General features: G+C 36.8%; 1 protein-coding gene across 4 annotated transcripts; it reads right to left on the bottom strand.

The window, feature by feature from the left end:
- Positions 1 to 25,696: 25,696 nt before the first annotated feature.
- Positions 25,697 to 124,672, bottom strand: LOC131067541 (alpha-ketoglutarate-dependent dioxygenase alkB). Of its 4 annotated transcripts, XM_058002597.2 has the most exons (7): positions 124,281 to 124,672; positions 123,904 to 124,205; positions 114,891 to 115,026; positions 114,626 to 114,692; positions 114,379 to 114,500; positions 109,354 to 109,449; positions 26,038 to 26,190 (listed from the first exon to the last, which is right to left on the bottom strand). In XM_058002597.2, exons 1-6 carry the CDS (start codon positions 124,534 to 124,536, stop codon positions 109,400 to 109,402), a joined length of 933 nt encoding a protein of 310 aa, XP_057858580.1. In that variant the 5' UTR covers positions 124,537 to 124,672; the 3' UTR covers positions 26,038 to 26,190; positions 109,354 to 109,399. The 4 variants fall into 4 exon arrangements, with proteins under 4 accessions (XP_057858578.2, XP_057858580.1, XP_057858579.1 ...); XM_058002595.2 differs by lacking the exon at positions 109,354 to 109,449 and having other exon boundaries at positions 25,697 to 26,190; XM_058002596.2 differs by lacking the exons at positions 26,038 to 26,190; positions 109,354 to 109,449 and adding an exon at positions 26,278 to 26,424.
- Between the last annotated feature and the right edge of the window lie 19,507 nt (positions 124,673 to 144,179).

Raw genomic sequence — 144,179 nt, 5'->3', positions numbered from 1 at the left:
GAATCTGATAAAGGAGAAACATAGTGGAGTATTAGTCGGATACTTTGGTGTTGATAAAACAGTAGCATTGGTGAGTGACCATTACTTTTGGCCCTAGATTCATAAGGATGTTAGGAAATTTGTGCAAAGTTGTAGAGTTTGTCAAGTTGCAAAAGGTAGTAGTCAGAATGTGGGATTGTATAAACCTTTGACAATACCAGAGAGACCTTGGGAAGATATCAGCATGGATTTCATAATAAGATTTCATAATAGGATGGTTTGAAGATGGACCCTGAGAAAGTAAAAGCAAATGTTGAATGGCCTACACCGGAAAACATTAGGAGGTAAGATCATTTCATGGATTGGCTAGTTTCTACCGGAAGTTTATCAGAAATTTCAGTTTTGTTTGTAGTCCTATGACTGAGACAATGAGGGGAGATAGGAAGGAGATCAAGTGGACCACTGGAGCAAACAAAAGTTTTGAACTGTTGAAGCAGAAAGTGACTGAGCAGCCTGTGTTAGCTTTACCAGATTTCAACAAAGTGTTTCAAGTAGATTGTGATGCAAGTGGAACAGCAATAGCAGTAGTAGCTTATTTCAGTGAGAAATTGAATGATGCTTGGAGAAGATATTCAGTGTATGATCAGGAATTTTATGCCATAGTTCAAGCCTTGAAGAAGTGGACACATTACTTGTTGCCTAAGGAGTTTGTGTTGTATACGGATCATCAAGCTTTGCAATTTTTGAACAACCAGAGTAAGTTGAATCAGAGACATATGATATGGGTAGAATTTTTTCAAAGTTGCACCTTTGTGTTGAAACATAGGAGTGGGAAGTCAAACAAAGTTGATGATGCATTGAGTAGAAGGAGGAATTTGCTAACTGAGATGAGACTGACAATATTAGGATTTGAGGAGTTGAAGACCTTATATGATGATGACCCGGATTTCGCAGAACCTTGGAGAGCATGTAAACAACCGGTTATGGTAGATAGAAGCAAGTGGTTGGATTACTTCATTTCAGGATGGGATGTTATTTAGAGGAGTTCAGTTGTGTATACCTAAGAGTTCTATGAGGGATAATCTAATAAAGGAGAAACATAGTGGAGTATTAGTCAGATACTTTGGTGTTGATAAAACAGTAGCATTGGTGAGTGACCATTACTTTTGGCCCTAGATTCATAAGGATGTTAGGAAATTTGTGCAAAGTTGTAGAGTTTGTCAAGTTGCAAAAGGTAGTAGTCAGAATGTGGGATTGTATAAACCTTTGACAATACCAGAGAGACCTTCGGAAGATATCAGCATGGATTTCATAATAGGATTGCCTAAGACATAGAGAGAAAATGATTCTATATTTGTGGTGGTGGATAGATTATCGAAGATGGCTCATTTCATACCTCGTAAGAAAACATCAGATGCAGTGCATATAGCTGACCTATTTTTCAAGGAAGTGGTAAGATTGCATGGATTACCTCAGAGCATAGTTTTAGACAGGTATACTAAGTTTGTTGGTTATTTTTGGAGAACACTTTTGAAGAAGATGAAGAAAGATTTGGAATTTAGTTCTACTTTTCACCCACAAACTAATGGACAAACAGAGGTAGTAAAACAGAGCTTGGGAAATTTGTTGAGATGCTTGGTTGGAGACAAAACCGGAAGTTGGGATTTGATTCTTTCACAAGCAGAGTTTTCCTACAATAATTCAGTAAATATGAGTATCAGAAGGACACCTTTTGAGATTGTTACCAGAGCACACCCTAGAGGTATATCAGAATTGAGAGATATCAGCAGTGAAGACCAGAGAAGTTCAGAAGCAGAAGAATTTGCAGATCACATAAAGGACTTACATATTCAGGTTAAGGAGCATTTGGAGGATATGAACAGCAAGTATAACGAGAAAGAAAATGAGAAGAGGAAACATAAAGAATTTGAAGTTGGAGAAGAAGTGATGGTGTATCTGAGAAAAGAAATATTTCTAGTTGGGACCTATAACAAGTTTCAGATGAGGAAGTTTGGACCTTGCAAGATTTTGAGAAAGTTCAGCTCTAGAAATGCATATGAAGTGGAGTTACTGGATAGTCTGATTATTTCACCTATATTCAAAATTGCAGATCTACATTAGTATCATGAACTAGAATTTAGTGAGGACGGTATTGGAGACTTGGAGAAATAGTTGCCCCGGAAGGAACTAGATCAAATTGAAGACATTTTGGACAGTAGGATTGGGTGTAGTACCCGGAGCAATCATGATAAGGAGTATCTAGTGAAATGGAAGGGCAAACCATTTGAAGACTCATCTTGGATTTCTCAGGTAGAGGTAGATCGCCTTGGTTTTCCTTTGACTCCAGCAAAGTGAGAGACTCACTTTTTCAACAACCTCGGATGTCTGATGCAGGAGCATCCCCAGTTCTTGGCAATCTTGCATCAACCAAAAATATTTCCTTTCTATTTTGCTTTCTGTTTTGCATTTTCAGCATTTCATTCTGCATTTTCCGGCATTGGCTCACCGGATCTTGAGGAGTTGTATTTTTCTTGAGGACTTGATCATCTACCTTATTCCCAAACCGTGGAGCATTTAGATCATTTTTTGGCAAGTTATCGCTACCAGTTTTCAAGACAGTTTTCTGGTACCAATTGTCTGGACCTATTTTCAATAGTGATCTTAAGGATCCCTTTCATAGCTTGCAGAGCCCTAAGCATTGATTTCTATGTTCCTTGGCATGTGGCCGACCTTTACTTTTATCTACACTTCATCCTTTGGATTTTCTGGAGGAATTTCTTTGGCGGAGGCCGACCTAGTTGTTTTTACACGTTAGGTCTTGTTCTTCAGCATTTGATCCTTTTGGGCCGACCGGGTCCTTTGGATCGTATAAATCATTGTAATTCAACATTATAATGCATATCGAAGGTGGTAGACAGAACATAGAAGATAGATCTTAAGATTTGAGGTCCTGATTGTGACCTGTTTTGTAATTGAGCATGTGTGTAGCAGGCCAGTGAGCCAGTTTCTATAACTCAGATGTTACCAGTTGATTGTAATCATTTTTTATGATATGATTCATTCTATTTTGCATTACATCCATCACATCCTTGTGTTTCTATTGTGTTTACTCTTGTTGAGCGGTCTGGATTGATCTCTTTAAGGTTCCTCCTAACCGGAGACTACACCAATGTTTTTTGTTGGTTGCTCTTGTGCGTGGATGTGGGTTCCTTTCGCTTCATGATGCAAGAGCATCCCCAGTTCTTGGCAATCTTGCATCAACCAAAAATATTTATTTTCTATTTTTCTTTCTATTTTGCAGTTTCATCATTTCATTCTGCATTTTCTAGCATTGGCTCGTCAGATCTTGAGGAGTTGGATTTTGCTTGAGGACTTGATCATCCTCCTTGTTCCTAAACTGTAGAGCATTTTGATCATTTTCCGGCAAGTTATTGATTCCGGTTTTTGAGGCAGTTCTCTGGCACTGGCACCAGTTGGACCTATTTGCATTGGTGATCTACTGGATCCCTTCCGTAGCTTGTGGAGCCCTAAGCATTGATTTCGATGTTCCTTGGTGTGTGGCTGACCTTCCCTTTGATCTACACTTCATCCTTTGGATTTTCCAGAGGAATTTCTTTGGAAGAGGTCGACCTTGTTGTTTTTACACATTAGGTCTTGTTCTTGGGCATTTGATCCCTTTTTGGACTGACTGGATCCCTTGGATCGTATAAATCATTGTAATTAAGCATTAGAATGTAGATTCCAAGGTATTAGACAGAACATAGAAAATAGATCTTTAGTTTTGAGGTCTCGATTATGACCTGTTCTGTAATTGAGCATATTTTAGCATTACCGGTTGATTGTAATCAATTTTTATGATATAATTCATTTTGTTTTGCATTTCCTTCATCATGTCCTTGTGTTTCCGTTGTGTTTACTCTTGTTGACCGGTCCAGACTAATCTCTTTGAGGTCCCTCCTAACTGGTGACTACACCAAGTGGTATTAGAGCGGATTCCGTTTTGGAGATTGCATTGTCCTGAGAATTTTGTTGTGGGGTGGCGGATTATGGATCTGACCTACAGCTGCAGAGGACTGGCATGAAGATGGTGCGAAGAGGAAATAGGAATGGTGGAGCATGTGGGAATGCAGACCCAATAGTGATGGAAATGTTGAGAGGAATTGCAGCCCGGTTGGAATTCGTTGAGACAGCCTAGAGAAGAGGCTGACATATTGAGGATGTAAGTGAAGATGAAGCAGAAGAAGCCCTGACAAAACAAGTAAACCAACTGGTGATTGATCTGGATGAAGAGAGGTTTTGGAGGGTTTTGAGGAGGGCAAATACTAAACTACATTTTACCCCACCGGAATATGATGGAAAGTTGGATTCAGATGAATTGATGGATTGGATCTCGGAGATGGAGAAATATTTTGAATTTTGAGAACACCGCAGAGGAAAGGAAGCTGAAATATGCCTACACTCGGTTGAAAGGACATGCATCTCTTTGGTGGGAGCATTTGCAGGTTGATAGACAGAGAAGAGGTAAAGAGAAGATCAAAATATGGGATCGGATGGTTGCTAAGTTAAAATAAAAATTTATGCCAGCTGATTATCAAGTGAATCTGTTTCGGAAGTTGCATAATTTGAAGCAAAAGGAATCTAGTGTAAAGGAGTATACCAAAGCATTCTACAAATTGAATATTAGATCCGGACATGTTAATGATGAGGCTTAACAAGTTGCAATGTATTTGAATAGATTACGGATGTCTATACAAGATTAACTCAATTTGATCAAATTGTAGAGTGTTGAAGAAGCTTACCAATATTCCCTAAAAGAAGAAGAGAAGCTAAATAAAAGATATAAGAAGAGACAGAGAGGTAAGGGTGGAAGGTTTTCCAAAGGAAGATTTCAAGGAGGAAGAGGATATATCGGAGGTAGAGGAACCTGTACAGATCATAACAAGGACAAAGAAGTAAGCAAAGATGGTGGTTCATAATGGAAGGATGAAATAAATTCCTATCGGAGAAGAGAACTTGATGGTTACCAAAATAAGAATTTTGGAAAAGATGACGGAAGACAAGACAAGAGAGTGTTTAGAGGAACTTGCTTTAAGTGTGGAGGAGAAGGACATCATGCTTTCGAGTGTAAGAAGGCGAAGAATACACGGAGAACAGCAGTGGTGGAAGAAAGCCCCATTGGATCAGCTAATAATGTTGGCCATTTGGAGGAATTGATTATGCGTTGCATTGATGTTTTGTCATTGATGTCAACATTATCTGTTTGGATGCTTTACCGACACCCTTATGGTCCCGGTAGGATGAGTGGTTTTTTGGTTGGTTTGGATCCAGCATGCTCTGGTAGGCTCTGTTATAGTTTGATTATGGAATTGGCTTATTCATGATACTCATGTTCATATTCAGTAAGTTGGTTTTGGTTTGGTGATCCGATGCTAGCTTGTTTTCTTAGAAGCTTGGCTTCTGGTTCCGGTGAGGGTTTCACCAATAGAGCTTTTGATGAGGATATTTGATGAAATGCATAAGTGGTGTTGGTGCAGCTTCTGGTGGAGTTTCAAGATGCTGATAGTGATCGTGTTCGAGACTTGGCGGATGGAGATAATTGATGTAACGTGTGGACCTATATTGGGTCCCAATTGATCTAGGTTATGGACCGGCTTTAATGTAATGTGTGGATTAGACCTCTCGATGTGTTTCTGGGATGTCTTATGTGTTGGATATTATTTGTTGGTCTAAGGCCGACATGGTTTGTAATTATGTAATTAGTTTATTATCTCATGGCCGACCTGATTGTTTATGGTCCAGGGTTTGTATATATAGATGTAAGATCTCATTGTAGATTATATAGGAATGGGAAATGGATATGTAATGTACGAATAATGTAATATCATTCAGGCAGAGGATTTGGTCGATCATTGGAGATCGAATTGGGTTTATGTAAGAGGATTTAGTCCTCCGATATTGAGCTTAACAAGAACTGTACTCAGGCATAGGAGATGTTATTTTTTGCAGTTCAACACTTCTCCGGATTGTAGTCTGGATTTCTATGTAATCAGTGAGGCTCCTTTTGTGATGAGCATTACGCTCTAGGCTATTGGCCTTCCTGCAAGTGCAGGCCCCTCAATTGTAATTAACATACTTACTACAAAAGTATTATCTGACTATGGGTATGCTTTCCACCATGGTTTTTCCCTTTACCAGGTTTTTCACGTATAAATCTTGGTGTCAGGTGAATGGTATTTATTTTGTGATTATTGTTTATGCTTAATTGGTTTAACTGCTATTCTGGTATTAATGTTTTCGGTTCCAGTATTAAAGTTTTAATTGCTAATAGTTCTGGTAATATGTGACAACTAATTCACCCCCCCTCTCAGTTGTCTTCCGATTATTTGAATTGTCTAACAATTGGTATCAGAGCTTTGGTCCTCTCTACAGAAAGCTTAACCGCTTGAGGAAGATCTTATGGTGACTAACATTTCAAATTCATCCAGTTCATCTGGAGCTATCTTTCGGAGATATATTCCTAGGCTTGATGGAACAAATTATGTAGTACCCTTCCTCGTGTGAACTTATTAGACTCATATTTTATTATTGTTTGTTTTCAGTGGATACATTGCCATGATGTGTTATTCAGACTTATATGACATTATTTCATGTTTTATCTGGATATGAGATGCATAATTTGTTTGCAGTAATTCAGTACTTGTGATTTATGACATTTTATGGATTATTGCTATGTACTGACACTTTACTTTATATATGCAATGTGAAATTATATGTTGTGTGTCTGCGAGTGTATTGGATGCAAGGGGACGATTTTCCTTCACTCATTTCAGTGAGACAGGGAACGTCGCAATTCTCCTTCATCGGTGTGTATGTTGTGTTTTCTATATTGTATATATATGCATGTTTGGTTCGATGATGCATTTCAGTGAGACAGGGAACGTCGCAATTCTCCTTCATCGGTGTGTATGTTGTGTTTTCTATATTGTATATATATGCATGTTTGGTTCGATGATGCAGGATATTGCAGGTACAAGTACCGGGTAGGTACGGGGTATCGTCTCCACTTGGCTTCACATGTTTGAGTGTGTCTTATATTTTCTAATGGAAGTGGAGGAGATAATAGTTGACCCTATTTTACTCATTTACACTCGTGTGAGTGTCGTCAGTTGGTCGTCCAGTCAGTTAGTTCAGCCTTCGTATTTTGTCGTTTGATCTTTTTATGAGTATTTGCTTGAGATTTGTTTAGTTTGTGTGTTTTAGTGGTTTTAATTAATTAATTAAATTTATGGATTTATCTCATAGTTGGTATTCTTGGGAATTATTTATTTTATGCATTGAGATTATAAATTTAGTTAATAAAAAAGAAGTTATTAAATTAAGTTGCAAGCTGCATGATATTAAAAATATATTTTATTTAAATTTTAGTGAAAAATAAATTAGATTAATTTCATTTATTGTTCCTAGAATTTTAAATAAATAAAATAATAAATAATGAAATGAATAAAAGAATTAATTAGAATTAAAGTATTGCTTTAATTTCTTTATTTAAAAAATTAATTAATTGCATGAGAAAAGAAAAGAAAGAAAAATGATTTTTAATTATTGCATGTTAACTTATCCTTTGTTAGGAAATTAGAAAAGAAAATAAAATTGCTTTTATTCTAAATTTGGGTTTTTGGGAAAAAAGATATTCAACCTAGAATTTTAGTTTAAAAAGGGGAATAGGTCTTTATTTTAGGGACACACAGGAAACTGGTCAGGGATTTAGGTGAAGAAATTTATTTGGAAGCTTGTTGAAAGGATTAGGACTCTTCTACATATTTCTTCCAGGAAAGTTATACCAGGTTGGGAGGCTTCTTTTGATTGTTGTTTTAAGAAAATATTGTATTTCTTTCTTCCTTCTGAATGATGTGTGTTAAGATGTTTGTCAAATCTAAAATCTTGTCTGATTATTTCTTGTTCTTGGCTAAAGTCCATTCCTAAAGTTAATTTTTGGTTTATGGAAAGAAGTTATTTTCTGAGTATTTTTAGATTTAAAATTTTGAGAAGATTGGGAAAAGTTATTATGGCAAATTTTGCCAAGATTTTTATTATGCATGAAAATTGCAAGATTTGGGAGGAATGGGATTACCAGAGAAAATATTCCCTCTTGTTTGATTTTTGTTTCGATACTTGGTTATGGCAGTCCTTTTTAATAATTGTGTATCTTTGTGGAATTATTTAGTTATTTTAGAAATAAATTTAATCATTAATTAAATTTATTGTGTTATTAAAAGTTAAGGGAAATTGTTTTATTATATTATTTTGGAGAAATTATATATTAATTAATTTCCCTTTTTATAAATTTGATTGGAAATAAATTTTGGTTGAAAATAGAGTTTACTGGTTTTTAGGTTATTGTATGTTAAAAAAAAAAATTAAAAATAAATTAATTAAATTAAAAAAACAAAAATTATTAAATTAAAAAATAAATAAAAATAATAATAATAATATTATATATATATATAGTATTTTCTGTGGTTTTAATTATGTTATTTTGGAAATGAAAGATATTTCAAAATTAAATCTTCTTTTTATTATATATTTTAATGTGATATAATTATATAATATTATATTCGTAGAATATATATATTTATGTAATTATATTATATTATTATATATAATTTTTAATTTGGAATTTAATTTAGATTATTGATATAATCTAATCGGTTTTATTTGTAAATTAATCATGAACATATAATTAGGGGGTTAATTTTTATGTGATTTTATTTAACTTTATTGGACAAATGACAAAATTGATTTCTTTGTATTAATATAGTTGTATTTTCTTATTTTCTGGAAAATCTTTAATTGCAAAGTATTTATGCTTTTGGTTGTTTAAAGAAAAGATTGTCTGTGTTAGGATCTTGTGTAAATGGTGTTTGCAGTCAAGCTTAATTTCGTTGCTATTCTGGTTGAGTTGTCATTATGTCATATGTTGATATATCTCCTTGGTCAGGTGTTGTATAACCCCGTTGATGTGAGTCATTGTGTGTTTTGTCCAAATGGTCAATCTTGGGTTAGTGATTGTGTATCCTTCGCCTGTGGTTTGTCAAGATTAGTTATGGTTGTTTGTTTTGCCATAGAGTTCTCGTAGAGAGACCTTTCATGTTAGTGTCCTATAAGAGAGAGTGGCTTTCGAGCGGGCGTCGTGCCCAAAGTGGATGACAAGATAACCCATCGAAAGTCAATTAAAAAGTGATAACCTAATAATATATTGGGGGAAGTGAGATAAATATTAATTAAGATAATGTACCTCGTGCATAGGTGTAGTGCTAGTACATGGCTCATAATGCTACAAGAAGGCCTCGAATGGCAAACTTACCACCTTGTCTTCACGAAAGGATTGGTAGGGTCCGCATGAGACTTAGTTGGAGCCGGAAGCCGGGAGAGGTTACCAGGACAAAGAGTCGGGACCTAGGAGGCCTACCATGGTAACCATCAAGCTATGCGATGACACTCTCTCTTTAAAGTCACTAGTGTTTTGTGGGTCGAGTCACATGGATGTTTGCAGAGTCTTGTAGTTCTTTCATACTTGTCTTACTTTGCTTGCTTGAGGGTTTTCTACTATCTCCTAGCACGATGGGGTGGTTCCATTTCGGGATCACATGGTCGGGTGGTAGTGCCACTTCCCATCGGATGTTCTAGATTGTATCTTCAGGCGAGGAAAGGCTTCGCTGGTTTTTTTTGGTTCGTGGTTCATGTTCGTGATCATTGCTCAGTTGAGACCTTGTGGTCATTGTATGAAACTTTTATGTAACCTTGTTATTGTAACTTTCTAATTCATGGTATTATTGGAAGCCATGTAATTATGGATATTGTAATATTATGTCAGTGGAATGTATGTTAATTCAGTTGCTTTGATCTTATGTATAAATGATTTATGGAAAATTGAATGCATTGGTATACTTGAATCTTTCATTGTGGAATTTAGATGTATGTGTAGTTTTGAACTTAAGCATTTACCTTATCTAATTAAATGGACAATTGGATTAACCATGGTGTTAATATAATCTACAATTAATCTTCGTTGGTAACCCTTAGGAAACCATGTGTTAGTCTTCCGCTGTGTTATTAGACATGCAATGGCTATAATTAATGCACTTAATCTTTAAAAAAAAATATTTCACCCTTTAGTTGCCTAGTTGTGTTGTTTTCCTTTAGGGTTCCTAGCGGGGCATTACAAATTACATAGTATGGAAGATTCAGATGGAGACTCATCTAAGATGTCTTGGCAAGGAAATTTGGGAGATCACACAGAATGGTGTCACACCTTATAATCCGACATTTGGCAATCCTCCTTCGGAAAACCTAGACAAGGAGCTTGAGATTGATTGTAGAGAAAGAGAATCCCACATGTATGCACTTTCTGATCAGCAAATAATGGGATTAACCGACAAATCATCTGGAAAGGCTATATGAGATAAGTTGGAGACTCTAAATGAAGGTAACCCTACAGTGAAGATTGTTAAACTTGATGGTTATCAGGTGAGATATGAAAACCTGAAGATGGAAGAAGATGAAAGGATTACTGCATTCATGGAAAGGGTAAATGAGATTGTTATGGGAATTCAATGTTGTGGTGGAACTCTGAGTGAAGATGAAATTGTTTCTAAACTTCTCAGAGCCCTACCACCGGCTTACAAAATGAAGGCTACTACTATTAATGAGTTGAGAACAATGGCTAATACATCTGTCAACAGAGATACCTTGGTTGGGAAACTATCTGCTTTTGAGCTTGAAGAATTTAGACCTTCTGGAGCTATGAAAACTAGACCTGCTTTTCATGCATCTACATTTGCAACCAGTAAGAAAGATTTGAAAGTAAAATATGCAAAGGAATTGGAAGATATGAAGAGAGAAGATGATGAGTTTGAGCAACTTGAAGCACTATTTTCTAGAAGAGTACCTAAAGGACCGATAGGAAGTAAGTATGAAGGAAAAGCACCTTTTAAATGTTTTGCATGTAATAAGATTGGTCATTTTGCATCTAGATGTCTTGAAAGGAATTCAAGATTTGAAGAAAGAGTTAGAAGATCATTTAAGCCTAACCATGGATATCAGAACAAGTATAAGTACAGGAAAAACAGAGACAAATCATGCTACATAGCGGATGAGGAAGGCATTACTGATTCTGATGATGAACCGGCAGAAGACTCTGCTAGTAGTTTCGGAAATGGGAAGGAATGGGTGTTATTGGCTATCAAGGAAGATGTTTCGGCACTAGAAGAAAATGTACCTAAAGAGAAGACACTTGCTGCTAAAATTGAAGACAAGGATGAACGGGTAATTGACAATGGTTGTTCACATCATATGACTGGAGATAAAGGGAAGTTTCTATCTTTGCAAGAATTTGATGGCGGTCTAGTTAGATTTGGAGATGACAAAGCGTGTATGATCAAAGGAAAATGAACTATATCATTGGATGGTAAGAACAATACTGACAATGTTTATTACGTTGAAGGTTTAAGGCATAATCTTTTGAGTGTAGGACAATTGCTGGATAAGGGATTTCAATTATAGTTCAAAGATGGCAAATGCAAAATCATTACCAGATATGGTTTGGAGATTGCAACCGGTACACAGACAAAAGGTAATATATTTCATTTGAACTCTGGTGAGAAGACATATTTGATTACATAGATTGATGAGAGTTGGCTATGGCATAAAAGTTTGTGTCATGTGAATTTTGATTGCATTGTAAAGATCAGTTCAACTAAGGCAGTTAGAGATATACCTAAGATTATGAAGCCCTATAATCTGGTATGTAAAGAATGTCAAATGGGTAAACAGGTCAGAACCTCTTTTAGGAGTATACAAGATAAATCAAATGATGTTCTTGATCTTATTCATATTGATTTGTGTCGCCCTGCTAGAGTTAAAAGTTTTCAAGGTGATAGATATTTCATGCTAATCATTGATGATTATTCTAGAATGATGTGGGTTACTTTTCTAAAGCAAAAATCTAAAGCATTTGAAAAGTTTAAAATCTTTAAGGCTAAAGTGGAAACTGAGACAGGATTGAAGATTAAATTTTTGAGGTCAGATCATGATGGAGAATTCACATCCGATGAGTTTAATAATTTTTGTGAGAAGCGTGGTATAAAAAGACAATTTTCTGCTCCCTGGACACCTTAGCAGAATGGAGTTGTGGAAAGGAAAAACAGAACTATCTTGGATGTTGCTAGAACAATGATGATGGAAGCTAGTCTAACTCATATCTACTGGAGAGAAGCAGTGAGCACAACAGTTTATACATCCAACAAAGTACATATCAAAGGAGAAACCGGTAAGACACCTTATGAATTATGATTTGGCAATACACCTATAGTTAAGTATTTCAGAATCTTTGGTAGTAAATGTTATATCAGGAGAGATGATATCATTGGCAAATTTGATCCTAGATGTGATGAAGGCATATTTCTTGGTTATTCTAATGAAAGAAAGGCATATAGATGTTATAACAAGAGATTGCAAAGAATTGTGGAGAGTGCTAATGTCAAAGTAGATGAGCTGAACAGAAGTCAAATCAGAGTTTATGAAAAGGAACTGGTGGTGGAAATGATTATATCTGAACCGGTAGCACCTTTACCGGAACAGCGTGTTGAACCAGTTACTCTAGCAGTATCAAAGAATTCTACAGTAACTGAAGATCAAGCAAGAGGAACAGAGAGTCAGAGGACTCCTAGGTATGTGAGATTGAATCATTCAGAAGATCAGGTCATTGGAGATAAGAACAATGGAGTAATAACAAGAAGAAGACTGGCAACTAATGAGGTATGTTTAATTTCACAAGTTGAACCGGTATCAGTAATTGAGGCATATAAAGATGAATATTGGTTGAAAGCTATGGAAGAAGAATTAGATCAGATTGAGAAAAATAACACATGGACTTTGGTTCCCCGGCCTAAAAATAAGAATGTTATTGGAATTAAATGGGTTTTCAAGAATAAATTGAATGAGGATGTTCAAGTTATAAGGAATAAGGCTATATTGGTTTGTAAAGGATGCTCTCATAAGGAAGGAATTGATTATGGAGAGACTTTTGCACCTGTAGCTAGGATTGAAGTTGTAAGATTATTTCTTGCCTATGTTGCTTATAAAAATTATAAGGTTTATCAGATGAATTTTAAATGTGCATTTTTGAATGGGGATCTTGATGAGGAAGTTTATATTGAGCAACTTGATGGTTTTTCACTATCAGATGATACAAACATGGTTTGCAGGTTAAGGAAAGCTTTATATGGATTGAAACAAGCACCTAGACCTTGGTATACAAGGTTGGATAAATATAGTTTGAATCTTGGTTATACTAAGGGTAACGCTGACAGTAATTCATATTATAAAATCATTGATCATGTTATATTGATTATTGAAGTATTTGTTGATGACATTATTTTTGGAGGTGAAGATAAGTTATGCATAGAATTTTCTAAAAATATGGAGAAAGATTTTGAGATGTCTATGATTGGAGAGATGAAATTTTTCTTAGGTTTACAGATTACTCAGACTGACAAAGTTATTTTCATTTGTCAAACTAAGTATGCTAAAGAATTGTTGAAGAAATTTGGTTTGGGAGACTCTAAACCAGCATGTACTCCTATGGTTACAAGTGAGAAATTAATAAGAAAAGATGTTTCTGGGCCGGTAAATCCTACAAGATACAAATCTATGATTGGAGGTCTGTTTTATTTGACTCGGACTAGGCCTGACATAATGAATGTTGTTTGTATTGTTTCAAGATTTCAGAGTGATCCTAGAGAAAATCATGAGTGTGGTGAAAAGGATTTTTAGATACTTGCAAGGTACATCAGAATATGGTTTGTGGTACCCTAAGAAAGATGACTTTACTTTATGTGCATATACAAATGTTGATTGGGCTCGAGATGTTGATGACCGGAAAAGTACTTCTGGTGGAGCTTTCTTTCTTGGAAAGAAGTTGGTTTCATGGATCAGCAAGAAACAGTCATGTACTTCTTTATCTACTGATGAAGCTGAGTATGTTGTTGCTGCTACTAATTGTACACAAGCTCTATGGATGAAGCAAATGTTGAAGGATATAAAGGTGGATTGTGATGCACTAGTAGTTATTCACTGTGATAACTCTGTTGCTATTGATATATCAAAGAATCCGGTATTTCATTCTAAGACAAAGCACATATCTATTAAGTACAACTTTTTGAAGGAAAAAGTGGAAGCAAATGAAGTTAGACTGGTTTATGTGAACACTAAAGAACAGATTGCAGATATCTTCACTAAACATTTACTTAAGGAATCGTTTGAGTACCTGAGAGACAGATTGGGAGTTTTTGCCCCTCAGATAGATTCTTGATTGATGTGGTTTGGCATCAGTATGGTATGCATTATCAGAGATATTATTCATTCCCGCACTAAAGTGGGGATGTTGCTACTCAGGGGGAGTAGTTAGCTTTTAGTTTTAGTGGTTTGTGTTTTTGCTTTGATATTTATGTCAGATTTCTGGCATTGATGTCAAAGGGGGAGAGATATTGATGTGAAAAAAGAAATAGTAAAGGGGATTGATGTGAAAAAGAAAAAGTAAAAGGGAGAGATATTGATAGGGGGAGAGATTTAGAGCTTTATAGAGATATCATTCACAGGGGGAGTTTGGTCTTTGTTTCAGAACTTCATTGCTACATTTGTATGTGGGAGATTGTTGGCTATCTTCCATTGGGGAAGACATTTCTTGGTACTAAGATGTTTTTCACATCTAATGTTGCCATCAATGCCAAAGGGGGAGATTGTTGGCCATTTGGAGGAATTGATTATGCGTTGCATTGATGTTTTGTCATTGATGTCAACACTAGTTGTTTGGATGCTTTACCGGCACCCTTCTGGTCCCAGTACGATGAGTGGTTTTCTGGTTGGTTTGGATCTGGCATGATCTAGTAGGCTGGAGTATAGTTTGGTTATGGAATTGTCTTATTCATGATACTCATGTTCATATTCAGTAAGTTGGTTTTGGTCTGGTGATCGGATGCTATCTTGTTTGCTTAGAAGCTTGGCTTTTGGTTCCGATGAGGGTTTCACTGGCAGAGCTTTTGATGAAGATCTTTGATCAAATGCATAAGTGGTGCTGGTGCAGCTTCTGGTGGAGTTTCAGGATGCTGATGGTGATCATGTTCGAGACTTGGCGGATGGAGATCATTGATGTAACATGTGGACCTATACTGGGTCTCGATTGATCTAGGTTATGGACCGGCTTTAATGTAACGTGTGGATTGGACCTCTCGATGTGTTTCTGGGATGTCTTATATGTTGGATATTATTTGTTGGTCTAAGGCCGACATGGTTTGTAATTATGTAATTGTTTTATTATCTGGTGGTCGACCTGATTGTTTATGGTCAAGGGTTTGTATATATAGATGTAAGATCTCATTGTAGATTATATAGGAATGGGAAATGGATATGTAATGTGCGAATAATGTAATATCATTTGGGCAGAGGATTTGGTCGATCATTGGAGATTGAATTGGGTTTATGTAAGAGGATTTTGTCCTCTGGTATTGAGCTTAACTGGAATTGTACTCAGGCATAGGAGATGCTATCTTTTGCAGTTCAACACTTCTCTGAATTGTAGTCAACAGTTCAACACTTCAACACTACTTTTGTTGTAAAGTTGTTATTAATAGTGGTAGTTCAGATAACCTTGTTTCAGAAGAGATGGTGACTAAGTTGAATTTGAAAAGATTGAAACACCCTAAGCCTTATCAAATAGCATGGATTCAGGATGAACATAAGTTGTTGGTAAGTGAACAATGTTTGGTAAAATTGAAAATTGGGAATTATCATGATGAAGTCTTGTGTGATATTATGCCTATGGATATTTGTCACCTTTTGTTGGGTAGACCTTGGCAGTTTGATAGACAGGCAATACATGATGGGAGAAAGAATATATACACTATTGTGGCCAGTAGGATGAAGCAAACCTTGTTGCCCTTGGAGGAGCCCTTGAAAATTGAAGTCTGTACGAATGCTAGAATCTGTTTGGCGGATGGAAGGAAATTCTTGGATGGGATGAGACATGAGAATGTGTATTTTGCCTTACTTCCTAAGAAGACTGATAATCTGGAGCATGAAGAAGAAGAACTGGAAAAGAGGGCCTTTACTCTCCACGAATCAATGGTACACCCATTAGAATAGTAGGGGCAATCGCCTTTGCTCAATTATAGAGAAACTAAATAGATAGGCAATACTACCGGGGCCCTTGCCCCCTTTCCGCCTGAATTTTTGGTAGGAATTTCTTCCATGTGGCGATGAAGTGTTGCTTCCCCATCTCCTCCAATTTCAGCAGCTTAACGGCTGCTTGGAATTTTCAATCGGCAAAATCCTGAGACTCTCGCTACCCATTCGATGAAGGTCGTGGCGAGATAGCAAGATCCAATAGTCGAGAAACCCTACTATCCAATAGCCAGCTATAGTAGCAGGCCCCCTACTATTATAGCCAGATCTGACTCTTCCCATCATTTCCAGATGGATCTTTTTATTCTTCAGCGACTGTTTCAACCATCCCAATTCGTCATTCATTCCCAGCACGTCATTGCTCATGCCAGCTCTTACCATCAATGTCATTTTGACATGTCTTCTTGTTCCTTCCAGCTAAGCCATAGTAAGCCCTTAATCCAGACCAAACACATATCATTGAACTGCCTATCGTAGGGGGGTCGCTAACGTGACTGTAGCACACCTTCCACCCCATTAACACCAATATGCCCACGCATCACGGATTTGCCTTTCTGTCTCCTAAGCGACCAAAGGAGACCACGTCGAATAGTCGATTCAGTCGTGTCACACCCTTACTTGTGCCAATCTTTCCAACACTGGCCAATGACCCATGTTGAATGAATCTTTCTATTTTTTCTATTCATGGCTTGAAGCAACAGTCTCCAGTAAGACCAACGGAGCCACCCATGCAAACCTGCTACATTCCTTGTTGTGTCATCAGCCCACCTCATTTAACTTCAATGTTGTCTTTTCGCAATTTGAAGAAGGAAGGCCAGGGCCTATCCTCCCACCTCACTTTACTTGTCGGTTTAACGGTTTTGCATATGTCTGGATGCTTTCCTCGATCATTCCTGTTAATCTGAGGGTGTTTTTCCGAACCCGACATAGATGGCCATCGATCAGTAATCATGACCGCAGCGGTTACAAGTTGTTAGTTCAAAAGGTTCAAGAACAAGGAAAATAGCCATGTGCTAAGGTTCACAGCAGTGCTATGCCTAATCAAATAGATAGGAAGTTTTGCAGGAATGCAGGACTAGTAGGAAGGCCATATAAATTTATTCCCCTACCGCCAGGGAGAAGCAGCGCCTACAGCAAGCAGAATAAGGTAGATACATCCCTATGAACGACCGCTAGCGTTAGTCCCCTGCCCTCTCTGAATAACTCTACGAGTCACCCACTCACTCTTGTTGTTTGTCAACACTCTCCCGTTCCCTAGAGTTTCGTAGGACAGCACAGCTGGAACAACTATGGAAAGGGGGGCCGATAAAATTCCAATTCGCTAAACTAAAGTAGGGAGGGAAGGGACTGATCTTGAGTTGAAAATGAAGGAAGGGCAGCGCTAGCCATTAGTCATTACTTGCTTTTGTGCCCCCTTTTAGACATAATATGGGTCACACCAACCCCATTAGAATAGTAGGGGCCAGCAATATTTCGTTAGATCATAAATTGTGGCCCTTCGCTACCCCTACAGAAATTCCTTTTCTTAGTGTGGGTATGCCACTAATTGGTCAAATGTCTATTATTGCATCAATCAGGCACCTCGTTTAGTAGCTATGGAGAGGAAGAAGAAAGATAGGAATAAAGGGGAGTACGAACATTCAAAATATTGGTTTCTAACATTTCTTTCAGCTTCATCGGCACGGTTAACCAGACAGAATCTTTAGATCAAAGATCGTTGGGTTGCTTTCATAGCCCTATGATCTAAACTATATAATTGGCTTGGAACCTCTACCCCGATTCTATAGGTAGCATGCCAACTATCATCCACCCATCTGCCCCTACTATTCAGCTGGGGATAGTCGGGGGTGGGTTCAATTGAAATGCGTGGGGGCGGGTTGACATCCATGGGTAGAGGTAGATTAGTGTCATTGGCATGTTACGTATATAATCGAGCCCTATTAATCTATTATTCTTAAAAGGACTTGCCAACAGAGTATGAGGACATCATATTAGATAATGTGCCTGATGGATTACCATCTGTGAGAAGTATCAATCATTGCATGGACCTAATTCCGGGAGCTAGTTTGCCTAACAAAGATACACACCGAATGACACCGGGAGAGAATGAAGAGCTGAATAGACAAGTGCAAGAATTGTTGAAGAAAGGTTTGATCAGAGAAAGTTTGAGTCCTTGTGCAGTACCAGCGGTATTAACACCTAAGAAGAAAGGAGAATGGAGGATGTGTACCGATTCCAGAGCAATAAACAAGATCACATTGAAATATCGATTTCCCTTGCCTAGGATGGATGACACAATGGACTGTTTGAGTGGAGCGAAATACATCACAAATATAGACTTGAACAGTGGATATCATCATATCATGATTAGAGAAGGAGATGAGTGGAAGATAGCATTCAAGACAAATGAAGGACTGCATGAATGGTTGGTGATGCCTTTTGGGTTAAGTAATGCACCAAGTACTTTCATGAGGTTGACGAATGAGGTATTGAAGAAATTCTTGGGCAAGTTTTTTATTGTATATTTGGATGACATTCTGATTTTTAGTAAGACAAAAGAGGAGCATTTGTTGCATTTGAGACAAGTTTTGCAGAGGTTGAGAGAAGAAAAGTTGTTGATAAACCTTAAGAAGTGTACTTTCATGAAGGAAGAGTTAGTCTATTTGGGATTTGTGATATTTGAGGATGGTTTGAAAATGGACCCTGAGAAAATAAAAGCAATTGTTGAATGGCCTACACCGGAAAGCATTGCAAAGGTAAGATCATTTCATGGATTGGTTAGTTTCTACCGGAAGTTTATCAGAAACTTCAGTTCTGTTTGTAGTCCTATAACTGAGACAATGAGGGGAGATAGGAAGGAGATCAAGTGGACCACGAGAGCAAACAAAAGTTTTGAACTATTGAAGCAGAATGTGACTGAGTGACCTGTGTTAACTTTACCGGATTTCAACAAAGTATTTCAAGTAGATTGTGATGCAAGTGGAACAGCAATTGGAGCAGTCTTGAGTCAGGAAGGGAGAGCAGTAGCTTATTTCAGTGAGAAATTGAATGATGCCCAGAGAAGATATTCAATGTATGATCAGGAATTTTATGCCATAGTTCAAGCCTTGAAGAAGTGGAGACATTACCTATTGCCTAAGGAGTTTGTGTTGTATACTGATCATCCAGCCTTGTAGTATTTGAATAGTCAAAGTAAGTTGAATCAAAGACATATGAGATGGGTAGAATTTTTGCAGAGTTACACCTTTATGTTGAAGCATAGAAGTGGGAAATCTAACAAAGTTGTTGATGCATTGAGTAGAAGAAGGAATTTGCTGACAGAGATGAGAGTGACAGTATTAGGATTTGAAGAGTTGAAGACCTTGTATGATGATGACCCGGATTTTGCAAAACCTTGGAGAGCATGTAGAGAACTGGTTATGGTAAATAGAAGCAAGTGGTTGGATTACTTCATTCAGGATGAGATGTTGTTCAGAGGAGTTCAATTGTGCATACCCAAGAGTTCTATGAGGGAGAATCTGTTAAAGGAGAAACATAGTGGAGAATCAGCCGAACACTTTAGTGTTGATAAAACAGTGGCATTGGTGAGTGAGAATTTACTTTTGGCCCCAGATTCATAAGGATGTTAGGAAATTGGTGCAGAGTTATAGAGTTTGTCAAGTTGGAAAAGGTAGTAGTCAGAATGTAGGATTGTATAAGCCTTTGACAGGACCGGATCAAAGACCTTGGGATGATATCAGCATTGATTTCATACTAGGACTGCCTAACACATAGAGAGGAAATGATTCTATATTTGTGGTGTTGGATAGATTCTCGAAGATGGCTCATTTCATACCTTGTAAGAAAACATCAGATGCAGTGCATATAGCTGACCTATTTTTCAAGGAAGTGGTGAGATTGCATGGATTACCTAAGAGCATAGTTTCAGACAGAGATACTAAGTTTGTTGGTTATTTTTTTAGAACATTTTGGAAGAAGATGAAGGCAGACTTGGAATTCAATTCTGCTTTTCACCCACAGACTGATGGACAGACAGAGGTAGTAAACCGAAGCTTGGTAAATCTGTTGAGATGCCTGGTTGGAGACAAAACCGGAAGTTGGGATTTGATTCTTGCACAAGCAGAGTTTGCCTACAATAATTCAATAAATAGGAGTATCGGAAGGACACCTTTTGAGATTGTTATCGGAGCACACCCTAGAGGTATATCCGAATTGAGAGATATCAGTAGTGAAGACCGAAGAAGTTCAGAAGCAAAAGAATTTGCAGATCACATAAAGGACTTACATATTCAAGTTAAGCAGCATTTGGAGGACATGAAAAGCGAGTATAAGGAGAAAGCATATGAGAAGAGAAGACATAAGGAATTGAAGTTGACGATGAAGTGATGGTGTATCTGAGAAAATAAATACGCCCAGTTGGAACATACAACAAGTTGCAGATGAGGAAGTTTGGACCCTGTAAGATTTTGAGGAAGTTCAGTTCCGGAAATGCATATGAAGTGGAGTTGTCGGATAGTTTGAGTGTTTCACCTATATTAAACATTGCAGATCTGCATTAGTATCATGAACCAGAATTCAATGAGGACAGTATTGTAGACTTGGAGAAACAGTTGCCCCGGAAGGAACCGGATCAGATTGAAGACATTTTGGACAGTAGGATTGGGCGTAGTACCCAGAGCAGTCAGTATAAGGAGTATCTAGTGAAGTGGAAGGGCAGACCAGTTGAAGACTCATCTTGGATTTCTTAGGCAGAGGTAGACTGCCTTGGTTTTCCTCTGACCCCAGCAAAGTGACAGACTCGCGTTTCAACAACCTCGGATGTCTGATGCAGGAGCATCCCCGGTTCTTGGCAATCTTGCATCAACCAATAATATTTCTTTTCTGTTTTGCTTTTTGTTTTGCAGTTTCAGCATTTCATTCTACATTTTTTTGGCATTGTCTCACCAGATCTTGAGGAGTTGGATTTTGCTTGAGGAATTGATCGTCCTCCTTGTTCCTAAACTGTGAAGCATTTGGATCATTTTCTGGCAAGTTATCAATTCCGATTTCCGAGGCAGTTCTCGGGCACCGGCACCGGTTGGACCTATTTGCATTGGTGATTTACCGAATCCCGTTTGTAGCTTGCGGATCCCTGAGCATGGATTCCAATGTTTCTTGGCGTGTGGTCGACCTTCCCTTTGATCTAGACTTCATCTTTGGATTTTTCAGAGGAATTTCTTTGGCGGAGGTCGACTTTGTTGTTTTTACATGTTAGGTCTTGTTCTTCGGCATTTGATCCCTTTTTGGGCCAACCGGATCCCTTGGATTGTATAAATCATTGTAATCAAGCATTAGAATGCAGATCCCAAGGTATTAGACAGAACATAGAAGATAGTTCTTTAGTTTTGAGGTCCCAGTTGTGACCTGTTCTGTAATTGAGAATATTTTAGTAGGCCTATGAGCCGGTTTCTGTAACCCGGATGTTATCGGTTGATTGTAATCAGTTTTCATGATATAATTCATTATGTTTTGCATTGCCTCCATCATGTCCTTGTGTTTTCATTGTGTTTAGTCTTGCTGACAAATCCAGACTGATCTCTTTGAGGTCCCTCCTAACCAGTGACTGCACCACTTTAGCTTATGGATTGATTCTTGTAGCAAATTGATGTAATATGATTCATTTGGCATTTGTAATAGTAGGACTTAGAGATGGTTGCATTTGTAGAAGAGAAACCATGTATCTTGATATAGTGAGATCTTGTATTCATATGTAATGAAAGGATGTAATAAGTTGTACCATTGTTGTACTTCTTTATGTATCTTGGATATTGGTCATTTATGGAAATAAGATAATGGAAATCATGGTTATACAAGTGCTAATGGATAGCTTTAAATAGGAATTCAGTGTATGTTCTAGTAGGAAGAGATGTTCCTTATTGCATAGTATAGATGTTTTAGAGAAAAAAACATACGACGTTTGACATCAAAATGGTTCGAAAGGTCTCAATTTTATTGTACAAAGTAATTTATGGCAAATATTTTTACAAAGAATTTTTAAAAAATAAATATTACAATAAAGCGTTGAGAATATTAGTAGCATACAACAATACTCTTGTTAATATCCTTAAGGTTGCACTAGGATCGGAATTCATAAAATATTTGAGTTTAGATTCAAAAGAAACTATTAAGATACTACAAGATATTATTGACAGAATGTTGAAAACAGTTCAATTTGTACTATTTGAAATACGTCAAAAAATAAAGAAATGGTCATGTACTTATTTCTATTAAGAAATGGAGTAGGGATGTGATAGATGTAAGTAGGAATAGAATTAATGATGTTATGATAAAATTGAGATTAAGTAAATGGGATTAGGAACATTTGGATTGGTGCTCTTAAAATGAATCTAAGGGGGATTAATGGCATTTGAACTATGTTAGATTGTGTTCATGGTGATTGGATAATGGTAGGATATATTCTTGATGGTTTAAATAAATGAATAATCTTTGTGTTATAGAAATGGAAGGTAGTGAGATATGACTAAATGCATTTGTGGTATAGTGGTGACTGTGATGTTATATTGAGTAATGGCGTTGAGGTACCCTAGGGAAAGATTAATTGTAGAGTTGTATTTAATTCTGCTTGCATATAGTGCTTTGGGATTATGCTCGTGATGAATATATGTATAACATGTTACTGGATGTTAAATGCATATGAGTAGTTAATTATTATGTTGTTTTAAGATGATGTTAAAAAAATTATCTCTATTTGCATGTTTAGATGATTAATTTCACTGAGGTATTTTGGCGGGCATTACAGAGGATGTCACCACTCAAAAGGAGGGAATCAATAAAGAAGCTTGCAATATTGTTAAGGATAAGCTGAGCCAGACTACTGCAAGTATAGTAGTTACTAAATCTGTGAAAAATAAGTCGAGTGAGGTTTCTAAAGTTAAAGGGGAGTCAGTGCCTATAAACAAAAATGAGTCTGCGGGTTGTGTTCTGTTGTGGGTGGTAGTCATGTTGATTCACTTTGTGGGAGGGAGGTAACGTGGTTTCAACATGCGAATCTATCAAGGTGTTCCAAGGTGTTATGGAAAAGAAGGATGGGCAGATAAAGGTGCAGGGGAAGAGAAACAAGAGAGCAATGAAGGTGGATTCACTCATTCAAGAAATTCACTCCCTAAACTCAAGTGGAGTTAATTGATGTCTTGATGTTTTGACCTATTGATGGGTCTATGTTCTCTGATACTTAGTTTGGGGAGGTGGCTCCTTAGTTGTAGCCCCATTTGGTTCGGGCCAGGTTTAAATCCCGACCTATTCTAAACAATGTAACTTTTATCAATTAAGAAAAAAAAAAGATCTCATTTTTTATTTATAAGGCAAATACTTGCACAAAGTTAAGTCTATATTCATAGTGATTGATTTAGATAAAAAGTAGTTAATAGGTAAGTTAGAGCTATCAGATTTCCACAATCCATATTAATATTCAGTAATTGCTTCTGGATTCAATTGTGTAAGCCATTTTTTTATCGTCGACGTTTCGAATCACACTTTGTGATTCATCATCAAGATGACCAGGAATAAAAAATTGGCTTACACAATAGAATCCAGAAGCAATTACTGAATAATAAGTAAGTTGTAATTTATTCCTAACTAGCATATTTGTCTTTAATATATCTATGTATAGAAATGTTGAAATATATCCTTCTCAAGCACCTATTTTTTCAAGATTTCTTATATAAAAGTAAGAGAAAACTATTGAAAGGAATACATAAATTTATCTAAGATTAGCATGTCACATTTATGTTTTACATTATTTACAACACATCCTTTGGCTCCATATGAAACATTTTTGACCCGACACTATGAACTGGTGATGTCACAAACGAGGGGCATCATCCTCATATAACAATGCTAAGGCTCAAACCCACAAGCATGTTGGATCAACGAAGGCATAAGCTTGCAATCACAATGCCCTGACGAGGGTTTGAACCTTGGTGGTTGCAACAACACCACCACCACTTAGCCAACACATTATGGAAAGAACCCATAATTTATTATACTTTTATTAATGAACTACATTTTAATTTATTTCATAATTTCAACATTCATATAGCTGCACTTTAAAAATAAATTTAAAATTATAAAATAACTCTTAATTATATAAAAATAAAATAGTTTTTAAGTAAATTATTTTTAAAAATACATATTGATTAAAATGCCTATTTTGTTTTTATTCAAAAAATATTTTTTAAATTTGAAAATTGTTGTATTTATTGAAAAGGTATTTTATTTATTTACTTAAAAGTTATTTTATTGTTTTATTTTTTAATATATTAATATATTTTTTGTTTAACATGTTCATCCCACTACATTTCAGTTTTTCACATTAATACGAGAGGCCCTTAAAATAGTAGGGGGGATTGGACATAGGTTTCTATGCTAGCAACGAAGACTGACGAATGACTTTGGGAGAAGATAGTTGGGATGAATAATTTCTAGAGCACCCTAGTCAAGATAGTGAAAATACTTTCTTAAAAGTTGTGTTTGACCTGCCCCCACCCGAATTGGACAACGGCTAGCGAGTGCCCCTACTATTTGAAGGGCCCACACTACACTTGGATCATAGTGAAGCCAGCCCCACTCAACCCCAAGCGCATCATAATTGAAGAAGAGAAGGAATTGCTCTTGATATAAGAAATAAGAGAGATGTTCACAATAGTTCGCAATAATACAATATATTGTTGAGATTAATAAAAAACCATATATTGCTATTATTTATCTTGCAATGTTTATATGGTTAAGAACCTTAACATCTATATAATAGTTTCACTTCCAAACTCGTGTACACTTGCTTTAGATAGTGGTTTAAGTTCAATTATATATCATTTGTGTCTATGTTTGTTTGTTTGTTTTTTAAGATACACAAATTTGATAAAAGCAAAAATTATTTAATATGTTTTTTAATACATATCCCTCAATTTTTACTAATTTATTAAATCTTTATTAGTTGTGTTAAATAAATATTCAAGTTAAGGGTTGGCGATGTTTTATAATATGTTTTTTTCCTTTCACTCAATTCAAAATGATTAATACATTTGCAGTTTAAAATAGACAAATGTTCAAATGACATATATTTAAGAATAAAATAGTAGTTAAATAAATAAAATATATATAAAAAGAATTAGATCGACTTTAGAATTTAGTAGAAACAAACACAAAAGTTTTTTCAAATTAGACTTGTTTATGCCTATTTTTTTATTACGTAAACAATTATTGCATTTTAAATGATGTCATCATCTTTGTGAAGACAAATAGTCTGTAATCTATGATTGCACTTGAAAAATGGACGATGCTTTCATTGCCAAGGAAACACCCAAATCATTACCCACTCGTAAATCTAATAGACTGTCCTCTTCAATTTTTTTACTTATCTCGAACCAAGAATAGAGTTTTATGACAGAACTAAAAAAAGAAAGGGCTGTACAAGTTCAAATGCAAAACCCTAATTTGTCTTTTATCTAATAATTTCTCAACAAAACAAGTACAAGTTTTCCTTTTGTCAATAACGTTCCGTGTCAAAATAGTTGACTTATTGAACATCACTAGATTGAGAATGAAAAAAGGAGAGAAACTTCGTCTATGAAAACAACGATATATCTAATGAATATGTTAATGGGAGCATACCAATATAAAATATGATTTGTATGCGCACCACCACCTCTGTCTAAGATATTCCAACCAAGTACTAAAATATAAGAAATGCAAAGATTTATACTCAAATGATGAAAGAATGGTATATAAATTCAACCATATGCCGATGAGAACAGCTACAAATTATCAAAATGACACTTTAATATACTTGTCGAATGTTTATGTTTATCCTTGAATCCTTAATATAATCCACAAAGGGGGCATCAGAGGAATCTGAAAATTTTGATTGAAAAAACGGTACTTCAGAGTTCTCACCTGTAAAAATACGTGGTATGCCTGAAAAATTTACAATACAAGAAAAGAATTTGGTAAAAATACAGTTTCAATAATTCTACAGAGCAAATGTTATAAAAAGTGCCGTATAGATTATTAAATATTAAATTTAGGTTTATATTTGATTTATATGTCAACAAATGAAAGCACTAGCAGTAGAGGACATTTTCTTTCCTATCCATACTCCAAAGAATTGCTTATATTCTAGGCCCTTCCACATTGAGCTTATATGTGTGGCTGTGCACATGCAAATTTCAAAAGTATTATTGCTTAAGTGGCACATTTGTATGCCTTAATGTAAATTCAATACATGTAGCAGAACTCAATGGAAAAATTAAGGCACAGGGAGCAAATTCATTGTAAATGAGAGACAAGAATATGATCTCAGGCTTAAAACATGAAATACTTTTATCACAAGGCCCCTTTATATGTTAAAGACGTCTTTAAAAAACATATTACAACTCCTAATTGATGCAATATTTTGTTGACCTCGACATCTTTTGCACTGTAGTGTAGAATTAAAATATTGCAAAACTGAAAACACAACGCACAAATGATCAAGAGATCAAAAATCTAGCTCATTCAAAAATTCTAAACAAGATCAAATGAAAAATATTGGACTCTATAAGGTTCAAGGAGCCAAACTCCATAATTTTAAAGATCATAATCTCGGATGGCAGAAAAGTTTATTCAATTATATGACATTTTCTTCCAGGGTGCATTGAATGGGGCAGACGTACTTGCCTAATGTTAACTATAGATGAACAATCCTCAACAGTTTGACAATAGATGGATAAACACCTTTTTTGCCAAAACAGATAACAGAAAGAAAAAAGAAAAATCCTGTAACTTATTATTTTCTTCAAAAATAGCAATTGTAAATCAGACAATGGACTGTAGTTTAGACTCTTCATTCCTGAATTTAGACTCCTGCTTTTCTGCACTTTGATCAATTGATAAAAATTCTGTAAATGAACGTCTCATAACACTTGAAGTTCTCTTCTTACTAGTACCACTTTGGACTTCGATAATAAACCATAAAAAGCTATTGGCGATACAAATACACGACCAGACACTGTTTTGCCTCAGCAGGAAACGTTGATGATTGAAAAAAGGAAGATCTTGAAGTTTAATAATTAACAGAGCATAATTCTAAGGTGCCTCTAGTGCCAATGATGACTAGAATAATTCTAAAGATCGTTATCAAACATCAAATTATACAAAATGTTTATTATTTTACATTCAAATCTATTATTTTATATTCAAATCCAAAATTGTAACCTGTAGAAGCATGAATGAAGGTGATGATATAACAAATCATCTCTCATGTCCCTCTTCCTTGAGGCTGACATCAGCCCAACAAATTTTTTTTTTGAACACAATTTTAATGTTTATATACTTATTATAATAAAAAAATAAAATAATCAATCACTAATATGAATTATAAATATTTAATTAAAATTTTAAATTTCAAATTTCAATAAATTGGTGCCAGCCTTTGGGCCCTTGCGCCTTATGTTAAAATAGGTATATTAGTTGTTGCTGGTTGGGCATGGTATCTGGAGAAATTGATATGATTTTGGGAGCAATTTCCTGAAGTTCTGCTTGCCTAGACACAAACCCTAGCAGTCATCTAAGGTTTGGATGAAATCCCTGACCTTGTCCTATCAATTTTCCTTTCAATTACATTTTCAGATCTAATATTTCTGTTGTAACCTAGCACGAGGTTGATTTTCAGGTCTGCCACAATTCTTTGGAGGCTGAAGGAAATCCTCACAGTGCCTTAGGCCACTCAATCGGCCATTCTGGAAGCCAGTTACCTCTTGCAACAATCAAGGACATCAATATTTCAAGTCTGGGCTATTAGTATTCACTGAAAAGAGAACAAATAGCAGCATTTTCCAGTCAAGTGACTCGATCGCCACTAGTGAAGACCTAACAAAGATCAAGGGACAAGACTGGTGCAAGTGGATCACAAAGCTAATAATTTTCTGCCATGCTAACAGAGACCAAGAAACAGATTACTGCATACCCAGATCTGCAGTTGAGTTGTGTAACTGGAGGAACTTCAGTAGCAGATCAGCAGCAATCTTTGTAAATCAGAGTTAGATAGAATCTTAGGAGCAACCACCACAAGATTGCCCTATTCTTACCCTAGCAACCAGGTAGCAAAGCCAATCAGGGTCTTTAACTAAGTTATTCTACCCAGAATAAGGCACAACAACTGTCATAGGGAAGGTTATTTCACAGCTAGGTTGAATTTCAAGATTGTATTTCACCTCGTAATTGATTTTGTAATAAATCAAACTGAATTTGATTGAAACATATGTATTTTTATTTTGGAGAAGATTGCATAGTTATATAAACCCTTGACTGATTAGCTGTGTTAAAACAAAATCAGAGTTTGCTGATTGATTTGAATCCATTTAAGGTAGAAATCAGGATTTTGTTTAGGGTTCAACTTCTTACAGTGGTATCAAAGCCACCTTTTTCTGCCAATCTGTGGAGTTGTGTGTGATGCAAATTCATGCAAAAAAGTAATCAGGAATCGAGTACCAGCAAAGGAAAAGAGAAAGAAAGGAGCCATGGGTGATAAAAATGAGGAAATCAACATTTAGGAGGTCATTAGAAATGAAACAAAGAGTTGGCCAAGAAATTTCCGTCCACCATGAGAAAATCTGGCAGAGATTTTGAAGACTTTGAGAGGAATGAATCAACAATTGAGTGCTGGAAGGTGTAATCCAATGGTATTGAAGGGAATCACTATGCTAATAATAGAGTTTCAATCAAGCCACCAACCAAGACATTCAAAGCCATTTTTTTACAAAGAGGAGAAGAGGACCCATTTGAAGAAAGGCAGCAAGTGTCACCAAGTCTTGAGGAAGAGATGGCAAGGTATCATGCTGAGTACAATGCTCTAAACCCAACCACTGTAATATCCCCTTTTCAGCTCTAGTTTGTTTTGGGGACTGTTGGTCAATCCGGAGACCCCTTGGTCAGTTAGACGCAGAATCAGAGTTTCCTATTTTCTAGGAGGATGCTTTGGCAGTTTTGGTGGCTTGCATGTTGGAGTTTTACAGTTTTGATTATGGATTCCTTCTGGGTTTTCAGAAAGCTTCGCAATGATTGTAATGCGTAACAATCAATGGAGTTTGGTAAACTTACTATTTTTAGTAGGTGGGGGCGAGGACAACTCATTTTTCTGGGTTTTTATGGGTTTTTAAAGAGCTTCGTGATGGTGTGACATGCAAATGAATCTGAATACTTTTCCGGACTTACTATTTTTAGTAAGTTGCGACGGCTGCTCAGAATGTGGTTAAAATACATTTGGACACACTATTTTTAGCAGTATGCTATCTTTAGTAAGTACTATTTTTAGCAATGCCATTTTTAGCAAGGTTTCAGTAGGTCTGTTCAGATGGCTATTTCTAGCAGGTTAGTTTGAGCAGTTGGTCTTCCAGCATTTTTGGAGCTATTTTTGGCAAATCTAAGCTTATGATTGGCGAATTCATGGTTGAGGAAAAATATTTAATAAGTGAATTATTAATAAGGCAAGATGGACACCTTAGGAAGAAATAGTTAATTTTATGAAATAATTCAATTATTTACTTTGGACGCCATAATGCACTTTATTGATATTTTTTATAAAGTATCATTTTCAAGACATAAGGTGGGCGTCCATTTTGGAAATATTTCATTTAAAGATTATAACCTTTAAAGTGTCCAAGCAATAGTTGATTTTGGCGTCCCTTTTGGAGGAATATATGATTTAAAATAAAGGCAAATATTATATTGCTTTGGGCATCCAAGATCGCATTTGACTTTATTTCATTTCATGTCAATTTGGAGGGAATTGAATTTGAATTTGGAGCTTCAAAGGTTATAAATAAGAGTGTTGGGCTCTTGTTTTTGGTATCCATGAATACTGCAATGAAGTGCTGCCGAAATTATTTCAGACTTTGCTTCGAGGAATGCATACCTCCTAGCATCCTTCAGTTTCGCACTTGAAAGATAGCCCCTAGCTAAATATTGTGACTATTTCTCACTCAGAGGAGCAAATTGAGCTTAATGAAGATGAAGTTATTTGATGCTTTCTGATTTTGGAGTGTTGTTTTCGGATTCTGGAGTTTGTTGTGTGTATGGTACTGAAAGTGAAATTCATTCATAAGTCTCTGAGAGTTCAGTCGCTGTTTTTGGGTATTCTTCCTATGTTTTCCTCTTGGTTAGGCGATTCCTTTTGCTAGGTTTCGTGGTTTTTGGTGTTGATTTGGATTTTTAAATAAGAATCACCCTCCTTACCTAGTCATACCATGTGAATGCCTTGGGAAGCGTGCATTGATGTGTTGATTAGATTTGTAGCTGGTGGTTGGTCTTGGCTTGGACGCCACCTCTCTAGGGATCATTCACATTTGATTTCAAGTTGTTTGGAGTTGTATGGGAAAAGTTATGAGCATTTAGGTGATTTCTCTTCTTGCTGGTCTGTTATTTCAGTTCGTTGTTCTTCATATCAGACCTGAGTTATTTACCTATTTGGATACTTTTCATATGTTGGATAGCTCATATTTGTTAGAAGATTAATTCATAACATTTTGGTGTGTTTGGATATCAATTTCCTATTGTAATCTACAAGCTCATGCTCTCATTATAACGCTGAAATCGGTAGTACTGATCAGCCTTCATTTTATTGCATTTTACATTTTGTGTTCCCACTGAAGAAGTGGAAGAGGCTGACTTAGCCACCTATCTATTACTCTCAGTTGGTTTCATAGTCATCTTGTTGAATAAGTGGTTGAGTGATTTTATTTTTGGTAATGCAATAATTGTCCTCCCACTAAATAAGTGGTTGAGTGATCTTATTTTCAGTATTGTAATAATTGTCCTCCCGCCAAATAAGTGGTTGAGTGATATTATTTTCAGTATTGTAATAGCTGTCCTCCCACTGGAAAGTGGTAGAGTGATTTTACATTGAGTTGTTCTTGCCCGCTGAGTAAGTGGAAGGGGTTGGCTTGCCGCCCAACATTGTACTTCAGTTTGCCTTTGGAGCTAATGATCCCCTATTCACCGTATGCTCTCACCTTCCCATATTGGGCTCTTGGTGAACAGAAAGTGGAAGGGTTACCTTTCAGCAACATTGTATTTCACTTTCCTAACCTTAACGGGTGCTTTGATGTGTTAAAAAATCAAAAAAAAAGTAAGGGGGTCATTTCAACCACCCACTATGGCATGTCATTCATTAAGTATTTTGGTATGAAAACAAGGATTGAGTGTTAAAGGGGAAGAAGATATCAAGATCAGCCACAGAAAGATATACAGCAAGAAAGATATACAGCAATGGTTGGGAAAGATTACTACACCCACCTATGATGGATACAATGGACTTACAACTAGAGCTTGCTTGCAAAAATTGGATACCTATTTCTCCTTGAACCCTGTGTATGAGGAGGAAGCAATCAAGTTTGCAACCCTTCACCTAGACGGTGTGGCTCATATGTGGTGGTACCATGGCATGGTGACCAAAGGACACAACTCAATTACTCTAAAGGAGTTCAGTTAATGATTGGTGTAGATGTTTGACAGAAAGGATCTAGAGATTCAATTGAGCATTATGTGGCAGAGTTTCAGATGCTACCAACACTGGTTCCAAAAGTGACAAAGAAGACTCATAGTGCTTTCTGTAGATGGTCTAACAGAACCACTTTAGGGTTTGGTAAACGCATTTGAACCAATTTCTTTGCAAGAGGCCATCAAGAGAGCTTTAAATTTGGAGGATTTGGTGACTAAGCAGAAATTCTTCTCCAAGAATACACCACCAATTCGAAATGTGAAGCCTCCTAATAAAAGTTTACTTCAACCTAAGGCACTACCTTCAAAACCAAACAAGGTTGAGGAAACCAAGAATGAACTCTAAAGGAAAAAACTATGCTCACTTGCAGCACTTTCAAGAGCATGTAGGTATCACCCTCTTTTGAGTTAGAGGAGTCTTACAAGGATGTAGGGTGATTGTTTTGACTAACAGTGGGGCCACCCAAAACTTCATTGATGGGGAATTGATGGCTAAGATGGGTTTGAGGACAAAGGATTTTGTGGGATATTAAAGTTACAATGGTGGTTGGGTTTACTATTCCATGCAATCATAGGATTCAATAGCTTGAATTTACCCTAGGAGGGCATAAGATGCAAGATGACTTCTATGTGATTGACATTCATGAGACAAATTTGGTTTTAGGAGTGCAATAGTTGCATTCATGTGAAGAATACTCACAAAATTATTAGACTTTGGAGTTGAAATTCAAATCCAATGGAAAGGAGGTAATTCTTTATGGCCCAACCAAGGGGTCCCGTGATTGTTTCAACTTAGAGAATGGAGAGGGATTTTTGTAGAGACCAAGTAGCTTGGATAGTAGAGTGTTTGATAACAGATACTAGTCCATCCAAGTATGGGATGCCTTATCATGTTGGCACCTAGTCCCACTAGATAAACAAAGAAAAAGGTGTTTGTCGAAATTCCTCTTACCACCAAATAGGGGCTTTTAGCATGTGATTGAGCTAGCGGAAGGAGCGAAACAAGTGATCACTACACCTTATTGTCTACCTAGGAGGTACAAGGAGAATATTGAGAGATCAATAAAGATGCTATTGGACATGAGACATATACAACCTAGCTCTAGCCCATTTGTTTCTCCCATGGTGTTGGTTAGGAAAAAGAAGGTGCCATGAGAATGTGCAGATTATAGAGCCCTCAGCAAGAAGACAATAAAGAATCTCTACCCCATACCTCGGATCAATGAGTTGATAGATGAGCTTTATGGTGCAGTGTACTTCTCCAAGATTGATTTTCGATCGGAGCTGAGGATGTGCACAAAATAGCTTTCAAGTGTTATTATCAGCATTATGAGTTCTTGGTCATGGCATTCGGGTTGACTAATGCATCTGTCATATTTCAGGCATGCCTGAATTAGATATTTATTTTACAATTGAGAAAATTTATGACAATTTTCTTTGATCACATCTTGATCTACAGTAAAACATGGAAGGATCCATCATGTCAATCCCACATCTCCTAGTTGAGTCTCTAAGTTGTTGGTTCTAGTATGGGAATGGGTATTGGTACAGGATACAGGTGCATCAATAGAGTAATTTTTTACCTTGGGTATGGTATGTATTATATATACACACATTTGATAGTATGATATTGCATCATTGATCAATACCAAATGCCAAAATGGTAGTGATAAAGATAAATGTTAAATGCCTATTGATAGTTCAGAATTTCAATATTACGTTGTATGCCATTATATATATATATATATATATATAGGGTCACAATTCAAATGAAAATCATTACAATTACAAAATCGAAATATGATAAAAAATAATTATTGTCTTCAATCTTTATCAATCTTTTAAAGGATCTAGATCAAGGTCATCATTTGGTTCAAGTTCAACATCATTTGAACCATAAGTAAATGCATTGCCACACCCACTAGGCGCATCATGAATAAGTGTCTCGTCATCATCATCTATAGTGACTCTAGCAAGCTCTTCAATATATTGCATCCAAGTTGGTTCACTTAGAGGCTATGTCCCAATGCTTTGTTAACCCTTCCTTGTAGTGTTCTTTCTTATGTGATAGCAAACGTAAATTGGAATGGACATAAACCAAATCTTTTGCTTTTTTTGTAGCCAACTAGTTAGGTTTCACTGAGTGGATAAAGGAGTATGTACTCCAATTCCCTTGTGAAATTGAGAGAAAACCAACACAACTTAAAAATAAAAAAATAAAAATACTAACGTCTACAATACAAATGTTAAAAAAAATAAAAAATACTTGTAATAGAATCTTGATTGCGAGAGCCTAGATGAACAAATAATCTTTCCCATGGAGATACCATCATGTACAAGCATATGCAGTGTATTGGTCTTGAAGAGCACAAATACTATGATCTCGTCCTTAGATGAACAAGCTAAACTCTTTCCTAACATTTTCCACCACTTGTGGATCTAAGAAGAGTCTTTTGAATGCCCACTTGTACCCCTTACCAACTTCACTATCTCTATATGGTGGATTTATTATCCCTATCAAAGTAAGTATCTATCAGCTATAGTATTTGGGAGATAATGCATATGCAAGGAGTTGCAATGGTGTGTTCATCTTGTTCTAACAATGATGAATGATTTTTTCCACACTTTGGAAAAATGTTTCTTCAATGCCATTCTTTTTTTGTGCTATTATGACCTTTATTTTTCTCTCATTATGTCGTCATAAATTTCCCCCAAACATGGCCAAACAATATCAACAAATCTGATCATAGTATAATGTCCCCTACTAGGGTTTGGTCTATTTTAACCATAATTAATCATTTCAAATTACTTATGGCTTAAACTAACTTGATTAAGTGTCAAGACTACCTTAGCATGAATCAAATCTGTAATGTTCTATCCTTCTATACTCTATCAGGTACTTACTATCTTATCATAATAAATAATTAATCTTGCTCAGATCCATTTACAAAGCCTTAGCGTATTTATTAATTACTAATTATATGAATTATTACTAATTTCTAAAAATATTATTATTATATTAATATTTATTATTATCCATATCTATATTTACAATCCTTATTTTATCCCATACTCTGATTTGAGTATATATATATATATATATAGTGTAATATTACCAATTGTTTATGTATCAGCTAAATCCTTTTATATAATTTACTAATATTAATTATGTATCAGCTAAATCCTTTTATATAATTTACTAATATTATTACAACTTAAAACAATCCTAGTTAGTAATTTGTTTACTGGCTGGTAATGGCAGACAGATCTGACGCATGTCAGATCTGGTCTGCCACTGTCATGTTATTGGGTATCCTTATATTGCACTCTATGTTAATATTTCTATTAATATTAAATTCTGCATAGAAACATTATCAAACTTCATATATATAACACATACATTCCCATGTATACCATCACGGTCAAGGATGCTACCACTTGAAACTTAATAGTTCTAATATGATCGATGGCTCTCCCATTATATATATATATATATATATTCCTCTTTTCAATCTGCTCTTGATTCACAATCTGTTTTTCCATCTCCCTCCCTTCTATATGATCTTCCTCTCAGTGTTCTCCTTTAATACTTTATTGAACGGTATCCTTCTTCAGTCACACCCTTCCATGTAAATCTCTTCTATTCATTAAGCATCCTTATTTCTTAATCAGGCAGCTTCTTAAAACCAAGTGTAGTTTATAAACTAAGAACACTTATTTATTACTTCTTAGTTATGAAGCGCATTTCCAAATAATATACGAATGGTGTCTCTTTACGTTTAAGAATTTATATGAAGTCTTAACTAATAATTCTACTACATTTGTTATTTCATCCTTAGTCGATATTCCTTGATGGATATCTATTTAGTTCTACTCGATTAGTCTTATAGATAAAGTCACTAATCTTTATCATTAATCGATGATGACTTATTGATCGTTCTATTCCTTTCCCAATGATGTGATGACTGGATTATAGACGTTTCAATAACTTGGATATGTACCATCATTTTCGATAAACATGCTCCATTCCCTTTAACGGATTTGGGGAGATTGATCTTAAGCACCTCCCTTAACATGTATGATATTTTGGCTTCTTTACGAAGTATTAATAATTTATACCCTTTGTGATTATGGTGTTTATTTGTATTTGACAACTTCTTTAGACTTGGTCAATTTGTTCTTCTCAGTATTATCGTAATATATTGTATTGTTCCCTTACGATGTTACATATTTCACCATAATGAATGCGCTCAACAATTATATTGGTCAGTTATCATCCCTAATTTTCACAATTATATATTTATTATTTTAAATATATGAATTGTATTTACAATTAAGAATACTTAAATTATGTTTATAATATAATATTAATTCTTCTTCTTTTTTATTTGAATATTTAAAAAATATTATTATTAGTAAAAATATCAATTAAATAATAATATCTAATAAATAAATAAATTTCAAATAATCATTATATTAGTTAATAATAATAATTGCTTCATTTAGTATATATATAACGATCAAGGGAGGGACATGACAGTCCACGATTCCCGAAATTGCTTGTCCACAAGCAATTGATAATTTTTTTCACACTGTGTCATCTCCCCATTAAACACAAGATATACATGTGTATATAGACATGAAGCATACATGAAGTATATAGATATTAAGTTAATGAGACATGAAGCTTGAATACATTTAGTACATGAAGCATGAGGCATTGAGAGTACATAGAACATAGATGGCATGAAGTAATACACACAAAGTCATTTAAACACATGCAAGGCTTGAAGAATGAATGGAAGTCTTGAAGCATAGACAAAAGTAATGCCTGTAGTCATATTCACAAATACATGTAAGATATGAGGCGTACACATCACATGGAGGTGAAAGATGAAACACACATAGAGTAGGCGCTCTATGTATAAACCCAATACATCAATTATAGACATGAACACTTAAGAAATGAGTCATACATACGAATATATAAAGTGTAAATCCAAGGCATATAAGGCAAGAAGGATCCACATGTGACATTAAGAGGCAAATATGTAAAGCATGAATGTAGCTCGTAAAGCACAAATTTACTTAAGGCATGAAGCATACAAAGCATGAAGAAAATATGTGAATCTTCCACAAGAATGTACTTAAGGCATGAGTCATTCATAAGGCATGTAGACATATAAAGGAATGAAGTACACATGTCACGGGTAAAGCAACATGACAGGGACACAAGCACGAAGCAATACTCTTAGATACATATCAAACATATGGTGCAAAAAACGCAAAGTATGAAGTAGCACACATATAAAACATGAAGTAGTATAGAAAAGGCATAGATGTAAGGCATGGAGCATTCACGTAAGAACAAAGTAATATGCAAATACCTTGAGACGTGAAGTATGTATATAAAACATGTAAGGCTTGAAGCGATACAGATACACATAAGGTACAAAATATGTATAAGAAGCCACTCATGGAGTGAACACGCTAAAGACACATCAGTCAAGGCACACATAAAGACACAAGGCATACATGTTGAAAGCATATCGGACATGAAGCGAACACATGAATATATGTAATATATAAGAAAAGAGTACTTGAAGCATACATGCTGAAAACATGACAACATTGAGCATTCTCATAAACATCCATATAGAACACCCATAATGAAATGTTAAAATATTATCAAACATGGTGAATAGTTGTTAATCTTGTTGTATTGCATGAGTCTCCTCTTCCTCATTCTCCTCTATCTTACAAGATGGTAGATTTATTGTGCCAAGGGCGCATGACACAGTCTACATACGGCTCCCACAAGGTTTTCTACCCATCTGGGACATTATCGTCATGTGACCGGTTTACTCTGCCTCTCCCCTCCACACACTCCCTATCTCTGTAAGTATTAGAGAAAGAAGAAGAATTGAATCCCTACCATCAATGGAATAAGTATAGAAAACACATACTTATCTGCAAATATACAAGAAACATATATCTAAGAGAAACATACACTTAAAGCAATAAGTACACACATAAAACATAAAGTATCACATAGGGCATAGAGAATACACATGAATATATTCACGGCAAGTGGCATTCACATGAAAACACATGAAGTATACATTATACATGTACGACACATAGATATGAGCAAGACATTAGGCATATACATTGCAAGGCATGAAATGGTCTGAGTCATACACATGAAAATACTCACGTTATAATCATACATATGAATACACATAAGGTATGAGACACTCATATGAATATACATAAAGCACATAGGACATGAAGAATACATACAAATATATGAGCATTCATTCAAGGCATACAAATATTTTTAAAGCATATGAAACAAGCGCTCATTGGATAGTTGCAAGTCATGAATCATGGATGCACGTAAGGCACGAAGTACATGTGTCAAGCATAAGGCAATGAATACCTCAAGCACGTAAAGCATGAAACGGTACACTCTATTACACCATGCAGACATTAAACATACATGAGAAATGACCTCATGGAGTAAACAAGTGTGAGGCAAACACAAGTACACATATGAAGGGTATACTTGGAGTAAGCATGTAGTCTAAAGCACATTGGATTGATCCACATTTACCAATCAATTCATATCTTTGGAACTATTCTAGATCAACCAAAGTAGAACCACAATGATTTACTTCCCATAGATGCATGAGATTCCTCTTCCCTATTCCGCTAAACTTTACAAGATGGAGGATTTATTGTGCGAAGGGTGCATGACACAGTCTACATGCGGCTCCCTCAAGGTTTGCTACCCTTCTTGGGACGTTTTCGCTATGTGACCGATTTACTCTGCCTTTCCCCCACACACTCCCTATCTTTGCAAGTATTAGGGAAAGGCGAAGAATCCCATCACTACAATATTATTTGAATTACATTGTCAATTATTTACTTAGGGAAAGAAACTTTCAAATGAATACACATGTAGTATGAAGTACACATGTAAATCACCTAAATACGGGCAAGGCATTAAGCGCGTTCATAAGCATTCACACCACTAGCCTTTAAAGAAGGAAGCATATGCTTTTAAGGAATGAAATATTCATCTAGAAAGTACACACATATTAAAGGGCAATGTTTTTGTCCCACAGGATGGCGGGATTATGCTCTGATACCATTGTAATGTCCCCTACTAGGGTTTGGTCTATTTTAACCATAATTAATCATTTCAAATTACTTATGACTTAAACTAACTTGATTAAGTGTCACGACTACCTTAGCATGAATCAAATCTATAATGTTCTATCCTTCTATACTCTATCAGGTACTTACTATCTTATCATAATAAATAATTAATCTTGCTCAGATCCATTTACAAAGCCTTAGCGTATTTATTAATTACTAATTATATGAATTATTACTAATTTCTAAAAATATTATTATTATATTAATATTTATTATTATCCATATCTATATTTACAATCCTTATTTTATCCCATACTCTGATTTGAGTATATATATATATATATATATAGTGTAATATTACCAATTGTTTATGTATCAGCTAAATCCTTTTATATAATTTACTAATATTAATTATGTATCAGCTAAATCCTTTTATATAATTTACTAATATTATTACAACTTAAAACAATCCTAGTTAGTAATTTGTTTACTGGCTGGTAATGGCAGATAGATCTGACACATGTCAGATCTGGTCTGCCACTGTCATGTTATTGGGTATCCTTATATTGCACTCTATGTTAATATTTCTATTAATATTAAATTCTGCATAGAAACATTATCAAACTTCATATATATAAAACATACATTCCCATGTATACCATCACAGTCAAGGATGCTACCACCTGAAACTTAATAGTTCTAATATGATCGATGGCTCTCCCATTATATATATATATATATTCCTCTTTTCAATCTGCTCTTGATTCACAATCTGTTTTTCCATCTCCCTCCCTTCTATATGATCTTCCTCTCAGTGTTCTCCTTTAATACTTTATTGAACGGTATCCTTCTTCAGTCACACCCTTCCATGTAAATCTCTTCTATTCATTAAGCATCCTTATTTCTTAATCGGGCAGCTTCTTAAAACCAAGTGTAGTTTATAAACTAAGAACACTTATTTATTACTTCTTAGTTATGAAGCGCATTTCCAAATAATATACGAATGTTGTCTCTTTACGTTTAAGAATTTATATGAAGTCTTAACTAATAATTCTACTACATTTGTTATTTCATCCTTAGTCGATATTCCTTGATGGATATCTATTTAGTTCTACTCGATTAGTCTTATAGATAAAGTCACTAATCTTTATCATTAATCGATGATGACTTATTGATCGTTCTATTCCTTTCCCAATGATGTGATGACTGGATTATAGACGTTTCAATAACTTGGATATGTACCATCATTTTCGATAAACATGCTCCATTCCCTTTAACGGATTTGGGGAGATTGATCTTAAGCACCTCCCTTAACATGTATGATATTTTGGCTTCTTTACGAAGTATTAATAATTTATACCCTTTGTGATTATGGTGTTTATTTGTATTTGACAACTTCTTTAGACTTGGTCAATTTGTTCTTCTCAGTATTATCGTAATATATTGTATTGTTCCCTTACGATGTTACATATTTCACCATAATGAATGCGCTCAACAATTATATTGGTCAGTTATCATCCCTAATTTTCACAATTATATATTTATTATTTTAAATATATGAATTGTATTTACAATTAAGAATACTTAAATTATGTTTATAATATAATATTAATTCTTCTTTTTTTTTATTTGAATATTTAAAAAATATTATTATTAGTAAAAATATCAATTAAATAATAATATCTAATAAATAAATAAATTTCAAATAATCATTATATTAGTTAATAATAATAATTGCTTCATTTAGTATATATATATATAACAATCAAGGGAGGGACATGACACATACTCATGATAGGCTTAGTGAAATTCAAGACAAATTCCACATGAGCCCACCAATCGTCATCTAGGATCAATCACTTGACCTTCTAAGACCTCTCTAAATTTGATAACTTCCAAAAACTACATTGGTTGCTAATAACCATGGCATCCAATGCCTCTCGAACCTTGACAAGTTGTCTCAAAACAATTGTGTGATGCAAATAGGATCTTAGCAACCTAGGATCATGTAAAAAATATATTAATCACACATTACAAAATATTACATACTTATTAAACATGGCATTAATAAAATTGAATAATTAATTAAATTTATCTTCAACAATTCCAAATTCGAGAAAGTCCTAAAAATGCCTTGTGACATATGGTGGTTTGTCACAAACATTTGGATCTCCTCACCCTCTTGGTATATAGCTTTCACATACTCTATTTGAGTGCCAATTGCTTGCATAACCAAGTTAAGGGAGTGTAAGGTGCATGGTGTCCAAAAAATATATTCACATCTTTCCTAAACCAAAGCATTTGCAGCCCTACAATTTTTCGTACTATCTGTAAAAAATTGGGACAACATTTTCAAGATCCACCATCTCTATGGACTCAATGAGGATTTTAGAAATGAATTATGCATCCTTGATTTGCCCCTCACAATCAATTGCCTTCAAAACATTGCCCCTTTGAAGGACATTGCAATAACATTTATCAATGCATGGTATTTGCAACATTTCCATCCATTAGAAGCAATAGACACTCATGTTTGAATCCAAGAATCTCTAATTGGTTTAAGTGCTATCTCTATTAAAAAAAATTCTCTTGCCAATAAGATAGTGCACACCTTTTCATACCTAAGACCTGTGAACTAGAAGGTGCACGATTGATTGCGGCCACCATTTCCCACCGATATGGTGATCTCACCAAGTTGACTAGAAGACAATTGGCATAAATGCAAGGTGCAACTTTCTCCTTTGTAATGTCCCTTGCTTTATTTTGAAATGCCTTGTCCAATGGGCCTCTTTTGCAGGATGGAGTGGGATCTTTGGCTTGGATAGAGGGTGTCTCCAAGAAAGTGTTGGGAGGCCATTAATGAATCTGTAGGTAAATTCATTGATTTTTTTCTTTGCTAAGAGATGAGATCTTAGTTTTGCTCTTTCAGTCACAACATCAGTTTCTCCTTGTTCTCTAATGTATGCCATAATTTTTTCGTTTGACAATCCATTCCCAATTGGCCATTCACATACTCTAACCCCTTTCCCACTTATTGACAAAAGTGATTTTTCACTCAACTATATGAGATCTTAAATTGGACTACACACTCATTACAATTCCAAATGAATGCCCCATTTCTTGGAAGTTGTTGAAGCATCATAGTATATTTCCATAAAGGTGATGCTCTATCAATTTTAAATTTTTTGAACTTGAACTATTGGCCATTCTTGCAATTTGTTTTGCTATTATAAGAAATTATACAATTTTAAATTAAAATATAAAATAAATAGATACAACCCTAAAAGATTTACAAACTAATGAAAGTTCAAAATGAACACCAAAAAATATTATAAAAAAAGTGAAACTTGAATCTTTTCTTCTAAATAAAATAATTTTAAAAAAACTAGAAAAAAATCAACAAAAACATGAAAAACTTTGTTAAAAAACTAAAGAACCCAGTAAATTGCTTACCTCAGATGATTAGATCTCATTTGTGCAAGTTATCTTTGCTCCTAAGACACTCTCAGATTGACTGCCTTTGAAAAATAAAAAAAATTGCCCTTCAAAATGCATAAATGAGAAATAAATGGGTGAAATTGGACATGTAGGGACATTTTAGGGTTTTTTGGCACCTTTTTTATGTTTAAAAAGTTCTTTTATTTTTGTTTTTGGTGTTGATGCCATTAGGAGCACCTGGGACACCCTAGGTTCTATGTACGTAGCAGGCGCTACCAAATTAGAGGCCAGGGCGCTCCCTAGGCATTCCCGAGCACTCCCATGCATGTACCCAAACCGGAATGCTCTCAAAACTGGTATGGGATGCCAGTGCAAGAACCCAACAACATAGTTGAGACTTACAAGTATATGTGTGTGTGTTTTTATCAACACTATAGTAATATTTAATAATAATAAAAGGAAAATTGCATCTAGGGCTGACCTGGTCCTAATTTTAAAAGAAAAATGAATTTTGGTGCCTTAAAATGAAAGGAGGTCAGCTTAACTATGATCATCTCATGGGTATAAAAAAGCAAACTTTTCCTCACTTTGGAGCATCGGATTTCTTTGATGCTTTTTGCTTTCTGCATTTTTAAAGGTGTTGACTGCTGGGATGAAAACCCTTGCACAAATGCACTACAGATATTTGGACAAAAACCCAAGTGCCTTACCTTGGCTACTCCATCTTGTATGAAAAAATGCAATGCAGAATTATGTAGAAAAAAGAATAAACAATAAACACATAGATTTATTTGGAAAATCTGGTAAAATTATACCAAGATAAACCACAGGAAAAGATCTTCTGTATCATATTTCTCAAGAAATATTCATTGTTTCAACAATCTTCTTAACAACACAGAAAACATAACTTTGCATAGCATAAGACGTCTGAATTTGCAGAGTCCTAATTGAAGACAACTTTCTGAAAATGGAAAGTATGACTTGAGCAACATGTCAAACAAATGTCAAATTGCTAAGAATAGTAAGTCCCAAAAAAATTTCAACAAATGCCTTCAGCATAGCAGGGCTCTACAATCAGCCCCCCCTACAACACCCTGACCTTCAAGCCTTCAACCAACTGTGTCAGGCACAACCTGAGACACTAGCGGTTCCCAATAAAATTGAGTTCATATTCCAACACATCTAGGGGTAGCAAGTCGACCTAATAGAATCATTGGTTGTTTCAAAAACAATTGCAAGAAAAATTAGAAGGAACTACATCTCATTGCTGAACTTGTTAGGGTCATTTGTGGAGCAACTTGAATCATTCAATGCTGGAACTAGGGACAATCAAGTGTCTAAGTTGGGCCAAAACATCTCATCACAGACCATAGACCCAGCAGGTTTGGAAGATTGAGTTGCATGCATTGCATTGAGAGGAAACGCTAGGGATACAACCACAAAGTAAAATTAAAATTTGGAGCTGCACCACATTCTCCAGTAAAAGAACAACAAATTGATAATTAACTTTACTTTCACGGTCCAGATCGTAAAAAATCTGGACTGTGAAAGTAAAGTTAATTATCAATTTGTTGTTCTTTTACTGGAAAATGTGGTGCAGTTCCAAATTTTAATTTTACTTTGTGAGAATGGTTAAAATAGTGAGACAAGCCCTAGCGTCATTATATTGGTACCAGAGTAGGCTGTCTTGCTAGCCTAAACATGCCTTAGACAAAGAAGAAAAAGTTAGAGGTAGCATCACAGTGGGTTGGAATTAGAGGTAGAGATAAGGAAAAGATGGCAGATTGTGATGATTGAAGAGCATTTAGTATCTTTAAAACAAATCATTTTCCACAATCCATGATAGCTGTAGTTCTTGCTTCTGGTTTTGATTGTGTGTAATTTTCTTGCATCAACGTTTCGGATCACACTCTATGATCCATCATCAGGATGAAAGAATGCTCAAGAATTAAAAAGATGGACTGTTGCAGATCAATAGAAGATATAAAGAGATAGCACAAGCAGGAGGGGGGGGGGCGGGGGCGTGGCACAGTTGACAAGGTGGCCAAATATAAAAATCATAAAAGAAAACCAAAAACTGCGAGAAAAGACACCTAAGAAAACAAGAAACAATAAAAATGAAAGAGAGGAAACAAAAACAAGGGATTAGAATCTTTAACCCTAAAAAGAGGATTTTTGGGTCTCCCAAGTTCCTGAGGTGACACCTTACCGAAGGCTACAATTTTCTTGTTAGGCCCAAAAAACCTCTTTTTAGGGTCCACTTAATAGCTTGAAGTGACACCAAATATGCTAAATATTCTACTTCTTTCACCCTAAAGACACATTTGGATCGATTTGCATAGATTTTATTATCTTCAATTTCATTAACAATAAGAATATGAAACTTGTCTTTATGAGTGCTCTTGTTTAGCTACTTGTAGTGTGAGCACATTCTCCATGGATCATCCTTTTGTTAAGCGTTAGAGTAGGGGATAAATAGGAGCTCTTGTTGGGATTAATAATGCTTCTTTGTATTAATTTATTGTCATGATTATGATCTCTAAGTAGATGTACAACCTTGAATTCTTGAAATACTTGTTGATGGTGTTGAATAATCTTTTGAATTTTTGGTTGATCTTGAGTTATCATAGCTTGTGCTTCTATAAAATGTAATTGTGCCCCTCTATTATAAGAACCTTTCTTGAGTAGTTTCGCAATCCTAAAAGCCATGGATAAGTCATGAAAATTGAAAGAAATTGTTCCCAATTATTTAAGCCATTGCAAACCCAAAACTACATCAACTTCCCTAATATGGATAGCAAAAACATTTTTGAATCTAGTTGATAATTTCCCATTGAGATTTTTATATGATGACATTTACCACCACAAGGTAGTCATTTCCCATCAACTATCATGACTTGAAAATTAGACTAGATAAACAAAACAATTGATCTCTTTAGCTAATCTTTATAAAATAAAGTTATTCGAGGTACCAGTATCAACTAGCACTTTTACATTTTTATTTTTTAGATTACCAATTAAATTGAGTGTTTGTGGCAAATTTGTTCCATTCGATGTGTGGAGGGAGATAGTAGTACTTTCTTTTTTCTTAGAATCCTCATTCTTAAGTTTTGTATTTGGTTATTTCGCAAGTACTTCTCCCTCTTCTTCAATCTCATTTGTTTTATCACTAATAGAACACTTATGACTCCTTGATCCTTAGTTATCACAATTCCAACATAGGCTTTTTTCTCTTTTCTCTATCTCTTCTTGAGAAGAGAGTGTATTATTTTCTCTTAGGTTAGAGAATCTATCCATGTTTTTACTAGTAGGATTAGTTACATTTTTGTCAATTACTCTCATGGTCTCACCTTTCATGGTGTTTTGTTTCTCAACATGCAATGCTTGTTGCATAGCTTTCCTAATTGTATAAGGATCCAACAAACAAACATCATGTTGAATTTGGTCCTTAAATCCATGTAAAATTGTAGCCTTCGGTAAGGTGTCACCTTAGGAACTTGAAGTGCCAATCTTAAATGCTCAGCATTATATTTAGTTATAGACCTTAATTGTTTTGAACTTTTTAGTTGGCTAAAATAGCTTCCAATGCATGGTTGATCGTAGAAGGTTGCTAATTCTTTACAAAATCCTTGCCAGCTAAACATTTGTCCTTGTTTGCCACTCAACTTCCATTGGTACCATTGGTAAGGTCCTAATTCTAAATATAGTAAGGCTATCTCAATCATGGAATCATTTAGTATATTGTGAAGTTCAAATTGTTGCTCTATAAGGCTTATCCATGAAATTACATTTCTACCATCAAATTTATGAATGTATATTCTTGGTAGGTATAATTGTCGACCTCAAAAAGGTTCTCTTATACCTTCATTTTGGTTTATTAGAGTTGTACACACCTGGGTGGTTTTGTTGGGACTTTATTTCTGATTACAATTCCTTCTTAAACCTATCTAAACCCTCATTTAAAGATTTTACAAATGAGTCAAATATAATGTTGTTTGTGAAAAAATTTCCTCAATTTTAGGTGGTAGAAAACAAATCGGGTCCTTACATTTCATATGTATATAAAGGTCTTCTAATCCTAAAGATGACATAGCTTTAATTATGTTTTTATTTGAAGATTTATTAAGGTAGAAAAATACTTGGTGTGAGAGAGAATTTGATGTTTCGTTTGGACTAAATTAAGGAATATATTTTAGATCTAAAAATAAATTTCAAAGAACTGAACTTGAATATTTTTTTATGAAATTTCCAAAAATGTAAATTATTAAAAAAAATCCAAAAATTGCAGCCTATAGAGCAAATTAATGAAAGTTTTGACTAAACTTTGACCACTAAATGAAAGAACTTATTTTATATAGTAAATAACCCTACCTAATCTTTGATAAGCTCTCCAAAAATGTAAATTTTAAAATAAAATTTCAAAAATTGCAGCCTATAGAGCAAATTAATGAAAAAACATAAAATCTCAATAACTTTTAGAAAACGTACCTTCAAAGTTTGAATTTTTTTTCTAAAAAGTTATCAAGTGTATACCTCAAAATCCAGAAAATCAAATGCAAATTCACTGGTCTGTAAGTTATGGTGGAAAAAAAAATGTTGGCCGAAAGTGTAGCTCTAATACCACTTGTTATAATATTTCTTGGAAATAAATGCAAAAACCAGAAATATAAAAGACCACTTCAAGGGGGTGACCTCTAATAATCAGATAATAATATATAAATTCAATAAAGCTAATATGATGATATGGAAGAGAGTTCTCTTCCTTACTTATAGGCTTAACTATGTAGGGACATATTATTAGATAATAGTATATGAATTCAATAATAAATGATACAATGATATGGGAGGGAGTTCTCTTCCTCATTTATAGGCTTAACTATGTAGGGTCATACCCCTTCATCCTAATTAAGAGAGATAAGTATATTAACTAATATTTATCTTAGGGTTAGGCATGTCACAAATGTTTATCCTCATTTACTTAGGAATATATAATATATATTTACAAATATATAACATATTAGGATCATAACACAACATTACCAAAACTACTGGCAAAATAAAATTATCTGATATAGATCATGACCAATGATGAACATACATAAGATATAAAGAATTAACGCTTTTAATGCATACATAATGTTTTCTAAAATGGGTTCTTGGTACATGAAGGGCATGTCACAACATCAACCCTTTCTTAATAATGTACATGCTATTTATAGGACTAATAGTTGTTGGTTAAGACACAACCATTAGTCAAAGTCAAACCATTCAAACCTACAACTTGGAGTACACTAACAAAGCTAACAGTTAATTAACAACATACCATGTTAGCTACACGACATGCAATGTATTAATGAACAACAGGCTACACCAAAATGTTTGAAAAAACAATTGTGAGACGATATTGTTTTGACTAACTTAATAGACATGCATGCAAAATTTGGAATCAAATATAAGGCACTTTGTTTGTGTAACAAGTTGACTCAATGCATTGTGGCCCCATACTTTGCAATTATTTCTAGATTTGCAAATACTGGGTATGATGAGAAAGACTTGTAGATTCTTTTGCAAATTCAATCAATGGTTGTAAATCCTAGCTAGCAACCTTTGAAAGACTAATCCTTGCAAGTGCTGTGATGAAAGCATTGTAAGAAGGTATCAAAACCCACCAAAATATGCAGATGGTTGCAGTCATGTTTATCCCAACAGACATATACGAAAAAAGTCAGAGATGACTCTACATAGTGTAGTTTTATGCACTGCAATTGATCTGAGCACAATAACTCCCACCCCCACCACTTTGGAAATTTTGCACTATTCACAACAAATTTGCAGCTCAAGCGAATTTGCAACCTGTGAAATCACATTCTTTTTAATTAACACTGCAGATACACAACTTGCCGGATAAGCAGCCTTATGGTTTGCATCTTGCAGCACAAGAATTTTGTATTTACACCTCTTGCACAATTGAACCAGTAACTTAGTATCTCCAGGTCAGGTTCGCTTCTCCACAAGGCTTGTATGTACCTCACAAGCACCTTAAGGTTCAATTCACACCATAAGTCACCAAATTCAAGACTTACACAGTATTCAACCTTGGAATTGTACGTTATGCTAGGTAATATAGTATTGAATTGGCAATTTGCATAACACGCACTGCCTACAAGTAGCACTGTATAACACACTCCCCACAAGTAGCACTGTATAACACACACCAGGATGTCAAGCTCCATGCGAACTACAAGAGAAGCCCCTAGAACAATGAAGTCCATGTCTATAAAGTTAAATGAAATGCCACCCTCTACGTCAGCAACAATCAAGGAAGTTGAAGCAGTCAGCATACATGTTGATCCTGTAATCATTCTCCCATGTAATTGATTATAATATAGATTCACATCTCCTAGAAGCAATCATCAATTCACCACATATGATTGTTGGCTATGCAAAACTCCATTCATAGACATTATTGACATCACATGACCCCTCTCCAGCTCCATCATACAGGAATCACACAATCTTGGATTCTACATCTAACATTATATCTCTACGCCCATCATTTCTATTAATTCTCAAGGCCACATAATCCTTCTAAAGATTCATCCCATGGAAATAACACAACCTTGGATCCATGTCCAACATTGTATTCTTATGTGACACCTCATGTTCAAGGTGAATTTGAGAGATTCATTGGCTCTCTCTTGGCTCTATAAAATGTGTAATGGTGCTCTACCATTTCTATATTTCATTTACCTTAAGCGTTCAACATAATTCACAAACTAATTAAGATTGTTCCACTCCTAGTTGGATTATCCCCCATGCATCTTCTAGGCTTCATACAGATAATTCGTATCAGAAAATATTTCCATCACTACAACACTTTCTTTGGTCTTTCCACCAATCCAGATAATTGGTATCAAAGTTGTCCTCATTCTTACGCCATCCATGGTCTTAAAACCATATCAAGACACTGGCATTACAGCAAAGAAATCCGATCTCGTATCACTTTGTCATTTGGTGTCCAAACCAATTCAAAAAAATGGTATAGGATATGAGCTTTTGTTTGACATAACACTCAATAATTTCCAACAAATATGCCCCCTCATCTTTTTTACAGTCATGTGAAAGGCAAGCAATAAAGCAAATTTTCTGCAACAAAATCAGAGTCCCTGAACAAGAACCAGTGCTTACTCAAGGAGGTTTAACATCTCGAAAGTCAAAATCAACAGAAGCAAGACACTTCCAAGGACAGCCTTTATCCCAATTATGGTAAAATTTGCGAAATGCATGGTGAGAAGTGGTCGTCACCCTGACTTTGTTGTCAATGATCTTATCCAGTCTGAGAAGAAATGTAACTGAGTCATGCAAAAGTTGCAAGGAGACCTAACTTCCATGTAGGAAGAAAAGTGCAACTTCATGCAAAATGTGAAAACTTGCACACTAACAAACAAGTCATCAGCAACCCAAATCATTCAACTCCAGAATGTGATGTGCAGATCAAGACAAATGAGCATTTGGTAAAGTCCCTATCATTTTAAGCATTCTCCCTCAAGTATACTTGGTAACTTTGTGAAACACATTAAAGACATTGACTCCATGCTAATAAAGAAAATGGGATACAATGGCTAAGGTTTATAAAAAGGTGGCAAAGGCATCACAAACAGTCTTTCGGCAGAGATGAAATATGTCATTGATCTCTCAGATATGTGCCATGCAAACTTCACCTTCATTCAAGTGAAGTCACCGCCAAATCCTTAAGTCTTCTTGTCTCCAAGCTAAGAGCAATCGGGACCATTGCTTCTTGAAGAAAGGGCAGACAATTTGAGCACAGGTATCCCCTTCCTAAAGAAGGCTAGCACTATTCATGCTGTACCCATACGAAAATTTTCAGAGCCATTTTTCATACAAAGATCATGGCCGTTCCCAATCTAGTCAATCTAAAAGGAATCCTCACCCTATGCTTGTTGTGTCATGATTTTGAACTATAATCAATTTCATTTTGTAGCCAAAGATGAACGCTTTTAATGCATCAAACAAGGCAAAATTGGGCCACAAATGAAGGAATTGTGTTAGCATGAAGGAATTTTGGCAATCCTATGGTGAGTCATGTAGCCCACCATTGGACTGCCCAACTGTTCACAAATCAAAAAAGCATCTCATACTTACAAGTTGCACAACTAGCCAAGGACATGACAAAAGTTTAAAAGTTGCAAATTTGGCAAGGGCACACATATCACATGACACACCATTAAGCCACCAAAGAGTAAAATTATCAAAATGGCACCTCTTTGGTAAGCCATCAAAGAGTGGAAAAGTGCCAAAATAGAACCTTTGGTGTCCTCAGCAAAGGTTTGCTCAAACAAAAAGTGGCAAATACTCTAGAATCACATAATTTCTCAATTTGCACCCAAAGTTTGTAAAAAATATGGAAATTAGCAAATAATCACAAATTGCACGATCTTGCATTAGGCTTTCAAAGTTGTAAAATGTCAAAAGGGGTGAAAGGCTGAAAAGAACACAATTTACACTGCTGCACCAAAATATCATCCAAAAAGTAAAAAGTGGAGCCCTTAAGTCACACAACTTAGGTGAAGTATGCCAGTTTTGTTATAGAAGAAAAGGTGTCTTGTTTGGGGCACATAATTTTTTCACTCTGTTTTTATCATTCCATCAAATCTATATTTCTGGATTGTAATAAGCAGAGCAGAGGTATAGAAAGCTTTTCCAAGAGGTTTGAAGAACATCAAACAGGTTGTCAGCGCCATTATCTGATATTGTCAAGAACCATAAGAACGAGTCAAGGGTTTCCAATTTTTTGCAGGTTTTCCAAGCATAGTGGGATGTCATTATCAATTAAATGTCAAGGATTTCATCTTTGTTTGCAGGTTTTTAAAAGAGCCTTGACTATTGATACCAAACATCATCAAGAAGAAAAAGCACATAGGTTTCACAGCTTGGATTATCAATTTCTCAGAGGGCATGCCAGGGTTGCCCAACTAGGAAATAATTCTCCAGAGGCACACTGGGGTTTGAACACCAATCTGCAGGTTTTTGCAAGCAGCTAGAGTTTTGGAGGAGTGTTTTGAGTAAGAGATTGAGTTACATTTGAATTCAGTCACCATGATTGTCTCAGATTAACCAAATTTGTTGCTAAGGTTTCAAAAATATCTTTCTACTATGGCATATAATTTTCAGATTATGGAACTGAATTCCATAGTGGCTTGGAATTATTCTGTAATCAAGAATAATAAGCTAGGTAATGTCAACCTAAAACAGTCAAATTTTGATGAGAAAACCATCAACAGAAACAAGATTCCTCAGAGTCTAGGATAGTGAGCTTATTCAAGTTGAAACATTTCCCATTTTGGCTCAAAGCCAAGAGTTGTTCATCACTTGCACTAAGCATTATGTCCTAGAAATGAGAGATATCTGCACTGTCAGCAATAATATTATTGTGAGGTTTAGTGCTGATTTTCTTGAAGAACATTCAGATTGCTGCTGCAAAGTTGAATGACTGTGACAAAGCATAGAATGATAACCTACTGGATTGTTTGAAATAGGTGGGGAAACATTGGTTAAAAGAGTCCATGAGGCCTAATCAGTTGCCCAAGGTCATAAGAGGAAATGAGTTCAAATAGGAGCCATTGATCCTGATCACTTTTCTCAATTGTGCAACTACACAAGAAGAGGCATGAGCATTCAAGACTTAGATATTCTATATCATAAGCTAAATTTGTGAAGGTAAGATCTATTTTGATTGGGAATTTTGATTAGTGAATGCATTCATAGCCAGTTGTATGAATTTGAACAAACTTATAAATTTTGTATCACCTGATTTATAGCATGCCAAAAACTGGTTATTTTGCTTGCCCAGCCAAAGTGGAGTTCCTTAACACAGCTCAGATATACAAGTATCACCTACATCTTGAATATAATGAGTCCTTGAAACATTACTAGAGTTATAATGCTTTTCTAATGTATTTGGTGAGGACCTTAAATAACTGCTTGCATATCAGGATTTTAGAGTAGGTCAGGTCAGTGATTTTAGTGCAGCAAGATTGGTTTATTCAGTTTCCCACCCTCAACTATATCAGCATTTCCAGTTTCTTTCCTTACTCGTATGCTTCAGATGTACCTAGTCATCCAGTAATCCCAATGGAGAACTGTCATCAATTGTCAGAAGTACATTTCCTTCTGAGAGAAGCATATAAAATAAGTGTTCACTTTTCTATTCAGATAGATGTCTAGAGCTGCCCTGCTACTATAGCTACAAAATAAACGGATGGTGAAATGGCCAGATTCAATTTCAAAATTTTCTATCAAAAGAGAGTCTATGGCACAAAAAGGCTTGTGGTGGAGAGATTGGGGGTAGATAATCTCATTTTGCAAAAATAGAAGACTATTTGACAAGTTGCGCTCATGAGTTTCAAGTCAGCAAGCAAGTACATAGTCGTATGAATACTAAGCAGTTAACAATATCACTACAAAGGAAGTACCTGAGGAACTTTCCAATTTCGAAATAGAAGTGATATCTCCTAAATTTGTAGTGACAAATGAAGCAGCAGCCTTTACCATTGCTAAATTGGTCCATCAAGGAGAAAAGATATATTCAGGATAAGACCAAATCAGTATTGGACTGAAGCAGGAGTTACCTTCAAGGTAAAATATCAGACAGGGTTTTGGGGACATTTGTCATGCCCCCGCCAAATATCAGATTGCAGCCTTAATGTAATACACTTTGTAGCCTTAATGTAATACAAGATCGTAGCTTCAATGTAATACAAGATCGCAGCTCTTTAAATTTATAAACTACGCAAAGGTGGCACCAAGATGCTAAAAGAATTCACTTAAAATTTAATTAAAAGTTTAATGGCAGCGATTGAATGAAGGATTGTAACCCTTCCAAGGGTAGTGATGGTGAAAGGTGGTGACTCTTTCACCAATAAGGTATAAAGGTGGTATCATTTTGTTGACGTGTATTTTGTACACTATCAAACACAGAATAAAATACCCAAGGGTACCTTATCCTCTCTTGAATAAAGCCTCCGAATGCTGAAGATGTCGCGAAAAGGATCAATCGGGATGACTTCAAGGTTCTTGTATGTAGGGTCTCTACGTGTGGATAAGCTCTCTGTGGTATGATGTGATTTGCTGGAATCACAAGGGGACTTACATTTGATGATTGAACGTCTGGTCTGCTTTGAATATTGCTGGAACACGGGCTCTTACTAGCTTTAATTTGAAAAAAGGAAAAAAAAGACGAGGGCGAGGAGAGGATCTAATTCTAATACTAAGAATGTAGGAGCAATGAATGATCTTTGATGAAACTCGAACTAAGTCTTGTTTTGACATCACAGGACCATCTCCACAAGGTTAGTGCGATCTTCGAATGAAAACTTTATGATGTTCAAATCATCACTGCAGGCATAGACACCATCAAGTTGATGCATATCAATGAAGAAGCGACAATTGAAGTTAAGCTTAAGCTGAATGATTCCAGTTGACTACACAAGGCAAGTCTGCAATCAACAAACTGCTAGTAGTATGGATATACGAATTCCACCATCAATCAAACACATTTCTTCCACTCATCTAATAACATGAAATCAAATACGAGAAGTATAGAGACCATGCAAATTGTCGAATCGACTCATAAATTTCACCATTTCTTCAATGAAGTTACAAGTCTTTTACAACAACATCTTGGCAACAATCTTTGCCTTCTCTCTCTACTCTACTCTAATTGCTATTCTATCAACTAGCTAATCACCTTCTAACTCCTCTCTATCTGTCTTCTAACTGCTTCCAACTATATTCTAACTTCCTATCTATTTTACAAAATGAAATGCTAGGGCTTATATAGTGCCCTCAATACAATTCGATGGCTAAGATCAATTCGAGATCAATGGCCAAGATTTCAACAATGAAAACCCTAATTAGGGTTTGTTACAACCATTACATAACATTTAATGCTTGACCAATGATAAAATTGTATTGCTTGGACACATGTCCTCTCTAGAAAATTCCACCAATGGATAGCTAGGGTAGGTACATCGGAGTTTGTGCCACCTTCCATGAGTTAGGTACATTGAATCTGGAAATGCTGAGGTGGACCACACTGACTGGAGAAGTGATGACTAGGATGCCACCTCGTCTGACACTTGTAACTTGGTAGATATTCAACTTGATGTTGTTGAGAAGCTAGCTTTAATTAATTCATCTGGAACTATCTGCTTCTTCAACGAACCCTTGTTCTAACTTCTTGTGTCCTTGATGTGCAGGATGATTGATGTACCTCGCCTTGGAATACTGGATTGGAGAAGTCGCCCTTGATGACGTTAGTCCAAAGAAGGCCATCCTTGTCGATGCTAGGCTGGAGGAGGTCGCCCTTGTCCTTGCTTGATCGTCCTTGATGAGAACCTGCCGACTTGTAGATCCTTCGGGCTTTGGAGTCGCCATCTTGATACCTACACAACATTTCAAAATTAGTAATATATCTTGAAATCTAAAAAATTAAACTTTAAAAGGAAGACTCAAGATTTTAATTAGGAAACTTTATGATAAATCTTTGAATTATCATTTCCTAATTAACTACGCAATACTTAGATTTTTCCAAAAAATGTCTAAAAAATCAAACCTTGAATAAGGGTGTCAAGATGATTTTGCCATACCTCCTCTTGAGAATTAATTCTAAAAAATGATGCAAAAATAAGGTGAATTTGCTAGGCAAAATGTAGATCAAGACTCCCTTTAGCAAAATGCGCCTCCTTTAGTCTTCACAAGCATCAACTCCACCACCTTAAGTCTTCAACACTTGAGGAAAATTTGCTCCAAATAGGCCAGCTTTCGCACTTCTTTTTTGCTTCTCCAAATTGCGCTTGATACAATGAATGAATGATTGATTAAAATCGCTCAACACACCCCTATTATATAGGCGCTCACCACTTCATTTTCCCATAGGCCGACTTGGTGAAAATAGGCCAAAATAAACGAAAAATTAATAAAAGAAGAAGGCCGACTTAATTAAGCAATGAAAATGATACCTCAAGCGCTCTCCTTTTAAATTTTAATTTAATAATAATTAATTTCAAATGCCTCAATTAATAAAAAAAACGATTTTCCAAGGCTTAAAATTAATTATTAAATGCTATGCGCTTTTCATTAAATGCCAATTTAATTGAAATTTTTTTAAAAATATTTCGAAGTTTTCTAGCGAACTTGGCATCTAGTGCGATTTGCTAAAATAAGGCAAAAAATAATGAATGTTGATAACTTCGCTCTGGTCCCTTGGAGAGGGACAGGAGCGCCTTTTCACTTTTGTCCTCAATCCTTCATTTTTAATTGCCAATTCACGTTGTGGGGCTAGCAATGATCCCTTTCGTCCCTTCAGTGCATGTTCAACTCGTTTTTTGCAAGGCAAAATTGATGTTCTAGAGATTTTCGCCCTGGTCCTTCAGTGAGGGACAGGAGCGCCTTTTGCATTTGGCCTAGGATCATCAAGTTTTTGGAGTCAAACCTTTGTTCATCATGATTTAGAAGACCTTTCCAATCTTGCTCAATTTTGCCTTAGCATAATCTCGGAGGGAAATTGTTGATTTTATAAAAATCGCCCTGGTTCTCCAGTGAAGGACAGGAGCGCTTTAGCCAATTGTCGTCGAAGTTTGTGGTCCTTGCAACTCCATTTCACCCCGAAGCACTTCAAGTATCATTCCAAACTTGTGCCTTGGCTTAGATTTGTCCAAACTTGGCGAGAAGGACTGGATATTAGGTTTTTCGCCCTGGTCCCTTGGAGAGGGACAGGAGCGATTTTGCAAATCCAAGCTTATCCGTCCTTTGTTAGCCTTCCAAATTATATTCAATGGATAAATCATGTTTTCCTTGGTCTCTTCAAATCATAAAATTGTCTTGATCCTGCAAGAACAGTGCAAATTTGAAATTCAAGCTCCGGTCCTTCAGTGAGGGACAGGAGCGAATTTTGTCTTCTAGGCCAAAATGCTTCACTTTTCACCATGAAATGTTTTGGCTAAGGAAGATATCATCTTGTTACACGCCATGAATAAGAGTTCAAGTCTAAGAAAGGTCTAAAAATGTGTATATAAAGAAAATCGCTCTGGTCCCTTGGTGAGGGACAGGAGCGCTTTTACCTTTGTAGACAAAAACTCCATCATTTCATTGTCAAGTCTGGATGCTCTATCATGCTCATTTCGTCCTTCACCATGCCTTTGATGTTCCAATTTGACCCAACAAGGCCAAGAATGACTCAAATAAGCCCCTTTCGCCCTGGTCCCTTGGTGAGGGACAGGAGCGCTTCGCCTTGGACCCCTGGAGAGGGAGAGGAGCGAAATTCGCTCTGGATCCTCAATGAAGGACAGGAGCGAAATTTGACTTTTTGAACTCTCTATCAGGATAATTTTTATGGAATATAACATTCTTATACTTTAAGTTATATTCCATATATACTTTCAGGATGTTTGAGAGTGGTTTCAGACCTCCAGGAGTTATATTGCAAAATCTTGTTTTTTGAGGTTTTTCAGTTTCCAGACTTAGTCAAATTCAGGATCAGGACATTCCAGACTTAGCCAAATTTCAGGATCAGGACTTTCAGACTTAGCCAAATTTCAAGATCAGGACATCACTCAAGCCGGACTTGCTATCCTATTGATCTCCCCGACAGCACTCAAAAAGCCAACTGACAAAACCCTAAAAGACCTAAAAAAAAAAACCCTAAAAAGCAAAAAACATGGGTCCCCATTTGCAATGGGGCGATGTGTGAAAACGTCACAACACATTTCCACGGGAGGAGATAAAAAAATCATCATCAATCACCAATTCATCTTGGAATCAAGCAAACAAACAATTCAGCAATCAAGAAATAAGTCAATCAATCGTTCAATCAAGGAATCAGTCTTGAATTTGAGGAAGTGACTTGCAAATAAGGAGGACAACATGCCACCCAAGTTCATAAGGAGACTTAAGGAAGAAAACCCTTATTTCTCCTTACCAAGTATGGACAAAAACTCAAAGTCTGAGGAGGATGAAAACCCTAAGATACTTTTGACAAGTTAAAGGTCAAAAACCCTTAATCTTGCCACTACTGAGTTAGGGACGAAAAACCTCTGATTCAGCAGATTTGAAAGCATTTCTAAAGAATTCTAGATATGATTTATTTTCAGAATAATGTCATGAACTATTAATCTGAATATTATAATAAATTTATAGTTTTTGGCCCAGCCATTATCATTTTTAGTGAGGATTATTGTTTTAAGGCAACATGCAGAAATATCCTAAAAGGGACATTACAACATCCAAGAGTTAAAGTCAGAAATCTGTAAGCACAACCCAACAAAGTCATAAAAGTGCATCCCCAAAGGTTTCCGCTTCCCAAATAGTATCAGTATTAGGAGTTGCTGGAGGAAGTGGCAATGATGAAGATGAAAAGAGGAAGAAATCAAAAGCTTCATGTGAGACCAATGCATCCCTAAGGATGAGGATCAAGTTGGTCACAAAGATGAGCATCAAATCTCCACAAATGCAGCTGAATCCAAAGCCTCCTTGTCTTGTTTCCATGGTTTTTGCTCCTACTTCACCTCCCACTTTTCTTACTTCGCCTCCTTCTAGGTTTCCTCCTAGGATGCCTTCCCTTCATCCCTCACCCCTATCAACCAAAAACAATCCTTTAGTCTCAACATCCAAGACAACTTCTGTGTCATACCATTCTCATCCTCAAAACCCACCTGTTACTCCATCCACTCACATTTCTCCCATTCAAATTAGCATAACAACTTCATCCCCCACAAGGAATCCTCCTAGGAAGCAAGTACAGGCAGGGAACACAGCTGTTGCATCAGGACAGCAACTCCAAAAGAGGAAAATTATACTAGCAGAGCTTTTGAATACCACTGCACTCTGTTATTAGAGTCAGCTCCTAAGAAATGGAAAAAGCAATCCAGGTTTAAAAAAATTCTCAAGGACATGCTATTGTTGACACAACAATTCATCCTGAGTACAGACTTCTGATTTTCAGGTGATACAAACCGGTTGGACCCACAATCTTAAACTTGTTGCAGATTGCCTCAGATAATATCAGAGAGAGGGTAATCAAAAATGGTTAAGGCAAGGATGCTCCAATAGCCGATAATAAGTAGTTGGAAGAATTAACTTCTCACTTGCTACAGCCAATGCCAAAGATTTTAATTTGGGTTTCAGTGCTGAAAGAACAACTAACTGATGATCAAAGAAAGCAAATTGATCAATTGATTGCACACAGAGAAATATCAGAAAATTGGATTGACCAAGGTATGCAACAAATTGACAGTTATCTTTCTAAAAAATGTTATTTTTCGACTTAGATTTCCTTTTTGAGATGAATAATTTTAGACAATTTTGCATTTTGAACTTTCTTTGTTTGCAAGCAATCTGTTATCAGCAGAAAACTTTAATACTTCCTTTTAGAATAAGAAATAAATTGTATTGTCATGCAAAATATGCAATCGATTTGCTGCATGAGAAAGAAAAGTTTTATAAAAAATTTAAAGTGTTTGATGCATATAGATTTTAACCAATAGGAATTCAATTCCTACTTGCTACTAAAATTATAGTTCAAGCTGATTGCATGTTGAGATTTTGTGAGTTGAATCTAGGTTCATAGCTCTTGCAAGCTTTGTTTGCAAGCAATCTATTTATTGCAAGTTTTCGTTGATTTGAGTATTTGTAGTTGTGTATGCAACTCTCATATATTGAATTGATAAAGCGTCATGTCCCCTTTTCAAGATTAGATCCATAAAGAAAACTTCTAGCTTATCCCCTTTTCCTATAGGCTAAATAATAGAGCAAGGGAAATTGAAGTAATAATATATTAGGAGGGTCCAACCATTTTTTATCATTTTAGGCCATATGTAATATTTAAAAAGTGCTTTTTACATTTTGTTCAAAATGTAATTCAAAAAGGGGGCTTTTGGATGTAATTTAAAATACATTTAACATACTTGGAGAGGAAAAAGCAAAATAAATAAATTAAAATAGAGATATTCTTAGGCTATCTCTGTTTTGCACGTATATCTAAAACAGCTATCTTTTGTTTAAAGATCAAGAATCAAATCATGTTTGTAAAGTTAAAGGAATTCATGGACTAGGCGATAAAGTGAAAGAGGGCTTGAGATTGTTATTTGCTATTTCTGTTAGTCTGTTAATGAAAGGTGAGAATCTAAATGCATGTTGTATTCACCGGGGATCTTAGATAGCATACCACTATATGGTATCGCTTGAGTGAACTGCATGTTCATTACTTTGTGATGTGGAGAACGTGAAGTCTATATTTCAGTGTTTGTTATTGTTAATGGAAGTCCGATCTCCAATGGTTTGGCTCTATTTTGTTATTACAAGGTTTGTTATTTGTTAATGGAAGTCCGATCTCTATTCTAGAATTAGTAATCATGTATAGCTAGTTATATTGTCTGAACCATAATAAGGAAAGTAAAAGAGGATTTGGATGTTCATATTGTTTAGCTCTGATCTACAAATTCCGAGACTCTATCTTGTGTAAGCTCGCTGTGAAACTGTCTAAACCGGGTCTTAGTATGTTTAACCCAACACCCTGAGCTAAATAAGAACTGATGTTTATTTCCCATGGTAGGGTTATACCACTATCCACCTATCAATTAGTTTTCCAAAGTTTACCAATAGTCAGTTGGACCCTATAAATAACAAACTCACTGGTAAAAAAATCTTCCATTCATTAACTGAAGAAAAAATACAATACAGATACGTTACAAAAATATTGTAGGTATTTAATGTCACCTACTACCTACAACTGTAGACATTAATGAAGTCTAACAACCTAAGTTGACCATTAACAATATAAGGAATTATTATTCTAACACCCTCCCTTAATGGTCAATCTATCAAAAACACCAAGTTGCCCCTTGAATTTTAAAAACTTATCCGGGCTTAGAGACTTGGTGAGAATATCCGCAGTCTGATCCACCGTCGGAACATACTGCAACTGAACTGATCTGTCTTCTACCAACTTGCGGATGTAATGACAATGAAGCTCGACATGCTCGATACATTCATGGAAGACTAGATTTTTGGCCAGTTTGAGCACCCCTTGATTATCAGTATACAAGGGAGAAGGACTTGCTTGCGGCATCTGCATGTCAGAAAGCATCCTTCGTACCCAAATTGCCTCACATACGGCCTTGACTGTTCCCTTTCACATATCGCAGCACTCGCTTCGCTGCAATCCAATGATCATCTTTTGGGGCTGTCATGAAGCGAGAGATGTAGCTGACAGCAAAACAAATGTCAGGTCTAGTGGTAGTGAGGTAGATGAGGCTGCCTATTAGTTGCCTGAATTCGGTTTCATCTACTGCAGGTGAATCAGACTTGGCTGATAACTTCAGCCCTTTCTCCATAGGTGTGGAAGCAGGTTTACAATCCTGCATTCGAAACTTGTCAAGCAAACTGCGGGCATACTTGGACTGTGAAATAAAGATACTGTCATCAGTCTGCCACACTTCAACACCTAAGCAATAATGGAGAAGCCCCAAATCTATCATGTCAAAAGCTTGGCACAAGTCCTGTTTGATGGTTGTGATCAAATGTGTTGAATTGCCAGTAATGATCAAGTCATTCACGTAGACAACAAGAAAAAGGATATCATCACCGGAGAGTTTGACATACAGATTAATGTCAGAGGGACTACGCTGAAAACCATGTTCAACCAAATACTGATCAATCTTGAAGTACCAAGCCCCAGGGGCTTGCTTCAAGCCATAAAGGGCTTTTACCAATCTACAAATCTGATGTTCCTTACTAGGAACCTTGAAGCCAGAAGGTTGGGTCATATAAACTTCTTGCAACTCACCGTTGAGGAATGCACTCTTAACATCCATCTGGTGAAATTTCCATCCAAACTGAGCTGCAATTGCGAGAATGTAATGTCCCTTTCACATTAGTCCTCAGATTTTCACGGGACTGGCCTATCATCTGACCCTTGTAGGCCAAGTGGATTGATTAGGGGGTCGAGTTGCCGTGACATATGGCTTCACATTTCATGTTTCATGGGTTTAATGGTGAAATAAGGAGATTACACATATTACAAGGCATGTCCACTTTGATTTTAATATAATATTATTTTATAAAGTGCAATCAAATTAATCTGTAATAAATAATAATAAAGTGTACCTACCCTTATGAAGAGATCTTCTAGAAGAAATGATATGATTGGATAAGGAAGAAATAAATAGAGGAAGGTAACTCATTGTTGGGCATCAGTTGTGGAGTATCTCTTCTTGTGTGTTGACTTGTGGAGCCGGAAGGTTGTCTGCAGAGAATCATTTGGGAACGAAAACTCCCGGTGATTGGCATAACTAAGGAAGTGAAAGATCTTCCGAGGGGTTGCGATTGAGAGGGAGACATTTCAATCTTCCTATTTGTGCATATCGTGGTTTTGCTGTGTGCCATGGTGGATGCATTGAAGATTTTCAGATTGGCCGATTAGACACTCATAGCTTATCGAATTGCTTAAGGAGGGGAAGCCGATTTCATTTGAAAAAGATTATTGAAAGAATACTGCTTGATAGATATCCATAACCAAGTCTGAAGTAAATCGAGCTGCATATGCCTATACCCTCGATTTTGTTCATTCCACTACAAGTAAGCTTCAAACATCATAATAAAGATTGGCGATTTGGTTAGAGGAGAAGGGTGATTCATTTGGTGACAATTTGGAGGTGATTTGTGAGAGGATAGGCCTCTAATCAATTTCAAATCAGAATCGAACCTGACTGTCATTACCCTTCGATTTGGCTCCTAGTTTGTGCATTTGACTTCCAAAACTTCACATTAAGAATGGCTATACACCCCAGCAATTAAGGCGATCATTTTGGTGGAGTTTTGAGGTGATTTTCGGCTGTCATATATTGTGATCTCAGTTCACACCTTACAGCAGCAGGGGCGGCCTTAGAAGAGCTTTGATTTGGCATATTGGAGAGTCATAGACATCCAGCATTGTGTGCTCCTTCTAGGCGTCTTGGCCAGGTTCTTTACAAAATTGTTTTTCATTGAGAATTTGCAGTGTGTATGCTTGAACATGATTGCAGTCCTTATGTCCTCAGAAGTCTGAAAATTGACAGTCCATGTAATTGTTTATTAGCTGCCTATATCATGTTCATTAGGCTGTCATTGTAATGTAATTTGGTCCATCATATGAGATAAAATAAGCAGAGGGAAATTTGGGTTTGCATCACATCATACTATCTTTCTGAGGATGCATGACAAGTGTTTGATAAAATGTCCATTTGCTGCTATCTCTTGATTTGATGTTTAGTTTGGAATATAATCATATGAGTCAGTTGTTAGTAAATCTTTTGATCATTATCAGTCTTGAGGATCATTTAAAGTTGTTTGTCTTGAGATATTTATGTGTATTGGTCAACATTGCAAATCTGAGAACACTATCAGCTTAACACGTAAACTACAAAACTGCATACATAACACACAGTTTGGACAGCAAATATCCCTTGATTTCAATCTTCAAAGTACGGGAGATATTTCAGAGAAGAAGAGGAATAGTGCTCATCTTGGCAGTAGGAGCAAAAGTCTCCTCGTAGTCAATGCCCTCCCGTTGGGTAAAGCCCCAAGCAACCAATCTGTCCTTGTACTTATCCAAAGTACCATCTGCATGATACTTGACTTTGTAAACTCATTTACAGCTGATAGGTTTCTTCCCAAGAGGCAAATCAGAAAGAACCCAAGTGTTATTCTTCAGAAAACTATGGTATTCTGTCTCCATAGCCTTTTCCCACTCAGGAATTAGCCTCCAAATATGTTTGGGGCTCATGGATGTTGTGGATGTTGGCCATAAGTGCAAAATGGATTGTATTTTGCTGCTTCCTCTTGCGGTGAACTGATCTATCCTCAAGAAGCTCATCATCACGAAGATCTCCTATTGTCTTGGCCCACCATTTAGGCCGGAAGGTAGAAGTACCAACATCTGGCATTGGAGGAGCAACATCCCTTGTAGTTGTCGGAACAAAGTCATCTAGATGCGAATCCTGTGGAAAATTAGGTGGTGCCGGATCGGTAGACTCCTTATCTTCAGAGTCAGAATGATCTGAAGCCCTCCCATCATGTGAACCAAGAGGAAGACGAACACCAACATCAGAAGTCGTAGGACTAGGAGTAGTATAAGGCATAAATGGACCAGTAGTCTCATCAACCACAACATCACGACTGAAAATGAGACGATCTGTCTCCACATCAATCAACCTGTAGGCCTTGTGGTTGTCGTTGTAACCAGTAAACATAAGTGTTTGGCTCTTTGAGTCCAGCTTAGCACGTTTGGCGTCTGGAATCCATATATGAGCAGTAGAACCGAAGACTTTCAAATGGCCCACTTTAGGTTTGCATCTTTACCAAGCTTCTTCAAGAGTCATCTTCTTAACGGCATGTGTAGGTGACCGATTCAGGCGATAGACTGCAGTGTTAACTGCTTCAGCCCAGTATTTCTTAGGAACATTTCTATGCTCTATCATAGAACGAGCCATTTCAGTAATGGTGCGATTCCTACGTTCAACGACACCATTTCTGTTGAGGGGTGTATGGTATGGTGAGTTGGCGTTTAATGCCATATGTAGCACAAAATGTAGAGAAGTTATTGGAACAAAACTCCCCCCCATTATCTGGCCTTAGAGTGACAATCTGAGAACCGGATTCTTTCTCCGCTAAGGTCTTAAACTGCTGAAATGTACTGAACACATCTGATTTATTTTTTAGAAAATACACCCACATTTTACGACTGAAATCATCAACAAATAACAAGAAGTACCTGCAACCAATAACAAATGGAGTGTCCATTGGCCCACATACATCAGCGTGAACCAACTGAAGGACCTTGGAGGCTCGTCAAGAATCACCATCCGAGAATGGTGTCCGATGCTACTTCCCATCTTGGCAGGCTCCACAAACTCCATGATTTTGAGGTTGGATCTCAGGTAGACCATTAACCAAACCCTCCCGATATAACTGAGAGAGATAGTGCACATTTCAGTGCCCATAACGTTGATGCCAAAGTGTTCTAATGGATGTACTCCTAGCAACCAAAGCGTGCTCCGAAGAATCACCGGAATCAGCAAGTCTATACAAACCATGATCCTCAAGTCCCATAGCGATTGTAGTGCGAGTCTCCCTATCAACGATGTTGCAGATGGATGAACTAAAGACAACATCTACTTAAGGAGAATGTCTCATGATCTGACTGACGGAGAGGAGATTATGTTCCATGCTTAGAACATAGTAGACATCAAGAAAAATTAAATTTCTACCACCTGAGTGAATCTGGACAATGCCCTTACTAGCAGTTGTGTACTCTTCTCCTCCTCCAAAAATTACTGAATCCGAGAATGGTTCAAATTTCGTGAACCAATCCCGACGATGAGTAAAGTGTCGCAAAACCCCTGAATCAATATACCAGACAAGATCTGTTGTTCTCTTGGCCATAAAAGCATAAATGCAGATTCTTTCTGCTCAAAGTGCTCTGTGACGTTTGCCTTTTGTTGAGACCCTCCCTGCTTCTTTTGTTCAAAAGCCAATTGAATTCGACACTCAGCCTTCATGTGACCAAACTTATGACAATAATTGCACTGAACGTTCTTCTTCTTGCTGTCTTGAGAGGAATCAGAGCCTTTCGACTGAGAAGACTGAGCCTTCTCTTTGTTCTTCGCAGAAGATTTAGCAGAGAACGCTTGCTCGGTGGAGGTAGAACTGGTATTGCTTCCAAACTGTTGACGCCATCGATCTTGCTGTAAAAGCTTGTTACAAAAATCGAAAAACTTCAAATCGACGTCAATGGAAGTGATATTACGCGTTTCGATGAAATGCTCATAAGATTTGGTCAAACTCTTTCGTGTGATGACGACCATGTCCTCTTCCTCCATTGTGCGACCAATCACCTCAAGTTGGTCACGGATGTCCTTGATCTTGGTCAAGTGATCCTAAAGAGGTGTCCTCTCGTCATCATAATCGAAAAGAGCATGTTCTTCAAAAAGAATGCTCGGCTCTTGTCAAAGGTTTCATGAAGACTCTTCAGATGATCCCATATCTCCTTCGCAGTTTTTCCGGACGGTACCTGAGCTAGCTGCTCATCGATGACGGAGAGTTTGATGAGCATGACTGCTTCCCAGTTGCGCTCATCCCATTTGTCCTAATCTTTTCCGGCAGTGGTTGGACGTTGAGACATGCCTAGAACAACTGCATCAAGACATCGATACTCAAAAATTGTTAACATACACTACTTCTAGGTGTTGTAGTTGCGGCAATTGAATTTTTGATTGCTTTCGAGCATTATATTCGTCAGAGATGCCATCACGTACCTCGAGGTCAAACTGGAGAAGGCACGAATTCCAATGCACGAGAACCAGCAAATGAAAACAAAGGGTTTTTATAACAAATTCTGCAAGTCGAATTCTAGGGCAGAAATTGAAACCCTTAGCATGGTTTTCGAGGCAAAAAAAATTTGGCAGAGCCAAAAAAAATTTAAGAAGACCCAGTTGAGGTTTCGAAAAACCCACCAAGAATCTACAACTGGAAAAAAAATTCGCCTTGGAACAGAGGGTCAAAACCATAGGCAAAGTTGCAGAAACCCTAGGCAGCAAAAAAACAGAGATCCCGCCAAAATACATTGTGAAACCCGTTTAGAAAAATCGCCCTAGCCGAGTCAGGTTTAAAAAACGTGATTTTCGTAGGTTTTCGCAGATCGCGCGGGTAAAGGAGGTCGTGCAAGTCGAAGTCGCGATTTTTAACAGTCAAAAAACAAGCGCGAAATGAAATCATGACATAAATTCAGGCGGAAGACACAAGTGCGGGTCAAAGATAAAATGCACAGAATTTGCACGAAAAAATTGCGTAGGAAGCCCTTTTTGCACAACGAAAAAAAACCCAGAAAATCGCGAAATGCAAAAGTGCAGGTAAAAAATCGCAGAGCAATGCGACGGACGCGATTTGACAGACACGCGGGAGAAATGTGCAGGTCGCGTGGGTATTCGCGTGAGGTCGCAGGTCACAAAATCCGCGAAATAAATTTCGCGTCAAGTAAAACTGCAAGTATCCCAAAGAAGACGCTAGAAAAACACTTCGTTTTTTCTTAGCAAAAAAACCCACGAATTTGTAGAGAAGGGTTTTGATTTTTTATGAGCAAGACAAAAAATCGGAAAACAAAAACCTTGGATATTTCCTTAGAAGAAATCCGCAATTTGCAGGGTTAGATGGATGCAAAAACCCTAGGCTCTGATACCATGTGAGTAACAAATTCATTGGTAAAAAAATCTTCCATTCATTAACTGAAGAAAAAATACAATACATATTACAAAAATACTGTAGGTATTTAATGTCGCCTACTACCTCCAGCTATAGACATTAATGAAGTCTAACAACCTAAGTTGACCATTAACAATATAAGGAATTATTATTCTAACAGACCCAAGGGTAAGTTGCAAGTACGCAACTCTTTCATTCTTTATGCCGAGTAAGGGTGGTGGGCATTGACTGCACTCCTACGTGCTTATCAGGAAACCTTGGCCAAGGTGGCGTTGGAGTCAGCATGTGTCTACCAATTCACAAGAGTCAGATACACCACTAGCCAGTGTGTCGTGCAAGTTAGGGGGTACCTATAGTGTATGACCGATTAGTGTAGATTCTAAACACCAAGCTCAGAGGCTCAATGGCAATTGTTCTATCTTCTAACTGCTACCCTCATGAAGGGTCGGGCCCTTCCAGTAGGAAGTGGCACGGGAGACTCATGTCCGTGGTTGGGCGGAAAAGCCCTTGATGTTGCTCTCCCTCTCCCAACTGCAATGAGTTAAACATTTGTTCTTCGAAAAGTTCGTTATTTTGTAAACTCTTAACCCTTCTCTTTCTTTTCTTAAAATTATAAAGTTGATTAGATGTTAATTATTTTTCCTTTCTGCTGAAATGGTTAGTTAGATGAAGTTAAAGATAGTTATTAATTGTTTCACTTTCAACTGAACAGAAATGAACTGAATTTCCTTTCAATAGAATAATTAAAAGTTAATGAATTTTTTTCATTCCTAAATTTTTGGTTGTTACATATGCTATAAGAGCAACCAGATTCGACACGAACCTCGGGCTTGCCACTGAACATAGATAGAAAACTGAACCCTAGCCATCGTGTTTCACAGGATGTGGATCCGACGAACACCCTAGAAGAAAGCCTGACATCCTGTATGTGCCCAACTCTGGAAAATTTGGTTAAAGCATCACTATACATGTTGTTCTTTTCCCTCGATACGGAAACAATGGTTGAGGCTCTTAAGCGGCTTCATAGAGAAAGACGTCAATGGATAGTCACTAGCAAGGCAGCAATCAAGGCATCCATTCTAAAGGAATTCGGAATTGAAACTAAACCTATGCTTGAGAAACCTCTTGGGAAGAATATAACCCTTGTTGAACCTGTGAAACATCGTGTACCTACCCTTGGTTATAGACTTGTTCCTTTCTCTGAGTTTAGTGATCAAGAAGAACCTATCACAGAAAGTGATAGTGACTCCTAAATGAGAGTCAAAGAATTTTGTAATTAATTTGAATGTAATCATTTTGGAATTGAGTAATAAAGTTAAAGTTTTGGATTGTATATTCTGTTATCCATTATACTTTTATAATGAACAGGTGAAAACTGAAATGAATCTAATAAGCATGATTAATTCTCTTTAATCAAGAGAACAATTAGAACATGAACAACTCCAGGAATAATATAGGAGATTCGGATGATAACGAACCCATGGCTATGATGAGGCAGCTTTTGGAAGCCATGAATAAAACCCAGTCTAGATTAGATGACCTTGAAAGGATGTTCAAGGATCAATGAGAATCTAGGGATGATGAATCCAAAACCCAACCCAAGGTTAATGATACTAGGCAAGAGCAATCTAGGACAACCCGATAGCATGAGGAAGGATAGTCAGAGTCCTTAAATTTCAATACCAAGAAGAATCAATTAGCGGCTGATCTTTCCAACAACGTGAAGAAGATCAAACCACCGAAGTTTGAAGGATCTACATCAAGGGGTGTCGTTGAGGCATGGCTTACAGAGATGGAAAAGTATTTTGAAATTCGAAATTACTCTAACAATTCCAAAGTAGCCTGGGGTGCTTATCAATTGTTGGGAGAGGCAGCCACATGGTGGGAAAGTAAGACGGTGGAAATGGGACAAGATGACGGAAATTTCATGGGAGCAATTTGTGGGAGTCTTCAAACAAAGATGGCTTCCACAAATGTTCTACGACCAAAACCTGCAAGATTTTCAAGACCTCAAGCAAGGATAGATGTCAGTCAACGAATACTAGGAAAAGTTTACCAAGTTAATCAAGTACATGCCTCTTGTGCATCAAGAGAACTGCCGTGTCAAGAAGTTTGTTATGAGGCTCAACCACAAAATAGGAGGGGGAATAGATATGCTTGCGCCTAGAACCATGGATGAGGCATATGAAAAGGTGGTTAGGTAGGAGCAAAAGGTAAAAAGGGATGACTCCTATCGGGATAAGAACCGTAAAAAGTTCAACTAGAATCAATCATCTCCAAGTTTTAAGAAAAGCTTTAAAGGCAACAAACCTAACCATAAGAGAGATAGAAAGGGGTTCAATTATAACAATCGGAAGGAGGGAGATCATGTCAACAAGGGTTTCAAAAAGCAAGGACCACCTAGCGGATGTTTCACCTGTGGAGGAGACCACTATGCCAACCAATGCCCTAAAAAGGGCCAGGGTGGCCAGCAACATCGAAACCCATTGCCGCCCAAGCATACAGCATTTCAACAGAGGATCCATGCAGCGGTAGACAACAAACAAGCGGAGTAGCAAGTTACACCAATTGAAGTGACAAGTAAGCTATATGGTAACTCCATAACGGTGTTGATAGACATTGGCACTACATAATGCTTTATTTCACCTAAAGTAATAAGTAGATTTCCCAAATTAATTGGTTATATGGCTAATGCCTAGACTATAGAGTCTGCCAACCGGACGAGAGCTTGGGTAGAGCAATGTCTGTTCGAAGCTAGGGTTGAGCTACCAGGGTTCAAAACCGAAGTAAACCTTTATGTGGCTCTCTTGGGGTCCTACGACATAATTTTAGGAATGAATTGGCTGAGGAAGCATAAGGTTGTAGTGGACTGCTTTTCCAAGAAGGTAGAATGCTTTGATGATTTGGGGAACAAGGCATGTTTTCAAGGAATCTAGCACGAAATCAAAGTACAACAAATTTCTGCCATGAAAATGAAATGACGTAAAAGAAAAGGTTGTAAGATGTTTGTTGTTAAGTTGGAAGAGGTTCAAGAGCTTAGGGAGACTGTATACCATGACGATATGATGATGTATGAGGCAACCAATTATAGTGGTGAAAGGTCATCCAAAGATGACAAGAAAGAAGAGACCTATGCAAAAAAATACCCTTATCTGCAGGATTATCAAGATGTATTTCCGGAGGAGTTGCCAAGACTACTTCCTAAGAGGGTGTTTGACTTTTCTATAGATTTAGTGTCGGGAGTTGTGTTGATTGTAATTAGGGAATGGCGGATTCCAATTGCCTTGGGCAACATTGGAATCCGCCCAAAGGGCTGGCCCCTTTCTTCAACGTGTAGGGTTGGGCCCTAAACCCCACGGTAACACTTAAACTTGCTCACGCCACACTCAACATGCTCCTCCAAAATAGGGCCGACCCTATTCCATCAAGGCTAAAAGGAAAAGTAATAAATAAAATAAATTATAAAGCAAGCCGACATGACTAAAGACATTGCTCCCCATATAAATAAATAACAACTTCACATTATCATTCACTCATATCATCATTCCATGCGAATTATACCTCTGCCTAAAATGCGAAGTTTGAAGAAGTAATATTGGTGATTTGTATCTGTCATAAAGGCGCTAATATCAAGAGCAAATACCATTACAAGGAGGGTGAACTATTCTGCAAATACCATTACAAGGAGGGCAAACTATTCCAGATTCAAGCAGCTAGGGTTGCAGTCCAGTTTCAGGCAAAGGTGCAGACTTAAGATACAATAAAGTGCAAACCTAGGGTGTGGATCTGATTGTTGATTACTGTGTTAAATGGGGCAGGCTTGAGACAAAAGTGCAGACTTGTTGACGACTTTATCAGCCCTATGTGCAATCATCTTCAAGTCTAAAGTAAGTGTTGTAATCTTCATATGAATATAATCCATAATCAGATCTGAGGATCTTTTCTGGCTGGGTTTTTCCTCCTAGGAGGTTTTCCCAAGGTAACCGTGTTTTGTTCTTATTTTGTTCATTTCTATGTTATGCCTAAACCTAGAAAACTCTAAATCTTGCATCTATTCAATTTAGTTAGAAACTAAAATCTGTTTTCTGAGTTTATATTAATCTGAAAGTGCTAAAATTAACATGGTATCAGAGCTATAGGCTAGATCAACTTTCAGATTTCAGAATTTAGTACTCCTTATTTCCAGATTGTTGTCTCATTCATAGGTCAGGTCAATGGGGCTGAAAGTTGAAGATAGGCTTGATGGAAATCTCAATTTTGCTGCATGGAAGGTTCGAGTCATGTTGGCTCTAAAGGAAGAAGATCTTCTTCACTTCATCGAAGCGAAAGAGCTAACTGAACCTACGGATGCAGCTGAGCTAAAACAATTCAAAAGGGATGTTGTCAAGGCCAGAAAGTTTCTCATTGATTCAATTAAAGACCACCTAGTCACCTCCATTGCCTCATTCACTACTGCAAGGGAAATGTTCAGCCATCTACAAGGTACCTATGAAATTAACAATCTCAGTAGGGCAATTACTTTAAGATAGCAACTACTTAATATCAAAATGTCAAAAGAAGATTTTGTTATTTCCTATTTTATGAGAATTTCCGAACTAAAGAATCAGCTAGGTACAATTGGACATAACATGGAAGACAAGGACCTTGTCATGATTGCCTTAAATGGTTTACCACACTCATGGGAGTCTTTTATTCAAACCATAAGTGGTAGAACTAAATTACCTACCCTTGATCGCCTTAAGAATGATTGCATTCAAGAAGAATCTTGCCTTATCACAAAAGGGCAAACCAAAAGTCCTCATGTAGATGACCAACACATGCTTACAGCCCAATGCAAGAAAGGTGGAAATTGGAAGAAGCATTTTCCAAAGAGAAATAGAGAATTCAGACCACCTAGTTCTCAACACTCTTGGAAGAAACCAAGAGATATCTCTCGTGTTCGATGTTTCAGATGTGACAAATTTGGTCACTATGCTAAAGAATGTCAGAATGATCCTACTAAAAGAGAAGCCAACCTAAATGAAGTCTCAGAACAAAATGATGACTTCTTATTCATCTCTGCCCTGTCAAGCAGCATACCTACAGACAATAATACATGGCTGATCGACAGTGGTACTTCCAGACACATCACAAGCTACCGTGATCATCTTTCAAACTTAGTAGAAAAGGATACCAGTCTTCACGTGGTAATTGGTGATGATGCTCGATATTCGGTAAGAGGTTCTGGCACTACTTCTTTAAATTTAGACTCTGGTATTTCACTTCACCTTAGTGACATCTTGTTTGTTCCTAGAATTAAAAGAAACTTAATTTCCATTTCTGCTTTAGAAGATAAATGTTATCAAATTGCATTTTCCGAGGGAAAAGTACTTGCTTGGCCTAAGAAATCTAGTTTTAAATCTGCTCGTGTAATTGGCAATAGATATGATAGTTTATATAAGCTCTCTACTAACCCTGTTCAAACCCTCATTAATGAGGTTCTCGAATCCTGTGAACTATGGCATAGAAGACTTGGACACTTACACTATCAAGCACTTCCCTCTCTTGAAAAGTTAGTCAAAGGTATGCCTAAACTCAGTCAAATTCATGATAATACTTGCAAAGGTTGTGCTATAAGTAAAAATATTAAAAGTCCTTTTCATAAAAGTGAAAATAGAGCTAAAGATAAACTAGAACTTGTTCACTCTGATTTATGTGGTCCTATGTCCATAGCATCTCCTAGTGGATTTCTTTATTACGTAATCTTCATAGATGATTTCTCTAGGAAAACTTGGATCTACTTCCTAAAATCTAAAGAATCTGATGAAGTCTTAAGTAAATTTAAAGAGTTTAAGGCTTTAACTGAAAACTCCTCTGGTAAAAGAATTAAATGCTTAAGATCTGACAATGGAAGTGAGTACACCTCCGGTAGCTTTTATGATTTTTGTATTGAGTCGGGAATTAAGAGGGAGTTTTGTGTTCCATACAATCCTCAGCAAAACGGAGTTGCTGAAAGGAAGAATAGAACTATTGTTGAGGCTGCAAAGGCTATGATTCTTGATCAAGATTTGCAGACCTTACTATGGGCTGAGGCTTCTAGAACAGCAGTATATATTCAGAATAGATGCCCACACCTTGTTCTCAAGAACATGACTCCTGAAGAAGCCTTCACAGGATCCAAACCAGACATCAGTCACCTCAGAATTTTTGGAAGTCTTGTTTACGTTCATGTACCCAAGGAAAAGCGAACCAAGTTGGAGCCCTCCGGGAAGAAAGGCATGCTAGTCGGATACAGTGAATCCTCCAAGGCCTTCAGGATCTATATTCCTGGTCAAAGGTATGTTGAGGTAAGTAGGGATGTTACTTTTGAAGAAGATATTGCTTTTAAGAAATCAAAAGGTTCTTCTATTATTGATGAAGCTAATGACAATCAAGATATGAATGTTGATACTAACCTTGAGATTCAGAGGGAGCCTATTGAACCTCCACCTCAAGAAGAACATAATAATCCTCCAGAGCCTATGAATCCCATTGATATACCTAGTGACATTGTTGTTACCAAAAAGATGCCACTTTGGGTAAGGAACACCATTCAAGAAGCCGAAAGATTTGCTGCTCCCATTGGCACCTTCCGAGAAACCAAGAGAGTATTCTCCAACTACGTTGCATTGATGTGCAATCTCATTGAATCTGAACCTTGCAATGTTGAAGAAGCCTTGAACCATCATACCTGGAAGCTTGCTATGGATGAAGAGTATCAATCAATCATCAAGAATGATGTTTGGGACGTTGTGCCCAGACCCAAAGGTAAATCTATTGTTTCCTCTAAATGGTTATTTAAAATTAAACATAATGTTGATGGTAGTATTGAAAAATATAAGGCTAGATTTGTAGCTCGTGGCTTTTCTCAAAAGGAAGGCATAGATTATGAAGAAACATTTGCTCATGTTGCTAGATATACTTCTATTAGAACTATAATAGCTATTGTTGCTGCTAAAGGTTGGAAGCTACATTAGATGGATGTTAAGACTGCCTTCCTGAATGGTGTCATTGAGGAAGAAGTCTATATTGAACAACCTGAAGGTTATGAGATTCAGGATAGATTAACTCATGTGTGCAGATTGAAGAAAGCCATGTATGGCCTCAAACAGGCCCCTCGTGCTTGGTATGAAAGAATTGATAAATACTTTTTAAGTTTAGGTTTTTGTAAAAATGATGCTAACTCTAACATCTACTTTAAATTATCCAATGATGAAATGCTAATTCTAGTGCTATATGTGGATGATTTATTTCTTACTGGTAAAGATGAAATTATCATTAAATGTAAGAAAGAACTAGCTTCAGAATTTGAAATGAAAGACTTAGGTCTAATGCATTATTTTCTAGGTGTTGAAGTATGGCAAAGATCTAACGAAATTTTTCTAAGTCAAGGAAAGTATACTATTGACATTTTGAAAAGATTTAAAATGATGGATTGTAAACCTATGTCTACTCCTATGGAATCTAACTTAAAGAAGTTAAGTGTTTCTGCAGCTAAATCTGATTTTGCAGATCCATCGGAGTACAAGCAGTTGATTGGATCACTGATGTATCTGGTTAACACTAGACCAGACATATGCTTTGCAGTGAATGCTCTCAGCCAGTTCATGAGCATGCCCAAACATGTTCATCTTGTTGCAGCCAAGCACATCCTAAGATACTTGCGAGGCATAGTTGGTTATGGGTTGAAGTATCCACTTAACACTTCAATAACCTTGGAAGGTTATTCAGATGCAGATTGGGCTAGAAGCGTCAAAGACAGGAAAAGCACTTCCAGCATTTGTTTTAGCTTAGGATCCGCAGTGATCTCTTGGGCTTGCAAAAAACAATCCTCAGTGGCACTAATTACTACTGAAGCTGAGTATATTGCAGCAAGTGTAGCCTCTAGAGAAGCAGTTGTATCAAAATGTCTATCAATCCTGTGTTTCATGACCGGTCAAAACATGTGGAAACTCATTATCACTTCATTCGAGATATGGTGCAAAGAGGCGCCATTCAGCTGAAGTATGTCAGCACTGATGAGCAGGTTGCAGATATTCATACCAAGCCTTTGTCCAAAGTGAAGTTTGTGTACTTCAAGGACAGACTCGGTGTTTTGGAAAATGAAACCCTGATTGAGAGGAAGTCTCAACCTCAGTGATACATTGTGTTGTATCAAACCACCCTCTGCGGGCAATGTAAGGTGGTATTGTAATCTTCTCAGGGAGAAGAGTAATTGTTAACCATCCTCTGCGGGCAATGTAAGATGGTAGAAAAGATCCTCTCCACCCTCTGCGGGCAATGTAAAGTGGATCCACTCTATACTTGTGTGCGAGCTGGAAGATTATATTTCGTAGTTCCATTATATGCTTGTGTGCAAGATGGAAGACTACAATATTCTGATTATGCAATCCATTCTTTGCTTGTGTGCAAGATGGAAGATTATGGTTAAGTTTCTCCTCCCTAATTAAGAGGGAGTGTTGATTGTAATTAGGGAATGGCGGATTCCAATTGCCTTGGGCAACATTGGAATCCGCCCAAAGGGCTGGCCCCTTTCTTCAATGTGTAGGGTTGGGCCCTAAACCCCACGGCAACACTTAAACTTGCTCACGCCACACTCAACGTGCTCCTCCAAAATAGGGCCGACCCTATTCCATCAAAGCTAAAAGGAAAACTAATAAATAAAATAAATTATAAAGCAAGCCGACATGACTAAAGACATTGCTCCCCATATAAATAAATAACAACTTCACATTATTATTCACTCATATCATCATTCCATGCGAATTATACCTCTGCCTAAAATGCGAAGTTTGAAGAAGTAATATTGGCGATTTGTATCTGTCATAAAGGCGCTAATATCAAGAGCAAATACCATTACAAGGAGGGCGAACTATTCCAGATTCAAGCAGCTAGGGTTGCAGTCCAGTTTCAAGCAAAGGTGCAGACTTAAGATACAATAAAGTGCAGACCCAGGGTGTGGATCTGATTGTTGATTACTGTGTTAAATGGGGCAGGCTTGAGACTTACAAAAGTGCAGACTTGTTGAAGACTTTATCAGCCCTATGTGCAATCATCTTCAAGTCCTAAAGATAAGTGTTGTAATCTTCATATGAATATAATCCATAATCAGATCTGAGGATATTTTCTGGCTGGGTTTTTCCTCCTAGGAGGTTTTCCCAGGGTAACCGTGTTTTGTTCTTATTTTGTTCATTTCTATGTTATGCCTAAACCTAGAAAACTCTAAATCTTGCATCTAATCAATTTAGTTAGAAACTAAAATCTGTTTTCTGAGTTTATATTAATCTGAAAGTGCTAAAATTAACAAGTTGAACTAGCATCCAAGGTTCCCTACCGGATGACAATAGTGGAACTGCTAGAGATGAAAGCACAACTACAAAAACTTGTTGAGAAGGGATTAATCCGACCAAGTGTGTCACCAGGGGGAGCCCATGTGATATTTGTAAAGAAGGATGGGACATTGCATCTATGTATAGTACTATAGATTATTGGATGCTCATAAGCTCACCATTAGGAATGAGTACCCTCTACCTAGAATTGATGATTTATTTGATCAAATGAAAGGGGTTGTAGTGTTCTCCAATATTGATTTACGGTCAAGCTATCATCAATTGCCGCTAAAGGAGGATGATATTCATAAGATAGCATTCGAAACAAGATATGGGCACTATAAGTTCACAATATTACCCTTTGGACTCACCAATGCACCAACAGCATTCATGAACCTTACGTCATATACCAGCATTAATCATTCCTCAATGTTCATATTTATGTAATCTACATTTGTTCATAATAATCAGATATTGTGATATTTTGTAATATATGACTTCAATAATTTATTAATGATTAATATTCAATATGTAATATGTATTGTTAAACATATGTAATAAAGAAAGAATGTGTTAATAATCAAATAATGATTAATATTGAATATTTAATATGTATTGTTAAAATATATGTAATAAAGGAAGAATGTATTAATAATTAAATGACCATTCAAATAAAATAAACAATGATTATAAGTGCCACAATTTCTTATTGAGAGAGACCGTTTAAGATTGGGAGGACATGACTCAAGACTAAGTCACGCCTCTCCCAATGAGTGTGCCTTTTTACTTACAAAGGAAGGTAAGTATGCAAGGAGTCAAAGAGCTACGGAGAAAATATATAAAAAGGGAAGTAGACTATCTTTAGAAGTATCGGGTCCAACAATTACAAATGATTACTGTCCACTTTTAATAAAATTCATATCATACTCCTTAATATCTACAGTAACAGATTAATATCAGATTTAATAATATCATGAATACTATGTTATGTTAAGTGTATATTTATATTAAAATAATAATGTTCTGGAAAGTTATGTATACTGTGTAAATGTCTGATTTTTATACTGTCTGAAATATTTACTGTGTAATTACATGTATTATGAATGCTGCTTGTTCAGTAAAGAGTTTAGGAGCTGTTTTGTCTCCACCATGGTGAGAGTATGGAGAGGGTTTCCAGTGGTAACGAGGGGCTTTCATGTGGTCATAGGACCCATGAGGTCAAGGAGCCAGTTACTTCTCCGTACCAGTCTTGCTAAGTTGGAAAGAGTCTGAATGTTTAAGGGTATAAAGATTGGTAGGACAGCAACATGGGCCGCCAAGTCTAGCAAGGGGGTTAGAAGCAACCATCCCTTGGTCTTGGTAGACAACGGATCTGTTGTGACCTTTTCACACATCGCCCCATTGCTAACGGGGACCCCCTCTTTTTCTGCTTTCTGTGTTGTTAGGTTAGGGTTTTGGCTGCTTAGTGGACAATTTTGTGTTTCCCGTGCCCGAGTCTTGGAGTTTTGATCATGCCTAGTGTCGTTTAGGGTTTTGAAGTTATAGGATCAAGCACGTAAAATTGAGATTTCTAGATGATCCTAGTTTTGTCCAAGTGTAGACCCTTCTTGGAGCGTTAACGTGTTTTCAAATGTCCTCGTTGGTGATTTTAAGTGCTAAGGTGTTTTCAGACCTTTTGGAGTTGTTTCTTCACTCCTAGAGAATTATTCAGGCTGATTTCGCACTTTGTTCCGATGGTTTTCCTTGTGTTACGCTCCAATTTTTTATGAATTTGCCCAAGTCCAGTTGAGTTTTATTAAGTTTCAGAATTTCTAAATGATTCTGAGTGGAAAAATCATCATTTTTCGTAGTAAAATCCATATTCTAAGGGTTAAAAGGTCTACAGGTGCTTTTCCCCTCATATTCCTAACTACCCATGGTTTTCCCCTCTCAGAATCCAGACTGGACATGGATTTCCCCTGAAATCCATACTTGCTCCATTTTTCCACCAGTGTGAATCCATACTAGGGTCGTTTTTCCCCTAGAAGCATTAAAATTTGACTAAGTGCCAGGATTTATCCTGACTACCCACGTTTTTCCACCAGGGAGGTATGGATAGGTTGCTGATGATGTTGCATTCATTCCACACCTGGGTCGATTTTCCACCAGGTATTTGTTACAAGTTTTTAAGGATTTTTGTCCGGATTTTCATCCAGATTCATAGCGATTTTCCACTGAGAGTGCATTTTATGATTTTGAGTCCGGATTTTCATCCAGACTGAGGTCGTTTTTCCATCAGAGGAGTTTTTTTGGGTGATGACTTAATTTTGAGTGGAGTTTTTCACTCCACACTCATACCGATTTTCCCCTAGCCCATTTTTGATGCACATTTGATAAGTTTTTTGGATTTTCATCCAGACTGGGATTGATTTTCCCCTAAGGGGATACTTGACAATTTTTAGAGTGATTTTGTGAGGATTTTTTAATCCTTACTAGGATCGATTTTCCCCAATTGGTCCATTTTGATTTAAATTGAAATATTTTAATAAATGAGCCTCATTTTAATTGTTTTTTAATAAAAGGTAATGATTATTTTAAAAAATGAAACAATTAATAAATGATTTGCAATGAACATTTAAAGTTTTCAACCTTCTAGAAACAAGTTAGTTTCACCCAAGCAAGTATAAGAACAAGTGTTTTATCCCACATTGCTTGTGTGGTGAAAATTGGTGATGAAAGTGAGTTTAAAGGGAGGAGTCCAGCATTATTTTATTATTAAGTTTGCCAAGTGGATTCCATGCAAGGGCGATTTTCTCCATAGTTGGCGATTTTGGAGCAAGTGTTGAAGTGAAGTGTTAGATTGAAGACTTATTCTTCCTCCATTCCAGCCAGCTCGACCATCCACTCCATTGCTGCCATTGAAGTTTAGTGACTCCATTGCTTCAGATTTTCGATTTTAGGGGAGTTAGCGATTTTCTTTATTTGGCAACTTTGATCATTTTGGAGGGCTCCTACCTCCAATTTGGCAATTTTCCTTGGGGCTGCTATTTTTTTTTGCTGCCATCAAGAACCCCCCCCACCCCCCCATGCCACAATTTTGGTGAAGTTCGCCATTTTGCTGAAAATCGCGATTTTTGGTGAAGGCAATTTTTTTGTGTTTGGGGTTTCATCCCCAAACAAAGGTGATTCTCCTTGATATTGTCAAGTTGCTTGTTGTTTTCAGACCTCCATTGTTGGCAGATTGGTGTGCATCAAAGGTCATTTTCAGATTTGTGGAGGATGGCGCCATAGCTGGGAAAGTTTGATTTTTATTTGGCAAGTGTTTGGAGCATATTTTGATGGATTCCATGCATGTTTGATGCCACCATTGTTCCCTACTTGCTGTCATTTGCCTCAGATCTGAGTTTCCACTCCATTTGCTTCAGGTTTTGACCTCCATTGTTGGATGTACATTCAACTTTCAAACTTAACTTTTATTGCCCAGCCAGTTGCCACTTCAACAATTTGCATTTGGAGATATTTTGGAGGCATTTTGGGATCATTTTCAGACCATTGGAAGGCTGTCTCAAGTCTGCAACTGTGTTATTGGCTGCTTGTCCTCAGAAATTTATCTTTTACCAGCCATACCTATGTTCCCAAAATTAATTATTTTCATCATCAAGACTGATTTTTATCAAGTTTGTGCATATTTTTGAAGGATTGCAACATATTTTGAGAGGTTAATTCATGTAGTTGCAGGTTGTCTTCAGATTTGTGACCTCCATTGTTGACTGCGAAAGGTGTCTTCAGACATATTTTTTTGTGAAAACACAACCTTTCACACCTTTCCCTAGTCACTCTTAACCCGGTATACTCCTTTGCACTACGATTTGCACGAAATTTCTAAGTATAAGGAGGTGTTGATTTCATGAGGGTTTTCATACCCTAGTCTTGTCACATTTTGTGTTTAAATTATTAAGATCTACTTAGAGTGTGGACTATTTTCCTGACTTCATACCCTAATTAGCCTAAATCATTAGGAAGTCAAGAATTCTATTAAAAATATTATATTTTTCCTAAGTTCTAGCTTCAAGCTTCGTACAGGTGCGATGTCGAAGTCCGGATTTAAGGAAAGAAGAGAACAGCAGAAGATACTGGAGGCTGGATTCTATCCAGAGTCTAAGATGTCATCCAGATGGAAGGAGATTACAGATATAAACATGCATTTCCTGAGCCTAAACCTGATGCGACAGCGGATGTTCGGAGTCGGAAATCAAGTTCCTTCCCCAGCATATGTAAACATTATGAAGAGTGGTATTTTTCAAGCTGCTGGATTTCCACAGTCCATACAATGCAGTAAGCTTATCCTGGAGTGTGCACGATGTTATGATCCTCGCTCGCGAATGATCAAGACTCCTAAGGGCGTTGTCATTGCCTACCTTGCTGAGGATGCGATTGCTAAGGTGTTTGGAATTCCACACGAAACCAATATGAAGGATGCAACAAAGGATGAATATGAAGAGCGGTACACGAAGAAGATGGATGCGTGTAAGAGTGTGATAAACAAAGAGTGGATGATCGAGCCTAGGCTTCATCATTCCAAGGCTCCCAAGACACTCATTGGCACAGACTTCAAAGAGGAATATAGTGACTTCATCTAGGATTGTTTTAGAGGGACATTGATAAATTGGTCTAGAATCATAAGCGACAATCTGAACTTTCAGCTGAGGAATGTAGAGTAGTCCAAGTCATTCGCCATGACTTCCTACTTGGTATACCTACTTGCACGGTTTGTTTCATACAAAGGATTGATATGCAAAGATGAAGTCAGGAATGGGCAAGGACAATTCAGGAGTCATGAGTGCTATCCCCAGCTGAACATGTATAGACTTGAAGATTATAAGAGAGTGAATGATGTATTCACCATGTACATCACGCGGATGCTGCAGGGCGGAATCCACAGAAGATTGTCCAAGGAGACAACAGAGCTAATAGAAAAATATGGATCATGGTATATTCAGTTTCCCACTTTCACGTACCTTAGGATTCATGGGTTTCAATCCGAACCCTACAGGCTTCCTACGTATCCGTCCGACAGAATGATCTTGTTGGAAGTGGTGAGACAGCTTCTAGAGTTTGATGCCATTTAGAGAGAGAAGCATAGGACAGGCATGACATTCCCTGTTTCAGTTGGGAAGACGTTGGAAGTTTGTCAGTCTGTCTTAGCCGCCAGCACTGCGAGTGAGGAGCTTGCATTCTATCGATTTCCAACCTTCAAGAAAAGAGAAAGATTTGATCCCGATAAGAAAGTTGGAAGGATCAGGGGAGAGAAGTTCATCCACAAGGTAAACATAGAAGATTATTGGGCCAACAAGATGGACGAGCAGACAGTGAAGAGACGAATGAGGTCCAGAATGTCAGTGGATTTCATGAGGAAGTGTGGACTTTTCCTCATTCCTGATTAGGTGTTAGATGTCAGGGATCATACACATCCACAGTATGAGAATGAAATGAAGGAGGCAATCTTATTGCCTGATTGGTCAATCAGAAGAGATTGATCTGAATGTATTGATAAGAGAGGTCTTGAGTTTCTCCCGTACATGGGTAGATATTCAGATGAATAAGTTAGTTGATAACTTGATATAGGTGTTTCCTTCACTTATGAAAAGATGAAGCCGGAAGAGTCTACTTCCGAAGATGATCAAAGGACTATCAGTGATGTTAGGATTCATGCAAACGAAGAGAGTCAAGCTCCCAAGAGAAGGAAAAACACGCCATGAGGAGTCAAGGCCAGAGAGAAGAAGATTGAGGAGGTGAAGAAAAAGAAACAAAAGACTATCATCCCTTCACTTATCATTCCTCCACCACCTCTCAGTGTCTCATCAATTAAGGTAATTGAAATAACAAAACAGAATAAGGAGACCCAGCAATGTTCCAGCATAGTGATACTACCAGAGAATATTCAAGAGTTACATGCCACAGCGACATCCGCTCCACCAAATGAGAATGATGATCAGCCGGGATCCCCTACTGTCCTTTTGGAGGTTAGTTTGGGAAATGATATATATGATTTGACCAGGAATAATCCTAATGATGATAATGATGTTATCTCGGCATTGAGAGGACTTGATCGAGATATGTGTCTCGATGATGGTATGGAGATGGCCGCTATTCCTGATTGGCTGATGAGAATGCTCAGTTGGGCTGTATGGAAATGGAGGGATTGATTCAGGACATTTCGATGAAGATCCTTGTCTCAATTGAGGAATTATTGGGTGTCGATGTTAGTGATGCTAGTGGTTTACACTTAGCCGAATTAAGAGACAAGATGAAACTTATGTATTTTTGTCAGTTGGACTCTTTGAAGAAGAGTCAGATAGATGACTTGGTCTCTTTGTTGATTCATGTTCATAGTTCGCAGAAGCTCATGCCAGATTGGGAGAACACTTTGGACGCTTGCTCGGATTCACTAGACGTGATTGATTTGCAACAAAATACCTTGCCTAGCATTTCCATGGAGGAATTAGATTCTGTATTGGCTAGATTCTTGGAGTATGCTAGGAGAGAGAGAGATGCAGGGAGGAATCTTCTAGAAGATTCTCTATTTGATGACTGGGTATCTTTTTATTGAGCCATATGTTGGTAGCACCATTTTTTATGTAAACCCTAATTAGGGCAATTCTAGGGTTTTGTTGGCATGATCTTGGTCGTTGATCTTGTATCAATCTTGGCCATCCATTTTGTAAGAGATTCTATATACACCTCCTTGTCTCTCATTTGTAAGAGAGAGTTTTTGTAGAATTGTTGGTATATGTTGCAGCTATTTGAATCTAAATCATTGTTCAATTCTTGGTGATTTACTCTTCAAAGGTTGTCTTTGCATTCATGGTTCTCAATTCCTCCAAGTTAGATTAGAATTTATTTTCATGTTTGTTAGATTGAGTGAAAGATTTGTTGAATATATTTGTGTGGAATCCTTAATCCATACCACTAGCCTCTTGCCGCTGGTAAGTGCGCCTTGTGTGGTCAACTAGAAATTTGAGTAAGCTTAACTTCAATTATTATGCAACCTTTGACAAGCATCAACTTGGATGGTGTCAACGTTTGATGGTAATAGTCTGAAAATCCTTGAGTATACCTTAGAAGATTGCACTTTGCTTGTGTCAATACCTGTTTGTGAGACCTTGCCTAGTTTGATTCCACTGAACTTGTTCATCATTTCCTACATTCCTAGGCCTAGAATAGATTTCCTGAACCCTATTCCTTTTGCCCATTTTTTAGTAAGAATTAAGTCCAAAGCCATATTGTTAAATCCTAAGTTGTCAGCACACCTATTCCGCATATTTCATGATCGAAGAAGATAATCCTAACATTTGCGTAAGTCCCCAAATGAACACAGCAATTCACATCGACCATTGAGTTACCCACTCGTCAAGACCTGGCATGTAGAAACCTTGGAATCATTTTAGTTGATCTTACCCTTAGCATCTGAGGTGATTTTGTTCAAGAGAGGGTAAATTACTTTGGTACTTTATTCTGAAATGTTATGTGCATAAAAAACACATCAACAAGATCCAAGATGTCCCTCCCGGCCTCTTATACTTTCTCTTTGTCTGTCTATTTAATATAATAGTGCATGCTGATCAGAAATAAATATGTTTGCAGGTATGTATGATTCCTTGTGATTGCAGGTTCTCTCCAAGCAAGTCTTGACCATTCTGGAATAAGGTAAGTTCTGAGTCTTAATTTGGTTATTCCAATAGTTATGAATTAAATGTTAAGTGATAAATCAAATGATATAGTAGACTCTAGTTCAGAAATTCACTGTAATCAGTTTATTTAGAGTTTGCCTCCTAAGTTGAATGGGTTATTTATAAATTACAAGTGTATTAAGTAGACTATTATTGTTAAACAAGCTCATTTCTAGTAGGGGACATTACACCTTATGAACAATGTGTTTAAAGATTGTTTGGACAAATTTGTGTTGGCATTTATTGACGACATTCTAATTTACTCAAGGGATGAGGAGGAACACCTTCAGTACTTACGAATAGTCCTTCAACGTTTACGTGAGCATATACTGTATGGAAAGCTATCCAAATGCACCTTTTTTCAAAACGAGGTACGGTACTTAGGGCACATAATTTTTGCAGAAGGAATAGTGATGGACCGGACAAAAATAAAAGCTATAAAGGAATGGCCAATACCGAGAAACGTACAAGAAGTAGCAAGCTTCGTGGGTTTAGTCGGGTATTACAGGAAGTTTGTGATGATTTTTTCTAGAATAGCACATCCCATCACCACCCTCCAGCAGAAGGGAAAGAGATTTGAGTGGACAGAAAAAATGTCAGAAGGCGTTCGAATATCTAAAGGAGAAACTAACTACTACACCCATTTTGAATGTACCGAACCTAGAAGGTTAGTTTGTGGTAGTCACAAACGCATCGAGTGAGGGTTTAAGAGTCCTCATGCAAAATGATCACGTAATCGCCTACGAGTCCAAGAAGCTAAAGAATTATGAGCAGAATTATGCACCACACGATCTGGAGTTAGCCGCTATTGTGCACGCCCTACAAAAGTTGCAGCATTATCTTTGGGGAAAAAGTTGCGGGATTATCTTTGGGGAAGCCATTCAAACTTCAGTCCGACCATCAGGGGCTGAAGTATATATTTATCCAACTGTAATGTCCCCTTCTCCGCAGTGATTAGTTCTGTTGGCCGTTAGCCTAGTTCGTAGGCTAGTCGGGGGCAGAAATTAGGGTTTCCTATTTTCTAGGAGGATTATTTGGTGATTTCAGGGGCTATATGTGGGAGTTTGACAGTTTGGGTTCTGGATTCCTTCTGGGTTTTCAGAGAGCTTCAGGATGGTTCGACATGCATCTGCATCAGATGACTTTTTCCAGACTTACTATTTTTAGTAAGTACGACGATTGCTCAGAATGTGGTTAAAATCACTTTGGAAACACTTACTATTTTTAGCAATATGCTATTTTTAGTAAGTACTATTTTTAGCAGTTCTATTTTTAGAAGAATGTCAGCAGGCTTGTTCAAATGGCTATTTCCGACAGGTTAGTTTGAGCAGTTGGTCTTCCCTCATTTTTCGGTGCTATTCTTGGCAAGGGTTCCTCAGCTCAGTTCAATGACTATTTCTAGTAGGGCAATTCTCTCAGCTTGTTTCCAGATATCCTTAGAGCTTGTTTTGGCAGGTTCAATATTTGATGAAAAATGGTGTTTTAAATTAAATTATAACTTAAGGCAAAGGTTGGACGATTTATTTAAAAGGGGTTGCTTAAGTTATATTGATATATAAGTCATTTCCTTAATTATATATTGGGTGATTTATTGTTGAGGAAAAATACTTTATAAAGTGAAATATTAATACGGCAAGATGGACGCCTTATGGAGAAATAAGTTAATTTTATAATATATTTCACTTATCTACCTTGGATGCCACATTATGATTTTATTGTCATTTTTATAAAGAATATTTGCTCCTATGAGAAGGTCGATTTGGAGAAAGGAGAAATGAAATGTAATTTCAAAATAATGTGAAGTGAATGTGCATTTGGATTTGGCGTTCCTTTGGAGGGATTGTGAATTTGAATTTGAGCCCTCAAAATCTATAAATGAGAGTGTTGGGCTTCTCATTTGGTATGAAATGAATTTGCATCGTTATGCTGCCGCATTGGCGATTGAAAAATCTAAACTTCGAAGTGTGGCTTCCTAGCTAAGTCTCAGTTTCGTACTTGCAAGATAGTACCTAGCTGTGTTCATGTATTCCCAGTGCTGTTGGTGAGTGAGTTGCAGATTGTGGAGTGTTTTGATTGAGATTTGAGTGTTTTCTGGTTGCTGGTCGTGGGACTGCTGAAAGTGTACTTTGCTCGCACCTCTGGGCCAGGCGATTCCATCATTCTGGGTACCGGCTCATCCTTCCTTCCTACCACTGGCGATGCATATTGTAAGTTTTTAGCATCTTATTTTGAGTGTGGATTTTTATATTGAAAATCAAACTTCCCAGGTTAGGCGTGGGGTTTAGTTAATGCATTGGGAAGCGTGCAAAATAAATATGGGTGTTTCGATGGCTTTCCTTGGGTTTGTTCTCATTGTGGCGGGTATAGCAATTGTTTAGAACAGATTTTGGGTGAATTGGGTGAGTAATGAGAGTTATGAGTGTTTTAGTGAATCCACAGGCTGCTGGATTTGCAATTCCAGCCTACAGATTTTTTATGTTAGTAGAAATTTCATGTTCTTAATTGGATGTTCAGCATTACTCTCTTCTCACATTATCTTGATTATTGTAAGGTTAAGTAGTAGTACTACTAACCAATTTTGCCTTGTAAATCTCACCCCGCTGAAAAGTGGAAGAGATTGGCTTGCCGCCTATTTTCAAGTAAATTGTAATTCAGTCCTCTCACTGCATAAGTGGTCGAGTGATGTCTAATTGTAATGGTCCTCCCGCTGCATAAGTGGTTGAGTTGAGTTTGTTTTGTAATTTCAGTCCTCCCCCTGAAATATTGCGGTCGAGTGATTTGTGCCTTGTGTGTTTCTCTTGGCTGGTTCACCGCCAAGTTTCTTGCATTCCCGCTGGATAAGCGGAAGGGGTTGGCTTGCCGCCCAAGCATTGTTTTGTTTCCAATTATTTGAAGCTAACGATCCCCTCAACACCATATGCTCTCACCTTCCCACATTGGGCACTTGGTGATCAAAAAGTGGAATGGTTGCACTTCCAGCAAGTTTTTCAATTTATGCTTTCTAACCTTAACGGGTTATCTGTTTGTGGATGATTATTATTGGCCTAAAAAAACAAAAAAAATAACTAGGATATTACAGTGGTATCAGAGCTGGTTTTCCTGCCAACCTGTGTGTTCAAATTGATCAGAGCACAAGTTGTCCCTACCATCCTGTTGGGTCGTGATTGTTTGGTTGCATATCAGAGTTTGGAAGAATGTCTACTATAGATAAGTCTATTTGTAAGTTAATGCAAGGATTGATTAATTTGATGAAGGATCCAGATATTAAAATGGGGTTCGTAAAGGTTCTTGCAAAATCCAAACATAAGGAAGAGTCTGAAAACAATATCTTTAATACAAAGACAAATGATGGAGTTGGTGTTTTGACACCTAACTTTGAGACAGTGCTTCATGAAAACTCTGTGGTGATGCATGCACCTACCATTGATGGGGTTGTCATTCAAGAAGAAGAAAAAACAATATTTGAGGTTGTGCATGATGAATCTCTTAATGTTTCTTATAGAGCTAGTGACAGTGTTGAATGCACTCATGTGCTTCTAGAGGAAGAGCAGATGAAAATTGAAGATGTTAAACAAGAGGGAAAGATTAACAGATTGTTGGATGGAGATTCATGTTATGAAGCTAAAAATATTGCGGCTAATGATAGAGTTCCTAATGACCAAGAGGCTATCCTATTTTGTGAGTTTAAAATATACCAAAATGATGACATTCAAGGGGCAAATTTAGAGGACCAATCAGAAATTGCATTTCAGAATAATGGGGTTGAGACTCGTAGTTTGAAGAATGAGCTTGACCAAATTCTGAAAGTCTTTGAGCAATGTCCTAAATTGGAATTTTCAGATTTAGGACAGCAGGATTGTTGGTCTAAGTTGGAAAAAGGAAATACTTCCTAGATCGTTGATAACCCATTGTTTGAGATGGGTAAAGTGAAAACATATGACAATCCACTGTTTGAGTGGGAAGATGAAACATCACTTGGTTCTAGCATTTCTCTTGGTGAGAATAGCAATGTGTGGAAATTAAGAGAAGATTCAAGATCTAAGTTGGATGATACTTGGAGCTATGGTGAGCACTTTTTAACTAATCAAAGTAATCAGCCCTTTAGCACTTGGGATCCGGGTATGATGGCACCTAGTGATGACAAGGAACCTGTGTGGGATGAATTTCCCTTTGATCCTGATGAAGCTCAAAAAGCAGATTGTGTTGTAGAGTTAGAGGACCATATGGTTTTTGATGATGGAAAGTTTAAAGAGGTTCTAAAATGCAAATCTGATTCACCCATTCATGAAGTTGGTAGTAAGCAAAAAGTTGAAGATTTAGTAGAATCTGATCCTCTTCATGATATTGAGCAATTGCAGCTAGTGGGTGGTGAAGAAAAGGAGTCTTGGAGTAGCTTTGTGGGCAGAAAAGACAAGAAACAAAGTTTTGATTTTCAGTTGCAGCCAATGACTAGTACACCGCCATTAAATGTTCACGAGTGGAAGGATAAATTCATGAGGTCCTTTGAGAATGAGGTGCGAGTTCTATCTGGGTTTGACCATACACATAGTTTGATAGAAAAACTCTATTGGAAGGCTCAAATTGAAGAGAGACGGAAGGGAGTTAAGGATGAAGTTGCTCTCCCTAATCTACAACTCATCAAAGACTCTTTGGAGACATTGAAATCAGAGTGCATATAATTGATCACAGATCGTGATTATGCCATCGAATCAGCAAAGAAGATCCTTAGTGATTTCCAAGGAAAAGAGAGGAAAGTTGAAGAGCTTACTCTTGAGCTTGAGTCAACAAAAGACATGTTAGAAAATACTCAGTTGGTTCTAATGGAGGTAGAAGATCAATTTGCTAATTTCAAACATTTAAGAGAGAAAGAGAATAGAGAAATGGCCAAGGATCAATCAGGTAATGGAGGAGCTTGATTGCATTCAGGAGGAGTATGATCTCGTTCTTTGTCCCCAAAGATCTGAAAAAAGTGATTTTGGAGCAAAAGAATGTTTGGGTGGAACATGACTTTGATAGTAATCAGCGGGTTGATAATCCGTTGTTTGATACAGATGCTGATTGGACATTTATTAATCCACTTTTCAAGTTTGATGTGGGAATTCCTTTTGACTTCAGTGGTGAGGGTGGATCACATTGCAGAGTCTGGGATCTAGGTGCAATTTGCAACCATGAGATATTGTTTCAAAAATGGAGCATTGATCAAATGCATACTCTTGGGCATCTTCTTTGGAAAAGAATGGATCAGATTTTCAGATTTGGGCTTGCTGATTGGTTGCAGATTAGCCACTTCACTTTATGGTTTGCTCTCATTCAGGGGAGTTGGTGCAATTTCTTTGGTCATGAAAGTAATGGTTTTCAATTGGAGATTGCTTGGAGGTGTTTTCCAGCCTTGGACATGAGTAGATGTGTTGTTTTGGACGACAATCTCCTGTGTTGCAGCAACTGTTCATCTTTTTGGATGCTGATTTTCCTAAAATCAGACCTCAAGACAATCATTTCAGACTTGGTGGGCCACTGGTACACTCTTTTTCAGACTTTACAGTCTCCTAGCAGGGTGGGTTTGTGGTCTCAAGTGAGAGGTATGGGGAGTTGGGGCAATCAGTATCCTTATGCCCTTTCTTCTTCTTATGGTTATCCTTATGCCCTTTCTTCTTCTTATGGTTGGGACAGCGAACCTTTGGTTTCTTTGGTTCACCTTTTTGAGGTGCTTGGAGTGCGAACTGTAAGAGTTTTCAAATCTCCATGGTTGTATCAGGATAATTCAATTGAGGCATAGTAGATTCATGTGCAGATATGAGTATGAGTTTGTTGAGCTCTTGCAAAGGAATGCTTTCCTCTTTGCAAGAAGATTTGGAGATGTCACATTGACAGTCGTGGCTCTGTTAGATACCATATGGAGATGTGTTGTGGAGTTTGATCGTGAGTTGAGTAGACCTTATTTTCTATTGCCCAAGCTTGTGATAGACAGTGACACTGTTGATATTGATTACTTAGAGCCTTATGGGCACGAGATGTTGCATGATATTGATTTCAATCCTTCAGGGATTTTCAGTTTGAGTATCATGGATGGTAACATTTTGGAGTTACAAGGGAGGTTATTGCAGTTTTGGCGTGATGTTTTCACTGATGTGATCAGAGTGGTGCAGCATCAGCATGGTAGGTTCTTCTTGAGACGGACATGGCTCATACTTGCTTGGGTGTGGATTAGTTTAAAATTTTCTGGAATTGTGGTGGCATTGCTTGAGGACAAGCAATTTTGGGAAGGGCGGATTGTAATGTCCCCTTCTCCGCAGTGATTAGTTTTGTTGGCCGTTAGCCTAGTTCGGAGGCCCGTAGGCTAGTCGGGGGCAGAAATTAGGGTTTCCTATTTTCTAGGAGGATTCTTTGGTGATTTCAGGGGCTATATGTGGGAGTTTGACAGTTTGGATTCTGGATTCCTTCTAGGTTTTCAGAGAGCTTCAGGATGGTTCGACATGCATCTGCATCAGGTGACTTTTCCCAGACTTACTATTTTTAGTAAGTACGACGATTGCTCAGAATGTGGTTGAAATCACTTTGGAAACACTTACTATTTTTAGCAGTATGCTATTTTTAGTGGGTACTATTTTTAGCAGTTCTATTTTTAGCAGAATGTCAGCAGGCTTGTTCAGATGGCTATTTCCGACAGGTTAGTTTGAGCGGTTGGTCTTCCCTCATTTTTTGGTGCTATTCTTGGCAAGGGTTCCTCAGCTCAGTTCAGTGACTATTTTTGGCAGGGCAATTCTCTTAGCTTGTTTCTAGATATCCTTGGAGCTTGTTTTGGCAGGTTCAGTATTTGATGAAAAATGGTTTTTAAATTAAATTATAACTTAAGGCAAAGGTTGGACGATTTATTTAAAAGGGGTTGCTTAAGTTATATTGATATAGAAGTCATTTCCTTAATTATATATTGGGTGATTTATTGTTGAGGAAAAATACTTTATAAAGTGAAATATTAATACGGCAAGATGGACGCCTTATGGAGAAATAAGTTAATTTTATAATAGATTTCACTTATCTACCTTGGATGCCACATTATGATTTTATTGTCATTTTTATAAAGAATATTTGCTCCTATGAGAAGGTCGATTTGGAGAAAGGAGAAATGAAATGTAATTTCAAAATAATGTGAAGTGAATGTGCATTTGGATTTGGCGTTCATTTGGAGGGATTGTGAATTTGAATTTGAGCCCTCAAAATCTATAAATGAGAGTGTTGGGCTTCTCATTTGGTATGAAATGAATTTGCATCGTTATGCTGCCGAATTGGCGATTGAAAAATCTGAGCTTCGAAGTGTGGCTTCCTAGCTAAGTCTCAGTTTCGTACTTGCAAGATAGTACCTAGCTGTGTTCATGTATTCCCAGTGCTGTTGGTGAGTAAGTTGTAGATTGTGGAGTGTTTTGATTGAGATTGGAGTGTTTTCTGGTTGCTGGTCACGGGACTACTGAAAGTGTATTTTGCTAGCACCTCTGGGCCAAGCGATTCCATCATTCTAGGTATCGGCTCATCCTTCCTTCCTACCACTGACGATGCATATTGTAAGTTTTTAGCATCTTATTTTGAGTGTGGGATTTTATATTGAAAATCAAACTTCCCAGGTTAGGCGTGGGGTTTAGTTAATGCATTGGGAAGCGTGCAAAATAAATATGGGTGTTTCAATGGCTTTCCTTGGGTTTGTTCTCATTGTGGCGGGTATAGCAATTGTTTAGAACAGATTTTGGGTGAATTGGGTGAATAATGAGAGAGTTATGAGCGTTTTAGTGAATCCACAAGCTGCTGGTTTTGCAATTCCAGCCTGCAGATTTTTGATGTTAGCAGAAATTTCATGTTCTTAATTGGATGTTCAGCATTACTCTCTTCTCACATTATCTTGATTATCGTAAGGTTAAGTAGTAGTACTACTAACCAATTCTGCCTTGTAAATCTCACCCTACTGAAAAGTGGAAGAGGCTGGCTTGCCTCCTATTTTCAAGTAAATTGTAATTCAATCCTCCCACTACATAAGTGGTCGAGTGATGTCTGATTGTAATGGTCCTCCCGCTGCATAAGCGGTTGAGTTGAGTTTGTTTTGTAATTTCAGTCCTCCCACTGAAATATTGCGGTCGAGTGATTTGTGCCTTGTGTGTTTCTCTTGGCTGGTTCACCGCCAAGTTTCTTGCATTCCCGCTGGATAAGCGAAAGGGGCTGGCTTGCCGCCCAAGCATTGTTTTGTTTCCAGTTATTTGAAGCTAACGATCCCCTCAACACCGTATGCTCTCACCTTCCCACATTGGGCACTTGGTGATCAGAAAGTGGAAGGGTTGCACTTACAACAAGTTTTTCAGTTTATGCTTTCTAACCTTAACGGGTTATCTATTTGTGGATGATTATTATTGGCCTAAAAAAACAAAAAAAATAACTGGGATATTACACCAACCTAATTTGTACGTTCGACAGAGAAGATGGCTAGAGTTAATCTTCGATTATGATTTTGAAATGAGCTATATCAAAGGAAAGGAAAATAGGGTAGCAAACGCATTAAGTCGTTCAAGACATTTGTCAGCTATGGCCACCATGAAAACGGATCTAAGAACTCAGGTACTACAGAACTTAGAAGGTGATGAATACTACAATCAAGTACGAGAGGCTTTACAAAGCAATTTCCAAGACCCCTAATATGAAGGGTACAACATTGAACTAGATGGCATGTTAAGGTACCAAGGGAGAATGTACATAACCTAACTTTTCAAAGTTAAGGAAGTTGATATGGAAAGAGGTACATTCGGCACCATACTCGAGACACCCTGGTGTGACGAAGATGTTAGCAGATGTTAAACCCTTATACTTCTGGAAGGGAATGAAGAAGGATGCAACAAGATTTATGGTAGGTTGTTTCAAGTGTCAAAAAGTGAAAATAGAACATCAACATCCAACAGGAATACTGCAAACCTACGCCATACTAGATTGGAAGTGGCAAATTATCAATATGGATTTTGTGCAAGGTTTACCTATGACAAGAAATAAACATAATGCCATTCTAGTGATAGTTGATAGGCTTACCAAGGTAGCACATTTCATACCAGGGAATCTAATTGATGGAGCACATATAGTAGCTCGGAAATTTGTTCAAGAGATCTTCTGGGTGCATGAAATACTCGAGAAAATTATCTCTGACACGAATGCCGGAATGACATCCAGATTCTTGCAAACATTGTTTGTAGCTTTGGGAATAGAGTTAAACATCAATTCAGCTTACCATCCATAGACGAACGGTCAAACAGAGAGAGTGAATCAAATTCTGGAAGACCCCTTAAGGATGTATTGCATGCATCAGCAATATAAATGGGAAGAATACCATTAGTAGATTTTGCTTACAACAACTTGTATCACTCTGCCATAAAAATGGCACCCTTTGAAGCATTATATGGAAGGAAATGCAAAAACCCCATCAGTTGGGATAGGCTAGAGGACAAAATAACCCCCGGTCCAAAAATGCTTATGGAAATGGAAAATCAGGTGAAGCTGATCAAGCAAAAGTTAGCAGAAGCCAACGAATGGCAGAAGAGTTACACCGATGCAACACGGAATCCTAGACAATTTATAGTAGGGGAGAAGGTGCTCCTCGGAGTTAAACCTCAAAACTGTTTCATAGAGTTTGGAAACGCTTCCAAATTAGCCCCAAGATACATGGTACCATTTGAAATCCTAGAGGTCATTAACCCAGTAGCTTACAGACTTGCTCTACCACTAGCTCTCGCCCAATTGCATAATGTTTTTCATGTTTCATATCTTAAGAAGCATATGGCCAATATTGAGCACATGATTGACTGGAATTCCCTGTAGGTGCAGGATCCAAGGGTGGTCATGACCAAATGAGTCGAAATACTTGAGGTGCGTAAGTTGTGCCTACATAACTACAAGGTTACGCAATGCAAGGTCCAGTGGGACCATATGCAAAAGAAAACACCACCCGGAAGGATTATTAAGAGATCCTTCAAAAGTTTCCTCATCTTTTTAAATACTCATTGAACTATCACTATGAGAAATAATGAACTTGCTTATATGTTTGTAATTTTGATTTATGTTTAATAATCATCGAGGACGATGATTCACAAGGGGGAAATATGTTACATCCCTTTTACTTAATTTTGGAAAATGCTTATTATGCTTTGTTTTGGTTAATCAATGACAATGTTTATTCTTCTATGAATGAAGTTGTTATCTAAAAGAGAATGATTGGTGAAGCTATTTAGTTAGCAGTATATTATGAAATTGACAAAATGGTTAAGATGTGAATAACTGAATTCTCGTGTTTGCAGGAATCACAACTTCCTCAAGAGGAAGAGAGTATCATCAAGGAGAGGATCGCAGATATTGGAAAAGAACATTGCCATCGAGCTCTGGGTCCGGAAATTTGGGTGTATACCTTTATCGTCATAGCCTTGGTTGAGTCGGGTTTGTTCCATTTTTCTTGATGATCTTGACCTAGAGTCACCTTGTCAACCTAGTACTGTCGAGTGGTCTAGTATCCTTGGTTTGAATCTATTTCTTGATGTTGAGTGTTCTTGTTTATTTTGTCTCTCCCTTATTATGTTTATATATATATTGCCTCTTGAGTGCTTTATTATTGTTTGATGTGTTTGAGGAACATATTCATATCCACACACATATGAGAAGAATGTACGTGTATGGATATGAATATATCCATATTTGTCAATTGATATATTGATGTTATGCGAAGTATCGCATTGTTGGTGGTTCTTATTTCTGGTAACCACGGACAAGCATGTCAGGGAGGTCACCACCTTTGTGGCAGAAGCTTTCTTGTGTAATTGTTGGGATGTTACGTCCCTAGCTTCTCGGCGTCAGTGTTCTTTACCAAGCTTGTGTTTGGCATTAGCGACTACTTTGTTATTTATGATGGACTCAAACCATTATGCGAGTTTGCTGACTCTGCGGTGTATGAGACATCATTGATGTTTTTCGAATTAAGTTCTACAATTCTGAACATTTTAGGAAGCCGATCTTGCAAGAGGAAGAAGTGTGGGAGGTGGAGAAATCTAGTCGTTGTTGTGTTGTTTGTCTTATAGTCCGAAAGCATTGTTAGCACCTCTTTTCTGCATCCGAGCCGATTCACCTTGAGCTCAGCTAGCGTTTTGTTTGTGCTGCTAGACTCACAAGCAAGAGATATTCTTAAGCTATCTCTGTTTTGCACATATATCTGAAACCAGCTATCTTTTGTTTAAAGATCAAGAGACGAATCATGTTTGTAAAGTTAAAAGAATTCATGGACTAAGCGATAAAGTGAAAGAGAGTTTGAGCTTGTTATTTGCTATTTTTGATGGTCTGTTAATGAAATGTGAGAATTGAAATGCATGTTGTATTCACTAGGGGTCTTAGACAACATACCACTATATGGTATCGCTGTTGAGTGAACTGCATGTTCATTACTTCGTGATGCAGAGTACATGAAGTCTGTATTTCAGTGTTTTTTATTGTTAATGGAAGTCCAATCTCCAATGGTTTAGCTCAGTTCTGTTATTTCAAGATTTTTTATTTGTTAATGGAAGTCTGATCTTTGTTCTGGAATTAGTAATCATGTACAGCTGTTGCAAATGTGATCTTGATGGTTGTCATCAATGGTTGTCATTGATGTCAACATATAGGAGTTGGTAATCCGGAAGATGTGTTCCCGAAATTTTTGGTGCTCCAAAAGATGTGTCCCAGTTAATATTCTATTTGCTCGTGTTGATGGTAATCCGGATTTCTCTGTTTACTGGATATGGTGTTGATCGATTGTATTCATGAGTATCTTGGTTTCATTCTTTTTTTTTGCTATGTTGGGTTGTGCTTTTTGGGTCCGGATTAGGTCCGGAATTCGAGGATGAGTAACGGCAATTGTGTAGCGTGTGAGTCATAATTTGGGTCCGGAATTTGTGATAGATGTAACGTGTTAATCTGATCAATGATGAGTGTTGTGATATGGTCTACTTCTCATTCGTTTCCACCACCAGAAATGTTGATTTTACCACAGATAATGATTTTATTTATTTTTAATTACTGCATATAGGTGCCCATCTATATATCGTCCATGCCTTTTTGTATGTGTTCATTACTTCAATTATATATATTGGTGGTGTCCCTTCACTAAGGGTCACCACTCTTGGCCCAATAATTATATTATGTTATTATATAATATAATTATATTATTATATTTTTATATTATAATAATATAATAATATAATATAATCTCAATAATAATAATAATAATATTAATATAATTATATTATCAATGCCTATCAATATAATTATTATATCACAACATTTATGTTATCTATGTCGGCCTGTAGGAATCTGATCAACATTCCATTTTACTGATTGGGTCAATTAGGCCACTTACACATTTGTCTTCCTCAGGCTGGAAGTGATAACCGACGCTGCCAATCTTCAACACTCCCTCTCGGCTAGGGAGGATACTTCCAACTGTACAAAATATATCACCTCATAGTGATGTTAACAACAATGGCTACATCCATATGTGGAAAGGAAAGATATCACCTCACTATGATATCAACCATCATGACTCATCCATAGACATCACCTCACGTGTTATCAACCATTATGGCATATCTATAGATATCACTTCCTGTGACATCCACCATTATGGTTTATCCATAGATATCACTTCACGTGATATCAAGCATTATGGCATATCCACATATATCACTTCTCATGATATCCACCATAGATATCTCCTTATGTAATATCCACCATTATGGCTTGTCCACAGATATCACTTCACATGATATCCACCATTATGGCATATCCATAGATATTACCTCTCAAGATATCAACCATTATGGCATATCCATAGATATCACGTCACATGATATCCACCATAACGGTTTAATCAACCAATATTGTAAGATCATCACCTTACAACAATGGTAAGATGTACAAGTGTTCATCATTGTGAAACCGTCACCTCACAATGATATTCACCATGTCTCATCCAAAGGGTAAACACACAAGCACAAGAAGATCACGGATTCTCTCACGTGATGTTGTCATGGAGTCACACACATGACATTCACCATGAACCATATCAGAGGGTGAGATAAGGTTTTCACCTTAGATCTTTCTCAAAAAGAATTGCATTAACAAGAGTTTACACTTTAAACATCTTATAAAGAGAAAAATACATCAGTATAATAAACACTATAAACAAATCAAGATGCTAAGACTCAATCTCAGCTAGGGCTACATTTTCCACCATACCAAGCTTACCTTGAAAGTACACAAACTTTATTTTGGAGAGAGGCTTGGTGAGAATGTTTGTCGTTTGTTCATCAATACTAATGTCTTTCAACTGAATAGGATTCCTTTCTACCATGTCTCTAACATAGTGGTACATGATCTCTACATGCTTCGACCTATTATGAAATACGAGGTTGGAGTTTGCATCACTCTTGGTGTATCCAAGCTCACCAAGTATCCATCTATTCAAGAATATCCTGACCTAGGTGTAGCATAAAGACCTTTCAGCCTACACACATGGAACTCTATCCCATGAATCATAGCCCTCTGACTGCAATAGTTTCTTGATCACTAGAGAAAGCAACCCGACATGGTCTACTCCCTCTGAACCAATATGACCAAGATCCTTGGAAATCAACTGGAACAGATCCTCTAGTGGCTCCCTCTGAAGTTGAAATGTCAGGCTCCCTCTGAATGTTGATTCTTCCACTTCCAAGAAACGTTTCCAGCCACCAACTTAATCACATGGCAGCAAGCATCAAGTTACAATCTCTTATGCTTCTTGGCCCGTCCATTTCTCTTCTTCTATATTTGCATATATCTTCCTTGTCCATTCTTCATACATAATTCTTTATAAATGACCACCTTGTAATGCTCTGTACGAAACTGATACAACCACTTCCGGTCTATTCCTTTTAGATATGCATAAACTACTTTCAAATCTGCCTGTTCATGTTCATATGTCTCCCAATACCGATATGAAGATTTTATGTCCCTTATATGCCTTTATGAATATTTAGACGTATATACTGATATCCCTTATAGTGATATGTTGCACTTGTCCCTGATCTGAAGTTGTGATCCAGTAACAATAAGTAGTGGTGCTGTTTCGGGTATATCTGTAGAAGCCTGAATGTGCCAATGGCAGAGGCTCCGACGAGAGCAAATTTAAATATGGATACAACTAATAAACAAAAATATGCCAAGCCTGAGCATTTTAATAGAAATAAATAAAATAGTAAAATCCCAAATCGATGATTGTTGAAGTGGAAGTGAATGCCTTCATATATCTTCCAATTGGAAGGATAAGCTACGTTGTAAAGGTCATGACTTATGTCTATTCATAACTGCCTTGTTTCCTTAACCAATCTCACCCTTCCATATGTAATTAGTCATTTCTTAACCTCTGATTAGTCCCTTTACTTATCGCTGTCTTCAGGATAATGGATTGCTCTCATCAATACTCTTCATAATATAAGTCGCTGTCTTAATATCGTGCTTCTTTAGATATCGATTAGTTGTTTGATAGCATTCTTTCCTTAATCAATATTTTTTAACATAAGTTGTTGACTTCATTAACCCGTCACCTTCACATAGATGCTTTAATGTATCTATATAACCATGAGATGATAAATCGCTGGCCCACGAATCTTCCATAACGATCGGCAGTCCAAGGTATTAATGGTACCACCATTCCGACACAGTTCATAACTTACCGAAAAATCTTGCAGCATATGTTCACATATCATCATTATATGTCTCATGTCTTCCATGCTACGTATTTATTTTATCCCTTGGCTTGTTCCTTAATCGCTCCTCTTCTTCATGGTATATCGGCTATTGATTGCTCTATTATAGCCAATGCGTAATAATTAGGAATGTATCCTAATCATTCTTACTTTCTCAATCTTTACCTTTCTTTGTTGATTATCGACAATAAGATAATCACAGACTATGTCCTCTTTAATCATCGATTACACGATATAGTTACAAAATTCTGAGTTGCAATCATCAATGATGAACAATATTGCTACTGGCATTTGGAAGAGGTCATTGTTGTAGATCGATACTCTCTTAATGACTTTGACCACCCATTGTAATCTTTAACAATATTGAGCCAGATATGTGTTCTCCATAATAATCGATTGATCATATCCAATGTTGATAATTAACCCATGCCCGTCTATCCCTTACTAGATCGTTGTAATCACCATTATTAATCCAACCTAGTCACTGATTTAGATTGCACAATCTTCTTGTTACCTGGTAATGTATCTATGATAAATCATTGTGAATTTTATCCGCTATTCATACTGAAGAAGTCGATGCATTATCTCTCATAATACATACGTAAAGTTGCTGCCATGTTTGACCAGACATATGCAATCCTCAATATCATCAGAGTTCAATAGTAAGCCGCTATCTTGGTGATCAGACTGTTTCAAACCGTGTCTATGTATTCTTTGCAATGAAGGATACACTTATATCGCTGCTCATGAGGTTGCCACAATTCTCTGCATTAGTCACTATACTTACTGTGGTCATTTGGCTTTGTATTGAACTTCATTGAGTCACGTATTATTGCTGACTTGTGTTCTTCTCTGATGCAAACACACTATCTTATGTCTAAGAAATAGCCTTTCAAACTCTCGTGCCTTATATTGGAAAGATACCCAAACCATATAACCTATATACAAATTGAACCATATGGAAATTTATCTTTTGTGAAACGCTGGTCAATGTTTCTTGTTGGCCATATTGAGACTTATAATCTCTAATCGTAGTAGTAAAGCCTTCCGAGAAGCTTTGTAACGGTGGAGATACAGAAAAAGATCATAGGAGTCTGTGAAAATGCCCATGCCTGAGATCACTATGGCCATAAAGTGGTACCACTGTGTCTTCGCTTTGTCTAGAGCAGAAATCGCTTCCAATTGTGGCTTTGTCATTGCTCTTTGCCCTGTTGAGCACATATCCATATAAAAATCTAGGGCCTCCACTCCTTGGAACACCCCTACTGCTTGTCCTTACAATAAAGTTAAATACTCTTTCTCAGCCTTTCCCAGTTTTCGTACCCGCTCTGATACCATGTTGATTTTACCACAGGTATTGATTTTATTTATTTTTAATTACTGCATATAGGTGCCCATCTATATACCGTCCATGCCTTTTTGTATGTGTTCATTACTTCAATTATATATATTGGTGGTGTCCCTTCACTAAGGGTCACCACTCTTGGCCCAATAATTATATTATATTATAATATTATTATATTTTTATATTATAATAATATAATATAATCTCAATAATAATAATAATAATAATAACATTAATATAATTATATTATCAATGCCTATCAATATAATTATTATATCACAATAATTATCACAACCTTTATGTTATCTATGTTGGCCTGTAGGAATCTGATCAACATTCCATTTTAGCTGATTGGGTCGATTAGGCCACTTACACAGTTGTCTTCCTCAGGCTGGAAGTGATAACCGACGCTGCCAATCTTCAACAGAAGGCACCGAAAGCAGTTTCGGTAAAGCAGATTGTGTTACTGTGGTGGATTCTCTTTTTCTTTCTTCTTCCTTCAACAGTGAGCCTTTTCTAGACAGTGAGCCCACCTGCAGTGAGCATTCTGGTAGTGAGCCACCCTTTGTAAAAATCACCTTAACCGATGTTATATATTGAGAACTAACATTCTCCTTGGTTTTTCTCTTCCTGGGTTTACCACGTCATATCTGGTGTTCATTGTGTGATATGTTTTGTGTATGTGCTTTCATGTTATATCTACATTAATTAATTCTATTGGTTATTCCGGATGTGTAAAAAAATTGAAGAAAAAGTTTAAGTTGTCTACTAATTCACCCCCCCTCTTAGTTGCTCGGATATTTAACAATCGGTATCAGAACTTTGGTTCCTTGGAAAAGAGCTTAACTTCTTGAGGTAGATCCTGATCCGATTGGCACATAAACTAACTATCCCTATCTTTGAAGGATCCGACTATAACTTCTAGAAAGTGAAGATGAGAGTTTACCTAATCTCCTTGGGCTACAATACTTGGAAAGCTGTGGAAACTAAGTATGTACAACCGGCAAATGGTCTTACCACTCCCAATGAGATTCAAGCCTATGAAGAAAATGAAAAGCCGAAGTATGTTATCTTTAGTGCTTTATCAAAGATTGAATTAACAATGATTATTTCATTGAATACTACTTATGAAGTTTGGGAAAAGTTGAGAGATATCTACGAAGGAAATGACAAAGTTAAATTATCAAAGAAGCTAACAGCTAAGCACAGATATGAGAACTTGAAAATGGAAGAATGAGAAGATATAACAAGCTATTTTTAGAAGGTTGACAATGCAGTAAATGAAATCAGAGAACTTGGCAGCAATTTAATAGATAAAGACATAATTGAGAAGATTTTGATGTCTCTACAGGGAACCTACAATGACAAGATCTCTACTATTGAAGAAACTTGTGATCCGAAAAAGTTTACTAGGGAACAACTATATGGCTCCTTGTCTGCATTTGAGATAAGGAAGTTTGGAAAAGACAAAGCTAAATTTGAATCTGCCTTTAAAGGCTCTGAGGAAGATCCAAAAGATGAAAGCTCAAATGAGATGGAAGCGAATTTTGTAAGAAAATTGAAGAAAGGCATCAACAAATACAGAGGTATGTTACCTCTTAAATGCTTTAGATGTGGAAAGATTGGTCATATAGCTACTAGATGTCCGGAAAAAAGGATCAAGACAAAAGTTTAGAGAAGGTAAAGGGAAGTTTACCAAGAGAGCCTATTCTGTTAAAGATGATGTTGGTATATCAAATGATGAATCAAACTATGAAGATGGCGATTGTTTGTTTTTGGTAGAAAAGGATGTACCTAAGATTGATATCCCTAAGACTATTGCTACTGCCTTACATGCTAGGAGAGATAGAAATGAATAGTTGATTGATAGTGGATGCTCAAATCATATGACTGGTGATAAAAGTTTGTAAAACTTGAAAAGTATGATGGTGATTCTGTTAGGTTCGGAGATGATCAGATAGCACAAATTGTGAGAATTGGTTCTATTTATTTTGAAGGAAAACATAATACTGACAATGTTTACTATGTAAAGGTTTGCATCATAATCTCTTGAGTGTTGGGCAAATGTGCGAAAATGGTTACAATGTTGTTTTTCAGGATAATATTAGGTTGTGAGATCCAGAAGGGATTTGGAATTGTGATTGCAGCAGAGAAAAAGACTGGTGGAAACATGTATTTTGCTAGGAGATACAAAACATTGTTTGTTATTTCAGATCAATGATAGCTGACTCTAACATCGAAGGATGTGTCATATCAACTTTGATAATTTGGTAAAGATCAGTTCATCAAGTGCATGAAAGATTTACTAAGGTTCACCAAACCGGATAACAATATTTGCAAAGAATGTCAAGTTGGAAAGCAAACGAAAGGAACATACAAAGGAAAGGAGCGACATCCACTGAATTATTGGACTTAGTGCACACAGACTTATGCGGTCCTACCAGAACAAGGAGTATACAAGATGAGAAGCATTTCATGTTGTTAATTGATGATTATTCTAGAATGCCATGGGTTGCATTTTTAAGAGAGAAATCAAAAGCATTAGAAAAATTCAAGATATTCAAGGCTAGGGTTGAAAATGAATTTGATAGAAAAATTAAGTGTTTGAGGTCTGACGGAGGAGGAGAATTTACTTCTGATGAGTTTAACAACTTCTATGAGAAACATGGTATTAGAAGGCAACGTCTGCCCCTAGGACACCACAGTAGAATGGTGTAGTGGAAAGGATGAATCGAACTATACAAGAGGCAACCAAAACAATGATCAAATAAGCAGAACCATCGGAAGTCTACTGGAGAGAAGCAATTCACACAGCAGTCTACACTCTTAACAGATTTCTATATTGGAAAAACTTCAACTATGGCATGGTAAAACTTCGACAGTGAAATATTTCAAGGTATTTGGAAGCAAGTGTTATATCCGGAGAGATGAAGATAATCTTGGAAAATTTGACAGCAGAGTAGATGAAGGCATATTCCTAGGATATTCTACAAGAAGCGAGGCATACCGGTGTTACAACAAAAGGCTAAACAAGATTGTTGAAAGTGCAAATGTAAAGGTTGATGAAGACATTTCTAAAGACTCTGACAAATTGGCAGGATATGAATCTGATGAATCCGCTGACAGGAAAAGGGAAGAAAAAATCAAAGAAGAAGAAAAATAAAAAAGAAACTCAAAATGCTCTGGTATCTACATCTAAAACCCCAAGATATGTTCAAAAGAATCATTCCATGGACAAGATTATTGGAGATAAAAACAAAGGAATTATCACAAGAAGCAAAACAGCTCAAGAACAAGTTCAGTTATGTTTACTATCTAAGATTGAACTAAAATCAGTAGAAGCTTCCAATGATCAAAATTGGATAAAGGCAATGAGAGAAGAGCTGGATCAAATTGAAAAGAATCAGACATGGGAATTAATTCACAGACTGCAAGACAAGAATGTAATTGGACGAAATGGGTATTCTGAAACAAGTTGAATGAGGATGGAAAAGTTGTGAGAAATAAAGCAAGGTTGGTTTGCAAAGGTTACACACAGGTTGAAGGCATTGACTTTGAAAAAACATATGCACCTATTGCTCAGATGGAGGCTATCAGGATGTTTTAGGCTTTTGCAATTTTTAAGGATTTCAAGGTTTATCAGATGGATATGAAGTCAGCATTTTTTAATGGAGAGCTGAAAGAAGAAGTTTACGTTGAACAACCGGAAGGATTTAAGTTGAAAGATGATCCGAATATTGTTTGCAGATTGAAGAAGGCTTTGTATGAATTGAAACAAGCTCCTAGAGCTTGGTATGGAAGGCTAGATAAGTATTTAATTGATCAAAGTTTTCAAAAAGGATCTGGTGACAGCAATTTATATTTCAAAACTAACTCAAGTAAAATATTACTTGTTGTAGTTTATGTTGATGACATAATATTTGGAGGAAATGAAAGCATGTGCAAAGAGTTTGCTAATCAGATGCAGAAGGAATTTGAGATGTCCATGAACGTTGAGTTAAACTTCTTTCTTGGCTTGCAAGTAAATTAGAATAGCAAAGGAATTTTCATTTCACAATCTAAATACATTAAGGAATTGTTGAAGAAGTTTGGGTTGGAGAACTCCAAACAAGTGTGTACGCCTATGACCACCGGATGAAGTTAACTAAAGAGGACAAATCTCCTAAAGCCGATGCAAGTCACTATAGATCAATGATTGGAGAACTGTTATATTTGACTGCTACCAGACCAAATATCATGTATGCAGTTTGTCTGGCAACCAGATTTCAGCAAGAACCAAAAAATTCACATGTTGTGGCAGTAAAAAGAATTTTCAGATATTTAAAGGGAACATAAGAGTTTGGCTTGTGGTATCCCAAAAATTCAGATTTCCCCCTAACAACTTATACAGATGCATTCTTTCTTGGCTCCCAGTTGGTTGCTTGGTCAAGTAAGAAGCAAGAATTTGTCTTTATCGACAGTTGAAGCAGAATACATTGCAGCATCTTCATGTGGCACACAGATTCTATCGATGAAACAAGACTTTGAAGGATATTGGTGTAATGTTCAATGAACCCATCTCAATTATGTGTGATAACACCAATGCAATAAACGTTTCTAAAAATCCGGTACAGCATTCCAGAACAAAGCATATATCTATTCGGTATCACTTTTTGAGGGAAAAGGTGTTGGACAATGAAGTAAAGCTTGAGTATGTACCTACAAAATAGCAAATTGTAGATATCTTCACAAAGGCATTATGTAAAAATACTTTTGAGTATCTTCGGCAGAAGTTAGGGGTATTACCCCTTCCTAATTTAAACTAATGTACATTTGGATGTCAATTGATCAGTGATCTTGAATATTGTTAGTTGGACTAATGCTTGGGTGCTTCCTCTTAGGGGGAGCAAAAGTGAGTTTTATAGGGGGAGTTTTGCCCCCTTTTGTCCTTGATGTCAAAGGGGGAGAGATGTAATGAGATGCAAAGATGTGATGTGCAGAGATGCTGAGTAAGTTTGCAAAGTTGTGTGTTTGTTGTTGATGGATGTTTCCATCAATGACAAAGGGGGAGATTGTTGCAAATGTGATGTTGATGGTTGTCATTAATGGTTGTCATTGATATCAACATATTGGAGTTGGTGATCCAGAAGATGTGTTCCCGGAATTTTTGGTGCTCCGTAAGATGTGTCCCAATCAATATCCTATTTGCTCGTGTTGATGGTGTAATATCCCCCTTAATTTTTTTTATTTTTAACACAACAAGATTCACCCATTAAGGTTAGAATAATCAAACTTATACAGAAAGGGAATGCTGAAAGTAACCCTTTCACTTTCTGATCACCGAGAGCCCAGCGTGGGAGGGTGAGAGCATACGGTGTCAAGGGGATCGTTAGCTCAAATAACTACTGGAAATGAAATCTCAAATACAATATTGGGTGGCAAGCCAACCCCTTCCGCTTATCCAGCGGGTGTAAGAACTTCTACAGTAGTGTGGCGGTGCAACCAGCCAATTAGAAGATTACAAATTGTAAGAACAACGATCACTCGACCGCTTATTCAGCGAGAGGAATAGAAATGAAATAGCAATCAACTCCACCGCTTATTCAGCGGGAGGACTGAAAATGAGATTACAAAACAACTCTACTGCTTATGCAGCGGGAGGACAGTATTACAATATTCAAAATAGGCGGCAAAGCCAGCCTCTTCCACTTATGCAGTGGGACTAAGAGCAATAATCCAATTAGATAACTGTTAGTACTACTAACCAGCTTTACAATGCACAATATGGATTACAATTTAAGGGAAATCACTATTCCAAAGATAGATGGCAAGGCCAGCCTCTTCCACTTATGCAGTGGGACAAGAAAGAACAACAGAAACTATTGTTAGTACTACTACCAGCATTACAATATGAATCATAGCATATAAGAGTGATGAGCCAAGTGCAATAACATGACCAACAGCTGCAAATGAAACCAAGTCCTTTCTCTTCACACCAATGAACTCACACACCCCAAAACCAACTCCAAACACCAAAAACTCTAATTCTGATATACTCCCAGCACGCTGAAAACACACAGACCAGCAACACCAAATCCCACTAAAACACTCACAACTCACCCAATTCTTAACCAAATGACATGAAATTGAAAGCAAATGATCACTAGGAGGTAGGCAATCATTCCTAAGACAACAAAACATGGCAAACCGACCCCAATAATTTATGCATGCATTCCAAAGTGCTCAGCCACATGGTACGGCCAGCTAAGGTACGATTTTGCAAAAATAAAATCCAAAACACCATTTTAAGCTCTATAAACTTGGAAAATGAATCGCCTAAACCAAAAAGAAAGATAGATGAAATACCCAGTATAAGGAGAATGACACACTGAGACCTGCGACCCAAAATCCACTTCAACACACTCCACGACTAGCAACAAGAACACACTACAGCACTCCCAAAAATCAGAAATCTAATATATAAATCTGCAACATTATCTTCAATCCACTCCTCTGAATGAAGAGCAATCTCTGGCTCGACTAGTTGTTGTATTGCAAGCAAGAAATCAAGCTATGGCTAGGAGGTAAGTGTTCCTCGAAGCTTTCACTCTGCATTTCGGTAGCATTTCATTATAAATATTCTTGGATACCAAAAACAAGAGCCCAACACTCTTGTTTATAGATTTTGTGTCTCCAAATTCAAATTCACATTCCCTCCAAATGAACGCCAAACCCAAATGTACATTCACTTCACATTATTTTGAAATTACATTTCATTTCTCCTTTCTCCAAATCGACCTTCTCATAGGAGCAAATATACTTTATAAAAATGACAATAAAATCATAATGTGGCATCCAAGGTAGATAAGTGAAATATATTATTAAATTAACTTATTTCTCCATAAGGCGTCCATCTTGCCTTATTAATATTTCACTTTATAAAGTATTTTTCCTCAACAATAAATCGCCCTATATATAATTAAAGAAATAACTTAGATATCAATATAACTTAACCAATCCCTTTAGAATAAATCGTCCAACCTTTACCTTAAGTAATAATTTAATATAAAACACCGTTTTTCATCAAATACTAAACCTGCCAAAACAAGCTCCAAGGATATGGGGAAACAAGCTGAGAGAATTGCCCTGCCAGAAATAGTCGTTGAACTGAGTTGAAGAACCCTTCCCAAGAACAGCACCAAAAAATGTTTGGAAGACCAACTGCTCAAACTGACCTACCGAAAATAGCCATCTGAATAGGCCTGCTGACATCCTGCTAAAAATAGAACTGTTAAAAATAGTACTTACTAAAAATAGCATACTACTAAAAATAGTAAGTGTTTCCAAAGTGATTTTAACCACATTCTGAGCAGCTGTCGCACTTACTAAAAATAGTAAGTCCAAAAAAAGTCACTTGATGCAGATACATGTCGAACCATCTTGAAGCTCTCTGAAAACCCAGAAGGAATCCAGAATCCAAACTGTCAAACTCCCACATACACCCCCTGAAAACACCAAAGAATCCTCCTAGAAAATAGGAAACCCTAATTTCTACTCCCGACTAGCCTACGGGCCTCCGAAATAGGCTAACGGCCAACTAAACTTACGTACATTTGGATGTGCATTGATCCAGTGATCTTGAATATTCTTAGCTAGACTAATGCTTGGGTGCTTCCTCTTAGGGGGAGCAGGAGTGAGTTTTATAGGGGGAGTTATGGCCCCTTTTGTCCTTCATGTCAAAGGGGGAGAGATGTAATGAGATGCAAAGATGTGATGTGCAGAGATGTTGAGTAAGTTTGCAAAGTTGTGTGTTTGTTGTTGATGGATGTTTCCATCAATGACAAAGGGGGAGATTGTTGCAAATGCAATGTTGATGGTTGTCATTAATGGTTGTCATTGATATCAACATATTGGAGTTGGTGATTCAAAAGATGTGTTCCCGGAATTTTTGGTGCTCCGTAAGATGTGTCCCAGTCAATATTTTATTTGCTAGTTTCGATGGTAATCTAGATTTGTCTGTTTACCAAATATGGTGTTGATCGAATGTATTCATGAATATCTTGGTTTTATTCTTTTTTTTTTTTGCTATGTTGGGTAGTGCTTTTTGGGTCCAAATTAGGTCCAGACTTCGAGGATGAGTAACGAAAATTGTGTAGCGTGTGAGTCATGATTTGGGTCCGGAATTTGTGATGGATGTAACGTGTTGATTTAACCGATGATGAGTGTTGTGGTATGGTCTACTTCTCATTCCTTCCCACCACCGAAATGTTTAGTGTTGACCTATTTTAAATCTCTGTCTTGGCCGACTTAGAATATTATGTTTCTCGGAGACAGTATAAATAAGTGGATGATCTGAATGTATGATGTATGGAAGATGTGCAAGACTGAAAAGGAAAAATCCGATTGATGATATGTTAAGTGTGTTGTTGCTAAGAAGGCACCAAAAACAAAACTGGTATTGCAGATTGTGTTATAGTGGTGGATTCTCTTTTTCTTTCTTCTTCCTTCGGCAGTGAGCCCACCTGTAGTGAGCATTATGGCAGTGAGCCACCCTTTGTAAAAATCACCTTAATCGGTGTTATATATTGAGAACTAACATTCTCCGTGGTTTTTCCCTTCTTGGGTTTTCCACGTCATATCTAATGTTCATTGTGTGATTTGTTTTGTGTATGTGCTTTCATGTTATATCTACATTAAATAATTTTGTTGATTATTCCGGATGTTTGTAATAATTGAAGAAAAAGTTTAAGTTGTCAACTGATTCACCCCCCCTCTCAGTTGCCCGGATATTTAACAATAGCTAGTTATATTGTCTAAACTGTAATAAGGGAAGTAAAAGAGGGTTTGGATGTTCATATTGTTTAGCTCTGATTTGTAAAATTCTGAGACTCTGTTTTGTGTAAGCTCACTGTAAATTTGTTTGAACCGGGTCTTAGTATGTTTAACCCAACACCCTAAGCTAAATAAGGACTTATGTTTGTTTCTCATGGTAGGGTTATACCACTATCCACCTATCAATTAGTTTTTCAAAGTTTACCAATGATCAATTGGACTCAAGGGTAAGTGCAAGTATGCAACTCTTTCATTCTTTACGCCAAGTAAGGGTGGTGGACATTGACTGCACTCCTATGTGCTTATTATGAAACCTTGGCCAAGGTGGCACTGCAATCAGCATGCATTTGTCAATTCACGAGTCAGATACACCACTAGCCAGAGTAATGTGCAAGTTAGGGGGTACCTATAGTGTATGACCGGTTAGTCAATGTAGATTCTAAACACCAGCCTTAGAGGCTCAATGGCAATTGTTCTATCTTCTATTTGCTACCCTCATGAAGGGTCAGACCCTTCTAGTAGGAAGTGGCACGAGGGACTTATGTCCGTGGTTGGGCAGAAAAGCCCTTGATGATGCTCTCCCTCTCCCAATTGTAACGAGTTAAACATCTGTTCTTTGGAAAGTTCGTTATTTTGTAAACTCTTAACCCTTCTATTTTAAAAAAAAAATATAAAGTTGATGACTCCACTATCACCTTCACTATCACCTTCCTTTGTAGGTTCTTCAAAAGATGACTCCATTTATGTATTCTTCCTCTTTCTTGTAGTGTTCTTGACTTCCTCTTCGTTCCCTGCAATTACTTGTAAGGTCAAGGACTTCCATTTGAAAATAGAGGACCATGAAGGATCATACTTTGTATCCAACTGAAATTTGCCAACTACAACTAATAGTATCTTGTATAAACTACATCCAAAACAAATGCAAATACATGTTGTATCATATTAAATGCACCCACACACATTTTACATTAGTACATAAACTTTAACTCCATCTTGAGGAGAGAGCCTGAAGTTGCAAAACATAAGGCAAGACTTTAAGATCAAATTTCTTCTGAACAAGCAACTCTAAATAAGCTAGCACCATGAAAGAAAAGAATGCCCAGTATATTCTTCTAGAAAGGCAAAAAATTTACAATGGTAAGACCTAACAAATCTTGGCACACATAAATGAATTGAAAAAAAAAAACTAAACAACTGGACTAAAAAACATGATAGTTAATAGAAATGGACAACAATTGAACAAACTAAATATATAAGAGTGTAAAAAAAGATAGATACACACACCATTGCAACAACCCAACCCTCCCTGCCTATTTTGGTCTAACAATTTTCACAGCCTACAGTGCATAGAAACACAAATAATTTAAGAATTTAATCAATGTTTTGCTTATCAATATTATAAACAATCTGGCATTACAGTTCATTTATATCTATGTAGACTTGTACTAAAGCCATGAAATGAGATCTTTGCTAACTTGTTCTGCAAGGTGGAAACCAAAGCTCCAAGAGTTTCAAGATGGCCCACCTAAAAATTATAAGTGAAAAAGGCAACAAATTTTATTTAAAAATTCTTTGAGTTTCATATAAGTAATCACAACAAACTATTACCCACCAAACAAATAAACACTATAATCTAAAATATAAATTTTGGATTTCGTTTTTACTTGTGAAAACAAGGAGAACATTGCTTACTTTCTATTTTACAATCCTCGTGAATCCTTGATGAAGCTACTGCAGGGCTTTTGTTTGTAAAGTTCATAACTTTATATTTAACCAATTTTTTATGGGCATTCTGTACATTTACAAATCCATTCAAAGATTGTCATTGCTCAGGCTAACAAAAAACTTTGAACTCTGGAATTGTTGCAGTTTGTGATCCATTGGAATCCATGTTCAAGACAAGGAGAAAAAACAGTGCATCATGTTATCCATTGACCAAGATAATTTCCTAACAAGTAAGCATTGGAGTAAACGTGATGATCAAAGATTACAAGAAATCTCTAATCAGCATCCTCAATGAAAATTCTATCATGTTGAAAATTGTCCATGGCAGCTATTTCCACTCTTTATCCATGTTATTCTTGTTATTACCAAAAGATAAGGAATTAACTGCATATTGATATTCCTCCATTTTTGTGAGAATATTGGCATTGGCCTTGGAGGAATAGCCAATGGTTGTTGTTGCAAAAGGGTTTTGATAGGGAATGAGTATTGTTAGATTATGGGCATCACATGAAAAGTTGGATAATGATATGATTCCATCAATAGTTGTCTAACAATAGATTTCATCTCTTTGAATGAAACTACATTGTTTTTAGCACCAACATTATGAGAAATCTCATGCTCTTTAATAGCATGCAATTGATTTCTAGAAATCAATAATGGAGCATACCAAAAATCTCTAAAAATTTAACAATTTGCATCATACAATTTGTTTTTCTGCTCCCTAAAAGTTTGCAAATTCAATGAAAGGTCATACTTTTGAATGGGTTGAAACATACAAGTCCATCATGCAAACTTTTAGGGAGCAGAAAAGCAACTTGTTTGATGCAAATTGTTAGATTTCTATAAATATTGGTATGCTCCATTATTGATTTCCAGAAATCAATTGCATGTTGTTAAAGAGCATGAGATTTCTCATAATGTTCATGTTGAAAACAATGTAGTTCCCTTCAAAGAGATGGAATACATTGTTAAGCAGTCTAGAGGAACCATATTATTCTTCAACTTCTCAAATGATGCCCCATAATGTAACAATTTTCGATCCCTATCAAAACCAAAAGAGCATGAGTTTGAACGGGTCAAGTACAACCCTATTTAAACAGGAAAAGACATTTCTCTAAAAACCTTTTTGCAACAACAGCCATTGATTATTCCTTCAAGGACAATCCCGATATTCTCAAAACAATGGAGGACTATTAATATGCAGCTAATCCCTTGGTTTTTGGCAACAACAATAGCATGGTTAAAAATAAGGTGGAAATAGCTGCAATGGACAATCTTTAGCATCATAGAATCCTCATTGAGGATGCTCATCAGAGGTCCCCTATAATCTTTGATCATCATGTTCACTCCAAAGCTGGCTTGTCAAGAAACCATTCAGGCTAATGGATAGCATGTTGCACCGTTTTTTCTCCTTGTCCTGAACATAATAATATGGGTTCCAATGAATCACAAACTACAACAATCCCAAAATTTAAAGTTTCTCATGAGCCTGAGCAATAGCAGTCTTTGAATGGATTGGTAAATGTACAGACTACCTATGAAAAGTTGGTTAAATATGAAGCAATAAATCTACAAACAAAAGCCTTACAATTGCTTCATCAAGGATTGATATGGATTGTAAAATAGAAAGTAAGCAATGTTATCCTTGTTTTCACAAGTTACTTTTACAAAGTGAAACCCAAAACATTATTTCAGATTATGGTATTTATTTGTTTGATGAGTAATAGTGTGGTGTGATTACTTACATGAAACTAGAAGAATTTCTAAATAAAATTTGTTGCCTTCTTCACTTTTAGTTTTTAGGTGGGTCATCCTAAAACTATTGAAGCTTTGATTTTCACCTTGCAAAACAAGGTAACAGAGATCTCATTTCACAACTTTAGAAAAAGTCTACATAAATATACATGAATTGTGATGTTGGGTGATAAGCAAAATATTGTATTGATTAAATTCTTAAATTATGTTTTGCACTTTAGGGTGTGAAAATTGTTCTACCGGAAAAGGCGGGAAGGGTTGGGTTGCTACAGTGGTCCATGCATATCTACCCTTTACACGCTTATATATTTAGTTTGTTCACTTAGTGTCTGTGTTTGTTAGCTTTCATGCCTCTTTTGGTTCAGTTGTTTAGTTTTTTAATTTTATTTTTTAATTCATTCATGTATACAAAGATTTGTTAGGTGCATTTACCATTGTAAGTTTTTTGTTTTTCTAGAAGAATATATTGGGCTTTCTTTTCTTACATCATGTTAGTTTATTTAGAGTTGCTTGTTCATAAGAACTATGATCTTAAAAGTCTTGCCTTAGGGTTCTCACCTCTTGAGGATGGAGATAAAGATTATGTGCTCATGTAAATAGTGCCACTCAATCAGATGCATTCCATAGGCATTGTGGAGCTATTTGCCATGGGGATCATAGCAGATTCAATGAAAGCTCATACCTTTGAATGGGCTGAAACATATAAGTCCACCATTAAACACCTTGAAGATATAGTGCAAACTTTTAGAGAGCAGAAAATAAAATAGTATGATGCAAAGCAGAAAATTATTCTTTCGTCTTCTATTTTGTATGCCTTCCATGATCATAACATGCAGGAAAATGATAATGTAGAAGAGAGGACAGAAATTCACAAGCTTGCAATAGAGGAACTTAGGGGAGCACAAACCTCTACATATGTCAGCAAAGCAGAGAAAGGGCAATTTCAAATTGGATATTGTTCAGAGAGACTGAGTATGTTTTGGAGGTTCAAGAGATCAGGATGAGTACAATCTTGTTACCTAAAGCATCCCAGGTCAGAGGTTTGATTTCCAGGTTTCAGAATGTTCAGAAGAGCAAGGAAGCCGCTGCTACTGCATCAGAATTGCCAGAGGAGATGGTCAACAATTTAGAGTAGCTATTTTAGCCATTAATATTTTTAGAGTTTAGTTATTGATAGGTAGCATTGTAGAAAGCTAGAAGTTATCTTCAGACCAAGTATCTGTGATTGAAACTTGTTTGTCAATTTCCTTTTTGAGACAGGTAGGCAGCATTGCATGGATACAGATACAGATGCAGATACCACTATTTTCCAAGACTCCCTAATAACATGTGATTTTATTGAAGCATTTGTTTTGTTGATGAAATTATATGTATAGGTATAAACATTTTGGAATATAGTGGCGGTAAGTCTATATTACTTCTCAACTTCCACGTAATGGAAATCTTATCTTATAGCTTACACGTGTGTTAATAAATATTTTATATATGTATATATGGTCACAGATTGACAAACCATGCAGAATACATAAAATATTTGTCAATATGCTTCTACAATTTTTTGTGTCAGCTAGGCCAATGTTGTTCTTCCAATTTTCGGTTTTATAAGGATGAAGGACCTTTTCTGAACCCCAACTGATTTTTCCAAAAAAACAAAAAGAAAACATCTGATAACTTCATGGTTCAAAGTAACATAATGCAAGCCAGCTGTCCATGAATATAACTTCACAAGATAAACAAAGTTAGAGAAAGGACTATCTCCTAACGAACTCATGGATTCTTATTCCTAAACAAGGCAAAGACTGATACATCAGCATCTTTAAATAGATAATAAGCCTCCTTTGTCCTAAGAGACACACTAAAATGAACCACTCCATCTCTAATTCGGGTAAGCAGGCACCTCTAAATTTGCCAATGTTTGCACATATGGAGCTCTTCCTAAACTTTGTTTTGAGATTACGATGAGGAATTGTTAGTCCATGCGACAAGTTGCACATAAGAGAATCCTTGAAATTTTGTGTATTGCAGACAACTGTAAGGAGAACAATAATTTTATGTCTATAGAAAATGAAGTTAATGTATTGTGTAGTAAATAATATCCAGCTAATTTATTCTTACAGCTAGGAATATGAGTTATTCTCTAATATCTGCAAAGGAGCTGAAAAAAACAACTAAAGGGAAAAAATATAAGTTGTTTTACAATCTACATTGAGTGAATTCAGAAAATTTATTGTAGGACTAACCATGAAAACATTGCCTTGCAGGCCCAGCCATAAGCACAACATCTCCACTTCGAAGGAACATGGCAAATGGTGTATCCTCCCTAGATTCTCCTCCCAAGAGGAAAATTGCTTTGCAACCTAGGCTGCAACCATAGAAGTATTGTATATGAGCTTTGATGTATGTTCAAGTCCCATGCTATTACTTATTAGATGTAAAGATATTATAAAAGAAGAAAGAGGATAATATCTTGATGGAGGCATCCAATACCTTATGCTTACAATAGGCTTACTCCAATCAGCTTCCATGTCATCCAGATGACCTCCCAGCATGTCATCTTTTATCAGAAATTATGAAAGCTTTAGTCCTTTTTACCTAGAAAACTTTCTAATGCCAAAAGAAAAGAACAAAAATACTAAACTTAATCAGAACACACTTTATACAAAAACATTACAATCTTCTTGTGTCTAATTTAAAACTGCATTGACCTCTCAAACTAGAAAAACTTATCATGCTTTGGATTAATAAATGATACCAGAACCAAAATAGTTGACAATTGCAGCTTCTGCATGAAACTCCCCCTTTTGCATGGCAGGCCTTGCTAGTTCTTTTGCAAGCTGAGAAAGCTTGTGCGGAATTTTAACATGTGGAAGGGAAACATCATAGTTACGCTGCAAAATAAGGCCCCTTTTAGCTAAGAAAATTTTGGTTTTTAATATAGCAACTATATATCTTAAATAGTAGGCATTGTATAAGAAACTAATGGTTAATAAAAACATGAAATTAATTTTCAGTGCTTGGCAAAATAGAAAATGCTAAGACATGAAAATAATTCACATATTCTAGATATGTTAAATAAAATGAATTATATTAGAAAAACAAATTACCTGAAATAAAATTATCAGAAAAACAAACAATGTAGATATATGTTTGTTTGGTTATTTTGTTGATTTTGATTTTTGTGAGCACTGTGTTTGGTAACAAAGTGAAGTTTAATTCAAATAACATTAGAGCAAAAAGATTAACGGAAGTAATTCATATTGATGTATTTGGTCCTGTGAATGCTGCTTCTATTGGAAAATCCCATTACTATCTTCCTTTATCAATGACTTCTCCTGTCATACTTGGATTAATTTTCTGAGACATAAATCTAAAGCTTTTAGCAAATTTAAAGATTTTAAAGTTCTTGTTGAAAATCCAACGGATTGGGAAATAAAAGCATTAAGATCAAATAACAGAAGAATATCGTAGATATGGCAGTATTGTAAAGCAAAAAGAACTCCATATACACCACAACAAAATGGCACCGCAAAAAGGATGAACAAGATGTTAATGGACAAAGCCATATGTATGTTAAGTAATGCTATATCGGATCAATGTTTTAGACCAGAGCCTATAAGTACAACCTATTAATTAATTAATAGATCACCTTGTTCAAATTTATGATAAAACTTCATATGAACTGTAGACAGATAAGAAACCCTTTGATTCACACATCAGATTATTTGTTTGTGAGGATTTTGTTCATGTGCCTAAGAAAGAAACAATGTAAGTTGGATTTCAAAGCTAATAATGTACTTTTGTTAGCTACTACAATTATGTCAAGCATTATAAACTTTGGAATCCTCTAAAGATTGACAATGGCATATTCTAAAGATGTAACTTTTAGAGCACTTAAGAGTTAAGTCTAATTAAGTACAGCCAAAAGAAAAGTAAAAGAGAACCATGCATTTTAAAACCAAAATTGAGAAGCAAGAAGATGCATAGGGGAAGGAACAAGATGAGTAGGAGAATGTAGAGGATGAAGAAGGTTTAGATTCAAAGATTTCAAAGGAAGAATAAAAAGAACCTCTTACCATACCCTTATTAGAATATTGTAATGTTTCTTTAATGGTCATCTTAGTCTTTTTAGTCGTCTTTAATTAGTTTCTATTTTTCAGCTTCAGTTTACGATTGTTTCTTTTAGAAACATCGTCTCTTGTAAATTCTTTATATAGAGCTCTCACTCTATTGTTTATTATCATTGAATATTTTAACATGGTATCAGAGTAGGCCAATGGGATTTCATAAAATTTGGCAAATTCGTAATCTCTTATCTGAAATTTTTTCCAGAAATTTGGTTTTTCAATTTTTTATAAATCTTTGGAGGTTTTGTTGAAATCTTTACAGAACTTCATGGGCTCTTTTGGAGCTATAATTCAAAATTTTTGTGGGTTCATGGACCTGTGTTCGTAGGCAATTTGGGTGCTACGTTTGAAAATCGTGGAGATTTTCTTCTATTTTTTCGTGCTCACGGATTTCTGGTTTATGTTCGCAACTATGGTGTTTCAGATCTGCAACCCGCATTTGTATTCAGCATCCTACGACCTAGGGTTTTAGATCCTTTGTACTTGCGGTCTAGGGCTTCATGGAGTCGGGTGTTGTTCGATGTCTTCATCTCCCTACAACAATGTGACAAGGGCACGCAATTTGCCTCTTTGTTTGGTCCACTAGAGATGTTCTAATGGGTTTAATAAAAAATTTCCCTTAAAAAATTTCTGATGGATTTTCATAATTTTTTCCCTTAAAAAATTTTGTGAGTGTTTTAATAATTTTTATCCTAAAAAAATTATTTTGTTTGGTTTATAATTTTTTACCTAAAAATTATTCTGTAAGGTTTATAATTTTCTCCTCAAAAATTATTATAAGGGTTTTTCAATTTTTGCCTCAAAAATCGTGTTGGGTTTTGCCTGATTTTATCCTCAAAAATCATGGGTACAAGTGTTCCTATCTTAGGGTTTTTACCCTTATTTTCCGAAAAAAAATGATGCTTTGAAAACTTCAATTTCTGAGTTTGCCGTTTTTTTCCTCAAAAATCGTGGCTTCTTGCAGTCTGTTTTGGGGTGTCATGCTCATCTACAAAAGTTTGTGTATGATTTGTGTTATCCATAAGTTCTCTAGATTCTGGGAGGGTCAGTGGCAGGCTCATCTCAGTGACAAAGTTAGTGGCAAGCTCATGTCGCAAAACGTTCTAAGAAGAAGTGGGCAGCCTTCTCTATTTTTCTTTGGATAGTCAAAACAATGACCATTAAGGGAGGTGGTATTAGAATATTGTAATGTTTCTTTAATGGTCATCTTAGTCTTCTTAGTCGTTTTTAGTTTGTTTCTATTTTTTAGCTTCAGTTTACAATTGTTTCTTTTAGAAACATCGTCTCTTGTAAATTCTTTAGATAGAGCTCCCGCTCTATTGTTTATTAACATCGAATATTTTAACAACCCTTGCACAAGTCCACGACGCAAAAAAACTAGTCGATAGGCATAGCCCACCAAATTTCCATTTGTAATTTTTTTTATCTTGTACAAATGATGAATCCATATTTGTGAAGGGAGCTCTTCTTCGTATGAGCATGAATCTTGGAAGCCATTCAGGATAAGATGATGGCCTTGGACAAATTGTGACTTGGCCTCCAGTTGAGCTACCGAGGAAGGAAACCCACTAGTTGCAAGTGAATGTTAAAAACAATTCAATGCAGATGGACAGTTAAATTGGTAAGAGACAAGGTTGGTGGTAAAAGGGCGATTTTAGTGAAGTTCCCTCTCCTATTGCAAAAATAACTTCCATTAGATTCCTATTTTCTATTATTGTTGCTTATGATCTAGAAGTAGAGCAAATGTATATTAAATTGTTTTCTTGCATGGGGATATTGCAGAAGAAATTTACATGAAACAACCTGATGGTTTTGTGGTGAATTGGAAAGAAAACTTAGTTTGCATAATCATTGTATGATCTAAAGTAATCACCATGAATGTGATATCAAAAACTCAATTTTTATGCATTGGTCTATGGGTTTGCTAGAAGTGAATGTGATCATTGTGTTTATTTTAAATTAATTGATGATCAATTGCTAACCATTATCTTGTAAGTAGATGACATGTTGTTCATTGGAAATAGTATGGAAATGATTAAAGATCTCAAGACTCGATTGTCAAGTGCCTTTGACATGAAGGATTTTGGGGCAATGAAGGACATTATGAGCATGGAAATCAACAAGTATCAAGTGGAAGGAAGCTTTGGCTCAATCAAAAAAAGTATGTTTAGACTATTATGTAAAGGTTCAATATGCATGACTATAAACCAATCAATATTCCTTCACGTTTCGATGTTAAGTTGTTATTGAATCAATGTCCTAAGTCAAATAGTGATTTGGGGGATATATTTAATGTTCCTTATGCCAGTGTTGTAGCAAGCCTTATGTATACTATGGTTTGTGCAAAGCCAAATATCACCCAAGAAGTGTAAGTTCTTAGCAAGCTTATGTCTAAACCAGGTAAAGCACAATAGAATTGTGTGAAAAGGGCTTTTAGATATTTGTGAGGGACTTTGATTATTGTATTTGCTATTATGGAACTAATGATGTGGGTAAGATGTTTGTTATATAAGTCTTTGTTAATTCAGATTGGGTTGGTGATTTAGGCAGCAAGAGGTCCACTAGTGGTTATGTGTTCACTCTACTGGAAAAGTTGTCAATTAGTGAGTATGTGGAAACATACAGTTGTGTTGTCTATTCCATAAGTAGAGTACATGGCTAAGACACATGCTTATAAAAAGGTATTGTGGTTACAAAGATCGTGTTCATGTATTGGCCTTGACTGTAAATAGGTCAAAAATAGACATGACGCTTGGAGTACCATCTGTAAATTGATGTGCCATGCTCGTACGAAGCATATTGATGTCCAATATCAATTTGTCAATAAGATGGTTGAAGATGGCAGAGTCACAATACAGAAGGTTAATACTTTGGTTAATATTGTGGATTATCACACTAAGCCAGTATTAGCCTCTTCTAGAGCTTGATTTAATTTTCAATTTCTCATTATGTTTTGCAATATAAATGTCAAGTAAGAGAACATGTGTCATTCACCTTACAAGTCCTAAGCCTTGTAATTAAAATTTAGTTATGTAGGCAATAAGTAACGTTTAGTCTCCCAACATTATGAAATGGGGCCAAATTGAACAGTGAAGTGAGGGAAGCGATTTATTTATTGTTTATTTATTCTCCTAGAAACTTGGGATATTGTGTAAAAGGACATTTAATGGAGAGGTTACAACAATCAGTCATGATTGCAAGTTGTATGAAGATCTTTCAGATTTGGTGCTATGGCAAGGCAATCAACACCCTCGTGGAGTACCTAGGATTGGGATCTTGGTCAAGTTGACCATTATGACCAAAGCTATGATATCTATGATGCATAAGAGGTGTAAAGAGATTTAAGAGGTGTAAGAGAAGTTATAAACCATTCTAGATGCTTGACCATGACCATAGGAGTGTTGGATTTTTGCCATGGCTCATGGTTTTGAATACCTCTTGATGGTTTAATGTTTCCAATTTTCCTTTATATTGGAAGCATGGATAGTGGATTGTATGGTTCTTTGTGTAGACACCCAAAATCAACCATTTACATTTGGTGGATTTATCCCTCTTATTCGCCTATCCCCGCTATCTCATTAATTAAAAAAATCATAATTATTTAATTAATTATTGTTATTCTTCCATTATCCTTGCTAATCTCCCTAAATAGTTAATTAATTTACCTACTCAGCTATACCCCTTGGCCCTCATCTATTAAATTAAATAAATTCCCTTATTTATTTAATTTAATTCATTTATCCTTTTTTCTCCACATGGAATTAAAATTAATTTTTAATTTATCCCCTTTATCTCTCCAAATGTTAAATCCTCCTACTTCTCCCACTTGCACCCTAATCCCATTCCTAATCTGCCTAATTACCCCCCTTAATCATTTGCACATTCCTAATCCGGATCAACCTTTTGCCATAAATGGCCTCACAAGTTGCCCAATCAACCTTAGAGGCTACCCACTTTTGCAAGGGTATCCACAGGGTCCCCTCCTCATGTGTCACACTTAGTGAATTAAAAATTCCTTTATTCTCATTCACCATGTACTTGGAGTGTGGGGATATGAAATCCCTTTCTAGCAAGATCTTTCCCATACTCCAAGGGTACCATTCCCAACCACCACCTTCCTCACCTCCTCTCCTAGGTTGCCACTTGGTAACCTCTCATGCATTGTGAGGACCAATTGATCCTCCACCATTGATCTCATGCATTCAATATTAGCCCTCCAATCCATCTCCCTTCATTCATACTCTATACTTAGCCCTTTTTCTCATAACACATTCATATGCATCTTGAATCCTTGAGCACCCTTATGCTACCAAAATTGTAAGCACACATCAAATCTCACATTGCTAGGCAAATCTACACATCGAAGAGGTCATCATACTGCATTTTGGATAGATTTTGTGATGATTTGACCTCATTTGTAGCCCTATATAGAGTGTCGTTTTGTTTTGTATTTCAATTTATGTCAAATTAAGACTCACATTTCAATGCACACACTTTGTAAATACTTTGATGCAGTCAGAGTGATAAGTGGATTGTGATTTTGTACTTCATCATTTGAGAATAATTCAAGTTTGGGTCTCCTTGGGGTGGAGTTTTTTTCTTACTAAGTTTTCTCCATTATATTCAATGTAACAATTTATATTTTACTAATTTGTTGATTTGTGTTGTATTGCTTCTCCATTATTTCATTGATATAAGTGAATGGCTTAATCACATTGTAAATGGACTAAACTTTATATTCATTATTTCCATATTGTCATTCACCCTAAATTTTCAACATCGTGTAGGCATCCATTTGAAATGAATTTGTTTAAATTCGATTGCGTAAGACTTAAAAAGCCAACAAGATTCATGTTGAACCCTTCCACTTATTTCATATATTTGGTGTGTTTGTAGTGTATCAATTTATCCAAGTTCTACTGCATTGACCGACATAAATAGAATTCATGTGATTTGATGAAATTTGACGAGCTTATATGGGTTGATGAACAATCTTCATCCCATATGTTTCATTGAAGACTGACATACACATAAGGGTTGACGAAGATTGACTAAAAATAAACAATTGAATCTATATTTTCATTTAAACCGAAATATGATAAGAGTCATAAACTGCAGTTCATTGGACATATAGTGTTAATTTAAGCTAAGTAGAGAAAACGTATGAACAACACAACACAAAAGAAAGAAAATTAGAGATAAACGAAGATAAACACACAACACAACATAATTACGTGGTTCACCATTAATGCTACATCCACAGGAAAGCAGGGAACTTTCTTATATTAATCGTCACATCAATACACCATACATAGCCTATACACATCCATTTATACAAACATATACAGCTATCAAATGAAAAGAAGAGAGAAGGTGAAAGGTCATGTGATCGTTGGACTTCACATTCCCAACAATCTCCCACTTGATGTCCAACCAATATAGCCATGAACAGTGACATCCCTACGTTTCCACTTCTAATGTCACATTGCAACCAGCCCTAGAGAAGATTTTAACTTCACCAATGATTGTTCGACAACACTTCGCATGAGTTTTCTCCAAATTTTGTTGGAGTCAATAAAATCTAACAATTGAACATCTTCTCTCAAAACTTTTACAGGCACAAATTCACCCATAAATCCATGATCAGGAACAAATGCACCTATTTGTCCCAAAAATTTCGTTTGATGCATGATTTTGCACATTATTTCCATTACAACAACACTCTCTGCAAGTTCAATTAATCAAAAAACTCCCACACTTGTTCCTCGTAAATCTAAACTAGAAAGTGAATACATTCCACCTATTGACCCCATATTTGTATCTACTGAATTCCTGGCCTAGTAAATAGAATCCCCTTGTGAGCTATCCAAAATAATGGCATTCACACTAGCATCTACAAGTAGCCAAATCATTTCCTTATCAAAGTCTCTAGTCCCAATTGCTGCCCCAACAAGTATCTTTCCATCAGCTTGAATAGGAGAAATCCTCAATGCAAAATTCCACCTAATTCTTTCCATGACATACTCATTTTCATTAAAGGAGGAATATGATCCAATTCCTCATCAACTAAAACACTTGCAACCTCTTCAAAACTTAAACCTGCATGTGCCATAACCACATCAAAAAGCAAGTTTGTTTCCACAACCCTTGTTTCTGTAACCAATGCACTTTCTTGTATAAAATCCCGCACTTCACATATTGCCAAGTGTGTCTCTCATGGAATCTAATTCTTCCGAGCTTTAAGAGCACCACCAAAGAGCCTAAGAAGGTGACCAAATCTAGCAACCTCTAATACGAGAGTATTATAGACAGCTTGATGGAAGGCCTCTTTGTTGAGAGTAACAGCCTCTCAATCAACAGAGAGTTGGACTTGCAACTTCACTGCTTTTATTGCTTGGACTGCATCCCAGTCCTCTAAACATTTGCTCTCTCCTTTGTTAACTTCATCAAAATGACTTTCACGATCCATCCAACTTGCACTACTACCAATATACTTTGCATCCCGAGAAGAAACATCAACAAGACCTTTTCAAGAGCTATAATCTCATCCAGGAGATAAACTAACACCATAACCTATGCATGGAGAGCCTTGACCATCAAGGCCTCTCCCTCCACTACCTCCAAGCACAAAAGCAGCACTACCAGTACTCGTTGTATGGCCTCCTCGACAACATGCCTCTTCTCAATGTCTACAAACTGACGTGCACCATCATCTCTAGCCTCGTCTCCAAGTCGAGTAACAATTTGAACTTGCTAACCCTCTTCTTGGCCGATACACAAGCTTCTCCTCTCAATCGCTACAAATATTTTGTGCTCTACCACTTGACTCCAAACTGCATCCTCCTCATCTTGGGAGGCAAACTCCCCAGCAAATTCAATTTGGGTACTAACCACTAGTTCTTCCTCAATTCCACCAGGTAATATTCCTTGGAAACCTCTTTCAATACATGCCATAACTACATAAAGAGTGGAGAAAGAAACAAACCCAATATCCTCCTCTTCAGCTAAATCCTCCTCTTTTTTCCAACCACTCTACCAATGTTCACGGCAGATTGTTTCAGCTTCCACTTGCACAGCATCACTCTTTGCCAAGTCTAACTCCTCAATGTTTAAATTGCTAAGAAATTCCTCAATAATGGAATCAACCACACCAACAACTCCCACTTCAATATGATCCTCTAGTACATATCGGGAGAATGGAGAGGAAAGGAACAAAAATCCATTATCAAGCTCCCAAACATCACTTTCTTCCATCTATGCTCAATAACTTCTCTGTGACTCCGATACCGATTGTTAATTTAAGCTGAGAAAAGAAAACATATGAACAACACAAAACAACAGAAAGAAAATTAAAGACAAACGAAGATAAACGCAACACAACATAATTGCATGGTTCACCATTAAAGACTACATCCACATAATGCAGAAAACTCTCTTATATTAATCATTACATCAATACACCATACATAGCCTGTACACATCCATTTAAACAAACATACACAGCTATCAAATGAAGAGACGAGACAAGGTGAAAGGTCATGGACCGTTGGACTTCACATTCCCAACATATAGAGGGTATATGGGGGGATGCGAGGTATTTCCATAGAAAGAGAGAAGTGTGGCTATAGACAAATGTAGAACCTTTGACCAGTCGAACTGCAATCCAAGCGTAGCCCAGCGTAGTTTTTTAACAAGTGTCGAAGCCGCGATTGATTTCGATTTGGATGGGAGAGCAGCCTCCTCCATGAATTCCCAGGTACCATTCGAGAGTTGAACTAGATGCTGGCGGTTGGGTCCCGCGTGAGCAGACCATAAATTGTGGATTGGCCCATAAAATTCAGTGTGATTTGTTCTGCTGGGAGGTTGAGGGAAACTCCCCAAACTCTCCTTGATCAATCCAAACTGCTCGTCAATGTCCAGTGCCCCGAGAAGAAAGTAGAATCCTGATTGATAAATAATGTCATCGCCGAAGAAAAGAAAACAAACATAAGAAGAGAGATAGAGATGTAGACACGTACCAGGGCGCTGTGTAATGGTGAAGACAGGCCAAGGGCAGGGGTAGTCGAGCTTGGCAATGGAGACATTGAGTGGGAGATTATCGTGCTTTATGTTAGAGAAATCTATGACATTTGTGAGGTCAGTCGGGGGTAGGTCATCTGTGAGCTTTGCCTTGTGAACGGAGCCTCGCAGAGCCTTGTACAATTTGTAGCGCTTCTCGGCCTTCCTAAATTCAGTACGTTGCGCCTCTCCTTTAATGGCTTCTTCGTAACCCATGCCTGTGCCTCAGCAATACGCAATCTGCCTTACTCTACTTAAATGGCTTCTCCGTAACCCATACCTATGCCTCAACAATACGCAATCTCCATTCCATTCCTCAAAACTGTTTACGATTGAAAATAAATAAAGCTGGTGCTTATAGGCCATAATAATAAATTATATGAATTTAACCTTAATATTTAGGGCCTCGCCTAGTCGAGTTGTTTTATAGATGTTTTCCTTATTTTTATTATTTTTTGAAAAAAGTTGGCAATGCCACTTAATATATTTTATTGAAAAGAATCAGAAAGAAAAACTTTGATCCTTGCTCGATATTACATAGAAAGGTTGTGAAACTTAAATCCCTAAGATGCCACAAAAGTACAATATATCTTGTACTATCCAGAATACTAAATGTCGTAAATCATCTCTAAGTGTCAAATGCTTCCTGAAGTATGTTGACCAAGATGAAGTCCGAACCAAAACATCATGAAAGTTGAACACATTTACATATCAATCCACAGTTTGCCTCGCTTCATAGATGCTCAAATCAACATTCATACACATCATTCAGATACTTCACAACCACGGAACCCTGCAATTATAATACCTCACATACACATTTGTATAACCGTGTACAATATTATCCTGTACCCATGTCCTCCAAAATTATTTTTCTAAGGATTGGAAAATAATCGAGATTACAATTCAGCCCCATCATATTAAGTTCTACCTTCGAACTTCCCATATTTGCCAAATGATCTGCCACCTGATTTCCTTCTCTATACACATGTCAAATAGTAAAATTTACAAATGTATCAATGAGTGCCCATGTGCCAATTGTCAATATTTCTCTTTATGCAAGCGTTGATAATAATAATTGAGTCACCTTTGATGTGAATATAAGAGATGTTCATTTTTTTAACTAGTAGAATGCCTTCAAGCAAAGCATATGCCTCTGCGTAATTGTTAGTACCCGGTGGAATGGAAACAGATTTCAAAGCAAAAACACACCCTGTATGGTCCCTAATGCATACTCCTACTCCTGCATCACCCGGGTTCACTTTAGAGGAGCCATCAAAATTCAATTTAAAATGTGTTGAATTCGGAGGACACCATTTCACTTTATTTTAGTAATCCTCAATCTCGGAAAGCAAGGTGATACCGGAATAGATATGCCCTTCCAGCAATTAATAACTTGACCATCCTAAGAAGTTGTTAGCATTTTTGTTGTTTATGTTGTGATTGTCATTGATGGACACACACTTGTATTGAGATCCCCTTTATGTGTATGAGCTTGTGCTCAACCGGTATTTGTTCCAACCGGTATGTTATTTACTAGTCTTTAGACTAGTGGTGATTTTGCAGAATGTGTTTCCCGATCTGAAGCGGCATGTCGACCCCAAGCGGTTCGTAGATCCCAAGCGACACAAGGGAGCAAAGCGGCACAACACATTCTCACCAGTCTTCATTTTTGACAAACCGGCAACCGGTATTTTGTATGAACCGATAATACTCTGTGATGAGTTACCAACCAACATTTTGTGATGAGTTACCAATCCACCGATTGTTTGACGGTGCCGACACATTGACGGTGCTTTTTGTGTCGTGTTACTGAGTATGTCTAGATTCATTGAACCTAGGAAATTGTAATGTAATCCTATTGGACTGACATGAAATCAGATTCCTTTAAAAGGACATCATGTCTAGGGTTTTAAGAGGTTGTTGAAAGGGTTAATGTGGTGCTAGGGTTTTAAGGTGGAGATTGAGAACGATCTTATCTAAGAAGATCAAGTTGTAACTGTGAGAGAGATAAAGAAGATTGAAGTAATGCTGGAATGCATTAGCTGTGAGCAATACTGGATCTAACCAAGCAGTTTGTGCTATCAGATAGATCAAACACTTGTTGATTACTCACATCTTTGACAAGTTTGTAGCCCTTAACCGGGTAGGCCTCAAAGCCTTTGTAAAATCCTCTAACAAGGTGGTTCACACATGTGAATCTAAAATCCTCTAACAAGGTAGTCTTTAACCGGACTTATCTCCTAACAGAGATCGAGATTCCTAACAGGATCTGTTATGGTGAAGAACATTGTAAGACCTTAACCGGTCTGGTTTCTATTCTGCAGATAGTGACTTGTGAGTTCCATCTCACTGTGGTTTTTCCCAGTTGGGTTTCCACGTCAAATATCTTGTGTTATGGTTGTATTGGTTTTGTGGGTGAATGCTTTATTCGCATTTTGGTTTGCATGTGTGGTAACCGATTTGACTGTTAGACTGCTTTACCTGTTTATCTTTAGACTATGTAAGTGTTTTAGTGCAGAGATTTTTGGCATACTAATTCACCCCCCCCCTCTTAGTATTCATCAGAAGTAAATTCCCCACTTGGATTGAACTAATTTGAAACATGAGCATTAACCAATTCTGATACTGATTTTTCAATGTGATTGAAAACATCAGAAAGAGGAGACGTCTATTTTTTAAAAATGCACTTATTTCTTTCCCACCAGATTGACCATACTACTGTGGATGGGATCATTTTCCAAATGCATGCAAAAAGAGAGGATGAGTATAAGACTGGCCAGGACTGGAACAAATCCCATACATTTTTTGGAAGAGAGATGCTAAAGGAAAGTTTAGCAAGCACAAACATCCAACAATTATGAGCAAAATCACATTGGAGAAGGAGATGATCTAACATTTCATTATGCTCACCACAAAGTACACAGACAAATGGAGGTGCAATGTTCAATTTATCAAGTCTCTCACTAGTAAGTATTCTCTTGTGTAGAGCAAGCCAAGCAAACATCCCTTCCTTGGGAAGAATATTGTTGTTCCAACAGAAGTTATAAGCTCTTTGTGAATAGGATTGAACCGACATCTGATGAATTGCCTTATACCCTTCCTTGATAGAGTACTTTTCATTCTTTGCAGGGCACCATATCAATTTGTCAAAACCATTAGAGATAAAAATGATGTGGTTCTTGAGAATCAAATAAAATTTTACCTTTTGAGCCGAGGAGATTGGGAGTGAAGCTGGATTCTTCCAAATGACACGATTTGAAGGCTTCTCAAGATCATCTATGTAACCACAAAGGTAAGATCCCCATTGAGTAATAAATTTGGGGATTGCATTTACTATAGATTCCTCAAGATTAAGGGGGGGGGAGACCACTCCATGAGTCATGCCAAAAGTTGACATCTTTGCCATTATGTACTTGCCAAGATAAATATCTAGTAATCACATTCCTAGAAGCCATCATGGAGTTCCAAACTACAAAGCCTAATGGAGGATCAAGAATAGTAAAAATACGTGATGGGGTTGGAGTATCTAAATACTTTGCTTGCATAATTTGACACCACAAAGCATGTGGTTTTACATAAATATTCCAAACCAACTTTCCCCAAAGGCCTTGTTCCTTTTTGAAATATCGTGTAGACCAACCCCGCCCGTAAATTTACTTGTAGTCATTTTGTTGAGAGATACAAGCAGGATCTTTTTATCTTCTGAAAGATTACCTTTCCAAATAAAATTCTAAATAATTTTCTCGATATGGGCAACAATAGATTTCGGGGCTTGAAGGACTGAAATGTAGTAGTTTGGGATTGTAGCCAAAATAGTTTTGACAAGAAGGATTATGCCTGACAGCTATAACTCTTCTTTTTAATCTGTCAATCATATAATTCCAAAAAGAGGGTTTCCCTGCTCCCATAAAGAAAGGGATGCCCGAGTACGAAGATGGAAGAGAATCCACTAGAAAGCCCAATGTCTGGATGATGTTGTTAGACACCTTTTCAGAAGTATTAAATATGAATAGTTTAGATTTCTGATCATTGATTTTCTGCCCAAATCCGGAAGTGTATATGTGCAACATTTTCTTAATATGCCTTGTTTCTTGAATGTCGGAACAACCAAATAGAACTATATCATCTGCAGATAAAGTGTGGGTGATGGAAATTGAAGTATTCGGGATGCATATCCCTTTCCAAAGACCTAGAGTCAGTTGTTTATTGACCAATCTGCTAAAAGCTTCTGCCATGATAATGAAGAGAAAAGGTGATAGTGGGTCACCTTGTCTAACTCCTTGAGTGGCTCAAAAAAAACCAGAAGGATTACCATTAATAATAATTGATAAATGTGCACCAGAAAGACAATTTTTTATCCATTTGCACCACTTATCCGAAAAGCCAAACTTTTTAAGCACTCTCAAAAGAAAAGACCAACATACTTTATCATATGCTTTCAACATGTCTAATTTAGCTATGAAAGCAAGGGATTGTGAAGAGTTAATTGAGTGCAAAGCTTCATGGGCCACAAGCGCACCTTCTGATGTTTCCCTACTAAGAACAAAACCTCCTTGTTGAGGAGATATTACTTTGGGTATCAAGGATTTTAATCGGAGATAAATAGCTTTTGTGAAGATCTTGTAAACTATATTACACAAGGAGATAGGTCTAAAGTCTGCAAAATATTGAGGGTTGTTGGATTTGGGGATAAGAGCAATATGGGTTAAATTGAAGTTCTTGAGTATAAAAGTTTTTTTGTCTTGACTCCTCCAAAGCCATTAAAAGATGAAAACTTATAACGTCCCAACACTTTTGAAAGAATAGCATGGTGAAACCGTCAGGGCCTGGAGACTTGTCAGGAGCCATTGAAACTACCACCTCTTGAAGTTCAGCAAGAGAGAAAGGTTGCATCAGATAATCATTATCACGTTGTGAAATCAAACAAGGGATGGAATCTAGAAATACCTCGACACTGGACTCCTTAGGAACAAAAGGAGGATAAGGAGCAAGAAGATTTTTAAAGAAGAGTTCACCCTCTTCCCTAATTTCTTGTTCATTAGTTAATTTTATCCCCGAAGAAGAGGCATTTATAGAAAAGATAGTAGATGCATCTTGCTTAATCTTTGCAGATGCCTGAAAGAACTTAGTATTTTTATCCCCATCTTTTAGCCATAGCTCCCTTGATTTTTGTCTCCAATACTCCTCCTCTCTGGAGCACAATTCTTCCCTGTATTTTTGTAAATGCTTCTGCCTTGAGAAGGTTTCAGGGTTAATCCCATTAGAAAAGATAAGTTCGTTGATGTCCTTTAATTCCTTCCCTACATTTGATTTCTCTGCAAAGATGTTTTTAAATACCTCCTTATTCCAAACTTTGATATTTTCTTTTACAAACTGCATTTTCATATAAAGTTGAAACATGTTGTTCCCCCTACAGAAGGGGGCACTTACCCACCATTGACAAAGTAGAGCATGAAAGTGTGGGTGTTGAAACCACATTCTTTAGAATTTAAAAGGAGGCCTATGATGAGAAGCTTCATGTTTATCCAAGCATAATGAAATAGGAAAATGGTCAGATCCAGAGAACGATAGAATATTAGAGCTATAAGTATATTTCTGAAGGATCCATTCATATGAAGTAAAAAACCTGTCCAATTTGCTTGCTATTTGAAGGGAAGTTCTCTTGTTTGTCCATGTAAATTGACCATTAGAAGGTGAAATTTCAGAGAGGGCGTTATCAGACACAAAAGATCTAAAGTCTTCAATCACCTTAGAAGCAGTAGGATTGCCTCCCTGTTTCTCATCCTGAGACAAAATGGCATTAAAATCACCTCCTAAGATGATTTTTTGAATTCCCTGTTGATGGATCTGACAAGATAAAGTATTTCAAAGAGCATGTTTCTCTTGAGGAGTTGTTGGACCGTAGATATTAAAGAGGACAAAGGATAAATCAAAATTTTCAATAAGAATAAGTTGCCAATTTGTCCCTTGGTTCAAGGTTTATGCTTTGATTGTCCTGGAATTCCACAAGGTCAGAATACCACCAGAAGCCCCTACTGCAGGAGTATGTTTGAAATCCCATAAAGTCCATTTTTTAAAAATCTTTTGAGAGGCTTCATCTGAAATCTTTGTTTCTTGTAGTAAAATGATGTTTGCTTGAGAGGAATCCAGGTGTTGCTTGATTCGTCCCCTCTTGTCAGAGGCATTCAAACCTCTGACATTCCAAGATATGATCCTCATTTCATCTGAGAAGAACAACATGTTCTTCTCGGTCTTGAGTTGTGTGAAAACTTGTCTACAATTGTAGATTGGATGCCTGCTGCGATCTCTTCTTGGATTTTAAGAATCTAGGGCTTCCGACCTCTTTTTTTAGGTGTTTTAGATAGCAAAGGAGATGATGAGACTGTTTGTGCAAGAGAAAGATGTTGAGTAAAATCGAAGTCAAGTTGCATGGGAGGTTGAAAGGGCTGATATGAATTATCTTCAGCCACAAGGTGTTCAACATGACTAGATTCTAGTAGGGGTGAGAAAATGGGTGGTGAAGTATTGAGAGATAGAGGCATAGCATCAATAGAAGGGACATCCTGAATTTCTAGAATTTCCTCGAGAGCAATTTCATCAATCAAGTTCGATGTAATAGAGATAAGGATATCATGTGCCATTAATTCGATATTTGGGGTATTTGATGAGGATCCAGCAGTGGGAGGATTGCGATCAACCACATGGAAAGGTTGACAATTAAACATCAAGATATGAATAAGGTTCTCCTTTGTATTCTGTGATATAGAGATTTCCTGGGATTGAGAGTCTGGAGTTCCCATAGCAGTTAAAATCAGAGAAGAGGAAGTGAGCTGCCTAAAGAGAGAGGAAGCAAACATTTTCTTATACATCCAGTCGATCAGGATTGAAGGGCAGTGGATCTTAAAAGATATTTTCTTGTATCTACCCCCAAATTTTTGCAAAGAACTTGAACTAGAGATAGTAACCTGATATTGAGGAGGTTTCTTCCAATTGGAGGGATTTGTTCTTTTTTTCTACTGGAAGTAGAACGTCTGTCATACAACCTGAAAAGATTTGAGAAGGAATCAGAGAAAGAGGAGGGTCTGCTTGGAACTGAACACCTTGGAAAGGTCTTGCAACATTATCAATATTATTCAGAGGTATGGGGCTCTTTGTTAAGTCACCTACACTTGTTGTCCCACTTGGTGTAGAAGGGGGGAATGCGATAGACTAATAAAAGGAGCATTTATGGAAATCAGTCACAAAATCCTTGCAGACCCTAATAGCATCAATACCCGATCCTTGACACTGCGAATTAAAATGACCCAATTTGTCTATACGGTCATCAACATCTCTGGTACCCTGTATGCAAATGTCTTGATTCCATTTCCCTATGGAGGAAATCATCATAATGGACTTGGGGAGTGGCTTTGTGAGGTTTAGCAATAGGCATACCCTAACGGTTAAATGGGCAAGTTCATATGGGATAAGATCATGCTTGATGAAAATACCCATTTGATTAGCCAAAATTTCTACAATATCTGGATCACGATATTCAAGCGGAAGCCCCGGGAGAGTAATCCAAAAAGGCATGAAAAGAGGAGGAATTGAATCTTTGCTAAAATTTGGAACCCATGCCAAAGTGATAATACCAACGCCCTTATAGAACCATCCCTTATATCTATGAACACAATTTCTATGTTCATTGGAATAAAAAATGGCAATAAAAAAGAGAGATTGCTTATCCATCAAAAAAATATCCTTCAAGCCCAACCAATTCTGTTTAGCCCAAAATGAAAGTTGCAGAAAGGAAATAGTACAATGAAGTTTACCAATGAGGGTTGTGGTGTGTAACAGATCTTTTTGAGGCTCAATAAGGTGGTGTGGAAAAACGATCTTGTACACACCTTCAGATTTACCTGATTCTCCAGTATTGGTAGCATTCATGATCTTTGGCGAGACTAGAGCCCGACTACCCTCTTTGTCTATATCATTTAAACGTTTCCCATTACCTTCTACATCTGAGTTATGTGCTAGTGAATCGGGAAGAAAAGTGCAAGGGATTTTCTTTCTCTAGTTTTGTGTAATCTGTTTTGCTTTGAAGGGTGCTCCTTGGCGTAAGTTGTTTATTGGAAAATTGTTTGGGGTTGAAAGAAAATTGGGGTTTATCAACTGGGTATTGTTTGGCCAGGTCACATATGATGGAAGATTAACATGATTAGCCTGTGATTCAGATAGAGGACAATGTGACAGCGGTGGTGTCCCCTCACAAATGTCAAAGGGGGCCTGTGGTGTTCAATCTAGTCGGCGTGTAAAATGATGTTGTGAGAATCTTCTTTCTCTCCCCTTATCCTGCAGCCTGCCTAGAAATCGTTGGACTCCGTCAAAATAGTGCCTATTCTCTGATATATCATCGTGTAGCTGCCACAGAGCCCGCCTAACTCACTCTGGTCCAGGTCCGAGGAACCCTAGTTGCATGGCTCACTGCACCACTCTGAGTTATTCAATGCATGTTTTCACAATCCTCAGGCAGTCTCTGTTACTTGTTGTCTCCACCGTTTGCAAGTCTCTCCATCGCCGCCCAGCCTGCAACTCCCGTCACCTCCCCCTTGGATCTCGCCACCTCTCAATCTCTCAGTTTGGGTTTGGTGTTATTGCGATGGCTGCATTGCAGTGTTTGCAAAGTCGTCGTCGCTTGTGGCTATCGCTTGCAAATTTCACCTTCAACCCTATGGGCCTCACTGCCTCTCGGCCTCCCGCCTGGGTTTGGTGTTGCCCGCTCACTCTGCAGCTTCCGTCGTCGACCCTACAGGTCTCACTGCCTCTCGGCCTCCCATCTTAAGGTTCAGGTTGTAGAGCGAACGATGTCCAATAAGATGTCATATAAGATCTTTTAATGTTTGCCCTGTGGGCCTCTCGGCCTCCTTGCTGGGTTTGGTGTTGCCCGCTCACTCTGCAGCTTTCGTCACCGACCCTGCAGGTCTCACCGCCTCTTAGCCTCCCAGCTTAGGGTTCGGGTTGCAAAGCATACAAGCCAATATATTTTATTATAGTTGTTAAATAATAAATAAAGCTAGATGTGATCGGTTTTTATTGTGGACTTGCTAGTCCACAAACTACCACCAAACCTGTGTCACGCTCTTAAACCATTTTTCTTAGGTCGTTAGACTAGGTATTTTCTGTCGTCAATTTTTTTTTCTGCTGCTGAAAATGACGTCACACTAAAAAACGCAAAATCATCTATTAAAATATTCAGCGGACTAAAATAGTTCAATAGCTAAACTCATGGAATAAACATTATGACTGTTTCTTTTATAACCAGTTTTCCAATTAGGGGAGAGACCCCAATACATGCACACGGTCCTTTACGTGCTATAGTAAATGGGTGGTTAGGGACTCATTGAGACATGCCTAACCACCCAATACTTCAGATTTGTACTAATAATCAATTTTTTAAAACCCACAAATGAATCAGTCTAAATTTGGCCATATTTCGATTAAAATTTGATTTAAATATATATATTAACTGAAAACATTTAGTACTGAACAAAGGAGTCAAACAAGTACGATCATATAGTTCACCAACTGTTCATAACACTGATAGATATTGACGTGCACAACAGTGGGCCCCATGCAGAACTTATGCATGCCCACATGAACAAAATGTAAGGATAAGATTTATGCTCATTTGAGGTCTACCATCGTACTTACAAACAAAAGTCTCAACAATAGACTGCCATGTAAAAAATTAACCAACACAAAAGAGGGCCACCATTGGTAACTACACACTACACCTTAAACCATGTATGCATACGATAAGATGTCCAAGGCCACGCGTTTTTGGGTCCTCTGTCCCATGTGTCCAGCTCTCCAGCACACCAACTAGTCACCTTACCACACATCTACTGGTCACTTCACCACCTCTCCCACCTACATCCACAACAAAATTGCATAAGGCCACCATTTTCCATTTAAAACTAACAACTCAGACATAAATGGTGAAACCAAATTGACACTACAAATGCAATCCAGATTCAAAATTTGAAATGGCAAGAGTACAGACATTAAAGAGGCCACACCAACAAGTTTTACGCTTAAATCATACAAAGAGCATTGAAATAATATCATTTGACTCACGAAGAAGATACAAAAGGCGTCGAATTGGAGAAGGAAGACACAAAAGGCATAAAAAAAATTCAGATTAGACACAACAAGCATCCAAGTATGTATTTTCTTCCAATTTATAACTACTCTTATTGTTAAACCGTGTCTTCCCCCTTACTATTGTAGACGCTCTTATTTATTTTCTTCCAATTTATAACTTCTCTTGCTGTTTTAAATCGCCATGGTTGAGTTTTTGTTTTATTTCCTTTTGTTCTATTTAGTTCCCTTCATCCATTACTTTATGTTTTACAATATTTCATGTTTTCATGTTCATTTCACATTCTATTGTTTCCTTCCTCTTCATTTCCTTTTCAATTTTACAAACCCTCACATTGTTTACAAACCCTTACTGCTTTCAATTTTACAAACCCTTATATTCATTTATGTAAACCCTATCCGTTTTCAAGCTACAGATGTGCTTCCCTACATGTTCGTTCTTTTTTCTATTGTTTCCTTCAATTTCTTTTCATGTTTAGTTTATGCTTACCCTTTCTATTTTACATCCTTATGTTTTTTTTAGATCCCTTCTCCGAATCCTTACATATTCATTTTGTTCCCTTCAGTAATCCAGTTTAAGGCCTTCATTATCTTAATATTGCACTATTTTATTTATTGCATATAACCTTCATTGTTTCATTTCTACTAAATCATATGTACCTGATTTTACATTTTGTGTTTTCAAGTTTGGGCATTAATGTTTTATGTTCTCATTTCTTTCATTCAATTTCATTTCCTCTTCATATTATGCTTATCGTAATTGTTTTACAACCTTATGATTTATTTAGAGCCCTTCACCCAATACTTACATATTCATTTTGGTCATTTCACCTTAACAAATTGGCACCTGTATTTTCAGAATGGTTCATCTACCAATTTACTGCAACTAACCTTAAATTGTTTCATTTATATATGTATGTGATTTTACATTTTATGCTCTCTAGCTTCCCTTACTGTTATCATGTTTACACATTCTTTCCACTATTTTGATTTGTGTTCCATTGTTTCCTTTTATAGTATTTACAACCCTTACTGTTTCACAACCTCGTGGGTTATTTGTCTTTACAATCCCTATTTGTTTTACATCCTCATTGTTTGTTCACATCCTTCATTCACATCCTCATTCTATGACATGTCTGCAGATGAAGAGGGGAGATCGAAGGACAAAGCCTGTTGCAAAGAAAAGAGCATCAACAAGATGGTCAAGCCATAAGAGAGGAGTCGAGTCCTCCCCATCCCCACCATCCACTAAAGATGTCAACCCAATTGTGACTACCTCATAGCCTCTAGCACCAGCTAAGGAGGATACCCCATCTCAGGGAGAGGATATTCCATATGAGAGGCCTCCATAGTTACGTTTCCATAGAAGTGATGGTCTACACAAGGCATGAAAGGGGCATTCAAAGATGTCGAGGACAACAACATGTCTGTCAGGACAACATCTTAAAAATAGGGCATCACAACAACCACACTATCCAAATGGTTGGGTGGTCTCATAACTACCTCCAAGAAAGGTCCTCCAACAATCCTCACCCCTCATGAAGAGGACCTGATAGTCGAACGGTGCAAGGAGATGGCATCAGATGGACATGGACTGAAGATTGTCAATTTGAAGGCAGAGGTCGCTCAAATTTTCCAAACTAGACCCAACCCTTTCGAGAATGGGCTTCTTGGTAATTCTTGGTGGTCAGGTTTTAAGAGAAAACATCTAGAACTCACTTTGTGAACTATTGAAGGTTTTGACAAAGATAGGGCACTTAACCTTATACATGTTGTTGTCTTTTCTTTCTATGAGACACTCTCAAAAGTGTATTTTGCAAATCCATATGGTCCTTCTCACATACAGAATTGTGATGAAACAGGCATCCAAGTAGGTAGAAATGGGGCCATGAGGGTTCTGGCTAGAAGAGGAAGTAGGAGCGTATCCTACATCATTCCCAAGAGTTGAGAATGGATCACTATTCTATGTTGTGTTAATGTTGTTGGCCAAAGCATTCCAGGATTCTACTTGTTTAAGGGGAAGTGACAGTTAGATAATTACATATCTAAGTGAAAACCAGGTGCTTGCATGGTAGCTCAGCCACATGCTTGGATGACAAAGGAACTCTTCCTCAATTAGCTTCACCATTTTCCATGGTCTGTTTCAGGGTGTGTCTCGACCATGAACAGGAACTTGCTGATCTTCAATGGTCATAATAGTCATGTTGCACTCACAATAATCCAAGAGCCCAGAATGCTAGGCATTGACCTATTAACATTACTCGCTCACACATCTCATAGACTTCAGCCCTTGGATGTCAGCATCTTTTATCCTTTCAAGACATACTTCAAACATGAATGGGCATCATGGCTGGCAAGATACCCTAATGTGAAAATCCGGAGGGCAGAACTTGCTGAGCTAGGCAGCAAATCATTGTCAAAAGCACTGACGGTCTCAAACATAAAAGCGGGATTCAAGAGGACTAGGATATGGCCCCTCAACCCCCATGCACTCATTGAGGACATGCAACCCAGCACCATATTTGAAATAAATGATGGTGAGGAAGCTTCCGCAGTGCAAAACATACTTAGCCTATCACGTGTTACTTTGTCAATTGAAGAGGTTGCAGAAAACATTGCTCACAAAACCCAATCTAAATCAAATACATAAATGCACTAATGAACCACCTCAACAAATGGTGGAAAGTTAGGTGAAAAATAGTGGGGACAATCTTAATCTTCCCTCTGAGCTAGTACCACCTACTTGGATAGTAGAAGGTGCCATCAACCTAGGTATTGACATTAAGGGCCAGGATGAGCAGGGGACTTTTAGTTTCCCCTCAACACCACCAACCCTACCATCTGAGGTGGTGCATTACTATGCTAATTGTGCATTTGATGTAGAATGTACATAGAAACAAAAGTATGTGTGAATTATGTGGATGCCAGCATAGGCTCCCAAGATAATGACACACAAACTTCTCAATCAGAACCATTAATAAGCAAATTCTTAAAACTTTTCATGCACACTATCAACCAAAAGCATCAAAAAGGGGTTGATAAAGGTATTTGGTTGAGCCTCCAATCTCAGCTACTCACATCGGATGACAACATGAACCTTGCAATGCTAGAGCAACATAAGAAGAAAGACATTGAGGAAACTAAAATCCAAAAGAAAGATCAAACCAAGCAAAATAAGGTAGCTAGTCTTTTGGCAAAGGAAAAGAAGGAACATGATAGAATCGAAAGGGAAATTGCACGTCAAGAAAATGATAAGCAAAGAGAGCAAAAAAAGAGGGAGAAGGACGCCAGGAAAGTGCAAGACAAGGCACTCAAGGAACAAGAGGTAGAGGAAAGGGTCATCCACGATAAGGCAAGGGATTTGGCAATGAAAAGGCGATTAACAAGTACATCAACTCCAACCACTCCCTAGCCTGAAACTATCCTATATTGCGGGATTTGATTAACATGAACCTGCCCAAATTTACAAATACAATGAACTCTCCAACTGGCTCATTACCCCTTGACTTATCTACTCCTATGAGTTTTGTTGCAGGCATCCCACCACCAATTATGAGAAGTGCATATTGCACATCATCTCCAAGTCAACACAGTAGCAGTGGATATGGCAGTCCAACCTCGATTCAAGTGACTAGAACTCAACTACCAACATTAGGGGCTGAGAACATAGTTCCCATTACATCCCCAAGGGTCCAACCTACATCACCTGCCGCTCCTTTTCCTATTTGGTTTGCATGATATATACCATGGACAATGGACAATGATCCATATTTGTTTTTTGTGGTTCTAAGACCTGTACTACTTTATGTGAGTGGCATCAACTGTAATTACCATGAGTTTTTTTGTTTTGGTCCAAATGATTTATATAGTGGACAGTGAACAATGTATCCATCCTTAATTTTTTTTGTTTTTATTGGTATATGTAAAAATGACTATATGTACAATTGAAATCAATAGTGCAATTACAAGTTACCAATACTGCAATAGTGCAAATAATGTGTTTTGAATGCTGCATTTTGGTAATTATGTGCTATCAATAGTGCACTATTGCAATAGTGCAATAATGCAACTTCAATATTGCATGTCGTGCAAATATGTGTTATCAATACCGCAATGTTGGAATAGGGCAATATTGTAATTTCCATATTGTAATTATGTAGTAACATATTCTTAAAATATGCCATGACACAACCTATAGATGGACTAAAAAACCATGCTTGACACCTAAAAAGCAAATGGACATCCCATCACTGAAGGCATGGTGTTCTCAATCCATGGGCACTGCAGATGGTCTGACTTGGTGTTCTCACTTCTTTGTCACATTGAACATGTTAACATGATCAACGATAATAAATCTACCATGGGCATACATATTTGCATTTCAAGTGCAAGCATGGTGTTCTCAATCCATCTAAATTGCAATCATCTTGGCTTGTCTTATCAATCTCGCAATAGTGAAAAAAATGTGTTTTGAACGGTGCAATAATGCAATTACGTTCTACCAATACTGCACTACTGCAATAGTGCAATAATGCAACATCAATATTGCATCTCATGCAATTATGTGTTATCAATATTGTAATACTACAATAGTGAATTATTCTCTTTACAAACCATTGCAATAATGCATGGTCACCTTATTGACCAACTTGCCTATTTTTACTACCCCCCTGCTACCCTACGTTCTTTCTCTTACTCGCATTAACTCTGCATCGCTTCACCTTACTGCCACAACATAGCTCACCCTTCCTGATCAAGACAACATTGAATGCACCCGCTTTTATGCCTTTCCTTCCCAACTTTGCTTTTGTTTGATTCTACTTCTTCTCGAGTCTTTGAGAGTTTACAGAGCAGAACATGTTCACCCAACCATCGGAACATGCTCGCCTTGGCTACCACTCTCCCTTCCACTATGAATCAGTAGTACAACGAGAACACACAACCATTTGAAGGTCTATTGGTGTTGATTTGTGTTGCACGACTCACCCATTCATTTTGACTGGTTGAGTGCAACACAATTCAACAGCAAAAGGGATTCATATAGAAGCATGCCCTTATTGTTAAGACTGAATACCAGTGTGGTATGTGATTTTGTATAAGTATAAGAAGATGTTATAAGTGTTGTTAGATGCCTATAACTGTAATTGAACTCATCTACACTTAACATGTTTATGACCCCGCACACGTATAAACAACTAAAGGTTTCCTAATATGTAATGATGTAAAACATTTTTCTTCATCATGCGACATAACTAAATATGTAAAGTACTAAGTACTAAGGGTCTCGCGCAGTATGTCTAGGTTTACATACAACATTATTTGAAAGTTTTTATAGCATTAAATTATGTTGCATTTGTACAATTCAGTCTGAATTGGTACAATACAACATTATTGAATACTATAAAACATTTTGTATGATGTTAGGATGTAAAACACTGCCAAATCATAGTTACCTTAAACATTGCCAAAAAACAATTATAGGAGCTACATGTATGCATAGATATATATTAATATATAGTTTATAAGAAACTAAATAAACCGTGTTGATGTGAAGCAGTAAGGTTCTCTATATTTGTGGGTTCTTTTGGACTATTCAAGATAAGGTGCGCACATAATGACTCTCAAATCATAAAAACTGTAATACCCTAAAATTGGTCACCTAAACCATGGGCCCCTAATCTTGACAACATCACCAAGGTCCTAACCAAAGACAATTAAATCAACTTTGAGCACACAATTAATTAATTCTTCAATCATTAAATGTCACATGGCAAGTGAATTATTCTATATTAATTAAATATTTATTTAATTAATTAAATCATTCCAAGTAAATCATTTTGATCAATTATCCTGTTTAATTTATTAAATATCCTAGCATATTTAATTAATAAATAAATTTGCCATTAATCATAAAAAAAAGAATTAATTTATTACAAAAGAGGAATCAATATGCAAAGCAATAGTTAAATTGAAAATAAAATAAAAGAATTGAATTGAGAGAGAAATCAAACTCGAGATATTATTTCTTCTTCTAAATTGAGATAACTTGAAATCAAAAAAACAATTAAAATGAATTATTAATCATTCTCTAAAATTGGAACTCAAAGCTTTTGAGAAAAGAAGTTCAGTTGCATTAAAAAGACTCTTTTCTTGAATAAATAAAAGAATATGCATGAAATCACCTATTTTTATCTCAAGTGCATGGAATTAATTGAATTTTATCTCCAATGCAAACTCAAACTTATAAAATGTATGCATTTCAATCAAACTATAATTGGAATCTATCTCAAGGTTAACTGAATCTAATCTCTCGATTATTTCAATTATCCTAAATTGTGCTTTTTCTTGAATAATCTCAACCGCTCGTTGCTAATTGATCTTGATCGTTGGTCTCTTGGTCTCTCTTGTGATTCTCTATAAATTCAGCCTTCATCTCTCATTCAAAACACCCTAGAGATTTATTGTTATTATACAGTTTTTGCTCTGGAGTCATTGAAGATATTGTGCTTTTTTTTTTTTTTTTGAGATTATTGCATCTTAGTTTATCTTTTTGCATATTTAGTTCAATAATGATTGCTTGAATTCATATAGCTTATTATTCATCCATCTAGCACAATCTTGCATCCATTTAGCTTAATATCATGCTCATATAGATTAAATCCTTTGTCTTGGTGTAGTCTAGTCACTGGTATTGCTTATACAAATCTAAGAGCAAGTCTATACTCGCATCTTTTAGAAGGCAGTTGGTCGATTTGTGATGGTTATATTATTCATGCTTATATCTGTCTAACCATACATGCAATGACTTAATTGAAGTGTTGTGTCTTACAACTTGCAGATACTTATTCCACTTTTCACACACACATTTATGGCGCCCACCGTGGGGTAGAAAACTACATCTTTCGGCCTCCAAGACTAACTTTTTTCTTATTTTTCTCAGATTTTTTATTTATTTTTATTTTCGGATTTTGGTCTATACAGTTACTACGAACTATCTTTCGAGTTTTCCCACAGTCCTGAATGACAAACTACAGGTATCGTACGATCTCGTACGAATTATCGTATGACTCAGTGAGAATTGTTGTACGATATTCTGTATTTTTGGGTTAAAAGAGGACTTCATTCTTCAGGTTCTTTATTCAATTTTGATCATACTAACGCTGACCCTGGCTTGTTGTTCATTTGTCTGAGGAATTTTCATAGCCTAATCATTTTTTGCAGAACGCTTGTCGAAGAATATGCTTGTCGTACAAAGACAATATGACTACTGATTCGTTGTCTTTGCAGGTTGCCTGAGGAGATTCAAGTAAACATTGTGTATTCTTTAAATTCATTTTTAGGCACCTAAACTGCTATCTGGTTAATGAACAAATATGTCCTTCGTATTTTAAGAAAATTCTGAGAGGTAGGAGAGTATGGTCTTGTCTGCATAGACAATCGAAAATCCAGACCCTTGAGGCTTTTTCTAAGTTTGAGATTTGTGTACCTTTAGCGGGCCTGTCACAGTGGGAAAAAGTAATCACCCTGTGAGAATGACCCAAGTGAGTACAGCCGGACCTGGGCATTCTAACTCACTATAATAAATAGGCCTTTGGTTGATTAAAGTCTCAGAGGACGAGATTATTTGAGTTTTTTGTTTGAGATCTCCCATATCGAGCATTTTGTAGGGCCTCACGGTCTCAATCACATTTACGTGACTACAATTTTTTTCGGTACCTTGTCAGGCTATAGGCCTCAATTATGCTTGCGTGACTTCAAGGGGTAATTTCAAACAAAATTCCTGACTAAGAACTATAAGATAGAGGCTACCCAGTTCACCTCCGAAAGGGGGGATAATCTTTGTGCAAGAGAGATAGTAACTCTCCCAAGATACTTGCCATTTAGTGCCCCCATTAGCATTTGGAGTCGGTTAATACGACGTTGAGAATCCATTGCGTGAGACTCAGCGGCCATATTCTGATTAACTATTGGGTGTTTTCCTGAGTCTTCAAGCAAATGTTTTCTTCTCTCACCAATTTTCATAGGGTTAGAGTGTTGTGATTGAAGTCATTATACATATTGCGTGTTTACTGTGTTTTCATCCCTGAAACTGAAACTGGAATACCAAAACTGGAGAAAACAATAAACAACTCAGTGGTCAAAACTCTGTCTGTATCAAAAACTAGTCTATCTTAGTGGACAAAACTGTCTGTGTCAAAAACTAGTCTATCTTAGTCGTCAGAACTCCGTCAGTATCAAAAACTAGTCTACATCAGCTATCAAAAACTCAGTCCATCTCAAAACTGGTCATCGTCAGTCATTAAAAACTCTGTCTGTTAGAATTTTGTCTCTGTCTAGTAAACTGTTGTATGAATCTTTTGATTTATCGTCCTGCTACATACCTATTTTCGTACAAAATTTCATCAAGCCTTACAGTTTGTTGTTTGACCCTGCATTAGTTGTCATACAAGATCTGATAAACTGTCATCCTGCTTAGGGAAGTATCATCTGAGCCCTTAACCTATCTCATACAAGAAAACATCATATTCATCAGTTTGTCGTCTGAGGTATACCCACCTGTCGTACGAACCTAGGCAACAACTCGTCCGAAATACTATTTTCATCGTCCTAAAACTATTAAACTGTCATTTGGTCTTGTATACCCTGTCGTACGAATCTATGATTTTATTAGTCTAAAACAGTCAAAATTGCCTAAACATAGTCTACAGCGAGCACAAAACTGGTTATCATCATCCTGAGCATAAACAAATCTAAACAGTGTACTTCCATTGTGTTGCATGATTTTGTCGATCATCTTTCAGCTAGTTCAATCAACCATTTATCAAACTTAAGTTACTTAGATAACGTCTTACACAGGATAGATCGTTCCTGAAACCATACTGAGTCTTAGTCACTTCTCTCAAATCAAACTAGGTAACTTAGATCATGTCTTACAGAAGATAGATCTTTCCTATAACCAGACTAAATCTTAGTTGCTTCTCTCAATCATTACGTTAAACAAACAATTAGCTCCAAATTTGATCTTGACTTCTGCATCACAAACATCTCTAGGTCACATTAGTCAATAAAAATGCCTACTCAAACTAGAAGTTCTCGTAAGAAAGCCGACAGAGGTAAAGGAACATCCTTTTCATATCTGGATAATCTATTTTACGTAGAGGACCCTGTCACTAATAAACCTTCATCATCAGATATACCAGTTTATGATCAACCCTTGTCTCCCACCATATCTAGAACAAAACAAGAAAGACGAGCTGCTAAATACAATCCTTATGACAATCTCAGTATCCATGCTACTGACAGTGATTCCTCATCAGGCGAATCTGAAGCCTCTGAACCTACCAAAACTGATATTCATAAATGTCAAAAGGATAAATATTTCCAAAAAATGATGAAGGTTATCATGGCTAGAGAAAAAAGAAGACTATTTTCTAGAACTAGAAAAGCAAGGCGCTAAACTTTCTACTAGTTATAACGTTGAGGCCCTCATCACCAAAGAGGAAGATACACCCTTAGAAATGGTAAACAAACAATTACAAGCATTACGAACTAAGATCACATAACTGAAAAACAAGGATAAATCATCAAAACAATATTCTCTGGACACAATATGCCCATTTCCATTTGATAAAAACCTTTACATGCCTTCATTTCCTTCACGAGTGGAGATCCCAAAATTTGACAAATACAATGGCAACTTAGATCCTCAAGACTAT

The sequence above is a fragment of the Cryptomeria japonica genome, chromosome 10 (genome assembly GCF_030272615.1).
Source record: "Cryptomeria japonica chromosome 10, Sugi_1.0, whole genome shotgun sequence".
Lineage (NCBI taxonomy): Eukaryota > Viridiplantae > Streptophyta > Pinopsida > Cupressales > Cupressaceae > Cryptomeria > Cryptomeria japonica.
The sequence above is the reverse complement of the archived record's forward strand: the minus strand, read 5'-3'. Positions and strand labels throughout refer to the sequence as shown.

What these genes read in the sequence shown, in the direction of transcription:
- LOC131067541 (XM_058002595.2), bottom strand. Translation starts at nt 124,536, where the DNA reads ATGGGTTACGAAGAAGCCATTAAAGGAGAGGCGCAACGTACTGAATTT. An exon ending in CACCATTACACAGCGCCCTG is followed by an intron (nt 124,206 to 124,280) that starts GTACGTGTCTAC and finishes TTTATCAATCAG; the next exon opens with GATTCTACTTTCTTCTCGGG. An exon ending in TGCAAGGCAATGTTTTCATG is followed by an intron (nt 26,191 to 114,378) that starts GTTAGTCCTACA and finishes TAAATTTTTCAG; the next exon opens with GCATACCACGTATTTTTACA.